A 144,179-nucleotide genomic window follows, 5' to 3' on the forward strand; every position below is an offset into this window, starting at 1 on the left:
ATAGATTCAGTGCTGAAGGCCCACATTTTGATTATGTTGGCTGCACAGCACCATGACTCAGTTATCTGTTTTTTTTTTTTTTTTTAGATGGAGTCTCACTCTGTTGCCAGGCTGGAGGGCAGTGGCACGAGCTCAGCTCACTGCAACCTCCGCATCCGGGTTCAAGCGATTCTCCTGCCTCAGCATCCTGAGTAGCTGGGACTACAGGCATGTGCCACCACGCCCAGCTAATTTTTGTGTTTTTAGTAGAGATGGGGGTTTCATCATGTTGGCCAGGATGGTCTCGATCTCTTGACCTCGTGATCCGCCTGCCTCGGCCTCCCCAAAGTGCTGGGATTACAGGTGTCAGCCACTGTGCCCAGCTGACTCAGTTATCTTTTTAAAGCACCTCTGCATGCTGGATCAACCTGTGAGATGCATCTGCAGAACATCTTGAACGTGCCTGACTCAGAGTCTCTTGGAAGATGTCCAATGCTGAAACCTTGCTTGATCCAAGGCAGCATGGTTCATATTCTTATATAGTATAATTATAATGATTATATTTTAAATTAAATTCATTTGGGATAAAAAAGGTAAACTAAAAGATATATGTTGGGAGGTAATAAATCTCCAAATACATTGTTGTCCCTAGATTCAGTATTGAATAACTTTGATTTTATATGCTTTTAAAATGTACTGAAACCTCTTAATAATTGCTGGTTTTTCCAACGAGAGGCTTGATGTCAAAAATAAGCCAGGAATACCTAGTGTTCCAGCTCCATATTCTACCCTGCACATAGAAATAGGCTTTTGAAGTCCAACAGAGCCAGGTAAAGGGAAAAGATGTTGCAAATAGATTCTCAAGTCATCTACTCTGACTCCACCAAAACCCACAAGTGAAGCAATGATTTATGATCTGACTCACAATTGAAGAGTCTGCACAGAAAGAAAAAAAAACAAAAACAAATTAATAACCATAAAGAGGAAGTGCATATTTCCTACACTTCATTCTTTTTTCTTTTTATCTACCATCCCATCAAGCCTGGCAGTGATCGAGCAGGGTGAAATCATTGTTTCTTTTTTATAAATCAACATGGGTAATGTTTGAGTGCAGAAAGATCTGGTATTTCACTATTTATGGGTGCATAGCTCTGTCTGTACTCACAGTTCCAACAGCACGTTCACTTACTTTTAACTTCTGACTCAAAGTAACCCTGTAGAATCTGTATTCTTATCCCACTTTGCAAATTAGGAAAATGAGCCTCACATTTTTTTACACACAAGTGACAATGACACAATTATTGCTTGGGTGAGAAGGGCAGTGAATGCTATAATACGATAGTTTCCAAAAATTTCCAAGTTGGAAGCTTCTGGGATAGGCAAACGAGACAAAGTAAATACATTTTCTTGTAGTTAGGATATAAGGTTCTGAAATCAGACAGTCTGGATTCAAAACCCAGTGCTGCTGCCTTACCCATTTTCTCTAAGTTCCAGTTTCTTCACCTGAAAAATAGGAATTGCATAGTACCTTTAAAAATGTAGATATAATAATATGGCAAAATAATGGAAAGAATTATGTGAGGATAAAGCACAGGTGATAAAAAATTATTAAAGGAAATTTTACCTAGTATTTGATGTTCTTTACACAGTTTAGTGATACAGAAATTATTTATTATTTCTCTTGTCAAGAGTGGGATTGTAGATCAACAACTGGGAACACCAACTGTCCAGTAGAAGATGAAAAGTCAGAGTCCCTTGGGAGCCCTGACGCTACCAGAACTAGCAGAGACAGGAGTGCTGATCAGATGTCAGAGACAGGAGTGCTGATCAGATGTCAGAGACAGGAGTGCTGATCAGATGTCAGAATCTGGCCAGTGTAGTGAAACCATAAAAGATGCAGACATTTCCAAACACAAGCTGACACTGGGACCGAGAACAACCTCTTTCCTACAGCACCCAACCACTCTCCCAAGTCTGGGCATCAGACATTGCCATGGCTGGCTTCCCACCCAATCTTTAAGGTGCATTTCCATCTCTTCAGTTCAAATTAGCAGGAAATTCAAGAAGATGCTTGCAAGTCAAGGCAATGGATCCTTGGGGCAATGGGGACAGAGGAAGGGACTTGCATACGAGAGGCTAAACTGGGCTAAAAAGAAGAGTTCAAGAAGTTGATAGAGAGAATTTGGAAGTGGAGAAAAGAAGAGGTGACACGAGCAAAGGTACGCAAGGCAGACTTTGACACCATGGTGCTGGCCTCACCGGGCCTCTATGGTGGTGTCCCCTCATAGGACTCAGGCAGGAAACATGACAGTGTAGGGAGAAAGACACAACAAATCCTTTTGTCTCCCCTCCTGCCTCTTGGGTTTCTCAGTGAAGATTCTGTTGGCAAGATAAAAAGGAATTACAACAATCAATCTTCTTTCGGTGTTTGTTTCTCTTCTCTCTCCTTTTGGGAGCATTGCTTTGTGTCTGGCTGTGAGTTCAGTCCACAGACACAGTAGGACTTTGAGTCATTCCCCTCAGGCTTTCATTCTGGCACTGGTAAATGCTACTCATGAGACAGTGGACCTTGCTTTTATCACCTTTAAAGGGAAATAACAATACATATTTCTTTCTGGGTTACTGGGAGAGATAAACTCTTGTGGAACACATTACTCATTGTGCTTCATAAAAGACACTTTCTAATCCTTGACATAGCTTGAGCCGTAATCAAACATAGCACGGAATGGCAAATAGAGGCTCAATAAACATTTATTGGAGAAGAAAAGAAACATGAATAAACCAAATGAATAAAGTACATCAATTTGGGCTTAAATAGAGACACATCCTAAAGATAAGACTGTAAGGCAAGGATATAGGCCATGGATAAGACAAATGCCAAGCCTCTGTTTTCACTGGTAAACCAAGGCCAGCTAAAAGGACAGGACTACACAAAACACACAAGGCAAAATCCCTATGTCCCCACCACCCTGTCCTCAGTAAAGAAAGTTTCTTGGAAACATCTGAAATCTATGCGGAGCCACGGAAGAAACATAGCAAAAAAGAAAGAAATTACACTTGAGAAGGCTTTATCTAGTTAAATAAAATTACACTAAAATTTAAAAATAAATAAATAAATAAAGGATTCAAAACTCAAATTTAGAAGAAGGCTAGATTGTTGTTGTTGTTGTTGTTGCTTTTTCTTCATCCAGAAGACAGAACCAGAGTCGCTGGATGGGATGACTTCATGCGCAAGACAGGAAGGAAGTGGGTCCCACAGACTCATGCCAAGAGTCTCGCAACCCCCTTAAGGGCAAACATTCCCAGCACACCAATCCTGTCACAGCCAGGCCAGCCAACCCTCATACTGAATCCCTCATCTTCAGAAAGTCTACTGTTTTGATGTAATCATCAAAGGCTAATGGAAAAGAATAATATTATTTCATAGTTTAAGAGTAAAGAAAGAGACATCTGGAATTAACTTTGAATGAGAAAGATACTGATCTCATAGGCTACATGGAGAAAAAAAGGGAGTAAAGCCCCCTGGGCAGTATTCAACATTGAGGACAGAACACTGAAAACATACATTATTTTAATCACTGAGGTGCAAAAAGAAAAAAAAAGAAAAAATGTGTTCTCTAAAAATCAGGCCTTTTTATCCACCAACGTTTCTGATTTGCATTGACCTATTTCCTTTTTAGAGGAAAATGGGCTGAAAAAAATTTAAAAATAAGCTTTAGAACCAGACAAACACAGGTCAGATTCTGAGTTTTCACTGGAAATAAGCTGGATGGTATCAGGCAAAGTGGCTCTAACTGTGGCCTTGAGTGTAAGATTGCCAGATAAAATACCGGGCACCCAGATCTCAGACAAGCAACAAATAATGTTTTAGTATAAGGATGTCCCCATTCTTATATAAGAATTATTTATTGTTTACCTAAAATTCAAATTTAACCAGGCAGTCTCTATTTTTATTTGTACATCTAGTGACACTCATCTTTGACAGTAGGAATAAAACTATTGACCTGCACTGTCATTTGGAGATTAATAGTGATAGAGATAAATCATGTAGCAGAGGGCCTGACATGTAGGAAATACTCCAAGCAGTAACCATTAATACTTTTACTTTAATTTCATCCTGAATAAGAATCATGTGTTATAAAGCTGGATATCCCCATTTCGGTGCATGCTTTATTTGGATTCATTTTTATTCAATGTGAGGTGAAAAAATTTCATAGTAGAGGAAACGGAGTGTTTATACACTGCTAGTGGGAATGTGAATTTGTCTAGCCACTGTGGAGAGCAGTTTGGAGATTCATCAAAGAACTAAGAGAAGAATGACCATTCAACCCAGTATTCCCATTACTGGGTATATACTCAAAGGAAAACACATCATTCTACCAAAAAGACACATGCACCCTTGTGTTCATCACGGCAGTATTCACAATAGCAAAGACATGAATCATCCTAGGGGTTCATCAAAGATGAATTGATAAAGAAAATGTGATACGTACACACCATGGCATACTACGCAGCCATAAAAAAATATGTCTCTTGCAACAACATGGTGGCAGCTGGAAGCCATATCCTAAGTGAATTAATGCAGAAACAGAAAACCAAATACCACATGTTCTCACTTACAAGTTGGGGCTAAACGTTGGGTCCATATGGACATAAAGACAGGAACAACAGACACTGGGACTACTAGAGAAGGGAGAGAAGGAGGAAGGTAAGGGCTAAAATAGTACTTATTGGGTACAATGCTCACTACCTGGGTAACGGATTCATCCATGCTCCAAACCTCACATGTACTCTTGATTTGAAAATAAAAGTTGAAAAGAAGAAAAAATTAAAACTATTTTTGAAAAAACAGAAGTATCAACCAAAAAATGAAGCAAAATCAGAGACAATTTCATAAGGAAACTTGCTGAAAAGTTCATAAGAAGTATAAGTAAATAAAATACATATATACAAACTAAATGCATATCATATAATTTGCCCGCCTTTACCAATGAACTAAGTTTGCTCTTTAGGGTCATCAAAGTGTGCTCCATCCTGGGCCTTCCCATGAAAATCTGCATGTGTGAATGCACGCCTCATACAATACAATGAAGAAGATGAAGAACAAAGAATGGGCACTTGATGTCCCAGGGTGTGCCTGCCTCCAGGGCACATTCAGAGGCTGAGCTCGAATGTGTTCCCTCACAATGCCCTTATTTCATGACGTGATTTTAATGGTAGTGAACTTGAATAGCTTAGCACAATGTCCTCCAGACTCATCCATGTTATCTCAAATGTCAGGATTTCTTTCTTTTAAGGCTGAATAATATTCAATTGCATGTATGTGCCACATTTTCTTTATTCATTCATCTGTCGTTGGATATTTGGGTTGTTTCCACATCTTGGCTATTGTGACTAATGCTGCAATAAACATAGAAGTACAGATGTCTCTTCAAGATCCTAATTTCAATTCTTTTGGATTTATATGCAGAAGTGGGATTGCTAGATCACATGGTCACTCAGGGGTAAAAAGTGAGGAAAAATGAATAAGTTCTAGATATCTAGTCTACAACATAATGCCTATAGTTAATAATACCGTATTGTGTACTTTAAAATATGTTAAGACGGTAGATCTCATGTTGTTTTCTTATTGAAAAAAGAAAAAAGTACAAGGAATGTAGTACCTTGATTGAGGTGACAGTATCATGGGTGTATGCAGATGTCTAAACTCATCAAAATGTATGCATGAAATATGTGCAATTTTTGTATATCAATTATACCTCAAAAAAAAAACCTCTAAAAACTTGAACAGTTTTAAAAGTAATTATTTTAGAATATTTAACCTTAATATCTCCTTACTCTGATTCCTGCAGTGACAGGAAAGGAGGAGCCCAGCCCTGTGGTTTGTTTCAGTTTGCCATCCTCAGATAAGCCTGACACCTGGAATCAGGTTGTTGGTATTTGTCCTATGAGTTGCCTTCTGGAAGCCCACATAGCCCAACATGTAAGCATTGTGGATGGGGTACGTATTCTGTATAAGATTTTTAAGTTTTCAAAACAGAGACAGAGACAAAGAGAGGAGAAAGAAAGAGAGGAAGGGAGGGAAAGAGAAGATATTAAGTTAAATCATGAATAAACACATCCAGTAAATACTCAGCCCACAGCTGTGTTAAGTTTTCATCCCCCCCATGGTAGGCACAACACTATTTGCTGAAAAGAAAAAAGGCAGATACAAGAGATCCAGATCTTATGATTTATATAATTTGAACTCTTGATCTTATGGATCTTATGGACTAACAACAAACTAAAAATATCCAGAGAGAGAAAGGTATTTACCCATGGGCACCTGGCCAGTTGGTAGCAGGGCTAAGCTTGAGAGATGAATCTCCTCCTGGTCCCCAAACCTGGGCTCTTTCTACTTCCCAAGTCCTCTCCAGGTATCCTGCAGACAGAGCCCTTGGGTCTGGGTGAAGAAGCTTCTTTGTATTACATTGGTCAAGTCTTCCTGTTCTGATGAGTCTGGCTTCAGCTCTCAACCAGGGAGTTCTTGAATTTCACTTCTTTTTACCGCTATGGAAACTTTCCTCTTTCTCAAATTACAATCAATGAAGTATTGAGCTAGGCTTCTTCTAGCATCTAACTATTATTTGAAATATTTTTCTACAAAATTGATATTTGAGACCTAAGCAAGTGATAAATGAACTTTTTGAGACAACTGTGTTCACAATTTGAGGACTATCAAGTCATGTGATAATAATTTGTATATGTGATGTGCTTTGACAGAAAGATTTTCAAGACATTCTGTCCAATGGAAGCTGTCAGCAGGTGATACTTCGAGAACCTTAGGAGGCTTCATAAGTGGTGGGGAGTACAGTCATGCACTGCTTAACATACACTTCAAGTTGGCACCCTCACTTATATGAATCTTATCACACACTGCCTTACACATTCACATACAGGCACCAATACGCAGGTTGATAAATTAATACCTTGCATTTTCCCTCATCTTCAGAAGCCTAAAATTTTGAATCTTCCTGGTTTGTGTTTTGAAAAAAATTGCATGTTAATATTTTCTTTCTTTTCCCTAATAAATGTACCTGCTTAAAACTTAAAATATAACTTGAAATATATTCATAACCAGTTGAATTTCCCTTTATATCCTTTCTTATCAATCCTTGAAATCATCAAACACCTTTCTCTGGAATTGAGTCTGAGGGGTACATGGATCTGGGGAAGGAGGAGAACTTGAGGGAGTACAGTTCTGTGATTGGTTTCTGAAAGCCCTGCTCTTTGCATTTTGCATATCTTGACATGTCACAGCCGTTGGCCTTCCCGTGGTTAGGCATTTACAAGGGATGGTGGGAAGGAAATAAGTGGAAGGAAATCGAGTCTTAGTAGTCTGTGCCCAAAAGGGTAAAACTGAAAGATCTGCCAAGGCCTTCTCCGTGGGACACATACGTGAAAGTTACCTTACCTGCAACTTTCTTCCAAACTGACAACAGGAGTAACAACTGTATACCCACATATACTAGTGACTTCCACATGTAATTTCTGTCTTGGACCCTTCTGCTAAAGTCCAGACCCACATATCCAAGAGCCTGTTGAAAGTCTCCTCCGAGATGAATGGGCCTGCCTAGAGCACCACTCCCAACACTGAGTCCATCGTCTCCACTCTTTCTCACCCATCACCCGCCCACCATCCACCTACCAAAACCCAGATGATCTGGTGGCGAGTGAAGTAGTCGGAGTCCCTGCCCTAAAGGTAGTGGCTTCCAGTCAGAGACAGCAGGCAGCCGATCCACCCCAGCCTCCCTGCTCTCTGTCCCCAGGAAGCTGCAATTTCCTATAAACTGCATGGCCCAGGTCACAGGGAGGCAAATGTCACATGATGGAAACTCGTGGATACTTCAAAGAGCCCCTTGTTTTCTTAATATTGGACATGCAACCATTCTCCATAGATGGGTATTTGGACGGTTCCCACATTTGCACTATTACAGACAATGTCATATTTAATCACAGTGTTGCTGTCAGCACAAGATGGAATAGAGGATGCGTTCACAAGCAGAAATGCTGGGCTTAGAGTGTGCCCCTTTTCAAATTTGCTGGATATTTCTAAATTGCTCTCTAAAGTCATGCCAATCTGTGGGCCCTCAAGCAAGCAAGCTATCTCTCCACATCTTCAGCAGCATTTGGCATTATGACATTGTTGTATTTTTGCCAATCTGGTTTGTGTGAAGAGGTTTCTCAGTGTTGGCTGCATGTCTGTGACTCTGATTACTAGGGAGACTGAGAATCTTTTAGATGTTTATGAGACACACATGCCTCTTGTGTGAACTTCTTGTTTATATTTTGGCAACTTATCTATCAGATTGTTTGTTTGCTTTCTCATTTTGATAAATTACTTTAATATTCTGGATACTGATCAGTTTATTATAGATGTTATAAATGTTTTTCCCAAATGCTCTCTTTTAGCTTCTGTTGTAGCATGTTTTTTTCAAAATGAGGTTTTCAGATTGATGTAGACTAATCTTTTTCTGTATGAGTTGCTCTTTTTATATTTTTTCTAATATATACTTTCCTTTTCAGATCATAAAGTATATTTTTATATGTTCTAACAATTTTCATTTGAGATATACACATATTTTCTTGATTCTCTCTTCTATTCTATTGATGTGTGTATTCATTCCTAAGTTAATCTTGTTATAGCTTATGTAGCAGGCCATGTCCACCTTCCTTGTTAAACTTTTTCACAAACTTTGCTCTCTTACTTGAGTTTTCTTACTCCAAATGCATTCTAGAATCATGTGTCAAATTCTTATTGTTATTTGGAAATAAGTTATATAGATTGATTTATGCATCAATAAAATCCTCATAACTTTGATTCTTACCACAATGAAATATGGACTATGTAATTTTAAATTAAGATATTCTTTAATACTTTAATATATTCAATATCATTTTATATATGTTCTCCATATTTTGGTAAACACTTTGTTACCTTGATTCCCGGGTGAACCCATAGTTTTATTTCCATTACAAGTGGTGTGTTCCTGCATCTGTATTTCTTGGTTGCTTCTCACTGGTTTACGCTAATGTCATCATTTTGTGCTTTGATCATATATCCAGCGATTTTGATTAACTTTCATTTTAATTTTAATGGTTACTGGATTAATACACCTCTCTGAGCCTTACTTTAGTTTCTTCTATGAGAAAGTTAGAAAATATAGTATCTATATCTTACATTTTTTTCTGATTATTAACTGAAATATATAGTATAAAGTCATAATTCTTGGTATACATTACACATGTAATGAGTATTCATTCATTTCTCTTGATTCCTCTATCTCACAGACAAATAAATGTAGTAACAAATACAAAGACGTTTTATTCACTAACTCTAATTTATGCATTCAGGAGGTCATAAAGTATATTTATGATCTAGGCAGTGGATACTACCCAGAATTCACACTCTTTGAGAGCAGGTATTCTATTAATCTACTGATGTGTCCCAAGGCCCAGAACTGGGTCTGGCACATAGTGGGCATTGAATAAAGGACAAATAAAGAAATTAGTAAATTCAAACATGTAGTAACTGAGGAAGTTCATTATTTTTTCCCCAAAACAGCATTCAAATGGGATTTGCTATTTTGAGCAACTTACTTTTAATCCAAAACTTTTAGAACCTATTTCGTTTAGTCAAGTTGTGTGGAGGCACATTTTCTTTCAGTCCCATAATCTACCCCACCCATTAACTCCATACTTAACCCTACATGGACCCTCCTTCCATTAAGATATTCTTCCTCTTACTTCACGTTACTTATCTCTCCTTGGATCTTGCATGGCTCTTAACCTGCATGGCCCTTTGACAGTTCACCTCTGTCTGCCTCTTATGCCCTAGGTCTCCCACACAAGACTCTATGCCCCTCAGAGTGTGTCTTCAGGAGTTCCCTGGGTGTCTCTGAGCCTTCCAGTCTCATAATGACTTTCAACTACAATACAAGTACTTACCACCTAATGTGTGTTGAATGTATGTGAAAACTAACGAGTGGATACTTTCTACATTTCTTCACACATTTGGCTCCTCACTACATGTCTATATCCTCTCCAGTGGAACTCTTCAGCAACTCCCCTCACTTAGGGGTCTGTCTCCAGGACTCCTCCCATGGCCTGTGTGCCCTCATTCATCAGGTCTCTGGCCAGCTTCCTGCATCCATACTACACATGGGTCACATCAAATATCTATGTATTCCATCAAGGAACTGCATTGTTTTCTGGGTCTCCAGTCTGTGGACATGCGTTTTTTCATATAGAATAGATTTCTTTACACCACACACTTGGGCTATTTCTTTTTGTCTTTCACACATGAGCCACGTGTTCCTTCTCTGTCTTCTGCTCATGTCCTGTGTTCCTATAATACTTACTGATGTGCACAACCATTGTTTCCTCACTGGTTTAAAGGTCCCAAGAGCATATGTGCTGTGTTTATTTTATCATTAAAACCCATCAGCTACTGCAGTGTCTGGCAAAATATAGATGATCTATAAATATTAAACTTAGTGCTCCGTTAGGATAACAGATTTTGAAAGAATTTTAGAGGCGTTTCCTGAAAATGGAGGGCAGAGATTTGGCTTATCAAGATGAATAAAAAGAGCTGGGGAGATGTCATGGAGGCTCCTTCAGCAGCGAGTGGCTGATGACAGCAAATTAATGTACTAGAAAGTTTGGAAAACCAACCAACACAAGTATATGCATCTGGGGACTAATCAACACATAGGACTAGCAACTCAGCATTTATTTTTCTTTTCCATCTGTTTTATGTATATCGTGAATGTATACATCCATGTAGAAGAAAAAAGACAAATATATTTTGGCTTTAAATTACATTAAGTTTGAAGATCATTTTGAAATCATTTTGATCAGTATATGCAGCCTAAACACTTTGACTTCATGGCATTCCTGCATCCTGTTTTCTCCGCATATGCCTAGTGTTCATAGTGGGAATCAGCTCTTCCCCAAAATGAAGCAAGAAAAAAAATTTTTATTTATCTCAAAGTTGTAACGGGTATGCAGATTCAAAGTTATTTTCCAACCCCTCTAAAGAATAACTGTTGATGTATTTTTTTATATTATTCAAGACAAAACAATATATTTTCATTGCTGATGTTGATCAGTAGCTAGTTTTTTAGACTAGTAAATATACAAATAAATGAGAAAATACTTGTTTTTATGATTAAAATATTTTTATAGAAAACATCTAAAAATTAACGATGAAATTAATTTATGGTGTCTTTTACAAGTTTTGGAGTACAAATAAGGAAATATTTAACAACTGAATTTTAAATTTACCAAAGCACTTTGCAAAGGATTTGGTTATTTAGGGAATTTTTTTTCTAACTTTGTAACAAAATAAATGTGGATGAAATTCAGAAACCTTAGGCAACATCCATTGTTTCACAATAACTATGGGCACCAGAGTCCCCCGGGTCACACCATGTGTAAATAATAACACCAGCTATACTGGGAAGTTGAAATGCTTCCATGTGTAACAGTGCTGGGGGCGCTTCTCTGAAAATGGAACACTCGACATGGAAACTTTTTATTCCCTAAATTGTTCCAGATAGTTGGTGACAGATTTAAAGTATAATTGTTTAACATGGACAAGTAAAAACATTTTTCAGAAAGACAAAATGTTGTGGCAGTATTTTTTTCTTCTTCTGATAGAATCTTTATTTTAATCAGATACCTACTCCCCCAGTCAACCTGTTTGCCTCCGGGAAAGCACAAACTCTTTCTTAGACCCCTGGGCACAATGAATTTAACTACAGTCACAATCTGTCCCCCATCAGTGGGTCTTAGCAATGGGCTTGTAGAACAATTAAGGCCAAATAAAAGCATCAAGATATTTCCCTGTGGCCTCTAGAAAAATTATCTTTTGGTTCTCATCCTCTCTCCCTCTTCCCTTCTTTCTCCTCTCTTTTCTCCCCCCACTTCTTTTTTCTCTTCCTCCTCCTCCTCCTCCTCTTCTTGTTCTTCTTGTTCTTTTTCTTCTCCTCTTTCTCCTCCTCCTCCTCCTTCTCCTTCTCCTCCTCTCTCTCTCTCCATGTTTTAATGCAAAGATGTGAAATACTGAGAATGGAGGACAGAGATATGAATGGGCAATGGCCAGACCAGACATAAAAATAAAACTCTGACCCACAATCTGTGGCAAACTGCCCAGAAAGCCAACTCATACACTACAGTACCAGCCCAGGAAACCAGCCTGAGATCTATGAGTCAGACTCATAGGAAGCCAGACCACTCTAACAACTGGTTCAGGAGGCTAAACAATAACCCCTGTAATAATTAGTCCCAAAGGGCTAAGACATGATTGATAACTGGCAGCTTCCCTGATATTGTCCCTGCTTTCAACTAAGGACCAACCAGAGAAAGCCAAATATGCTTCCCTAACCAATCACGTAGGCAGCCTCTCTTCTAGTGAGCCGCCTCAGCTTTCCAAGGCAGGCTGTCTGAACTGCAACAGGGCTCACCTGTTTCCCACTATGAAGCTTCCCCTCTCCTCTGCCTGCCTGTGATTCTTGGCCAAATGCAGTGATGGTGGCTGGCCCCCTTGCTAGAGAAGCTCTGGGTGAATGGCCTTTGCCTGTTCTCATTGGGAGATCTTCATTTAGATGATACTAAACAGATCATCTCTCTGCTAGTACAGGCTTAAATGGATGTGCATAAGAGGGCAGACCTTCGAGCATCCCAGAGAATCAGAAGTGGGCCCTGACTGAGCACATCCTGAGGCCTCCCTGTCTCAGATCCCCAAGTGGCAAACTCATAAGTGTCTTTCATTATTAGTGCCAATTTCCCTTTGTGTTTCTATCACTGATTTTAAGTCAACATAGAACTTAAAATTGGGAGTGCTAACATAATAGACTAAAATGTCAAGCTAACTGAGGGAAGGGCAGCAAGGACCCCCATCTGCTAGGTTGGGAAATGGATTAAAGCACTGTGTTATGGGCCAAACAGTACTGCTGCATTTGGGAATATGGCAGGAAACCAGACATTTAGGAGAGGACTGTATTCAGGCAATTGTGAAAGGGAGAATATTTATTAATAAAAAAGGAGGGTCCTGCCTGGCGTTTTAAGGCAGCCAAACAAGAGAGTTAAATGTAGCCTTATGAGAGCCATAAGGAAGGACAGAGATGGCTCTTATTTGGCAATATGTGGGAGCAGGCTAGGGGGATTTCCAGGAGCACAAGGGCTCAGCTGAAGTTCAGCGTTGTCATCAGCATGTATTGATTTGTAGTCTTCCTCAAACCCCGAGTCAAGAAACAGCAAGGCTTTAGGCTGAAGATGACCTGTCTGAAAGTAAAATGGCAAGAAAGGCCAAAACTCTCTTTGCCAGTGGAATACATTTCAAAAGTAAGACAGAAACTTAAGCCATTTCTTGGGGTTAAAAAGATACCATTTGATCCCAAGTAAAAATCTTTGTTAGGATACTAGGTAGGTAGGTGCAAAGTTTAGCAGGAGATAGATGAGACATGAAACAAATTTGAACCCTGCTGTATGAGTTCGTTCTCACGCTGCTAATAAAGACATACCTGAGACTGGGTGATTTATAAAGAAAAACAGGTTTAATGGACTTGCAGTTCTGCATGCCTGGGGAGACATCACAATCATAGTGGAAGCCAAAGGAAGACCAAAGGCACATCTTACATGGCAGCAGGCAAAAGAGCATGTGCAGGAGAACTCCTTTTTATAAAACCATCAGCTCTCATGAGACTTATTCACTATCACAAGGACAGCACGGGAAAAACTCACCACCATGATTCAATTACCTCCCACCAGGTCCTTCCCACAACACATGGGGATTACTACAATTCGAAATTTTGTTGGGGACACACAGCCAAAACATATCACCTGCTGAGCACCCCCTTAGGCACTGTTGACCTGCCAGAGGGCAAGGCAGTTTCTGAGAAGGTACAACTCAAATGTATCCTGATTCCAGGACCTTTTTTTCATCTAAATGCCCCAAAGCTGTGGCTGGAAGAAAGTTGAATCTGTTAAGCTTGATCCTAGGGGGACAGTGGCAGCAGCATGTTGCTAAGAGACAGAAATTTCCAGACTCAAAGGAAAGGGGCAGACAAGACCATTACTTGACTAGAAGAAGATAGTAACCATTTAAAGGATTCAAACTGCCAAGGAAATCCAAGTCTTGGCTTGTGTACTTCTAAGGTGAGCACCCTCACAGCATCTCCTCAGCTCAATTTGCAGCAATAAGATTTACATTATTAAAGTAGAATCGGGAAGGACGTCCGGTACCTTAGCTGCAATTCAGTGGGTGAGTTGAGGCTTCCCAGGGCAGATTCGAGCTGCATGGTCCTCAGGGCAGTGGAGATTCTTAGAATGAACAGTACCAGGAGGCTGGATTTGCTGAACAAGGTGTCCACTCTGTACCTAGGCAGGGGGACTGGCAACAACTGGTCGTCAGAGTGTGTTTTTCATATTGCTTCATGTAAGAGTGACTTTTTGATACTGCGATCTCCCCTTTCAATACCACTACATGTTGGGTGTTGCAGGGTGAGTTTTGTGGTGATAGGAGGAACATGACAGAGCAGAAGCTACATGAGCCAGATATTCTGGGCTTGGTTTTGAATGCAGTATTGGATGAGGCTTTGGGTTTCTCTGTTTGGCTGAGAACTCAGTATGTTTTTGTGGAGATGGGCATTTTACATGTGAAATGAAGAGAAGGAGCATGAATCTGTGAACGATGGGTCTCCCAATATGAGTTGTGGGCTGTTGTATGAATTAGGGTTGTCCTTACACTGAGCATGCCGTGAAGTCTAGGCCTTCATGCTAGGGAGTTCTGCCTCCTCGAACAGTCCCAGCCACGCAACTCTATGCAGACTGCCTCTATGAGGCTTGTGCATGGCAAGCTGGAGCCACTCTGCGTCGAGGTCCCCCTGAGGTGGGGGTTATGCAGGAAAGAACATATTGATAAGATCTGGCAATAAGGGACAGTTTCTGAACACTCTGGGAAATATTTTCTGACTCTGAACAGAAAAATAAAAAACAGCTTCTCTGAAAGTGGCATTACACAGATGTGGGCTCTAATGCTGCCATCGTTATTTTCTCCCAGCCTAAGAACAGAGTCAGCAAAGAGAATCCCAACCAGAGGCACTCCTGAAGCAGAAGGGCAGCTGTGAGACTCTGCTCCTGACCTTGGGGTGCTGGCTTGTGGGAAACCATAAAGCTCATCACCCTTAGACCACTTTGATTTGGATTTCCTGTTCCTTGCAGCTCAAATTTCCTAAAAGTTCAAACTCACAAGCCTCCAGTTATTTAATATGGTGTTTACCCAGCAAGGTTTTGGCTCTCTGAAGATCATTTTGTTCATGTATTTATATTCTTCACATTGTCAAACAATATAGTAAAGACAATAAATGGCAATTGTATTTGATTACTAGATCAAATGGGTAATGTTCATTAAACAGTATAAATACATTGATAAAACTTAATACAACTTAGTGAAACAATATTAATAAATATTAATATTATGATGAACTCATGTGTCTATCACAGCAGGGGTCATTCATTTGTTTTTCTGTCCATGATCATCCCTCTCCTAACACTAAGGTTTAACCCAGCAACTGCTCAATGATCACATGGGTTTGGATGGATGAGCCGCACTGGCATGAGAATGCTATGGATTTCACAATAGACGTGTACCCAGGTACTGCTATGATTTCAAATTATAGTGAGGCTCAGACAGGTTCCACAGATGCTTCCACATCAGACAAACCACAGAAGGTGGAATTAAAATACAAGTCATGTGATCTCAGAGCAGACCCTGCAGCTGAGTGGAAGCCATCCTGATGTCCTCATATCAACACAGACCAACTGAGGCTCTCAGAAGGGCTTGGAATAATGTCCCTTTCTTTTAAAGCTAGTTTCACTGCCCTCTTATGACTTGCTCTTGAATAAAACGTGACTACAACACTAGAGAAAAGCCTCTGAAACCTCTATAGGAAGAAAGTTTAGAAAGTACAAGTGAGGAGACTGATATGAGTAACAATAAAACTCTGGTCTTGTGCACAACCAGCTCTGTGTGAATTATTATTTCTCTATTGCAATTTTCCTGTTTCGATAAATTGGCTCTGTCTAAGCAGCAGACAAGGTGAACCCACTGGGTGGTTACAAATTTTGGGAGCTCATCCAAGATTGCCCTTGTGGCTGCCTGCCCATGGTTTGGTAGCTTCCCTCCAGTAGTGGATTCAGAGGCCAGCCCAAGAGGCTGCTTAGTTTTCTTGGACTGGGGGCTGACTCTGGTACTGTATCTACTGGTGGGGTGCTGCTCACCCTGTGCATGGATTTAATTCCAATATAGAAATTGTTCTGGGGAGATGTCCCATAATTGTAGCCCTATCCCAGGGTGTCTGTCTGTAGCCCAGTCATGAAATGTCTGTAGCTGTAGCCCTATTATGGGATGTCTGTTTCAGTGAGTATCGTAGGCATTGCCAATGCCTCCTTCCTTCTCCTGATTGATTCTGTAGCACCATGGTGGAGTGTCTGTCTGTAGCCTCATTGCAGAGTGTCTGTCTTGGTTCAGCTCCTTCAGGGGTCTCAGTTGGCCCTCCCTAATTAGTAGGAAGAGTCTTGGTTCAGAAGACTTCTCCTCAATCAGGAAGATTTTGGGGAGATTTCTTAGGAGGACAATAGGAGGAGAGTTTGGAAGGGATACTCTGGGAATTCTTGGTTAGGGATCTTAATATGGAAAGCCTTCTGTATCAGTCCGTTTTCACACTGCTGTAAAGAACTGCCCAAAACTGGATAATTTATAAAGGAAAGAGGTTTAATTGACTCACAATTCTGCGGGGCTGGGGAGGTCTCAGGAAACTTATAATCATGGCAGGAGGGGAAACAAACATGTCTTTCTTCACATGGCAGCTGGAAGAAGAAGTGCTGAGCAAAGCGGGGAAAGCCCCTTATAAAACCATCAGATTTCATGAGAACTCTCTCACTATCAAAAGAGCATGCTGTAACTACCCCCATGATTCAATTATCTCCCCCTGGGTCCCTCCCACAACATGTGGGGATTATGGGAACTATAATTCTAGGTGAGATTTGGGTGGGGACACCACTAAACAATATCACCTTCTGTCCATCTTGTCTTTGTGTGTGTGTTTCTATATGTGGAGGGGATCTCCGAAGGAATTTCTCAGGCCTCTGGGCCCAAGCTAAGCCATCATATCCCCTGTGACCTGCACGTATACATACAGATGGCCTGAAGCAACTGAAGAACCACAAAAGAAGTGAAAATAGGCAGTTCCTGCCTTAACTGATGACATTCCACCATTGTGATAATTTGTTCCTGCCCCACCCTAACTGATCAATTGACCTCATAACATTCCTTCTCCTGGACAATGAATCTCAGGAGCTCCCCACCGAGCACCTTGTGACCCCTGCCCCTGCCCACAAGAGAACAACCCACTTTAACTGTAATTTTCCACTACCTACCCAAATCCTATAAAACTGTCCCACCCCTATCTCCCTTTGCCGACTCCTTTTTTGGACTCAGCCTGCCTGCACCCAGGTGATTAAAAATCTTCATTGCTCACACAAAGCCTGTTTGGTGGTCTCTTCACATGGACTTGCATAACAGAATCGTTGATGGAAGTCCAGCAGGCCTAACTCAGAGAACCTTCCTTATTTATAAGGTCACATTCAGTGATCCCTGAAAGAAGTTTCCCAGGCTTGATTCAGGATGACCACTCTTTATCTTGCCCAGAGACCACCCATTGAATTCCTGGTTGAAGGTCACCCCCTCCCAATCTTGAGTGGATCAAAGACAACAGGAACCAGTGGGAAAAAGTTTGAGCCTTGCCAGGTCGATATTGGGTGTTAAATGAGGTGACTAGTGTCTTTTGTTATGTGTATTTTTGCTTCTGCTGGGATGGAAAATATTAATGTGGGTCCCTATTCAGCCCATTGGGCAGAATCTTGCAAAATTGAGAAGCTTTTGTCTATGGTTTCATAAAACAGAAGAAGATGATTTTCTTTTGAAATGTTGCTTGGCCTCCCACAATTATGGCACAGTGAACAGGGTCAACAAAAGCTGCTCCATTCTTCTAAAAGCTAGAGAGAAAGAGGATCTGGAAACCTGGTATGCTGGCAAAAAGAGTAAGAAATTCTTACCTGCCAAATTTCTGGTCTCTCTCTCTCGATGCGTGTGTTGTGTATGTGTGTGTGTGTTGTGTATGTGTGTGTGGGGTTGGGGGGGTAAATAATAAACATCACTGTCTCCTCTGCAAGTGTTTGGTTAATAGAAAAAAAAAAACAGGATTTGTGAGACAGTCTTAGGCTATAGAAAATTTGGTGCACTTTGTGCTAAGAATTTGTCTTTCCGTAATGGAGAGAGAGGTATCACAGAATAGAATGTGGGAGTAATTCACAGTAATTTACTTCATCTCTCCCCCTGCTAGATACAGAAGAGAATTTTTTATTAGCTTTTCACCATGAGAACATGGTAGCGTTCTTAGAGGCAGGAACAACGAATCCCAGGAGAGTATGAAGGACCTCTAAGACTGTGGCCACCAGGAATTTCTCACTCTCATACTAGTTCACATTCAGCTTCCAGCAGTTTGTCAAAATTACCATCTATATACCATTCTATGAGTCTAGTGGCTCACAGGTGAGCTTATCTCAGATTTGATTCTCTATTCACCTATCTCTCTGGATTTCAAGGAGGCAGCTCACCCTATGGCCTAGAGTCTCTAATGGGTCTAAATAAAGTCATTGATTTTTACTTTATTCCACTTTTTCTTGTGTAAAGATGAGAGGAATGACTTCCAAGCTCTGTGTATGTCAAGGTGAAACCTCGTTAATAACTTTTTGCTATTTGGTTTCTCCCTCATTATTATAGGACTTGATGTTTATAATAGTGAGTTTCTTTATAGCATTTCATTTTCAATAGTCACCACTCTGTTGGTTGCTCAATGATTGCTGTCTTCAATTGAGATGAACTAAAAGTTCTAGTAGATTAGAAGTCAAATAAATGTGCCATAAGGAGAAAACAACAAAAATTAAATCTTTCTAAATAGCTTTCCTTGCAATATAAATAGTTTTTTTATAATATCTAATTCTAACATGAAACTAAAATCTAGAGTTTGCTTGTAGTTAAGCTGAATTAAATTTCCCTTATATTAATAAATATTCTTAGCATTATAACCACACTTTAACTGCTCTTAATTAAGTCCTAAAACCACTTTTAAATATATATTATATATATATATACAATTTCTCCATAAGTGATATGCCCACATAACAAAACAAAGTACAGAAAAGAAACAAATCTGAAGAAAATGATTATAATTGGTTTTCCCACAGTTTGAGTTTTTCACATTGGAGAACAAACAATGGGTAAGTGAGATAAAAATGCCACTAGAAAGCCTAACAAAATTATTCATTAAGCAATTCAAACTGTGTTATACATATATAATGTGAAGTTAAGAACGTGTTAGGATGATATCTGAGGAATACACTGATAAATGCATATGTATGTTTTACTTAGCTTCTAACTAGACAAGCATTGTCAAATCACAATGAGTAAAGTTCTACAAAGAAAATGCCTTGCTTCCAAATTCACAAAATGTACTTAGAAATCTAAGAATAATAAAATCTAGCAGAGAAGATGAAAGCTGCTTACATTAAAAGGGATATTTAGAAATTTTATTTCCGTCCTCAAATTTTGGTTTCCTCACATACAGGATTAAAAGTTACAGCTACTTGGTTTGCAAACTCCTTTATAACTCTTAAAATATTTGATTCTATAATTAAAATAAATTATAAGTGGTAAATAAACATCAATTAGAGAAAAACTGGTTTTCAATAAGATGACAAAGAAACTTTGGGAAGAATTAATTACAGTATCTTTAGAAAAGAGTTGGGCATTAACTACTAAATTCGAATGCAAACATTTCCTAAGACTCAGTAATCTACTTCTAGAGAAATGCATGCACATTTGCATCAAGAAACATGCAAACAAATGTTAATTCAAATGTTATCTGTAACATCTCAATCTTGGAACCAACTCAAATATCTAAAGACATTTATAGAATAGGTAAGTACATTGTGGAATATTTATTATCCTGTGCAATAGGATAGTACTTGGTCACAAAAACAAACTGCCTTGATGTAAGATAATTTAGATGGGACTTAGAGAGATAATATTAAGTAAAATAATTCACACACGAAATAATGCATCCTGTATTATTCAAGTGAAATAAAGTTTAGAAACAAGCAAAACTGAACTACTGTGGTAAAACTCAGGATAAAAGAGGAGTGATCCAGAGGACACAACTAGGGGATGCAGACTGTAGGCTCTGGCAATGTGTTGATTATTTGGCCTTTGTTATGGTTATGTGAGTGTTCTCCTGTGATGATTTATTGATCAGTATATTTAGCATGTTTGGGGGATTTTTTTTTTACTTTATATTTTCTCTATGTGGGCTTCACTTCACAATAAACAAAAAGTGTTTTGTTCATTTTTGTTTTATTTTGTGTTTCATTTTCATGGAAATGAATAAATACGTAATACATAGTAAATGTAGCATATAACAGTCACAGAATTAAGGCTTCATGGATACAGAATTGCTGGGGAAGCCTGGATCCTAGGGCCAGGAATGCTAAAATATACTATACTTAAAACTGAGAAGCTCTGAAGCTCTAGGACCTTGTAATCCTGCTTACTCGCAGTGGGAGAGAAATGAGATTGGTGTCTGTAAAATGGGATGTGGTTGCTGAAGGACCATTTTCTGGGGATTTTGGACCAACCTAGTTCTCCCTTTGTTTTGCTTGTAGTTTTCAAGAATAACTATAGTATGTGCTGGGAATGCAACATTCTAAAATTAGCAAGGAGCAGGCCAGAACAATCTGCTCTGTTCCAGCCCCTCTTCTCCCAAGTAGGATGTCCTTCAATTCTTTAGCCCAGCTCACAAGGCCCCAGAGTATACAATCCAGGGTGAGCTGTCTTTCAGAATCCCTAAGCTGCAGTGCAAATGGGGCACATAAAGAGGAGACACCATCTGCCCTGGGCAATTTTCTCAAGCTTTGGGGGACCAGCTCACAATGGATCCTAGGCTTCTGTTGGCACATGTTGCCAATCTGTACTTAATGAATCCATTTCATGTAACTTTCTGGGCTTGAGGGTTCTGTCTCACCAAACTCAGACAAGTTGGTAACCAGTGCACAGCAAATCGGCTTCACAGTTGCTCAGGTGCTCATTTATAAGCTTGCATTTAAAACATGTCTGTAATAAAATGAATGTGAGATAAATAAACTAAGCCTACAAATGGACATTAAGTAATTGACTTAGAATTTCATTCTGAAGAGGTAGAGTGTTAACTTATGGGAGCCCCTACAGGGGGATACACCTTGACACAGCTGACTTCACACAACCATTGTTGAAAGAAAGACAGGTTGATTTTGCCTCAAATCAATCAATCAATAAAATATTTATAAATACCATAAAACCCCGATTTTTAAAAGAATTGTAATGCAATGTAAACAAGAGGGAGGCTCAATCCAAGCCAGCCCTTCCTCTCTCTCTCTCTCTCACTCCATAGTCAGCCTTCCAGCTGGCTGCATGGAGCTTGGTAGGTGGGATCAGGGTTTGGGTAAGGGTAAAAGGGGACATTTTTAAAGGATGCTGTTTGGCAGATGGCTCACTCCTCTAGGACTGGTGAAGCGAAGTGGCAGCAGGCATGCTCAGGGTCTACACATAGGTCTGGTCTGCAATGAGGAAGCCTCTAGGATAGACATAGAGGTTACTCTTTTTTCCCTTTTGGGCTAATGGTGAAACTTCCAGAATGCAGCACGAGGCTTTTGGTACTAACTCCTCCACCATTAAGTCCATCTGAGGATGATGACAGAGAGACAAATATATTGAGGGAGGATTATGCTCTAGGTGTAGACAAACTGGAAGACAGAAAGTTGTGTTAACGAATGTTCACATTACTTTTGAGGAGTGTGTGTGTGGGTGTGTGTTCTTGTGTGTCTGTGATGTATGTGTTTTAAGAGATTAAAAAAAGAATAATTGTATCAGAAAATCTAGGCTGCCCACTTGAAGCCTTCTCATAGCAAAGAGTAATGAAGGCCTTGCAAGTCTGCCTGCCTTCTTGGTTCATTGGTTCCTATAAATACATGGATTTGGAAGAAGTATCAAAGATACACATTAAATCTTTTTTACATATCATGTATTTTTCTCAATAGATTAATAAAGAACAAAACTCCTTTAGTCCTTCTGTATTTTATTTAGTTACACACAACATTAAAAACCCAATAAAAAAGAAAAGAAAAATATAACTCTTCCAAAAGTCGAATTTTTGATTTGTCCACACTTACCCTCTGTCCCAACATCCTTTTTTCCAGGATCTAACATAATAGGTCTAGTTTTACATTCTTTTTTAGTGCACTGTTTATATTAATATTGGCTTGTAAATGCTTGGCTGTGATAGACAGCATGTGAAGCTCCCTGTGATCTCTGAGTGGCTACGGTCTTGAATCCTGGGGATGAGCACTAATTTTCATTGTCATTACTCTATTGCACAATTACTTTTCCTTGTATTGCTAATAAGCAGCTTGTCTCTGGTTATACACTCTGACCTAGTTGGATTTTTTTTTTCCACTGGAGTAAGAAAAGCTACTTGAAGCAAGTAGAACAGAACAACTTGTTCCCTATGTGCTGGCCATTGGCCTGCGTGGGCATCCAGCCCTACCATGGAATATCTTTTCTGTAAGCAACAATAGAACCTCATTACAACTGGGATGCTTATGACAGGGCAAGAAGTCTCATAACTGTGATTTTTTTCCTTTGTGCTATTCTTTCTACTGATCACTAGCAAACCTCCCCCCAAAATTGGGTATTGTGTCTTTCCCTAAAGTTATCCACTTATCCATAATCTTCTTGAGCCAAAAGTGACTCCAGAAATCAATGTATTCAAGCAATATCATTTGATAATGTTGTTTATTCATCTAAAGTGAACCAATTATCTATCAAGATGTGAAAGTCTTATGGTATGCCCAATTCTTTTTTTCAAAGTACAATGAATTTCTTCAAAAGACTGTAACTGTAATGAGCCCTGAATTTCTACAAACAAGCTTATCCAAGAAATCTGTATACTGTCCAACACCCACCCTCCCAAAACAAAACTGGTCATCCCAGCTTCGACTCATCTATTATTTTATACAACAAATGGGAGAGATTTCCAGTTGTCCGGGCACTATGCTGTTTGTTGGGATTATAAAAATGCACCCAGTGAAAACATCCCTGTCTTCACAGTTATATTCTAGTGAGCAAGGAACATATATAAACAAATAGTTGCAATAGGGTATCAGAATGTTAATGATATAATTCAATACAGGGTAAAAATGAATACAGATTCAGCATCATCAATTATTCCCTGGAACATCAGAAAAGTCTTTAGAGAGTGTTAGTCACAAAACAGTCTAAATGTTCAATAAGAGTTTTTAGTTATGAAATGGGAAAGTGATCTCAGGAGAGATGTGACTAGATAATCTATGGTAGAAATTACACGATGACCTTGGGAAACTAAACTAATTGGGCATGGTCAAAATTTAAAATCTGATCTCTATTGCTATGAGAGTTGAGATAGGAGAGACAGGCAGGGGACTGGTAATGGGGACATGCTAGGAGCTTTCACTTCCTTCTCAAATCCTCCTCAACCTCACACAAATAGAGATTAGAGCCTTATGTCCCTAAGCTGCTTAAGTCTTCAGCTTTTAAGACTCCATATTATACTATTCAAATTTCATAATCATACATTACAATGTGTTTTCAAGGACTATTATTTTATTTGTCTGAAACATTCTCTCATGGCTCATTATTTCACAACTGATCTTCATGCATAAAACACTGTTTATGTGTAGCACATTCTATGAAACATAAAACCAATGTCTCCAAAGGCACTGTTTTATCATGGCTCATCTAGATTCCAAAGTCCACAATAACCCTGATGATCCATGTGGTCATATCATGCTCTTCACAAGTACATGCCTCTGCTTTATAACACTTGCAACAATATTGACTCAACTGTCCCAATTCCAATTCTTTCTGGGAGTGAGGGGTTATGCTTCTCCTTGCTCTCAAACTCCATTCTAAGTCCTGAGTTTGTTAATTCTAAGTCTAAAAAAAAATACATAAAAGAGAAACAACCCTCTTTATAACTTCAAAATACCTCAAGGTCACCAAAAATCTTACCTCTAGTATGAAGGACTTGACAATAATATATAATGACTACTTAAACCACAGGACTCCTAAATTCCATCAGATTAGAGGCTGTTACCTTAACATTTGGTGCTCAATGAGCATTTATTGAATAAGGTGAATGACTGATTAATCTCCTACCTTGTTCCATGAGGGCAGGGATCATACCTGATTTATTCCTGGCACTATGTCTGGCACAAAACAAATGGTTAATAAATGATTGTCAAATGAACTTCCCCTTTTCTTATGACACAAAACACAACCTTATGTTCTTGGTACATGATATACATTATGTTCTTCATACATGATTATCACCACAGGACTACGTTATTTTTGCTGTCTCCTAGTGCCTTTATTTTATGAATACATGTCTTCTTCCTCTAACAGAAGGCAAACTTGTCATTATTTTCTTCTGCTTATTCAATGCAGCAAACATTCACTGAGCCTACCAGTTCTGTTAAGCATTTAAAGGATACAACAATAAATAAGATGTAGTGACTCAAGGAACAAACTCATGAAACTAACATGTTAACACTTGATGAACACATTGTGTCCCAGAAAAGTTGATAGGAAAAGATGTTTAATTCTAATGAAGAGAAAATGGAAGACTCTGGAGAAAGGGTCTCTTGATTTGGCCATGTGGATGCAAGAACATCTATGAACAAAAGGGGGCAGCAAAGTTTGGGAACGTCTAAAAAAATGAGTGTAACTAAGATGTAGAATACATGAAAAAGAATAATGAGGGGAGAGGTGGAGCAAGGTGGCAGAATAGAATGCTCCACTTATCATCTCCCCAACAAGGACACCTATTTAACAACTATCTACACACAAAAAAACACCTTCATAAGAACCAACAATCAGGTGAGCACTCACAGTATCTGGTTTTAACTTCATATCACTGAAAGAGGCACCGAAGAGGTAGGAAAAACAGTCTTGAATCATCTATGCCTCCCCTCCCTCATCCTTTGGCAGTGGCTTTGCAGCATGGAGAGATAATATGTCCACTTGGGAGAGGGAGAGTGCAGCAAGTGTGAGACATTGCATTTAATTCAGTGCTGCTCTGTTATAGCAGAAAGCAAAATTGGACCAAACTCAGCTGATGCCCACCTACAGAGAAAGCCTTTCAACCAGTCCTAGCCAGAGGGGAATCACCCATCCTGTCAGTCAGAACTTGAGTTCCTGCAAGCATCGCCACCTTGGGCTGGAGTGCTCTGGGGCACTAAGTAAACTTGAAAGGCATCTAGGCCACAAGGACTGCAACTCCTAGGCAAGTTCTAGTGCTGAACTCAGTTCAGAGCTAGTGGACTGGGGCGGGGAGGGGTACATGATGTACTGAGACACCAGTCAGGGCAGCTAAGGGAGTGCTGGTTCCACCCCTCCTCTATCCTGAGGCTGCAGAGCTCGTTGCTCCAATATAGACCCCTTCCTTCTGCTTAAAGAGAGGAAATGGAAGAATAGGGAGGAATTTGTCTTGCATCTGGGATATCAGCTCAGCCACAGCAGGATAGGACACTGGTCAGAGTCATGAGGCCCCCTTTTCAGGCCTTAGCTCCAGACCAACATTTTTAGCCACATTCTGGGACAAAAGGGAACCCACTCCCTTGAAGAGAAGAACCCAGTCCTGGCAAGATTCATCAGTGGCTAACTGAAGAGCCCCTGCACCCTGAATAACCAGCTGATACCTATGTAGCACGTCATGAGCTTTGGATGAGATCCTGAAACTTGTTGGCTTCAGATGAGACTCAGAACCTTCCCAGCTATGGTGACTATGGGGAGAGGTTGTTTCTCCTTGAGAAAAATGGAGGAACAAGTAAAGGAGACTTTGTCTTGCACATTAGGTACCATCTCTGCCACAGTGGGGTAGAATGTCAAACAGGCTCTTTGGGTACCTGAGCCAAGGTATCGAGACCTTGGCTCTTAGATGGTATTTCTAGACCTGCTCTAGGCCAAAGAGGAGCCCACTGCCCTGAACGGTGAGTCCCACATCAGTCAGCATTCACCATAATCTGACTGCAAAGCCCTTGAGTCTTAAGGAAACATTAACAGTAGCCTGGCAGTACTCTCTATGGGCCTGTGGTGGCAACAGCCATGGGGTGAGGCTCCTCTGCCTTTGGAAATGGGAGGGAAGAGTTGGAAGGACTACATCTTGTGGTTTGAGTGCCAGCACATCTCCAGTACAATAGAACACAAGGTAAACTTTTAAGTTTTTTAACTCTCATCCCTGGCTCCTGGACAGCATATCTGGACCTGGCCAGGGAACTCACTACCCTGAAGGAAAGGACACAGGCCTGGCTGGCTTTGCCACTTGTTGGTGGTAGATCCTCAGGGCCTTGAGAGAACATAGATGGTAGCCAAAGAATGGTTCCAGCAAGCCTTGAGTGAGACCCAGTCCTGTGTTAGCTTCATGTATGACCCAACACAGTCCTAGTGCTGGTGGCCACAGGGGTGCTTATGTCACTACACCCCTAGCTCCAGGCACCTCAGAACAGAGAGAGACTCCATTTGTGTAGTAGAAAGTAACAGAAGAGAAGAAGAGACTCTGCCTGGTAATCTAGAGATTCCTTCTAGATCTTGTCCAAGACCTTCAAGGTGATACCTCTATGAGTCGGCAAGAACCACAACATTACTGGGCTTTGGGTGCCCCCTAATGCAGATACAGCATAGATCACAACACTTAAGTATTTTGGAACACCTGGAAAGACTTCCCAAGAAGGATGAGTACAAACAACCCTAGACTGTGAAGACTACAGTAAATACCTAACTCTTCAATGCCCAGACACCAACAAACATCCACAAGTATCAAGTCCATTCAACATAATATGACCTCACTAAATGAGTCAAATAAGACACCAGGGACCAATCCTAGAGAAACAAAGATATGTGACCTTTCAGACATAATTCAAAATAGCTATTTTGAGGAAACTCAAAGAAATTCAAGAAAACACAGAGAAGGAATTCAGAATTCTATCAGAGAAATTTAACAATGAAATTGAAATAATTTAAAAGAATTAAGCAGTTCTGGAACTGAAAAATGCAATTGGCATATTGAAGAATGCATCAGAGTCTTGAGAGCGGAATTGATTAAGCAGAAGAAACAATTTGTGAGCTTGAAGACTGGCTATTTGAAAATACATAGAGGAGACAAAAGAAGAAAGAGTAAAAAACAATGAAGCACACCTACAGGATCTAGTAAATAGCCTCAAAAGGGCAAATCTAAGAGTTAATTGGAATTAAAGAGAAAGATAGGAGCAGAAAGTTTATTCAAAGGGATAACAACAAAGAACTTTCCAAACATAGAGAAAGATCTCAATATTCAAGTAGAAGAAGGTTATAGAATACCCAGCAGATTTAACCCACAGAAGACTACCCTCAAGGCATGTAATAATCAAAATCCCAAAGGTCAAGGATAAAGAAAGGATCCCAAAACAGCAAGAAAAAAGAAACAAATTAATATACAATAGATCTCCAGTATGTCTGGTAGCAGACCCAGAAGATATTGGCATGACATATTTGAAGTGCTGAAGGAAAAAATATTTTACCCTAGAATAGTATACCCAGCAAAAATATCCTTCAAATATGAAGGGAAAATAAAGACTTTCCCAGACAAATAAAAGCTGAGGGATTTCATTAACATCAGACCTGTAGTACAAGAAATGCTAAATTGAGTACGTCAATCAGAGAGAAAAGGACTTTGATGAGCAATGAGAAATCATCTGAAGGTACAAAACTCATCATTAGTAGTAGGTGACCAAAAACCAGAATATTATAACACTGTAACTGTGGTGTGTAAACTACTCTTAGGTAGAAAGACTAAACAATTAACTAATCGAAAATAATAATTCCAACGTTTCAAGACATAGACAGTACACTAAGATATAAATAGAAGTAGCAAAAAGTTAAAACTTGGGGGGAAAAGGTAAAGTGTAGAGTCTTTATTAGGTTTTTTCTTACCTGTTTATTTATGCAAACCATGTTTTTATCAGCTTAAAATAATGGGTTATAAGATGGTATTTGCAAGCTTCATGGTAACCTCAAACCAGAAAACGTTTAACAAATACAACAAAAAATAAGAAGCAAGAAATTAAATCATATAACCAGAGGAAATAACCTTCACTAAAAAGAAGACAGGAAGGAAGGAAGGAAGGAAGGAAGGAAGGAAGGAAGGAAGGAAGGAAGGAAGGGAGGGAGGGAGGGAGGGAGAGAGGGAGGGAGGGAGGGAGGGAAGGAAGAAGGAAGAGACAGCCGCAAAACAACCAGAAAACAAATAACAAAATGGCAGGAGTAAGTCCTTACTTATCAGTAACAACACTGAATATAAATGGACTAAACTCTTTAATCAAGAGTTTAATCAGAATTTAATCAAAAGATCTTAATCTTAACATATCTCACTGTTTCAATTTAAGTGTTTAATAACCATCTCAAAATAAACTCTTTCAAAATTGAGTTGCTTGATTTTCCCCATAGGATTTCTATTCAACTAATTGTTTTGATGTCAGTGAGAAAGCATCACTGTTGTCCACTGTGTTAAAAACAAAAACTAGAAAATATCCTTTATTTCTCTCAATATCATATCCCATATCCAGTTGCCATCAAGTCCATTTGGCTCTATCTATCCATAAGTTGATCATTTTGCATAGTCTCCACGTAGACAAATTATCAAATTATCTACCATTACAAATCTCTTTGCTTTCCACTATTTTTCATATAGTCTATTCTTAGTCTTTGCAAAGCAGCCAGTATGATGTTTTTAAAACAAAACTCAAGGCAGAGCCAGGCGAGGTAGCTCACGCCTGAAATCCCAGCACTTTGGGAGGTCTAGACAGGCAGATCATCTGGAGTCAGGAGTTCAAAATCAGCCTGGCCAACATGGTGAAGCCCCGTCTCTACCAAAAATACAAAAATTAGCTGGGAATAGTGACATGTGCCTGTAATCCTAGCTACTTGGGAGGCTAAGGCAGGAGAATCACTTGAACACAGGAGGCAGAGGTTGCAGTGAGCCAAGACTGTGCCATTGCACTCCAGCCTGGGCAATAGAGTATTTGCAAGTTTCATGGTAACCTCAAACCAGAAAACATACAACACGCACACACACACACAAACTCAAGGCATATCACTTCTCTTTTTAAATCTCTTAGACTCTCCTGCACACAGGAAGGAATCTAAGGTTTCCCTATGGGCACCAGACTCCATGTAATCTAGTCTTTGGCCACCTCTGATCTCATCTGCTAAAATCATTTCAATCTCTCCTTACTCAGTCCATCCCAAGCCATCCCTGGAAGGTTTCATCCCAACTGGTTCTCACATCCAGTCTTTGCACTTCAGCTGTCTGTCCCTTGAATGCTTCCACAAAACATAGCAGGGGAACTATTATTTCGGCCTCTGTTCAAGTATCACCTCCTTCAAGTGGTCTTTCCTGACTGTCCACTCTAAGGAGCCTCCCTTCTGTCATCATTTAGCTGTATTTCCCTTTACTTACAGCAAAATTGTAACTAGATAATGCATTACATGTTTTTCTGTTGCATGTATATTCTGTTTCTTTCTCATAAATGTAAACCCTCCTATGGCCCAAATCTTCATTTGCCTTTTTAACTCCTTTATCTCCAGCATGTGGAGCACACTTGGTACACATTAGGAGCTGAAATGCTCCATAGCTGCTGAATCAGTAGCACCAACATGTGTACCCACCACCTTCTCAAGTGTGGCTTTATAAGATGTTCATCATGGTTGAGTGAGGATAAGGGAAAGAATAGTCTGTTTCTTTTATGATATGGTTTGGCTGTGTCCCCATGCAAATCTCATCTTGAATTCCTATGTGTTGTGGGAAGGACCCTGTGGGAGGTCATTGAATCATGGGGGCAGGCCTTTCCCATGCTGTTCTGGTGATAGTGAATAAATCTCACAAGATCTGAGAGTTTTAAAAGGAGGAGTTCCCCTGTACAAGCTCTCTCTCTTTGCCTGCTGCCATCCATGTAAGACGTTACTTGCTCCTCCTTGCCTTCCACCATGCTTGTGAGATCTTCCCAGCCAAGTGGAATTGTAAGTCCATTACACCTCTTTTTCTTCCCAGTCTTGAGTATGTCTTTATCAGCAGCCTGAAAATGGACTAACACATTTTATGACTGGTGCAAATTGGCTACTGATAAAAATCCTGATGATAGGAAAATTTTAAATTTCCTTATAGTAAAAATACTACTTAATTTAATTTTTAGAGACAAGGAAAAACATTTTGCAGAGTTTGGCTCCACTATTGAAAAAGGGATGCTTTAGGTTGAACCATTGTAGCCTCAGATTCTATCTTTTCCTAAATAAACACATTAAAGCCTCATGTGTGAAATTATTTTTTAAAAATATTTATCTGGATTTAAAGAATAACAGATCAACAGATACCTCTCAATGTGTTTGCTAATTAATAAAAATCAGTTTCTTACAAATAATGTTTGTAAGAAAATGTTCATTTTAAGTGCTAAATAGTGAAGAAAATTTATCACCTAAAATACACCCATCAATATAAGGCAAGAAAAAATCTTAACATGCAGCCATTCCGCTTTTGCCATGCCCTGTCCTGTTTACTTCTTAAGAGGTTTATTTTTGTACTTTTGCAGAATAAACTTTAGTAATCTAGAACTGGAAGGTACTATATATGTGTGTGTGTGTGTGTGTGTATATATATATATAAAAGAAAAACATATATATATTTCAATTACTTGAAATGTAAAAACTTACCGAATACAAATGGAAAAAGTGATGTGTATTATATCATATTGCTTTTTGTCCATCTTTGTGATTTAATTTATTTACTCACTTCATGTTTTTCATTTACAAAATTGTCAAGCTAGCCAAAATAATTCTTGTTTTCTTAATTGGGAGAGAAGAGACCTGACAGATTTTCTATACTCTTCATATGTTAAAGACCATTTCCTGTAAAACTGACCTAGTGCACAAACTGAATTTGAAATAGACTCTGAAGTAAACTATAACTTGTCCTTTTAATTTTGTTTAACATGGTTACCGACTTATATGATGTATTGAATATCAAGATAAAGAAAAATGTGTCTAAAAGCTAATTAGAATTCTCTGGGTCACCAAGTCAAAGTGCTATTGATCTGGGTTAATCTGAGTAACTTATTGTCTAGCCTATAAATAAGTTCCAAAATATCGAATTCAAAAAAAAAAAAACAAAAAAAAAGGAGATCTCCCAATCACCACTATTGGGTCCTGGAAGAAATCTTCTGTTATAAGGTTTTGAGAGGTCTTAAAAACAACTTATAAATAGTATGTGATTATAGATGTACAAATATAGACATGCGTGATAAATCTAGGTCCATGAAAACAAGTGAGGGCCGGGCGTGATGGCTCATGCCTGTAATCCCAGCACTTTGGGAGGCTGAGGGGGGCGGATCACCTGAGGTCAGTTCAAGACCAGCCTGGCCAACGTGCTGAAACCTCATCTCTACTAAAAATCCACAAAATTAGTGGGTGTGGTGGCGCATGCCTGTAGTCCCAGCTACTCAGGAAACTGAGAAAGGAGAATCACTTGAACCTGGAAGGTGGAGGTTGCAGTGAGCCAAGATCACGCCACTGTACTCCAGCCTGGGCGACAGAGTAAGACTCCATCTCTAGGGGGGAAAAAAGGCAAGATTCTGGGTCAGATTACCAGATACCAATTTTTAATCATTAGTTGTTTTACTTGAGAGGATTTTTAGAAAAACAACTTAGCCTTACATTCCTTGTGTGTCAAGGAAAAAAGCAAACAAAATACATAAAATAAAAATAAATTATGAATAAATGAATGTAGAAGGGAATGAGTTTTGAAAAAATTTGCGCTGTCGATTTGCAACATCCCCCCATTGCCTTTAACATTTTATCCACATTTTGTCTGAGACGCACACTGAAAAACATCAATATTGAAAGATTCTAGCGGAGATTCTATAAGCTTCATATTGCTATATCCGCTCCTGTTAAGCCCACCATTTTGAACTAAGCATGACCATAATATTAGCATGTAATATTATAGAATATATGCGTGACATTTCCATTCTGAAGCAGTTTCACTTGTTCTGCCAAATTACTTATAAGAATCCTAATGATAAGCAGAAATGATAGCAAAAGGAATTTAAAGCAGTAGGATTATCTATCCTAATGTTTTGTATAGACAGAGATTTTCAGTGCAATTGAGTAAATTAGTAGAAATGCAATTACCATGTCATATTTAACTCTGTGCTTTAGTTTTGTAAGAAACTACCAAACTCTCTACCAAAGTGGTTGCACCATTTCACATTTCATCTGCCAACGGATGAGAGTTTCTGTTGCTCCTTGTTAATTTAGTTTACACTGAAATTACCCAGCCTTTTAATTACTCACTATTTGTATAAGATTCGTTCTAAATAAACCTTAATTCTTTTCTGAAATATTAGAAAGGCTAATTTGTGTGACTTGCAGAGATATCCAGAAATACACATTTAGAGAATGCAAGTCCCTTTGCTCAGATGCCAAACTCAGCACCCTGACTTTCTATTGGCAGCTTGGTACTTCCATAGACAAACACACTGAGAAAGGTGCTTTCTACAAAGAAAGAGCATTGGTTCCCACAGCAAGAAGGTTGCTCCTTAACCATGAATTGGCATGTAGATGTGTGAATCAGATCCTGTAAACTTTGTTACTGTGAGTCACTCACCCAGAGCTGGTTAGTTGTAAATCAACTTCAACTTTGATTTCCTGAACTTCAACACCTGAAGTCCAGAGTCAAGACAGATGGTCATTTTCCAGCATGGGGAGTCAGCTGGACCAAATATTTCTGTTTTACCAATTGTCGCAGATAAAGCCTGTGTTATGATTCTCATATGTGATATAAGAGCAGGTATTTAGAATAATTTGGAATATGTATAATCAACTGACCTTGGAAAGGAAATACGGTATGTTTAAAACATAAACTTTGAAGTTGGAACTAAATTTAAATTTTGGGTCCTTCATTTATTGGCTGTATAACCTTGGCAAAGCTCATAACTTCTACAGTCCTTGGTTTTCTCGTACAAAGGATGTGTGTGTATATATATTCACACATATATACACACACGTATCTCATTAGGATGTTGCAGGAATAAAGTGAAAAATTACTTGGTAAATTATAAAGCACTGTGTATAAGGCACCGTGTGGATATTGGTCACTATTCAGTAGTAGTTAAACTGAGAATTACAAGATTGTGGAACAATTTCATTATACCTGGAATTCCATAGATATCCTAGGAGCCTCAAAACAGGCTGGCCTGATTTTGAAGAATTGTAAAAGAGAAGTCAGTTTCTCTTTAAGGCAATTTCACCCAATGCACATGCACATAACTGGAAAAAATAAAATGACAAATAAGTATACAGGATTCCACCATAAGCATTTGTCTCATTGGTATGAAGTTATGTTGACTAATCTTAAATTATTTTTATTGGCTATTTGGTTTTAATTATGTTATGTTATATTCACTGGATAATATATATGTTAATATATATCTTAATTAGGTTATGTTATATTCACTGGATAATAGGTTCTATTAAGTCAAGGTCCCAACCTAATAAATTCTCTTTCTGTCACATTTTAAGTTATTTCATTAGTGTACTCAAAGAGAAATTATCAAGTACATTTACTATTTTTGATAATAAATACAATAATAAAAACAAACAAATATTAGCTTACCCTCGTTTGATTATTTTCACAAGGTAGGCACTGTGCGGGGGCACTTCCTAAATATTTCTCCATTTTAGTTTCATATCCAACTGCAATGCAGTTTTTACTTCAAGATTGCAGATGAGGAAAAGGAGTATCTGAAAGCGTAGGGGAGTCTCTATGGCAATATACAAATGCCAGTTTAGTATGTTTTTACCTCTCTTCAGAGAAAAAAATGGTCGTTTAGTTAGTCATGTTTACCTTTGAAAACTATGTTCTCAATAACCCAGCATCAGAAGCTTTACAAGGAGGTAGTACCAGGAAAGAGCATGCTTGACTTAGCTCTGTGGTTAACAGTAGACGTTGAACAATCCAAGGCTGTGAAATAAGCAGTTACATGACACACAGTTCCTTGAATTGTAACTTAATACCCAGCTTTCTCATGTCCTTAGGCAAATATTAAAAATTCAATTGCTCCCAGCTCTCAGTAATGCATTTCTCCACAGGAGGAAAGGAGATGAAAGAAGAGGGAAAGCTGGCCTTTGTAGTGAAAGCAGGTTCAAATTTGTTCAAATTAGCCAGCCAGCCAATCATCAAAGAGAGTTTTAGTCCATGGAGTTGCAGTACCACTAGCAGCCTTCTGAAGGGAATGAAAACCCGTAATAGCGTTTCCGGTCTGCCCTTATCTTACATACTTGCATTAAGGTATTATTTGTGAAAATGAGAGATGGAATAAAATTCATAAACAAATAGAAAACTCACCGCAAGTAGGATACCTTTTAAAGTTATCCAGTATTCTTCCTGAGTCTGCCAGTCTCCAGGGCCTCAGCCTGTGGACTTTTGCATGGCTGTGGTTGCTAGGGCAATATGCATGATTCCCACCAGAGTGCAAATCAAGGGAGAGCCTTCCAGCCTTGGTTTTTTCAAAGAATACATTTCATATCAATATAAGGACTAAAGATACAATTACTGCAGGGAAATCATTGCCTTAAAGAGATGTCAGAGACCAACTAAAAAAATTTGTTGCAGAGACAGAAGGAAATTATTGGAGTCATCTACTTAGCAACCATTATTAAAAGGAAGATGAGGTATAACAGAGCTATCTAAGAAGAACAAAATATAAAATAGGCTGGTAAAGATAAGACAGGAATTTAAGAAAATTCAGATGGAGATATCAGACAGAGGGAAAACTCTCCATACTCTGGTAGAGCACACTAGTGCCATAGTGGTCTTGGTGAAGTAGTTTCATCAGCTAGTATGCAGATCCTAAAAGAAAGCTGCAGGTGCTTAAGTCACCTCTGTCCCTGACAGGGTGATTCAGCAAAGGATAGTCATGCATGCTTTTCTTCAGTTTCCTCACTTGCAAAATAAGACAAAATATGACTTGTCTCATAGGTAAATGATGAGGAGTATAAATACTTTTTTTAAAAAAATAGATGCTTCAAGTGCTTAGCCCCGTGTCTGGTCGATCATAAATTCACAACAACAAATCTTAGCTACCATTGTCAATACAGAAGAGACCTCTCCAACAATGCAAAAGTCAAAAGCATGAAATTGATGAGAATGATGTAGAAAATAAAAATGCAATCTAAAGATAATTGGAATCTCTGTGGGAGAAAAAATACAGATCCAAAGGAGCCCAAAAATGTATTTACATCATAGACAAAAGAGAAGAACGTCTTTCCAGAGCGAAATAAAAATGACTCTTTCAGTACAAACTATACCATATTCCAACTATATTAGGAAAGTAATTCCTAGCTAAGCATTCTGTGCATTTTTAAGAACATTTTTGAAGAATAGAAGAGTTGGGTTATTTGTTTTGGCATTATGGATTGCAAGAGTACATTTCTTATACAAACCTATTATCAGACTGGGTGCAGTGACTCATGCCTGTAATCCCAGGGCTTTGGGAGGCCGAAGTGAGAGGATCACTTGAGGCCAGGAGCTCAATACCAGCCTAGGCAACATAGTGAAACCTTGTCTCTACCAAAAAAAAAAAAAAAATTAAATTAAATTAGGTGGCATGGTGGTATGTGCCTGTAGTCCAGCTACTTGGGAGGCTGAAGCAGGAGGATTGCTTGAGCTCAGGAATTCAAGGTTGCAGTGAACTATGATTGCACCACTGCACTTCAGCCTGGATGATAGGGCAAGTCCCCTTCTCCAAAAAACAAACCAACAAACAAAAACCAGATCTGTTATCAGATATATGATTTAGAAATATTTTATTCCATTCTGTCTTTTTACTTTTTTGATGGTATCCTTTGAAACAAAAAGTTTTAAATTTTGCTGAAGTCCAGTTTTTCACGTTTAGTATTTTATCTAAGAAATCATTGCCTAAGTTTATGAGAACTTAATCCTTTCTCCTAAGAATTTTTATACTTTTAGCTCTTACATTTCCATCTGTGGTCATTTACAGTGTATTTCTGTGTATGCTATGAGGTAGGGATTCAGCTTCATTCTTTCACATGTGGATATCCAGTTGGCCACAGCACCATTTGTTGAAAAAAGTAGTTTTTTCCTATTGAATTATCTTGGCATTCTTGTTGAAAATTATTTGGCCTTTTTGCAAGGATTTATTTCTGAGGTCTGAATTCTGTTCATTTATCTATATGCTTATCCTCATGCCAGTATCACACTATTTTGATGACTGTAGCTTTGTAGTAAGTTTTGAAATCAGGAAGTGAATCCTCCAGTTTTGTTCTCTTGTAAAATTGCTTTGGCTAGACAGGATCCCTTGCAATTCTATATGAATTTTAGATGAGCTGGTTGATTTATTCAAAAAAGCAGCTGGGATTTTGATAAGGATTGTGTTGGTTCTGTAGGGCAACATAGGGAGTATTGTCATCTTCACATTATTGAATCATCTGATCCATGAATATCAGATTTTTTTACATTTATTTAGGTCTTCTTTATTTCAACAATGTCATGTAGTTTCCACGGTACAAGGCTTGTACTTCTTTCATTAAATATATATTTTAATAAATATGTTCCTATATTCTTTCATTAAACATCCCTAAATATTTTCTTATATTGATATTGGTATTATTATAAACAAAACTGTTTTTTAATTAAACATGGTTTTTAAATTTAAATTTTGAATTGGGCATTGATTATTATACAGAAATGCAATAAATGTGTGTATGTTGACTTGCATCTTGGAAGCTTGCTGAACTCATTTATTGGTTCCAATAGATTTTAAAATATGCTCCTAAGGATTTTTTATATATCAGATTATATACTATGCAAATGGAGATCATTTTACTTCTTCCTTTCTATTCTCTATGCTATTTATTAATTTATCTCTGCCTAACTGCTCTGTTAGAATTTCTAATACAATGTTGATGGTTATAAAAAATTAGAAAATAACAAGTGTTGACGAGAAAGTGAAATTGGAACCCTTGTGTATTGATGTGAACGTGTAAAATGTTCAGCTCTTGTGGAAAACAGTTTAGTGGTTTCTCAAAATGTTAAATGAAATTACAAAATAACCCCACAATTCCATTCTTATACACAAACCCCCCAAAACTGAAAACTGGTACTCAAAGAAAACCAGGTACACAAATGTATATAGAAACACTTTTAATGTGGTGAAAACAGCCCAAATGTCCATCCAAAGACGAATGCATAAACACATATAGTAGAATGTTATTATCCAACCATCAAAAGGAATTAAGTAGTGATAAAGGATGCAACATGGATGAATGTCAAAAGCATTTTTCTTAGCAATGGAAATAGCCAGACACAAAAGATCACATATTGTATGATTCCATTTTTATCATATATCCAGAATACATAGGTCTATAGAGTCAGAACTCAGATTAATGGTTGCCAGTGACTTGGAGGAAGAGAGAAAAAAAAACTGCTTACAGTGTGGTGGGTTTTAGTTCGGAGTGTTGGAAATGTTTTAAAGCTAGACAAATGTGATATTTGTATGACATTGAAGATATATTCAGTGTGATTAATTGTTCACTTTAAAATGGTTATTTTTATGTTATGTGAATTTCACTTCAAGAATTACTTTTAAATTTAGAAGCATCCAGATTCTAATAAGTATATTTTGAGCCACATCTAACACCTTATCATGAAAATTAATTCAAGATGGATTATAAAAATTTAATTAGAAATGTTGATCCTAGTCTGTGACATTGGGTTAAACAAGGAGTAGCAAGATATACTAGGTAATGTAACAGATATAATACATAAAGCATGAGCAGTAAAAGAAAAACAATGTTAAGTTATACTTCATCAAAGTATAAAACCTTTGCTCTGTGAAAGATACTGTTTAAAAGATGAAAAGACAAGCCACAGACTGGAAGAACACATTTTCAAATCATGTATCTAATAATGAATTTGTATACAGAATATATAAAAAACTATTAAAACTCAAAACTTTTTTAAAAAATGACCCAAATTTTATTAAAAATGGACAAGATTTGAACAGACACTTTGTCAAAGAAGGTATATGAATGACCAGTAGACACAAGGAAGATAGTTACTATCCTTAGCCATAAGGAACATGTAAATTAAAACCACAATGAGATACCACTTTATCTATAAGAATGGCTTAAAAAAACCTGACAACATCAAGTGCTGATGAGGATGAAGAACATGGGAAGCATTAATATATTGCTGGTGTACACAAAATGATCCAGTCACTTAGAAAAACTCTCAGGCAAAGAAATGCAGGGGCTGCAGTCAAAATCAAGCCACTTCCAAGAAGTAGTCAGAGCAAGAGAATACAGATGGGGCCTCATGGTGCCTGCTACAACACCCCTGTAGCTGTATATAAGTTCTGAATTCACTGAGGTCTCTGCTGGGTTCTGGTAAGTTGGTTGGTCCAACTATAGAATCACATAGTCTTACATTTCCCATAATGGTTTTCCTCAACCCTGACTAAGAAGCAAAAAAAGGCAGAGGAAGAATGGATATTTTCCACCTGTGCCAGATACAAGCGACCCCAAAGCCTGCACACCAAAGCCCTGTGTGTTTCAGGTGAGCCTGCTCCATCCCAGAGAAGAGCACCCAGGGATGCTGAGAGCAGATGTCACTGGCTCCATGGGGAATGTCACCCATCAGATACAAAAAAAAAAAAAGTGCTTCCAGTTTGAGGTCCCTGAGTGAGCATATAGTGAAGAAGAATGAGTACAAGGAGGGTGAAGGGAAGAGGTGAAGGATAAGGGGGAAGAAGGGAAGGGGGAGTGAGAGCTGAAAAAAGGGATGGGGTAAGCAAGTGGGGCAGGGAGAGGAAGGGAAAGCAAGAGAAGGAAGGGAGGGATGGGGAAGATGAAAGGAGGGAAGGAGAGGAGGGGGAAGGGAGACAAGGAAAACAGGAAGAGGAGAGGGAAGGGGAAGGGAGGGGGAGAAGGGAGCGTGGAGTGAAGGAAGGGAGAGGGAAGAGGATGGAGGGGCAGCAAGGGGAAGGGAAAAAACAAAAGCCCTGTTTTCTGCCAGTGTCTGATCTGGGTCACAAGGTCCTCACCAGGGCAGCCCTGCTGTTCACTCATAGAAATAGGCCTAGGAATGCAGCTTTTCATGTAGATTAAGATCCCCCGGGAACTGTCTCCATATTTGCCTCTCCTTAGGCTCCCTGTGCCCAGTGCTATTTATATTTCTAGGAGATTTAAATATGGGTCACATGATTATGAGTCCTGAAATTCTGAGGCTGGGCCCCACTTTTTTCATCTCTTTCTTCAAAGAACTGAGTCTAATAAATTTTTTTACATCAGTTTTATCAGCTGTAGTTTTCACAGAATAAAATGCACTTATTTAAAATGTTCAGCTTGATGAGTTTTGACAAATGTATGTACTCATATAAGCACTGCCTCAGTCAAGGTACAGAACGGTCCCATCATCCCTAAACATTTCTCAAGCCCTTTACGGTCCATGTCTGCCCCAACCCAAGCTCCAGAAACCAAACTCTGCTTTCTGTTAAAACTGATAAGGTTTGAGAGGAAACTGATCAAATTTCTGGAATTTCATATAAATGGAATTATACAGTAAAAGAAAGAAAGCAAAATAAAGAAACCCTTAATGGTTGTCATAGGGTTTACAATATAAAATACACATTAACTTACCAGAGTGTCCTCCCTATTTCTATAAACTTAATCCAGTGTGGTATAGAAACTTCACCCTACATAGCTCCAATCACCACACTCATTTTGTTATACAATTGTTGTTTGTTATAAAACCAACAATACATCATAATTTTTACTTTATGTAATTCTGTGCTGCTTAAAGGAGTTGAGAGATAAACAGAGTGGAAGTGTATATCTAGGGAGATTTATATGTTAACCTCTTCACCTATCATTGCAGGCTCTTTCATCTCTTCCTGTGAAATTGACTTAGCATTTGGTATCATTTCTTTTTTCTAATATAGCTTTGTTCTCACCACCTTCTGTGTGATAATATTTCAAATATATTATATTCATATAGATTTTGGGCCCAATAATATAATTATATACTAAGATCTTATGCAGTGACTTTTAAATCAGTTAAGGCAAAAAAGTAGAAAAATATCCAATTATACTGTCTTCTATGCTTACCTATATAATTACCTTTTCTGGTGATTGTTGTTTATTCATTTTTCTATAGTCACCCTGAAGTACATTAGATCTCCAGAATGTATTTATCCTGCATAACTGAACCCTTTGACCAATATCTCCTCATTTTCCCCATCCCCTGGCCCCAGGAAATGATCGTTTTACTCTCTGCTTTTATGAGTTTGACTATTTTAGATTTCACAAATAAGTGAGATCATGCGGTAATTGTCTTTCTGTGACTGGCTTATTTCATTCAACATAATGTCTTTCAAATTCATCCGTGTTGTCACAAATGGCAGCGTTTCGGTTTTCTGTTCATTTGTTTGTTTGTTTGTTTGTTTGTTTGAGACGGAGTTTCACTCTTGTTGCCCAGGCTGGAGTGCAATGGCATGATCTCGGCTCACTGCAACCTCTGCCTCCCGGGTTCAAGTGATTCTCCTGCCTCAGCCTCCCAAGTAGCTGGGATTATAGGTTCCCACCACCACGCCCAGCTAATTTTTTGTATTTTTAGTAGAGAAGGGGTTTCACCATGTTGGCCAGGCTGGTCGCAAACTCCTGACCTCAGGTGATCCACCCCCGTCAGCCGCCCAAAGTGCTGGGATTACAGGCGTGAGCCACAGCGCCCAGTCGAGTTTCCTTTTTTAAGGAAAAAATAATATTCTATTTTCTCTCTATATCACACTTTCTTTATCAGTCCACTCACATTAGTGTTGTTTTTGTATCATGGCTATAGGGAATAATGCTGCAGTGCATGTGGCAGTGCAGACATCTTTCCAACATACCGATTTCATTTCCTTTGGATATATACCCAGAAGGGAGATTGCTGGATCACATAGAAGTTTATTTATAATTTCTGGAGAAACTTTCATCATGATTTCCATTATAGTCACACCAATTTACATTCTCACCAACTGTGTACAAAAGAGGATAGCCTCTTCTCCACATCCTCACCAACACTTGTCAATGTTTTCGACAATAGCTATTCTAACAGGCATGAGGTGATACCTCATTATGGTTTTGATTTGTATTTCAATGATGAGGAGTGATGTTGAGCAGGTTTTTATATACCTGTTGATCATTTGTAAGTCTGCTTTGGAAGAATGTTTATTTAGGTGTTTTGCTCATCTTTTAATTTGGTTATTTGCTTTGGTGATTGCTGTAGTTCGTTTTCTGTTGCTTATAACAAAATACCTGAAGCTGGAAATTTATAAGGAAAAGAAATGTATTTCTGACTGTTACGGGTGCTGAAAAGTCCAAGGTCAAGGGGCTGCATCTGGAGAAGGCCTCTCTGAAATGCCATGGCAGTGTAGAGTATCACACGGCCCAGTGACTGAACGTGCTAATGCATTGGCTCAGTCTCTCTTTCTCTTCTTATGAAGCCACCAGTTCTGCTCCCACGATAACCTATTAATCCATTAAGGGATGAATCTATTCATGGGGGCAGAACCCTCATGCCCAAGTCACCTCTGACAGCCCCTACCTGTCAGTACTGCCATATTGGGGATTAAGTTTGAACATTAGTTTCAGAGGGAGCAAACATTCAAACCATAGCAGTGATCTTTGTTTGTTAATCTGGATTTGAATTATTGGTGTCACTTTTCTTCATTCTGACAAAATTTCTTTAGTACTTATATAAGATGAAAGGTTTGCTAGCAATACATTCTCTCAACTTTTGTTTATCTAGAAATGATTTTATTTTGCCATCTTTTTTCTCTATGTGTCATAACTCTTTAAATAAACACTTACCTTTTAAAGTAGTTTTTAGACCGCTTTATATCTAATACATTTATAGAAAAATAGTACAGAAACTTTCTATATACTCTGTACCTCACATTCACTATTATTAATACCCTATACTAGTATGTTACATTTGTTTAACGGATGAACCAATATGGATATTTTATTGTAAACTGAAGTCTATATGCAGATTTTCTTAGTTTTTAACCTAGTAATATTTCTGTTCCAGGATTCCACTTGGGATGCCATGTTACATTTGGCTGTTATATCTCCTGGGACTCCTTGTGGTTGTGATGGTTCCTCAGATTTTCCTTCTTTTTGTTGACCTTCGAAGTTCTGAGGAGGATGGGTCAGGAATTTTGTGCAATGTCTCTCAGCTGACATTTGTCTCAGATGTTCCTCATAATTCCTTGGGTTACAGGTTTATAGTGGAAAACAGAGGCTAACGGGCCTTTTCATCACATCATGGAATTGGTACACGCTATCAACATGACTTACACTATTGATGTTGATCTGAGTCACATGGCTGAGGTTGTGTTGGTCAGGTTTCTTCACTGTCAAGTAGCTTTTTTTCCCTTTACAAACTATACTCTTTGGAAGAAAATTACTATGCACAGCCCACACTTAAGAAGAAAGTGCACCTCTTTTTGACAATGGGGTATTTACATAATTTTTTTTTTAGTTTTTCTGCATAGGATATTGGCCTCTTTTCCCCCACTTATTTATTTGATCATATCTGTATGAATTCATGGATATTTATCCTATAATTTGAGTTATAATCCAATACTACTTTACTTTCTTGCTCAAATTGTTCCAGTTTTGGCCTATGGTAGTTCTTTCAATTGGCTCCCATGTCCATTTGACATACCCTAATCATGGTGGGGTTTTACATTTTGGGAGCACTTTCTCACTTTCTTGTGCCACATGGTGTTTCAGGCTCATCTTACAGATTTCCTCCTAAAGTCCTGGAATCACCCATTTCTCCAGGTAGTCCCAGTTCTTTGTATTGGAGTAAGGGTTTTGAAAGCAAGATCTGGGTGGTGTCCTCAGTGTTGGGCATCAGTGGTGGTGATAGGGGGAGAGTCTCAGCTTTTACACTCCCCAAGCTGAGAGTGAAAGAAAATAAATGTGAGTATATTCATCCCTATAAGTATGCATATCTATAAATATTTCTCTGTGTAAAAACCTGTATCTATATTAAATTAAACATGAATCCTTGCTGATGTCAACAACCCTAAACATTACCATATGGGTCCTCTTCACCCCGTTCCCTTACCAGTCTGTGAATTTCCACTCCAACTGCAAGAAGCCTCCTCCTGCCAGCCATTGACTTAATTTTTCTGTCCCAGCCAGGATACATGTTTAGTTGTCTCAGAACTGTTGACCCAGAGCCTCATGGAATACACTCTAGTTGTCTTTCATCTTACAATCTTTACTCATTTTTACAGTTACTTAGATCAGAACTTTTTCCCTTCACCCATTCAATCAGATTATTTTATACATTTAAAATAGAGTTAGATTGTTTTCTCACAGTTTGCATTCAATTTGGGGATCTATTGACCTCTAATTTTTTTAAAATTTCTATTTAATACATTTTATTCTTCGGGCTCTGAAGTTCTATGAGTTCTGACAATTGCAGTGTCATGTATCCACCATTAGAGTATTATACAGAATAGATTTACCATCCCAAAAAATGCCCTGTATTTCACCTATTCAACCCCGAAGCCCCAGGGACCACTGAATTTTTATTGTTGCTGTAGTTTAGCTTTTTCCAGTCTGTTATATAATTGGAAGAATATGCTATTTAGCCTTTTTGACTTGTTTTTTTTACATATAAATACACTTAAGTTTCATCCATGGTGTTTCATATATTGATAGTCCATTTCTTTTTATCATGCAATAATAGTCCACTATATGGATGCACCATAGTTTTTTTAAATTTATTCACTTATTAAAGGACATTTTGGTTATTACCACTTTTTGTTAATTATTAATAAACTTGCAATAAGTATTCACATGAAGTTTTTATGTGGACATAAGTTTTCAAATCAGTTCAGTAAATATCTAGGAAAACAATATATGAATGATATGATATAGTAATAATTAGCTTTGTAAGCAATTCCCAAACTGTTTTCCAATGTAGCTGTACCATTTTGCATTCCCACTAACCAGTATGAATAACAATTTTCATAGAACAACAGCCTCACCAGCAACTGATAATGTCAGTTTTTTAGCCCTTCTAATAGGTATGTACTCACATCTAACTGTTGTCTTAACTTGCAATTGTCCAAGGATAAATTGGGGCATCTTTTCATATGCATATTTGCCATCTCTGTGCAATATGCACAATGTGCAATAGTCTCTGCACTATTTTGCCCATTTAAATTGGATTGTATTTTGTATTATTATTTTAGTTTTAAGAGTGATTTGTATATTTTAGATATCAGTCCTTTACTAGGCTTATGTTTTGCAAAGATTATTTTCTAATATGTGCTATATCTTTTCATTATTTTAATAGTTTATTTTGCAGAGTAGATGTTCTTAATTTTAACAAAGTCTGACTAATCTTTTTTTCCTTTCCTTTCATAAATTATGCTTTTTGTGTTGTATCTAAAACCTCATCACCGAGTTCAAGGTTACATGAATTTTATCCTGTTTCCTTTTAGATTTTTACTTTGCATTTTTACATTAAGGTGATAATCCATTTTAAGATAGTTTGTGTGAAAGTTGCAAATCCTATGTTTAAGCTTATTTTATTTATTTTCTTTTTGGCATAGACGAGTCCAGTGTTTTCAGCAACATTTGTGGAAAAAACAGCCTACTTTCCATTGAATTGCATTTGCTGCTTTGTCAAGACCAGGTGAACATATTTTTGTTGACACATTTCAGGGTTCTCTATTATGTTGCAGTAACCTGTGTGTGTATTCTTTTCTAATACCATGGTATCTTGATTACTGTGTCTTTGCAACAAGTCTTGAAGTCGTGTAGTGTCAATCCTTCAATTTTTTTTCCTGCAATATTGTATTGGCTATTCTGAGTCTTTTCCTTTTTCAGATAAACTTTGAAACAACTTCTTCAATATCTACAACATAGCTTACTGAGATTTTGATAGAGATTGCTAATGATCTATAAATCAAGTTGGAAATAATTGACATCTTAACAATATTGATTCTTTCACTCTGTGAATATAGAATGTTTCCATTTATTTAGATCTTTCTTGTTTTCTTTCACCAGAATTATGTGGCATCCTCTCTACAGATGCTGTATATATTTTGTTAGATTTATAGCCAAATATTTTATATCCTTGCTGCTAATGTAAATGGTATTATGTTTTTACTCTTTAATTTGAATTATTTGTTGTTGGTATATAGAAAAGCAATTGACTTTCAGCATTAATATTTGATCTTATAACAGGTTTATTTGTTCTAGGAGTATTTTTCTTAAGTCTGCGATTTGCTGCATAAACAATCACGCTCTATCTGTCCACATTTTATATTTTCCTTTTCTTGTCTTATTTCACTAGCTATGGCTTCCGTGTTGAATAGGAATGGTAAAAAGGAACATCATTGCTGTATTAGTCCGTTCTCACACTACTGAAACAACATACCTGAGACTGGGTAATTTATGGATAAAAGAGGTTTAATTGACTCACAGTTCCACAGGCTGTACAGGAGGCACAGCTGGGGAGGCCTCAGAAAACTTAGAAGCATGGTGGAAAGTGAAGGGGAAGAAAGTAAGTCTTACCATGGTGGGGCAGGAGAGAGAGGGCAAGAGAGAATGACGGGGGAAGTGCTACACACTTTCAAACAACCAGATCTCATGAGGACTCACTCACTAATCACAACAACAGCCAGGGGGAAATCCGCCCCCATGATCTAATCACCTCCTACCAGGTCCCTCCCCTAACATTAGGGATTACAATTCAACATGAGATTTGGGTGGGAACACAAAGCCAAACCATATAAATTGCCTTTGTCCCGATCTTAAGAGAAAAGCATCCAGTTTATCACCATCAAGTATGATGTTAAGTGCAGTTTCCTTGGACATGTTCTTCCTACGTTGAGGAAGTTCTCTATTCTTAGCTTGCTGATTTTTTTTTAATGAATACATGTTGAATTTAGTCGAATACTTTTATCCATGTAAATTGATAAGATCATAATGTTTGTTTCTTCAGGTTGTTCATGTGGTGGATTAAATTAATTCATATCTGATGTTTAAAGAAGACTCGTATACCTGAAATAAATTCCAGATGATTGTGTTGAATAATTCTTTTAAACATTGCTGGATTCAATTTGCCAGTAATTTGTTGATGATTATTAAATTTGTGTTCAAAAAAGATATTGGTCTGCGGTTTTTCTTTCTCATAATGTCTTTATCTATTTTTTGTGTTAGGATGGAATAATGCTGGCTTCAAATAATTAGAAAGCAGTTTTTCTGCTTCAATTTTATGAAAGATATTGAGAGGATTTGTTTTGTTTAGTTTTTCTCCCTTAAATATTTGGTAGGCCTCACCAGTGAAACAATGTAGCTTTATTTTTTCAGAGGGCTAGTATTTATTAATTTAATTTGTTTAATAGATTTAGATTATTTGGATTATCTATTTATACTTGTGTTAGTGTTGTTAGCTTGTGTCTTCATTTTATATCAGTTGCCAAATTTTGGGAAACAGTGTTGTACCCATCAATCCTTTACTTTTTTTTAATATCTAGCTGATCTGCAGGAAGCATCCTTCTCTTATTTCTGACATTGGTAATTTTAGTCTTCTTTCTTTTGATCTTGGTTAGCCTGGATAGTAGTTTATCAATTTTATCAATCTTTTTTGAAAGACCAACTTTTGATTATGATGATTTTCTCTATTGTTTTCTTGTTTTCAATCTCATTGATTCCTGCTCTAAATTTTATTATTTCTTTTCCTCTGCTTGTTTTAGGCTTAAATTTCTTCTCTTTCTCTACTTTTTAAGGAGAATCTTAGATTATGGCTTTTACATTCTTTAAATATATACATTTAATGCTATACATTTCTAATCACTGTTTTTGTTGCACCAAAAAATTTTGATAGGTTATACTTTTCTTTTCATTAAATCAAAGATCATGTGTAATATCTCTTCAGACTTTTTCTTTGACACATATTATTTAGAAGTGTGCTGTTTAATCTTTGAATACTTGAAGAAATTCCAGCTGTCTTTATGTGATTTATATCTAATCTAAATCTATTGTGGTCTGAGAGTACACATTGCAGGATTTCTATTATTTTAAATTTGTTTACTTGTGTTTTATTGATCAGGATGTTGTCTACCTTGGTGAGTGTTCCACGTGAGTCTGAGAGGAATATGTATTCTGCTGTTGTTGGGTCGAGCATCCTATAAATACCAACTAGATCAAGTTGATCAATAGTGCTCTTCAGGTCAAATTTATCCGTTCTGACTTTCTAGTCTACATGATCTGTTACTTACTCTTTTTTTTTTTATTATTATACTTTAAGTTTTGGGGTACATGTGCACAATGTGCACGTTAGTTACGTATGTATACATGTGCCATGCTGGTGTGCTGCACCCATTAACTCATCATTTAGCATTAGGTATATCTCCTAAAGCTATCCCTCCCCCCTCTCCCCACCCCACAACAGTCCCCAGAGTGTGATGTTCCCCTTCCTGTGTCCATGTGTTCTTATTGTTCAATTCCCACCTATAAGTGAGAATATGCGGTGTTTGGTTTTTTGTTCTTGCAATAGTTTACTGAGAATGATGATTTCCAATTTCATCCATGTCCCTACAAAGGACATTAACTCATCATTTTTTATGGCTGCATAGTATTCCATGGTGTTATTTACTCTTAAGATGTCTTCAACTGTAAATGGTGACTTTGTCTATTTCTCTTTGCAGTTTTGTCAACTTTTCTCCTCATGTATTCTGATGCTTTGTCCTAGTTGCTTATACATTTAAAATTATTATGACTTCTTGGAGAATTGGCTCCTTATCATTATATAATGTCCGTCTTTATACCTGATAATTTTCCTCGTTTTGAGTCTGCTTTGCCTGAAATTAATATAGCTACTTGTTAGGACTGTATTTTCTTTTCCTCTCTTTTACTTTTAGTATATCAATGCCTTTATATTTCAAGTAAATATTTGGTGCACAACACATAGTTTTTTTTTTTTTTTTTGAGAGGGAGTCTAGCACTGTCGCCCAGGCTGGAGTGCAGTGGCGCGATCTCCGCTCACTGCAAGCTCCGCCTCCTGGGTTCACGCCACGCCATTCTCCTGGCTCAGCCTCCCGAGTAGCTGGGACTATAGGTGCTCGCCGCCACGCCCAGCTAATTTTTTTTTGTATTTTAAGTAGAGACGGGGTTTCACCGTGTTAGCCAGGATGGTCTCGATCGCCTGACCTCGTGATCCGCCCGCCCGCCTCGGCCTCCCAGAGTGCTGGGATTACAGGCGTGAGCCACCGCGCCCGGCCCACACATAGTTTTTAATCTACTCTGTCATTCTCTTTTAAATGGTGCTTTTAGAACATTTATATTTTAAAAAGTATTCAGGTAGTTGGAAATATATATGCCATATTTGAAACTGTTTTCTATTCATTGCTTTTATTCTTTGTTTTTTTTTCTCCTTAATTTGGTTTTAATTATTTTATGTAATTCCATCTTCCCTCTTATCAGATCAACTATACTTTCTTTTTTAGTGGTTTCTTTAGAGTTTGCAATATGCATTTACGAGTAATCCAAATACACTTTCAAATGAAACAATATGGGTAATTCAGGTTTGTTTTAACAGAATATTCTCAATCCTTCCCTCCTATTCCTAATAAAATAGTTGTCTTTGGTGTCACTTATCCAATAATAGATATCAGAATCTATTATATTAATTCTGATAAAGAAATATAGAAGATTTTATTATGTTATTTATACTATCTCTGGTGCTTTTCCTTTCTTTTTGTATACTTGAGCTTCTGACCTATATTATTTCCTTCTTTCTGTTGAACTTAATTTTTTTTTTGCATGGTAGTTGTGCTGATGATGAATTGTCTCCGTTTGTCAGAAAAATTATCATTTCTCTTTCGCTTTGAAGAAAAATTTTCTTCATAGAGGACTTTTTTTCTTTCAGTACTGTAAATGTTTTACTGTATTTTTTACCCGACTTCTTTCAAAATGTTCATATTGTCTTTGGTTTTTCTGATTTGGAATATAATAGGTATTGATATTTTAGGTGTTTATTTCAGTTGGTGTTTAGTGAACTTCTTAAATCTGTGGTTTAGTATCTGACATTAAATTTGGAAAGTTGTCAGCCATTATTGTGCCAAATATTTATTCTGCTTTATTCTCTTTTGCTTCTCTTTATTGTAATTACATATATTTTCACTGATTAAATTGTTCCATTGCTCTTAATTTTTCTGTTTTTTCTCTTTGTATTTTGGTTTGGGAAGTTTCTATTCACATCTCTTTAAGGTTGCTGATTCTTTCTTTACCTAATGCTCAGTCTATTGATGAGCCCATCAAAGGCTTTTTTTTTTATTATACTTTAAGTTTTAGGGTACATGTGCACAACGTGCAGGTCTGTTACATATGTATACATGTGCCATGTTGGTGTGCTGCACCCATTAACTCTTCATTTAACAATAGGTATATCTCCTAATGCTATCCCTCCCCCCTCCTCCCACCCCACAACAGGCCCCGGTGTATGATGTTCCCCTTCCTGTGTCCATGTGTTCTCATTGTTTAATTCCCACCTATGAGTGAGAACATGCGGTGTTTGGTTTTTTTGTCCTTGCGATAGTTTGCTGAGAATGATGAAGCTGGAAACCAAAGACATTTTTCATTTATGTAGAGTGGGTTTTTTTTTTTTTTACTTCTATCACTTCCTTTGAGCCTTTCTTTGAGCTTCCATCCCTCCGCTTTTATTAACTATTCATCCATTCTTGTCGTTATCTCATTTTTCCACTAGAACCCTTATTATACTTTTGTAGTTATTTTAAATTCTCCGTCTGATAATCCCTAAATCTGTGCCATATCTCAATATGGTACTAATGCTTGTTTTGTCTTTTTCACTGCATTTTTTCCTGCTTTTTACATGTCTTGTAATCATCTTGAACCCTGAAAATGATATGTTGTGTGATAGGTAATGAAGTAAATTGACCTTTAGTGTGAGGTTTTATGTTAATCTGGCTAGGAGTTCGGCTGTGTTTAATGTTTGCTGTGGCCCTGGGTGCCAGAGGCTTTAGTTTTCCCCAGTGTCTTTGTTTTTGTCTCTCTTGTTGTCTAAATGTTTTCCTGAGAACTCCTTTTTAAATAGGCTCTGGGTATTGGCAGCTTCTTCAGCTTTAATTCAATGCTATTGTACTGAAACCCTGATGATGTATGACAACATAGTATGGAGCAGAGGACACACTGTATAATCCTGTGAATAAATCTCAGGCTCTTAGTGGTCCTGTGTTCCTGGAGAGGGATTTTCATAAATGTTTCCTACATTCACTGCCCTTCTCCAGCCCCACTTCTTAAGTGGGACGGAAAGAATTGATGCTACTAGAATTGAGTAATTTTCCTTCCTCCTATGTCAGATAAGGTTATGGTAAAGTCTTTAGGCCTTTGTGATGGAGAAGGCGCTGGGCATATTCCAAATGAGTTACTTTTCCGTAGCCTCTGCCAAAGACACAAGGTGATTTTTCTTGGATCTTTCTGCATGAGAACCTGATGGCTCCTGGAGATAAAACCCACAAAAAAAAAAAAAAAAAAAAAAAGAGAAGGCTCCCTGTCTGTGGCCCTCAGCAGTTTCTCACACTCAAGTTTGTCCACACTCAGTCTCCAGCTGTTTTACAAAATTACCACTTATGTGTTTATGGCTCTGTGGGCTTCTGCTCCTGGTAAGCTGGTGTCAGTTATGTTTCTCTGTATTTGTGTGTCACTCCAGATTTCTGGGTGGTGACGTTTGCTGGGACCTCGATTCTCTCTTAAATCTAAGAATGTCATTGATTGATTTTCATTCTATTCTCCATTTTATTTGTCATAATAATAGACTGATAACTTTTAAAACTTCACCTGTTAAAGCCAAAACCAGAAATACCTTTACTTTCATTTTTGAAAGATAATTTTGCTAGATATAAGATTCTACATTGACAAATGTGGTTTTCTATCCTCCATCAGCATTTTAAACACGCCATCCATTGCCTTTAACTCTTCATTGTTTCTTATTAGAAATCTACTCTTAATCATATTGGCATTACCTTGTACATGACAGTACACACTGTCTTTTTTTTTTTTTTCCTTTTTGCTTTCAAGGTTCTCTCCTATTTTTACTTTTCAACATTTGGACTATGACATGTCTTCATGAATCTCTTTGTTTTTACCCTCTTTGAAGTTTACTAAGTTCTCGGATGTGCAGATTACTGTTTCTCCCCAAATATGGGTTATTTGTGGCCATGATTTTTCAAATTTTTTCCACTCCTTTCTCTGTCTCTTCTCCTCTGGCACTATCATTATGTGTATATTTGTGCATACATAGTGCCTGACATATCTCTCCAAATCTGTTCATTGTTCTTTATTATTTTTTCTCTCTGTTCTTCAGATCGCGTAATCTCTATTGAGTTGTCTTCAAGTTCACTGATCCTTTTTTCTGCCAGTCCAAGTATATTGCTGGAACCCTTTAATGCATTTTTTTTTTTGAGATGGAGTCTCGCTCTGTCACCAGACTGGAGTGCAGTGGCATAATTTCGGTTCACTGCAACCTCCAACTCCCTGTTTCAAGTGATTCTCCTGCCTCAGCCTCCTGAGTAACTGGGATTACAGGGACATGCCTCCACACCCAGCTAATTTTTGTATTTTTAGTAGAGATGGGATTTCACCATGTTGTCTGGGAGGGTCTCAGTCTCCTGAACTTTTGATCCGCCCACCTCAGCCTCCCAAAGTGTTGGGATTACAGGTGTGAGCCACTGCGCCTGGCTTGCATTTTTTTAAATTGGGATATTTTACTTTTCAACTCCAAAATTCCCATTGCCCATTTTTTACAATTTCTATATTTTTATTATTATATTCTACTTGAGGCATTGTTATCTTATCTTTAATTGTTCAAAAATAATTTTCTTTAATTTAAAACATATTTTTAATAGCTGCTTCAAAGTCTTCGCTAAGTACACTAACTGAGCCTTCTCAAAGCTTTTTTATATAGCTTGTATTTTTTTTCCTGAGTATGGGTAACACCTTCTTGTTTCTTTCCATATTTCATAATTTAGTTTTTAAAACTGAACACTTTAAATAATATGAAAATTTATTTAGTCATATTAAAATAATAACATTATAGCAATGCTATATACTAACTTTCTCTACACTCCGGGGCTTTCTCTCATTGGTTTTCTTCTTTATTGACTTGAATGGCTTGAGGGAAGCCTACCTCCCTTGCAGTATGCATCCTCTGATGCCCCCACTCAACATTTTTTTCCTCATTTTTAATCTTTAAACCTGGCTTCTTAGGGGCTGTACCTGGGTCAAAATCACTTAGTGATCAGCCACTGATTGGTCAGAAGTTTTGCGTAAGCCTCCTAAACCAGTCAGGTTTTCACTTTTGCCTGTTGGATTTATGTGTGGCTTAGAGGCTGCTTTCACTGTCTGGGGATATTATGAGTTTGACCCATGTTTATCCAGGGACTTATAACTCAGAAGGTCCCTCTCCACTTGCTCCTCAGAGGAAGGTGCACTTGGGCATAAACACACATCCTGAGCAAAAGGAATTAATTACTGTGATTCTAGACGGGCTCTTTTATTGTTTCTTCCCTTGATTTCTTTATTAAACTTATCGGTGGTCTGCCTTTATTGGTATTACACCTACTCATTCGTCTTCACCAATTACTAGCTGATTTATCCATGTTTTGATCTCCTTTGTGGGCCCCTTGGTGGGGCCAGAGTATTACCAGTCTTTGTGGCTTGCTCCTATGCTCCCCTGGGCAGAATGTGTGCATTCTAGAACAAGGGATTGGGGAAATGAGTAACTCATTCTTCACTGGCTGCCTTATTTTGATCTTTCCTATGGAGCAGGTGCTGTGTTGGGGGAAAGGGGATGACACCACCTGGTTGTCACCACCATCCAATGTCGATCTTCCACAGCCCAAAGATGGAGGAGATAAGATCTGTGTATTTTTACCAGCTACTGAATCCACTCAAAACAGTTCTCCAAAGCCCCAAAGCCAGGAATGTGGAGTATATAGGAGCTACCATTCCATTGCCAAGCCCATTGGAGCAGCTTTCATGCAGGACATGAGGATCTTACTCTTTATTCATTCCCCACTCAGTTACACCTTACAAATGGGAGTTAGAGATAGGGGAATAGTAACTGCCTGTTCCCATTCAATATAGGCATTGCCTATCAAGGAAAAATGGAACCCATCACTGTTAATGGGTGACTGAATTCAACTAGAACACTTTATTCTACACCAGGGAGCTGAGGAGACAGGAAGTGCTGAGCTTGCTGGAACAGCTCTTCCATAAGAAAGAGCTACAGGGAAGGAGGCACTCGCTAGACTGAATGTCATGGCCTCTCATATTCTTACCAAGTTTTTAGAGATTGTGTTCAACAAATGCTTCTCAGTTTCACGTAAGTTCTTTGAATAGTCTCCAAAGACCTTAAATATTTGTCCTTTTTAATTTTGGCCAGATTAGTAGATGTCTCTTTGGGAAAGAGATTTCTCCAAGCTCCTCACATCACCACTGCGGAAATCTCATCTACAAACCACACATTTTACTTTTGATAGTTATTCTCTGTCCTTCCTCTAGAATATAAGTTACATGAAGGCTGAATTTGATCTTTTCTTGTTCGTTTGTTTGTTTGGTTGGGTGTTTTTCACTATTAGAAGAGTAACTGGACATAGTAGACATTCAATAAATTTAAATAGGAAAATAAAAATTCCTCTCCTAATAGTGTACATAACTAGCTAATTCTACCAAATCCTTTCACTGAGAATAGTTGGAAAAGATGTTTTTTCAAAAATATTCTTAAAGGTATTGAAAAGCTAATAGGAATGAAGAACTATCAAATCAAGATACAGATAAAATCAAAGGGTTAATAAAGTTTTTGTTTGTTTGTTTTTGTTTTTATTTTTTTCTCCTAGGGACATATGCCAATTCCTGAGAAGCTGGGTGGGCTTCTGAGAGTATCACAGGGCAAGAAATTGGTTACTGTAATCCATGGTTGGCTATGTCAGGACTGGCAACCTTTTCTTCTTTTGGTTGGAACAGTTGCCTTCTATAGTAAGGTCAAAATAAGATTATGCAGAATGACAATAACCTTGCAAATCAATTGCTGGTTTTTGAGAGGTTTTTTTTTAATCTTTTATCTTTCATTTTAGCATGGCGTTTTTCAAATTGCCAAAATGTTAAGAGGATGCCCCACAAATCTATGACACGTCTATAACAGAAAATATAGCATAAAAATAGAAATTAGAAACCTCACTACTTTTCCAGTTTTGAGTATCTCCTGGGTGTGTATTTCTGGCAAGCTCTGATTTATTATTGTCATGCCTTCTGTCCTTTGTAGGTGACACCCCTCAGCACTATGGCAGACAGATTTTTTCAAGGAGCCTAGGTTAGCTCTAGTTTAATTTTTCTCGGATTGTGAATTTTTATACATTGCTTCCCTACTCCATATCCCTTAGCAGCTTGGTAAACAATAGCTCCTGTGTTATTTTGTTGTCCTTGTTTTTCCCCGGGAAAACTGGATGTGCATCATTTCTTTTTGAATGGGTATTGGAACTAATTTCAAGTTCTACTCATGTGGTTATTGTTGTTATTTCCCTTCCTCTTCCAGTTTTGATTTTTTTTCATTGCATAGTTTCCTGTGGTTCATTTCCATCCCACACCCTGCAAACCACTCCAACACAATCCAGAACATTTATTCTTGTTCTCCCTGGAGTGTTCCTCGCCATTCTGCAGAAAGTTCCTTGGGTTTGGCGTCTCCTTATTTCCAAATGCATAACAGTGCCTTCCAATTCACAGCTACCCATTATTCCCAATTTCATCATCACTTTTGCCAGATGCCAAACCCACCAGCGGGCAGGATATTTACCTCTGGGCACTTACCATTATAAATTGCAAAGTCTGTGGTGATTTAGTGTCCATACTCAGTTTGAAAACAATCAGCAAACCTCTTTATTCAATTAAGCAGTAACAAAACAGTAAGTGCATAATAGTTATGTTATTCACTCCATTATTTATATCAACAAAAAACCCAGTTATGTCAGTTAGATAAGTGCCAAATTATTGTAGAAATTTGTCCCAGGTGGAAGTGAGTTCTGGTGTTTTTTCTAAAAAGTCAGAATAGGTAATAATTCCATGATCATTAATATAAATCTGTTATGTGTTCAGACCAGTGCAAATTTTCTGGAACATTTTCATAATTTATAAGACACTCAAATTTTCTCAGAGAACCCTGTACCTACACAAGTGTTATTGTTGTAATTTGATTTTAAGGTGAAACCAGTGCATTAATAGCTTTTCAAAAAAAAATGATGATGAAAAAGGCATACATCAATTGTAAAGCATACCTTTATATCAGATATATTAAAATGTAAGCCAATGTGTACTTCAGGATCAAGAACACACAACAAAACCTTCAATCTCTTATACAACAGCACGTGTTGAATATTTCCTGACTACCAGGAACTATGCTAGGAATTGGACACACTCAGGTTAGTAAAACAGCCTAGCTACTGCTCTCAAATTGTGCTCAGTGAAGTGGAGGAGAAGAGAAAGTCAATAGATAATTGAAACACAAGGTGTCAGGTAACGGCTTAGTTCAATATCTAGTGAAGATTTTTGAGCATCGTGCCAGACTTTCACTGTTTAAAAGATTTAAAAACAAAAAGCATGTGTTTCAAGTCAAGGATAAATGAAGAAAAAAAAAAGAATAAGAAAAAAAAAAAAAAGCAATCTGTAACCCTAGGCTGGAAGTGAAGAAAACGGGACAAAGGAATCAATGGAGCTGAAAGGGTATGCTGGCCAGCAGGACGCTGGTAGAGGTGAAAAGCTGGGCAAAGCAGCGCACCAGGACCCCCTGTAAATGCCATGGTGGGCTTGGGGCATAGTGAACCTCTCCAAGTAGCCTGAGGATAAAACTTGAGAAGTAAAATTAATTCCAAACCTCCTAACCAACTGAACGGACCATCTTTTGGCCAGTGGGACCCCAGAGTAACCTTGAAAACTGAGTTCTCCTCCATGAACTGAGCTCAGACAGGCCTCTTCATGCCTCCTCCCTCGCTAACCACCATTAGCTTTTCTTCCTTAAGGGCTAAACAGACACCAGCCCTTTAAGAAGATTCCACCGCTGACATCATCCAGTCTCCTGATGCTTCCCCACCTCTTTTACCTGATTTGACACCACCAGCCATGGAGTGGTTCTGACCAGACTACAGAGAATGCACAGTGAGGGTTTTTGCATGTTCTGCTTCACCTTTTGATGTCAGAGGGCCAAAAATTCCACCCTCTGATTTAGCATTTTTTTGTACATGGAAGCTGTCTGTGAAAGGGTAAAAATGCAACTGCCTGTGCGTTCCTCCTCTCAAAAATATTCATGACTCTTTTTTATGGCTGCATAGTATTCCATTGTGTATGTGAGATCATGTCTTTTTCAGAAACACGGATGGAGCTGAAGGTCATTATCCTAAGCAAACTATCACATGAACAAAAAAGCTAAATACATGTTCTCACTTATAAGTGGGAGCTAAACTTTGAGTAAGTGTGAACACAAAGGGAATAGACACAGGGGCCTACTTGAGGGTGAAGAGTGGGAGGAGGAGGAGGATTCAAAAACTGTCTATTGAGTACTATGCTTATTACCTGGGTAACAAAATATTCTATACACCAAACCCCCATGACATGAAATTAACCTACGTAACAAACCTGCCCATGTAACTCTGAAACTAAAAGTTAAAAAAAAAATTATGACTTCTTCTATGACTTATTAAATATGTATATTTGGTCACCCTATTCAGCATTAATTTCTGTTCCCTTTGCCCCTTCTGGCCAGAGGCTATGCTCCCAGCCTGTCAGAATGACCACCTTGCAGGCTGCAACCCTTTAAGAGAAACAAAGCTCTCCTCTCCACATTTATGAGCCTGTCATCCTCATTCTTCAGTTGCTACACTAAGGAAAGAGCCCTGGAGATGAAGGAGGTAAGAAGCCATCCTTTGCCCCAGTAGAGAGAAGCCAGTATTTCCAGCCTTCCTAGAATTAGGTGAAATGAGAACCTTAAGTCTCCCTTTCTCCCTTCCCTTCACCACTTTCCCCTCTGCCTCTCTCATCCTCTCTCCCCTTTTCTTCTCACCTCCACTCTTCTGTCTCCCTGTGTCTCTCTTTTCTCCTTATCCATCTACGTTTGTGGAAAACATTTACATTTCAAGTGTTTGGCCTAGAAATCCTAAATAGTATATGCCCAAGCTTATGCAATGATATTAACTAACTTTGAAACCTCAGGGCTGCTTTTACCCACTCTCTTTTTGCACTTGCTCCTGGGTTCAGGGACACAGGCTAAAAGGCTTTGGTTTCCATGTTCAATTGCCAATATCTTCTGACCTGACCGAATTTATTCTTTTCCTGTTGCTGCTGGAACTCATGGCTTCTCTTGTGCATGATGAGGCTCCTAAAATGTATAAATTGTCATTTTGCTGTGTCAAGAAGTTAGTCTTATTTGACTTAAGGAAAGTAGCTTTGACTTAAGTAAAGTAGCTTAGTCTTATTTGACATAAGGAAAGCAGCTTTCTCGGTTCTCTTTGGAGGGAAAAATATGTTTTTCAATTAAAATGCATCCCCGTGAGCTACATACTTCCTAAAGTTGCACTACAAGTTTTCCTCAACTGAAGGGAGCCCGATTCACCCTGATTGCCCCAGGCCTCAGGAACTCCTGGCCTGCCTGTAAACAACAGCAGCCTGAGTATAAGGAGCAGCTCAGCATGGATCTATGTCACCAGAGAAAGGGTTTGAATTTCAAAAACCCACATCAGTGCCAGTGAAGTTCAAGAGAGAAGCACAACACACCTTTTCTCCAAGGATTACTGGATAATGGCTTTTAAATATAGACTTTTACAAACTCGATACCCAACAGAGGCCCTGGAGACTCTTCCTGCTGAAATGGGAGAGTTCTCTGACCCCCTCACGGGACATGTGACAGGGGTGTGGTTTGTCTGTTCATCCACTGCCATGGACTTAAACCCCTTACCGGAAGGGGAGCACACAGACCACCAGGTGCAGGAACCTGGTGAGCGCTTTTGGGTTCTGTCCCCACAGTAGCATCTAGGGGTGGGGCCTGTAACTCCCGAAGCCACAGTGGGCATGTTACAGTACCCTCTTAGCTCTGCTGTCCGCAGACAGCTTAAGCGTTAACCAGCTCTGTGTCCTCTTGGTACCCAGATCCTTGTCAGGCGTTCAGGAAGAATCAGGTAACATACAGGCTTGAAGGTTGGTGACTGCAGGGGTTTTATTGAGTGGTGGAGGTGGCGCTCAGTGGGATGGATGGGGAGCTGAAGAGAAGATGGAGTAGGAAGATGATCATGTCTTGAAGTTCGACTGTCCTGTGGTCAACCTCCTCTCCAATCATCTCCAGCCAAACTCCTGTCGACGTTCAGACGCTCCTTCTTTTCTCTCCTTCTCTGTTGTGCTGTTCTGTGGCTCTGCCACTCTTCTGCTCCTCTGCTTTTCTGCTTGTGGAGCCTGGGGTTTAGGATTTATATGGTTACAGGATGGGGGAGTGTGGTGGGCCAAAAGGCAAAAATTGGGCATGAAAACAGAAACGCCTCTTCCCATATAGGGCAGCGGGTTTCCAGGCTTAAGGGTGGGGCCTTTGCCAGGGAACTGCCCTCGTCTACCCAGTATCTCCCTGCCTCCTGTTCATATCACTGCCTTTTTGGAAGGTTCAGAACTGATCAGATAAGAGACAGCTCTTCATTCATCATATAAGTGTACAGCCACAGAAAACCAAGAACATATGCTAAATTTCCCAAGAACACCTAATCCTCCTTTCCTCTAGCAATTGGCTAGAGGAAGAGTAAGACACAGAGTGAGAGTTAGAGTGTGAGACTCCATGTGGCCCTGAAATCAAGGTTGCCAGGAAGGAAGCTGCCTAGTGCCTCCTCTCATCGTGCTGTCTGGCCACGGTGACCTCAGGTACAATGTCCCCTCTGTTCAGACAAGTCAGGTTTACTGGGCTGTGGGCTCAAAAGGGCTTCTCACCCTAGAGATGGCCAAACATCCCTATTAAGCGTGGCTAGTAAGAGGCTCTCCCTCCCAATGCCCACCTTGCTCTTTTATCTATGTCTGAGGAGAGAGGAGGTTGAGGGTACCCCTCCCACTGCTCTTCACCCTCACTTCTTGCTTCAAGACAGCTGGGAAGAATGCTAAGTTAATAAAAATGTCTATTCAAAAAACCCACTGAAAGGGTGTGAGCAATTAAGCCTATTCATGACAATGTGAGGCCAACAGACAAGCCAGTTGGCCTTGAGCTCAGGCTTGCTAATAATAGCACCATCCAGCACATCTCAGAGCTGTGGGGGACTGCAGGATGACATCACCCAGTTGGAAGCCGGAGGGATGGGCAAACCACAAGGTCCCAAGGGCTGATGATCACTGCAAGGAGCTGGAGAAAATCCATGTGTATAAGGGGCTGAGCAGCCCTGTGTACCATTCAGTTTTTTCCTCTATTATGGAGAGGTGGTGATATTGTGGGAAGGTCTGGAATTGGGGCTGCATTCAATTTCACCCTAATTAAAAGTCATGAGGCAACTGTTAACTGCAGCTTACTCACAGTAAAAGATCTACAGAACAATTACTGGTGTGGTACCTTGGAAACCCCCCTCCAATGAGATCCACATTCAGGCACCAAGAGGGGAGCAGCGGAGGCATTCTAGGAAAAGCAGATCTGTCTGGTCGGGTTGCACCTTCTGTGGAGGAGTGGGCATAATGGGTACTCTTAGAGAGTTTTCAGTGTTTTCAGGTTCCCAAAATTGGCTGCTGGTAACAAGCAGTGAGCATCTCTCTATAACCCGTCCTCACACAGGCACACAGCACATGCGCCTTTGTAAGGACGGGAGAGGGAGGTGTCACTTCTGAGAAACATCTGTTGGTCTGCTCACATAATACAAGCCTTTGTGAAGTTAATTAGGGAATCGTGAGAGTATTGACACTACATTAGGTTAGAAAAAAAAATCAGATACTAGGAAATCGCTTAAATCTCTTCTTAAGCTGAAAGTATCGTAAGAAATGTTTCCGCTTAGACCAAGTCAGAGATAACCCTCCCACACTCCTCACTCCCTGCCAGAAACTGACTTCACTTTTATAACATAGACAGGCTGATGATGAATGCCTCTCGTATTCAGCTTTGACCAAGCTTAGAGCAAAATAATTTATATTGTTAAAGTTTGAAAGCATTTATTTTGTTTTGGATTCAAAAGCAAAATTTGTTGTCTTATATGTGAAGAACTCAACTCTGAGTGTGGCACATCAGCCCACAACAAATGCTAATTACTTTTATAATTGTTACCACTACTACTAAGGCTACTACCCTGGGCACGGAAACTGACAATAATGTTACGTATATATTATATAATATAGATACATATATGACTGTTAAGAATATTTTTTTAAAGGATAAAGGAAGACTTTTAGTTAGGCCGGGTCTGTCTAGGACTCACACACACACACAGTTTCAAAAGAGGAAGCCTTTCCATTCTTTCCAGCAGCCTATTCTCATGATCCTGTAAAAGACAAGGGAATGGGAGGGTCAGGATCACTCAGATTCAATAACCAGCATATGTTCAAAGAGAAACATTTCTGATGAAAGCAGAAGCTTCAAGGAACATTCTGGAACTGAATGGGTCCTTAGCTTCCAGGGCTGTGATGCAGATGGTCTCGGTGATCCTGGAGGCCCTGGACTTATGGTCCCCTTGCAGAACATGCAGAGGAAGATAGCACATCCAAAGCTTCTGAACCAGCTTTTCCTTGTTGACACTGGTTCTGAGGCTTGATCTGGGCTCGACAGAAGCTCAGGCAAGACATCCAGAGAGATAGTTGTTGTTCAAGAAACCAGCAGAGCCCAGGAAGAGTAAACATAAAAGCAACTTGATAGAAACAAGAGGAAAACCATACAATAGCTAAACAAAACCTAGAACATAACTGCAGTTAGTTTTTAAGTTGGAAGTTGAGAACCCCAGGAAAAAGTCTTGCATAAAAGAAAGGAAAAGGTAAAACCAGCATTCTGATGGTGGTGGAGAAGCTTCCTCAGTTTTTCTTGGAAACTTGAGCAAAGCACTGATAGTAAGTGCATAAGCGTAAACCCTTAACTGTTGTGTGCCGTTTTCTTCTCTTAGCTTCCCACCAGCCTGGCTACCAAGACATCCTATTATAACTTGAAAATTGAGATATGTTTAAAATTAAATAATATTTGTTAGAACTCTGATGTTTCCCTTGGTGTCCTGATTTTTCCCCTGGTAAGACTAGCATGGGATTTAACAATCCTCAGGAAGAAATGTCAACAAAACCATTTTCCACCACGCCTCAACTAATGAACACACTTTCTGACTACCCACGAATGAACTGGAGTATTCCAAACATGGAATACTTTTAAAGCGATCATTTCTTAATCTAATTAAAAGTTTGATTTATTAGTTTTTGTTAGCTTTTTTTTTCCTGATTTTTACTCCTGAACACAGGATCTTAATTATGCTTAAATTAGGCTCCCATTAAATATGGTCTGTCTTTCCTGAGCATAAACTAAGGCATGTCAGATAAGGGAGTTCCCAAAGCCTGCAAGCATGATGTTTGATTAGTATAACGTTACTTGTATCAAATAGATCCCAAAATGTCTAACTTTTTGACTAAAATATCAGATGATTTATAAATGAGTTATTCTTGTTTCTTGGACACAGAGAGTCTGAGGTGTATGTTGTAGGTGTACAGGTGTTTTCCTGCATACCCGTGATTCATGGATTGAGTTGTTATTCATCTTGTGATTCCATGACTGGCTGAGGCAACTTTTTGATCTGCATACATCAAGTCATTGGGAAAAGAAGATGGAGAATGAACAGCTGCTTCTTGCAGGCCTTGAAGCAGCTATGACCATGTCACTTCCACTCACACTCAACATGAGGTGGTGTCTACCTGTGTGCCCAGGAGAAAAGTGAACTCTCCGGGAATGCACCCTGGGGCAGGTCCTATAAAAGGATAACATATGAGCTGCAGATTCTCCCTAAATGCAACATTACAGCAATGTTCATCCCCTTGGTTAGAACTTAGAGACTAACTAGTCCATTTTATATGTATACACATATACATACAAAAAATACATACACAAGTAAGGTAGAAAATGAAAAAACCCGCCTATAATAACTGCATACAACTTAGTAATAAGAAATCATATGGTTCCCTGAATATGGTAGTTCAAACCAAACATGCTAGCAGGAAGTCTTACACAAGACCAGAAGATGTGTAGGGGAAGCAGGAGGAAGAGAAACAGGCAAGTGCTAACTAACCTCAAAAGCTACAGACCCCAGGATATGACATCTCCTCTATAATTGGGTACACAGACAAGTGATTGTGTGAATAACATACTGAACTGGAAGAAGTTGCCAGAGGCTCTCACTGTGTGTAAGGGCATGAAAAATCTTAAAAGGGCTATGAAAAGATCAAACAGTACAAGGACTTAAGCTCTTGGGCATTCCAGAAATAATGCACAACACTCTCTGAAGATATACTGCCAGGAGCTGAAGTCAGAGATACTGTGGGTACAGAAGAGACACATTATTCAGACACTGGTTTCAGAAGAGGTAGATCTCTGGAAGTAATAACTTTGCAAAACAGAGAATTTACAGCCAATGCCACCAGCTTGGAAAGCAAGGTCCACGGGGATCTGGACAATGCAAAGTTACAGGGAAGTGAACTCCAAAATAGGCTTAGCCCTGAGAGATACAGATGTGGCAAAAAAAAAAGAAAAGAAAAGAAAAAGAGAAAAAAAAAAGTGCATGTACCTGAGCACCTCATAGTAATAATAGAGGAGGAAGCCCTGGATTTGTAAAGCTGGAAAAGAGCCCTGTCCTATCCCAACCTCCCCTCAGTGTTCTCCTGGTAGTTTAGGAAAATCCGTCTCATTTAAGCATGGGTAACAAAATAAGGTTACAGTCAAAACATATTTAAATTTATTATAAGAAGAAAAAAATAGGCCAGGCATGGTGGCTCACACCTGTAATCCCAGCATTTTGGAAGGCCAAGGCAGGCAGATCACCTGAGGTTAGGAGTTTGAGATCAGCCTGGCCAACATAGTGAAACCCCGTATCTACTAAAAATACAAAAAATTAGCTGGGTGTGGTGGCAGGTGCCTGTAATCCCAGCTACTCAGGAGACTGAGGCAGGAGAATCACTCAAACCCAGGAGGTGGAGGTTACGTGTGAGCCAAGATCATGCCACTGCACTCCGGCCTGGGTGACAAAAGCAACACTCCTTCTAAAAAAAAAAAAAAAAAAAAAAAAAAAACAGAAAAAGAAAAAAATTAAACAAAATACCTTCTAACAGATAATGGAAAGAAATGGCTTACATACACTGGACATTTTTAAATTAATAAAAATGAATTAAGAAATTGAAAAAAAATCGATGAATGAACAGCATACTTGAAAAAAAAAGTTCAGAAATAATATGCCTAGACCCTCACTCTGTAAACATTAATGTGCCTAGGGATCATAATGTGGTCTTGGCAAATGCAGGTTCTGGTTCTCTAAGTCTGGGATGAGGCCTGAGATATTGTATTTCTAGCAAGCTACCAGGTGATATGGATGTTATCTGTCTGCGGATTCCATTTTGAAACACAAAGGTTTATACAAAGAATTGGCATACTTTAAGAAGCAACTATGGCTGGCTGCCTGTCTATGTAAATAAAGTTTTAATGGGACACAACCACATCCATAAGTTTACATATTGTCTATGGCTGCCTTTGTGCTTCAATAGCAGAATTCATCTTTGTAATACTGGTCTTATGGCCCCTTACAGAAAACTTTTCCAATCCCTGATCAAAACAATAGTATATGAATAGAAAGAGAAAGAATCACAGCAAGGAACTAGAAAAATATTCAGAAATTAAGTTTCAATTTTTAAAAACTCAAGAGAAAATAAATACCAATTGTTATGGAATGGCAATTGTTACGGAATGTTTGCATTCCCATGCAAATTCGTATGTTGAAGCCTTAATTCCCAATGTGGTAGTATCCAGAATGGGCCTTTGGGAGGAAATTAGGGTTAGATGAGATGATGAGGAGACAGTGCCCATGATGAGATTACTGTCCTTATAAAAAGAGAAACCAGAATGCCTGTGCTTGTTCTCTCTCTCAATGAGCTCACAGAGAGGCAGTTATATAAACATACAGCAAGATGGCAGGCACCTACCAACCAAGAAAAGAAGCTGTAGAATGAAATCTACCTTTCTGACACCTTGATCTTGGACTTCTCCACCCTCACAACTGTGAGAAAGAAACATTTGTTGTTTAAACCGCACATCCAACTGCAATTTGTTATCACAGTCCAAGGTGGCTAAGACACCATGGAAAACATGGTACAAAAAGTAGATAATTTTTTTTAAAAAGCCAGAGACAAAAGTATCAGAAATAAAGAAAGAGAAATTTTTAAAATCTTTCAGAGAAATTTAGTAAGTATAGATGTCAGAAAACTACAGATCATGAGTCAATTCTAGTTGGTATCCTGTGTTTGTATAATTACTAATCAGAAAATAATTTTGTACATTTTTAAAGAGTTGTTTGAAAAAGGAAGAGGAAAAAGAAAAATTAAAAAAAGAAAAAATGAAGAAGAAGGGGAAGATAAGGAGAAACAGAAGAAAAAGAAGAAATAATATATGGCCTGCAAAATCTAAAATACTTTCAGAAAATATCTGTCTATCCCTGCTATAGAAGACTGGCAAGGGACATTTAACATACAGATAATTGGCTTCCCCAATGAAGAAAATGAAAGTGATAGAAAAAACAAGCATTTAAAACTATAGTCCAAGAAAATTTTCATGAAATGAAAGACTTGTAAATGCAAGCTGACACCTAGTGAAAGGGTCCATTGTGTACCTACAAAATTTGATGCGGTGTGGTCCACATGGAGAGAAAGTCTAGTAAACATTTTGAAATGAATATGTGTGTGTGTGTGTAAAGGGAGCTGTTGTCCTATTTTTATTAGTAACAGCTCCTTCTTTTACATTCTCAAGTGCCCTACTTTGAACAATAAATTATAAGATTATCCTACTAGAAAGAGAGTAGCATTAGCCTTTCAACACCAACATTGCATAGCAGAAGTCACATAGAATTATGTTAAATATGTCAAAGGAAAGAAAATATAACCATAGAATTTAACATATTGCAAAAAGTTTTTAATTCTTGAAGACTGCAAACAAATGGGTTCAAAAATTAAAGGATAATAGAGACTATTTTTCCCATGAGCCGTTCCTATAAAACTTATTAGAGAACAAGAATGAAAAAATAATTAAGGAAAATTTGCCATAATATCTAGGATGAGGATGGAGTATATTTAATTGTATAATTAAGACTAATATTTCAGGAAATGGGTTACAAAATATTGGGTAATATTAGATAGGCTGACAATGCAAAAAAAATACAATTAACAAAAAGGAAAGTGAAATACAGAGAGTAGACTGAAAGACAAATAGGCTCATAGATTAACTCAACAGTATTAGCTAAACTTAAAAGAAATTAGTAAGAGGGAAGAAGAAGGCCGAATAAAAATAAGTTTACTATCTAAGTCCATTATTGCTCACAGTAGTAAAAGAATAGAGAATGACAAAAGAAAAGCACTATGAATATTATAACTACATTGATTTAGAGGTATAAATTGTCTTAGCATAAATTGCCTCAAAAATAGACTACTGTAAGACAAGACTGGAGAGAGGATAGTTCTGGGGGAGGTGACCCCAGAAGATCTGGTATGGGAATGAGAAAGTAATATAAGAAAGAGAAAGACACCAATATAAGGTGCATTAATTAGCATACTAATCCTGCAGGCAATTTTGGCTTAATCCCAATTGGCATCTTTGGTAGATTATGTAGAACATACCTAAGAGTTAACCTACAAAAATGGTAAGGGAGCTGGAGTATTTATCCATCTATTTCTATTCCTTCTTTGCTGAGAGCTGCTCTTGAGGGCATCACTACAATAGTGCTTCTGGTATTTTCTGTGCATGTTCCTGTAGTTAGAGAAAGCCCCTATTAACAGAGTCACAGGAGCCTGCAGGAAGTAGCCATCTAATTGTATAGAAACTGACAAAACCTGCTACACAATCCTTCCTAAATATATATATATATTTTAAAAACCCAAAATGGGAAAAAGGGAGAAAAGCCCCACATATGAAAGATTTTATACATAGGGTAAATATAACTAGACACTTATATTAAAGAGGGTATATTTCTGCCTCTGGAAACATAGACTAAACATATTTTTCCCTATTTTACCTGCTAAGTACAGCTGGGCACTATATATATATATATGTAAACATCAATCATGGGAAGACCCTGGAGAGTGGAGAGCAGGCAGACAAACGAGCCAGGGACTTCCCAAGGAACAACACAGCAGAGAGTTTTATTACCTCACATATTTCAGATCAGGTGCCAGGAAAGCTGGCAAATGAAAATTTCGATAGGGGCAGACAAAAGAACCCCAAGAATAGCCACGCTACTTTCTTTACCAAAGGATGCAATAGGTCATCCTAACAAGACAGAAAACTTAGACAAGAACTTCTCCATTCCAGCAAACACCACAGAAGAAACTGCAGTCCCACTCACATCCTAACCAGATAAGTTAGGGTAGGGAGGCAAATGCAATGAAGTATCCTATCCCCTGCTAGGATGGTATCAGAGAAGGCAGAGTGGAAGCCAGAAATTTCGTAACTGCCCAGCAGTCACAATGTTCCTCCTCTCTGCACCAAGTCAGTGATGATTCCATTATGAGACTGAATTTTCATACCTACTGAGTTGTAAGAGGATGCCCCTATCCTTCCCTGCAGGGGTGGCATCAGAGGAGGCTTAGTGGCGATGAAGACTTTGTCACCATACACAGTGCCTCCAGAGGCTGGCTACATCAGGACTAGTAAGATCATTCCTGTCCCTTCAAGTCAAAGTAGTATTAGCACAGACCTAGTGGAAAGCCAGAGCTCCCAACCCCAGCTAAGTGTAGTGAAGTCCCTCACCCACTGGTGTCAACAGAGGTCAAGTCACAAACCTGGACTTTCACCTCAACCTGGAAATACTAAGATAATGTTTCTCTTTATTCACTAAAATGGTGTCAGAGGAGACCTTCTGTGATCAAAGGTTTAAGAAAAATTAAGAGTCTCAAAACATAATACACATTTCAATTGACAATCACTAATTTTACTAAGACTCAAGAAAATCACCACTTAAATAAAAGAACAGACATTGACAGATGCCAAAACTCAGAAGACACAGGTCTTATAATTATCTAGCAAGAAATTTAAATGCCCATAATAAAACATGCTTCCATAAGTGTAGGGACCAGCCCTACGGGGCTTTGCAGGTGTTCTCTTCGTGTGCAGAGATGAGAGACTGCAAGAAATAAAGACACAAGACAAAGAGATAAAGAGAAAACGCTGGGCCTGGGGGACGACTACCACCAAGATGCGGAGACCAGTAGTGGCCCCAAATGGGTGGGCACACTGATATTTATTGAATACAAGACAAGGGGGCAGGGTAAGGTGGGTGAGTTGTCCAAGTGATTGATAAGGTCAAGCAAATCACGTGATCATGGGACAAGGGGCCCTTCCCTTTTAGGTAGCCGAAGCAGAGAGGAAAGGCAGCATACGTCAGCATTTTCTTCTATGCACTTATAAGAAAGATCAAAGACTTTAAGATTTTCACTATTTCTTCTACCGCTATCTACTAAGAACTTCAAGGAGGAACCAGGAGTACAGGAGGAACATAAAAGTGGACAAGGAGCGTGACTACTGAAGCACAGCACCACAGGGAGGAGTTTAGGCCTCCGGATGACTGTGGGCAGGTGTGGATAATATCTAGCCTCCCACAATAAGCTGGTGGAGCAGAGAGATACATGACTACCTGCAAGGAAAGGGAGACTCCCTTTCGCGGTCCGCTAGGTAACAGGTGCCTTCCCAGGCACTGGCATTACTGCTTGACCAAGGAGCCCTCAAGCGGCCCTTATGCAGGCGTGACAGAGGGCTCACCTCTTGCCTTGTAGGTCACTTCTCACAAATGTCCCTTCAGCACCGGACCCTATACCTGCCAGTTATTCCTAGGTTATATTAGTAATGCAACAAAGAGTAATATTAAAAGCTAATGATTAATAATGTTTATACTAATGATTGATAATTGTCCATGATCATCTCCATATCTAGTTTGTTTTATAACTATTCTTTATTCTAACTATTTTCTTTATTATACTGCAACAGTTTGTGCCTTCAGTCTCTTGCCTCGGCACCTGGGTAATCCTTCGCCCGCAAACAAGCAATTACAAATACCCTTGAAATAAAAGGAAAAATGTTAAATCTATACATAGAAATAAAATACCTCAGCAAATAAATAGACTATTAAAGAAAAAACTAATGGAAATTTAAGAACAAAAAATATAGTAATTAAAATAAGCTACTCAATAGATGTGGTTAGAATGAAAGCACAGAGAAAAGAAATAGTGAACTTGAAAATACAATAATAGAAGTTACCCACTGTGAATATCAGAGAGAAAATAGACTGAAAAAAATGAACAAAGTCTCCACTAAATGTGGAATTATAACAAAATATGTAACATCAGATTTCTGTCATCAAAATCCCAAAAGAATAGAAGAGAATATGACTAAAAAACTTTTGAGAACTAATGGCTAAAATTTTTCTATATTTAGCAAAAGACCATTAAAATATACAAAACGATGAGTGGACCCCATATAAGATAAATTCAAGAAATCCACAGCAAGACACCTCATAATCTTCTGAAAACTAAGGGGAATTAAAAAATGTTGAGAGAAGGAGGAAATTAGACCTTAATATTTACATTTGAATGACAGCAAATTTCTCACTGGAAACCAGGAAGGCCAGAAGGAAGGGACACAACAGTTTTCGAGTACCAATAGAAAAAATCTGCCAACCCAGAATTCTATATCCACGAAAACATTTTGCAAAAATAAAGAGAGAATCAAGAAATTGCCAAAAATGGCAAATAAGAGTCAGGGCTAATTTGCAGCTCCCACTTGGATAGACAGAGCAGCATGTGGAGATCCATATCATGAACTATTGCTCCAAGAACTATCACAGGGATGTATCAGGAAAGCTGAGAGAATCCACAGACCCTTTGAAGGAGGTAGACTGCCACTGCAGGCTCCGCAGGACAGTGAGACTCATAGAACTGTGAGTCTGCTTGCTTTCTCAGCCAGGAGGCTTGTAGTCTGGGGCAAGTTCCCAGCCCAGCTCATTGGCTACCTGGAAATAAACTTGGTGCTGTTGAAGGGGCACAGTCGGGGTGAGACCAGCCTTTTGGGCTGCAGGCTCCGTGGGAGCTAGGTGAGGGCTGTGGCTGCTTGCTTTCCCCCCACTTCCCTACCTGTGTGATGCAGCAGAAATAGCCATAATCCCTCTGGGAACATAACTCCATTGGTCTGGAGCCACACTCTCATGCCTCACAGCAGCCACAGCAAGCCCCATCCAAGGAATTTGAGGTCAGACATGCCTAACCCTGCCCCTAACTGATGGCCTTTCTCTACCAGCCCTGATAGCCAAAGACAAAGGACATAAACTCTTGGAAGCTCTGTGGGCCCACCCACCACCAGATTCTCCCTATAAGACCACACCTGATGCACTCTTGAAAGCACCACATCCTGGCTGGAGGCCAACCAACACAAAACCAGCACACTTAACAAAAATACAACCAAGACCCTCACAGAGTTAGTCTACTCCACTCTCCTGCTACCTGCACTGGAATAGGTGCTGATATCCACTGCAGAGAGACCTGAAGATGGATCACATCACAGGACTCTTTGCAGACACTTCCCTGTACCAGCCCACAGCCTGGTAGCTCTGCTGGGTGGCCACATCCAGAAGGGAAATTATCACAGGAAGCCCCATCCCAAAGGGAAAGGGGAGAGCATCACATCAAGGGAGCAGCCCTGTGGAAAAAAGAATCTGAACAGCAGCCCATGAGTCCCAGATCTTCCTTCTGACATAGTCCACCCAATTGAGAAGGAACCAGAAAAACAATTGTGGTAATAGGACAAAACGATGTTTTTTACCACCTGTAAAAATCACACTACCTCACCAGCAATGGATCCAAACCAATACAAAATCTCTGAATTGCCAGAAAAAGAATTTGGAAGGTCAATTATTAAGCCATTCAAGGATGCACTAGAAAAAGTTGAAGCCCAGCTTAAAGAAATGAAAAACATGATGCAGGATATGAGCAGAAAAATCTCCAGTAAAATAGATAGAATAAATAAAAAGCAATCACAACGTCTGGAAATCAAGGACACACTTAGAGAAATGGAAAATGCACTGGAAAATCTCAGCAATAGAACTGAACAAGTAGAAGAAAGAACTTCAGAGCTCAAAGACAAGGCACTCAAATTAACCTCATCCAACAAAGACAAAGAAAAAATCATTTTAAACAATGAACAAAGCCTCCAAGAAGTTTGGGATTATGTTAAATGGCCAAACCTAAGAATAATTAGTGATCCTGAGTAAGAAGAGAAATCTAAAAGTTTGGAAAACATATTTAAGGGAATAATTGAAGAAAACTTCCCCAGTATTGTTAGAGATCTGGATATTCAAAAACAAGAAACTCAACCAATACCTGGGAGTCATCAGGTTATCTAAAGTCAAGATGAAGGAAAGAATCTTAAGATGCTTTTGCACATCTGGTAACCTATAAATGATAACCTATCAGATTAACAGCAGATTTCTCAGCAGAAACCATACAATCCAGAAGGAATTGGGGTCCTATCTTCAGGCTTCTGAAACAAAATAATTATCAGCAAAGAATTTTGTATCCAGCGAAATTAAGCAAAGTAAATGAAGAAAAAATATAGTTTTTTTCAGATGAACAAATGCTGAGAGAATTCATCACTACCAAGCCAGCACTACAAGAACTGCTAAAAGGAGCTCTAAATCTTGAAACAAATCTTTGAAATACACCAAAAAAGAATCTCCTTAAAATATAAATCTCACAGGATCTATAAAACAACAGCACAATAGAAAAGTATGCAGGCAACAAATAGCATGATAAATAGAATAGTACCTCATATCTCAATACTAACACTGACTGTAAATGGCCTAAATACTCCACTAAAAAGATACAGAATGGCAGGATGGATAAGAACTCACCAACCAAGTATCTGTTGTCTTTAGGAGACTCACTGGACACATAAGGACTTACACAAACTTAAGGTAAAGGGGTGGAAAAAGATATTTCATGCAAATGGACACCAAAAGCAAGCAGGAGTAGCTATTCTTATATCAGAAAAAATAAACTTTAAAGCAACAGCAGTTTAAAAAGACAAAGAGGAGCATCATATAATGATGAAAGGACGAGTCCAACAGGAAGCTATTGCAATCCTAAATATATATCCACCTAACATTGGAGCTGCTAAATTTATAAAACAATTACTATTAGACCTAAGAAATGAGATAGAGAGCAACACAATAATAGTGGGGAACTTCTACACTTCACTGACAGCACTAGACAGGTCATAAAGACAGAAAGACAAAAACAATGGACTTAAACTATACCCTTGAACAAATGTATGTAACAGGTATTTACAGAAGATTCTACCCAACAACTGTAGAATATACATTCTATTCATCAGCACATGGAATATTCTCCAAGACAGACCATATGATCGGCCACAAGTTATGTCTCAACAAATTTAAGAAAATCAAAATTATATCAAGCACTCTTTCAGACCACAGTAGAATAAAATTGGAAATTAACTTCAAAAGGAACCCTCAAAACCACGCAAATTCATGGAAATTAAATAACCTACTCCCGAATGATCATTGGGTCAACAATGAAATCAAGATGGAAATTTAAAAATTCTTTGAACTGAATGATCTTAGTGACACAATCTATCAAAACCTCTGAGATACAGCAAAGGCAGTGCTGAGAGGAAAGTTTATAGCACTAAATGGCCACATCAAAAAGTCTGAAACAGCACAAATAGACAATCTAAGGTCACACCTCAAGGAACTAGAGAAACAAGAACAAACCAAACCCAAACCTAGCAGAAGAAAAGAAATAACCAAGATCAGAGCAGAACTAAATGAAATTGAAACAAAAAGAATACAAAAGATAAATGAAACCAAAAGCTAGTTCTTCAAAAAGATAAGTACAATTGATAGACCATTAGTGAGATTAACCAAGAATAGAGAAGATCTAAATAAGCTCAATTATAAATGAAACAAGAAATCTTACAGCCAATACCACAGAAATACCAAAGATTATTCAAGACTACCATGAACACCTTTATGTCCATAAACTAGAAAACTTAGACAAGATGGATAAATTCCTGGAAATATACAACCCTCCTAAATTAAACCAGGAAGAAATTAAAAACTCTGAACAGACCAACAACAAACAGTGAGATTAAAATTGTAATTAAAAAGTTACCAACAACAACAAAAAATCTGGGACCAGCTGGATTGACAGCTGAATTCTATCATTCAAAAAAGAATTGGCACCAATCCTATTGATACTATTCCAAAAGATAAAGAAAGATGGAATCCTCCCTAAGTCACTCTATGAAGCCAGTATCACCTTAACAGCAAAACCGGGAAAGGACATAAAAACAAAAGAAAACTACACACCAATATCCCTGATGAACATAGATGCAAAAATCCTCAACAAAATCATGCTGCACATGCATGTTTACAGCAGCACAATTCACACTTGCAAAAATATGGAGCAAGCCCAAATGCCCATGAATCAACAACTAGATAAGGAAAATGTCATAGATGGGTAGATAGATAGATAGATAGACAGATAGATAGATAGATAGATGATAGACAGATAGACTCAACCATAAACAGAAACGAAATAATGGCATTTGCAGCGACCTGTATGGAATTGGAGACCATTATTCTAACCGAAGTAACTCAGGAACAGAAAACCAAACATTGTACATTCTCCCTCTCAAGTGGAATCTAGGCTATGAGGATGCAAGGGCAGAATACTGATACAATGGACTTTTAGGACTCAGAGGAAAGGGTGGGAGGGGGGTGAGAAATAAAAGACTACACATTGAGTACAGTGTACACTGTTTGGGTGATGGGTGCGCCAAAATCTCAGAAATCACCACTAAAGAACTTATCTATGTAAACAAACACCACCTGTTGCCCAAAAACCTATTGAAATAAAAAATAAAAATTAAAAATACATATATATATGTATATATATGAATTCAGATTAAAGGTAAGGGGATAGAAGGAGATAGACCTAATCAAAAAAGCTAAAGTTATATTAACACTAATTTTAGCACTAGCATTTTAACATTAATTTATACAATCTGAAGTTATGTTAATTTCAAACAAAGTAGAACAAGAAAAAATGTCAGAAGTTAAACGGGACATCATATTATAATAAAGGGGTCAATTCTGCAGGAAGATATAACAATTCTTACTGTGTATATACATTGTTAAATGTATCATAGTGTCAAAAAACATGAGGCAAAAACTGGTAAGACTGTAAAGATAGACAAACAACTATTATATTTGGAAATTTCAGTATCCCTCTGTCAGAAAATGATTGATCAACTGGACATCTACAGACTAAATAACAAATAAACCTATGCATAGTTCTTACACACTTTCATACACACACACACACACACACACCTTCCATAAGATAACATAGGAAAATGTTTAGGTGACTTTGTTGGTTTGGAGATAACTTTTGAGATAAACCATGGAAAGCATAATTCAGGAAAAAATAGGAAGCTGTACTCTATTAAAATTAAAAACTTCAGTTCTGCACAAGTCACTGTTAAGAAAATGAAGAGACAGGCCACATACTGAAAGAAAATACTTGCAAAATGTATCTGATAAAAGACTTTATCCAAAATATACAGTAGTTTTTCTTATCTGTGGTTTTTCCTTCCATGGTTTTCCTACCCACAGTCAATCACAGTCCAAAAACAATAAATAAAAAATTTTAGAAATAATTCAGAAGTTTTAAATTGCATACCATTCTGAATAGTATGATAAAATCTCATGTTTTTCCTGTTTTATCCCACCTAGGATGTGAATCATTCCCTTGTCCAGCATATCCACCAAGTATACACACCCACCTGTTAGTTACTGGCATCATCTGCTCTGTTGGATGTCAGACACTGACATCCAACCATTGACATTGTCATGGCTTGGTGATCTAAGATCACCCAAACAAATCATCCTCCTTCTGACATATTGTCAAAAGGCCAATAGTAGCCCAATGCTACATCACAATGTCTACTTAATTTACCTGACCTCATCTCATCACATAGGCATTTTATCATCTCACAACATCACAAGTAGAAGAAGGATGCATACAGTACAATAAGCTATATTGAGTGAAAGAGTGAGAGAAAGACCATATTCACATAACTTATTACAGGAAATTTTTATAATTGTTCTATTTTATTATTAGTTATTGTTGTTAATATTTTGCTGTGCCCAATCTATAAATCAAATTTTAGCATAGGTATCGATGTATAGGAAAAAAATAGTATGTTATATGCAGTTTCAGGCATCCCCTGGGGACCTTGGAATGTATCTCCTGCAGATAAGGGGGAACTACTCTACAAGGAATCCTTATAACTCACCAATGAGAAAACAAGTAACCTAATTAAAAAATGGGCAAATGTTTTAATAAAAATCTCACTATAAAAGATATACGGAGGACAAATAAGCCTATGAAAAGATGTGTCACATTATTTGACATTAGAGAATTGCAAATTAAATGGCAATGAGATCTCAGTACAAAACGTTTAGAACAACCAAAATCCAAAATTTCATGGTACCAAATGCTGTCAAGGATTCCAATCAACAAGAGCTCTTATGCTTTGCTGGTGGGAATCCAAATGGTACAATAATTTGGAAGACAGTTTGGCACTTTCTTACAAACCTAAACATTGCCTTCATATACAATCCAGATACTGGGCTTCTGGGTAGTCAGTCAGCTGATTTAAAAACTTATGTCCACACAAAAACCTGAATCTGAATGTTGATAGTAGTTTTGTTCAAATGACCGAAAACTGGAAGCAACTGAGATATCCTTCAGCAGATAAATGGATAAAGAAACTGAGATATATACATAAAATGCAACACTATTGTGCAATAAATAGAAATGAGCTATCAAGTCATAATGAGCTATCCAACTCTAGTTTATAAATGAACTTTATGTATTGCTATGTGATAAAAAGCCAGCCTGAAATGCTACATCTGGATGATTCCAATTATAAGACATTCTGAAAAAAGCATAACTATAGCAATGCTAAACAATCAGTGGCTTCCAAGAGTTAAGACGGAGGTATGGAAGGTTGAAGAGGTGAAACATAGTATGTATTAATATTTTTAGATAACACTGTTCTGTACAATATTATAATTCTGCATACACGACACAATTCATTTGCCAAAATGTATATAACTTTACAAGTCTGAGTAGAAGTTATTGAGGGGGAAAAAATGGCTTCCCTCCACTCTTCTAGTTTATTTGGCTTTGTCAGTTAAATTGACATAAAACAGATTAACAACAGAAATACTGTTTTAATTATGTACATTGATGTGGTTTGACCGTGTCCCCACCCAAATCTCCTCTTGAGTTCCCACATGTTGTGGGAGGGACCCAGTGGGTGATAACGGAATCATGGGGACAAGTCTTTCCCGTATTATTCTTGTGATAGTGAATAAGCCTCACAAGATCTGATGGTTTTATAAAAGGGAGTTTGCTTGCACAAGCTCTCATTTTTTTTTGCCTGCCATCATCCACCCTGGAGATGGAGACCCCATGATCCAAAAAGTTTATTCCCAGAGATAGACTAAGAAGTCAAAGACCTTTGTTGTCACTGTTGATAAGGAAAATGTTTGTGAGAATGATGGTTTTTGTCTTCCACAGGCATGTGGGGTGCCTCCAGTCACTGGCCCGCTAATCTGCGACACTAGGCAGGCAGTTCTGGGACTGGAGTTTCCCATCACTGACCAAGCAATCAAAAGTTGAGATGACTAAGGTTCTTATGGAATAGTTCCTCTTATTACGACAAATTCCCCTGAGAGTAAGCACATTCAGACAAAATAATGCTACCTGTCACTTTGTGTCTTAGGCTCCAGCCTATTTCAATGGCTGTATGTAAATTTACAAAACTATTTGGGAGGTGAGTGGATTTCAGGATAGAATGCAGATTGTGGCAATCTAACGTCACTATAAATGTATGAAACAATTTCACTGAAGCAGGAGGGAAAAGATGCTGACCTAAGTAACATTGGAAATAAGTGGAATCTCTAATATCAAAGGCAATAGAAACTGTACATAAGCACCAGTTAACAATTTTTATCCCATGATGGTACTGGTGAGCAGCTTGGATACTTCTATACACATATTGGAATTGAAGGATTAAGGGAATGGATGGTAGATGATGAGAGAACCAGGCTACTTACCATTGGAGTGGGAGTATGCAAATAAGCAGGGGGAGGTGGCAGAAATGGACTAATAGCATTGAGGACATCAGTGTAAACTTATAGTTAGTTTAATATACTACAGATAGTCACATATATAAATTTTAGCTATATATGTATACACACAGGTTGGTATACCATGTATTTTCCTTGCTCCATCAGCTGAGAGAACCAGAAGCAAGGATACTGCTGTACTAATGAGCATACCAAGTACCCAGATCTTATTTACTAATACCATTTTGCAACAGTAGACACCAAGGCCTCTCAGAGAAATGACAGATCTCTTTATTTATGGGAAATACACAAGATCAGCCTGAAACATCTCATATTTCTAGAAAGTAAAGTTCTTACCTCACCCACAGAACAAACCTACGGTGATGAGGGCACGTCCAAGGGACACAGATGCCAACTGAAAGAGCGTACAATGGTCAAAACCGAAGGAATTTGACCACGAAATAAATAAAGTAGCATTGGATTATAACCCAAAGTATAAAATAAATATCCATGAGTTCATACTAATATAAATAAAGGATTAAATAAATAAACAAATGTAGGGGAGAAGAAAAATCTCTCATGCAGAAGAAACAAACATTATTTACGTAGATGCCTACCAAACTGTTAAAACATTACTCCCCACTCCCTAAGTGTGGGGTGTGTAGAGTGACATTTCCAAAGAGTACAGTATGGAAAAGAGAGAGAGAAAAAAAAGAGTAACTTTAAATCCACTTTGTTTGTGAACTCCCTAGTGAGTAAACGGTCTTTTCTCTCCCTAAAAATTTTTTTAAAAAGTAACTTCAGAGCAACGAAATCTAACAAAACCTACCTCAGCCAGGTAATACGGGTCAATATCAAGAGTTACAGTTAATGCTAATCATGTTAATAGTATGTATCTGTTATTTAATAATGAACTTGTCTGATCTTTATCTGTGGTTCCTGAGAGACAATCTTCCAAACCTTTGAAATTTCCTGAGTTAAAGGAATATCTTTGCTATTCATTCTAGGCTCTGGGAGCCACATCTGAATATATACTAATCAAGTGACTCATGGTGGGCCCTAGATAGCTTTCATATGGAGGCCTGCTTGTTTCAGAAAGTCAAACAATGTGATAGGGCTTTAAGCCACAAGATATCAGCTCAACCTCTGGGGAGTGGGGGAAAATTGGAGACTGAATTCAATCACATTCCATCTATCATGCCAAGATAAGGAAACTCAATGAAAACTCTGCACGCCGAAGCTGTGGGGAGCTTCCCTCTTTGGTGATACACATTAGTGTGCATAGAGGATGCCTTGTCCTAAGGACATGGGAGTTTCACATTTGGAATCTTCACAAAGGCCTTTCTATATGTCTTTCCACTGGTCCTGATTTGATACCTTTATAATAAAACTGTAATAGTAAATATAGTATTTCTAGTGAATTATTGAATTTGAGGGGTTAATAAGAACCCCAAGTTTGTAGCCAGATGATCAAAAGTGAGGGTGGCTTGGAGATTCCCAAGTTTTAGGATGGTGTTTGAAGTGGGTGGTGTTTATCGGGGATTGTACCCTTAACCTATGAAGTTTAACTAATTAGTGTATACCCTTAATATGATGGAAGGAAAATGGCACTTCACTTCTTTGATTTTTCTTCCAAAACCAATATCCCTAATTTAACTGTGAGAAAAATGAAATAAATCCAAATAGGGAAATATTCCACCAAAGACCTGGCCAGTTCTTCTCAAAATTGTCAAGGTCATAAAAAACAAGAAAAGTCTGAGCCAAGAGAAGCTAAGGAGACATGCCAACTAAATGCAATGTGACATCCTGGATGAGATCCTGGGACAGGGAAAAAATATTGGTTAAAAACTGAGAAAATCTAGGCTGGCCTGGTGGCTCGCGCCTGTAATCCCAGCACTTTGGGAGGCCGAGGCAGGTGGATCACGAGGTCAGGAGATAGAGACCATCCTGGCTAACATGGTGAAACCCCGTCTCTACTAAAATTACAAAAAATTGGCCGGGCGTGGTGGCAGGTGCCCATAGTCCCAGCTACTCGGGAGGCTGAGGCAGAAGAATGGTGTGAACCCGGGAGGTGGAGCTGGCAGTGAGCCGAGATCGCGCCACTGCACTCCAGCCTGGACGACAGAGTGAGACTCCGTTTCAAAAAACAACAACAACAAAAAAAAAACAAACAAAAAAAAAACCCATATATTTCAAGAATAAAAAAGCAAACAGTCATCTTAGAAAATGTGTAAAATGTATGAACAAGCATTTCACAGAGGATAAATGTAAATAAGTATATTAAAATATATTTAAAGTGAGTAGCCATTACGGAAATGGAAATGCAAATGAAGACCACAGTGACATGTCACTATCCATCTATTATAATGGCTAAATTCAAAAATATCAACAATGCCAAATGGCAGCAAGGATGCATAGAAATTAGATCTCTGATTTTTTCATAGGAATGTGAAGCAGAGAAGCCACCCTAGAAAATAGTTTGGCATATTCTTACAAAACTAAACATGTGCTTGCTAAAACACCCAACAAATATTCTACCAGGTGTTTAACTTAGAGAAATAAAGATGGGTGTTCACATAAATAGCTCAATATGTTTATTAATTGCTGATTTATTTGTAATAGCCGAAACCGGAACAAGCAAAATGTTTTATAATAGGTGAATGATTAAACAAACTGGAGCACACACATACTATTCAGAAAGACTCAGATATTAAAAAAAGAACTATTTATACATGCAATAATTTTTATGGCTCTCAAGGGAATTATGCTGAATGAAAAAAAAGGGGGCAATCTCAAAAGTCCCCATGGCATGTGATTCCATTTATATAACATTCTGAAAATGCAAAAGTATAGGTATGGGAGATGGCTGGTTGCCATGGGTGAGGGATGGTTGTGGGGAGGGAGTGGTGGGATTCTGAAAGGGTAGCAGGAGGGGTCTTTGTGGTGTTGTAACAGTTCTATCTCAGTGGTGATGGTGGTTACATGCATCTGCACATGTGATAAAACGATATAGAACTACACACACATAATGTACCAAGGGCATGTGGGATCTCTTTGTACTATCTTTTCAACCTCCTGTGAATTTTTTAATTATTGCAAAATGAAAAGTTCAAAAACTGAGAGGCAATGAATGAAACTAACAATTCTAAAGACTACAATCCACAATGAAAATGTAAGTTATTGAGATCTATTCACCTAATAAAACAGCAACAGTAGAAATTGCAGGTTATGCAAGCAAATTTAACACAGTTCTCTCAGTCCTAAAAAAAAAAAAATGAATTAAGGAGACCTCATAAAATTAATATATAGAAGATCTAACCAATAAATATTTATTAAAATCCATTATCAGATAACAGATAATTTTTCTAGTTTATATGTAACATTTTCAAAATTTAGCACTCCTTAATAATAATAATTTTTTTTTTTTTTGAGATGGAGTCTCACTCTGTTGCTCAGGCTGGAGTGCAGTGGTGCGATCTCGGCTCACTGCAACCTCCGTCTCTGGGATCAAGCATTTCTCCTGCCTCAGCCTCCCAAGTGGCTGGGACTACAGGCGCACACCATCACATCCGGCTAATTTTTTGTATTTTTAGTAGAGATGGGGTTTCACCGTGTTGCCCAGGCTGGTCGTGAACTCCTGAGCTCAGGCAATCCTCCTGCCTAGGCCTCCCAAAGTGCTGGGATTACAGGCATGAGCCACCGCACCCAGCCAATAATATTTTTTAAAAGGAAAAGACAATGAAATAATACAGTTAGCATGTTCTGACCACATGAAATAAAACTTGTGCAGCAGATGCTGTGAGTACATTCACCCTTACCCCTGGTTTCCACAGAAAGTTACCAGCAGACACGTGTGCTCAGACTGATCTGACTCTGGGTTTTGACATTTCTCTCTGCGTGAAGCCTCCAGCGAATAAGGGAGCTCCCTCTGTCAGCTGTGAGAACAGTCTGTGGTGCCTCAGGAGGAAACTTCAACCAATGAGGAGTAAAAAGAAGTGAATGAATGTCGCAACTTCCTCAACTCCACGGTGGGTGGGAATGAAGGGGCCCTTCTGAGATGCATTTTCCAGAGTTTCTCGGAGGGTACCCAGTGGAACTGAGCCTCTGTTGCTTGGAGCAATAACACACTCATTATCCCTGCACCACATCCACAGTCTCTCACTGTATCTCCTTGGGATCGTCTTCCAAATATATGCATTGCACCCAAATCCCTTTGCTCAGGGTCTGCTTTAGAGGGAACACAAACTAAGACAACTAGAAATCAATAACATACATATATGTATATACACACAAGCATACACTGGCTGAAGCACAAAGGTCCCTTTACTTGGACAATAAGAACTTTTTATTTAAAAACTCTTGGGTTAAAGAGGAAATACAATGAATAGAATGAAACTGCAGCATTGCTAGAAAATAAGCATATTACCAACAAGGCAAATCATAACGTACATGACACAGACACAGCAGTATTCAGAGGAAAATACATTGCATTCATTGCCTGTATTAATAAAAACTAAAACTAAAACATGTGAGTTAAATGTTCAATCCAAAAATCTAAAAAATAATAACTTAAAGAAAAAAATCAGAAGTCAATGACCGTAGAACAATTTAAAAATACAAAATATGTGGGTTTGCAAAATTACTTAGCAAAATTAAATAACATCTAGCTGAATTTTTGTAAAAGAGAGAACACATATTTCTAAGTTTAGAAATGTTGGGGAGAAAGGGCCTTTGAGTACATTTTGTGCAATTCTATAAAAATAGAAGAGACTGATTCCTACAGGGAAGAAAAAACAAAGGAATAAGCTTGAAGGAACTCTTACGTGTGTAAAATGAAATAATTTGAGCAATAAAAAGAATAATAACTAAATTATTAAAATATATTGAATATATAAAAATCCATGAATCCATAATGATACAAAAGAAAGTGGGCATAACCTACTGGACACCATTGGTAGTCATCAGGGCTCACAATACCCATAAATAGTGGGAAAAGATTAAGCATCTTTCCACCTTTTCTGATGTAAACTATATTTCAGGATAAGGAAAGGCTTTTCTATGGAGAATTCCACCTAAACAATACACAAGGAAATAACAAATTAGGAAATCATGATTCGTCAGCCTGAAATGAAATAACTGAGTCAGTTAATGATCTTAGCATTGAAAAAATAAGTTCCAGGCAACCGGAAATGGGAGAAAATGAACAAGTAAATGACATCATGAGAAAGAGATTAACCACTTTAGAATGGGGGACCTTTTACTGAACAATTGATCTGGATTCTTTAAGAAGTTAATGCCAAGACAGGGAGGGAAGGAGGGAGGGACTATGAGTTGAGAACACCAACTGTAAAAAGCCATTTTGGAGAGTCTCAGGGAAACATGAGTATAGACTGGATATTCAGTGACGTTCAGAAATTATATTAGATTTATAAGGTATGGTAGTTGTTCCATGGTTAAAAAAAAAAATCCTTAGTGTTTTTGTAAACGCATGTTGAAGGTCATGCAGACAAAACTGCATGATCCTCCAGTTATGAAAGGTGGGAGTTTAATCTATAAAAAATATGGCAAGTTATTGATGGTTTTAAAGATGAGTGGTGGGCATATAGATTTATAATATCACTGCTTTGTGAAATTTGTTATCATAAAAAGCTTTTTAAAAATCCTCTCAAAAAATGCTTAGAATATCCTGTGATCTACCTCCCTCCACACTCCACCTCTCCACCTACTCTATGTGAGAAAACATAACCAAGAAAGAGAAAGCCACTTTGGAAGTTTGCTCCAAAAGTCACTGAAAGAGCTTAGATTATAACCTGGATCTTCTGGAGTGTCTTCCTCCACAGTGAGCCGATTCCATAATAGACATCAGGCCAATCATTAGGAGCTGATACTTTATTTTAAGAGCAAGAATGCAAATATAGGGGATGGGTTTTAGATCTTACCATCATTAAATACCCACCCAGAAACCCAGCTTCACATCATGGAAGAGTCAAAGTGCTAAGTGCCTGCCTACAAATTTTGAGACTATTCACACTCATCATTGACTTTCCTCACAGAAATATGATGTACTATTGTGCCATTTTCCACTTTATAAAGATGCAAGAACTGATACAAAAGAGTTCAATGATCTTTCCCAAAGCCCAAAGCTAATGAATTGGTGAGACAGAAGTCCCAGCCCAAGTCACCTGGCCCTGACACTGGCTCTCTATGCTCTGATGAGGCAGACAGTGAGAGAGTATGATTTCTAGGACTGATGTACATGCTCATGGCTACCATTTGTCAGTGATGGTGCATAGGTCTGCGCACCAGATCAATCATTCTAAGGACACACCTCATGGGTGTGGCTCCCCCAGACCAGGCTTTTACTTCAGCATGGACAATCACTGGGGCATGAGAGAACTAAGACTGATGCTAGCTTAATACAAACACAACCACTCTCATGCCTGGGATAGAAGAACACCTGTACAACAGACGTTGGTGTTTACAGATAGGTAATGAAACGCATTCCAGGAACAGAATGTAAGCGTTTTGTTAAGCCCCTGCCCCCGCGTAGTGATGGGAAACTAAGGCCTTAGTGAAGGGAATTTGGCCAAAGTGATGTATGAAATTAGTGCAGATGAGGTAGTGTGTATTGTTAGAGTCACAGTTCCCGGCATGCCAGCAATTCAATTGAGGATGACAGTAGGCATGTGAGAAACTGGGGGTCCTAGGAGAGTTTGGTGGAATATACTGCAGTGTTCCAAAAGCCCGCATCAGCAAACCAGGGCAAGGTCAGCTGGAATCTGAGTAATCACCATGGCTGAGCTCACAAACTGAAGAGGTGGGAGTCCCGCATATCACTCACTACAAACAGAGGAGAGCACACATTTCCTCCAGGAGGCTCCACCATGGAGGTCCCATGAAGCAAAAGTGTTACCAGTGAAGGATCCTGACTTGAGTCATTCAGGTTCTTGGCATTTTGAACAAATAATTGGACAAAATGCACAAAGCAAGCAAGAAACGAATGAAGCAACAAAAGCAGAGATTTATTGAAAGGAAAGTACACTCCGTAGAGACGGAGCTCGAGCAAGTGGCTCAAGAGTCCTTGTTACAGAATTTTCTGGTGTTTAAATACCTTCTAGAGGTTCCCCATTGGTTACTTGGTTTACACCCTATGTAAATGAAGTAGTGGCCCGCAACCAGTCTGATTCGTTGCAGAAAGCAACAAATCAGAGGCTGAAGTGAAGTTATGAAGTTACACCCTATGCAAACATCTGATAGGTTGTGGGAGGGGACCAATCAGAGGCTGAAGTTACGAAGTTATACTCCTATGCAAATAAAGACTAGGCCCAAGACCGGTCTGATTGATTGCGGGAGGGGACTAATTAGAGGTACTTTCAATTTTTCATCTGCCACACAGAAAAGTGAGGGATAGGAAGGTAGCAAAGGACATAGTCTCTGGTCCTTCTGTTACTTGGGCATGAAAAGTTGGGATTTTCCTTTTGATTTACTTCTAGGAGGTCAGTATAAATTGGCCTTAGGTTCCCTGCCTCCAGACCCTGTTCTCCTGCCTCAGTAGGGCCCATTGCTGCATTCTGGTCCCACTTTCTCATTCCTCTGGGAGAACGGAGGCTGTCCCTGTTCTCAAAAGAGGAGAAAGAAAAGAAGCCAATGTCAGGCGTTATGCAGGGACAGAGAACTTTATGTGTGGCATTTTATCTCATTCTTTTGGAAATGGTTTTCTAAAAGAAAATCATTTGGAAACTCAAACTGAGGCTGCAAAGCTTTTGTTGAGGTCGGTCAGGTGCCGACAGTGGTGGGATCTCACCCCCTTCATGTCCAGCATGCTTGCTTGTCCATTCCAGTGAATTACCATGGGCCAAGTTACAGTCAATGAAAGGAAGGGGGAGAACACAACTCTTTTCTACATGTTACATCTGAGGCTTTTATCAAAGTCAAGGACTGATAACGCATCAATTAGCATGTATGCCACTATTTTCTTCAGGGAACTGGACCTTCATCCAGCAACCCCAATAGAAATTGGCAGACAGGCTTAAAAAAATATTTCCAAAATTGGTAAATAAAACACATCAATTTCCTGCCTCCCCGTCGGTCATATTCTTTCCATAAATGAATTTCTGCATTTTTTCTCTGTCCCAAACCTCCACTCATTTTCAGGCCCAGAATTCTCCCAGATCACCAAATCATGTAGTTTCTGCCTAGCCTAAACCATGTCAATCTACCACCTGAAATAAGAGGAAACTGAGGAGATATCAAGTCTATTTTTTCACAGGTTATACAATTCACTCACAGTTTGTATTTTATTTACAACGAATAAATAAATAAATGACAGAGACTTCTAAGATTTAAAAGCAACCACAGTTACAACCAGAGCAACAAAAGTTCTCAAGTGTATTATCAACAGGAAAATTGGAGTCGAATAATTGCTATGATAGTTATACTCATCACTAATCACTACGTAAAATGATACGACATGAAAGGGACGAAAAACAGAGGTTTGCCAAATTGTCTAAGCCAACTGGGGATCAATAAATCACTGTTAACAGTACATAAGTATGACATTTCAGGTACTTTTGAACAAATCACATAGCACTATGGAGGCATTTCAATAAGAATGTGATGCAAAAGTCACACGAGAAAGGCCAGGCACAGTGGCTCATGCCTGTAATCCCAGCACTTCAGGAGGCTGAGCCAGGCAGATCACTTGAGCTCAGGAGTTTGAGACCAGTCTGGGCAACATGGACAAACCCCATCTCTACCAAAAAATACTCAGATTAGCCAGGTGTGGTGGCATGTTCCTGTGATCTGAGCTACTTGGGGAGCTGAGTTGGGAGAATCACTTGAGCCCGGGAGGCGGAGGTTGCAGTGAGCCGACATCACACCACTGCACTCCAGCCTGGGTGACCAAGCAAAACCCTATCTAAAAAAAAAAAAAAAAAAAAAAAAAAAAGGTCACGTGAGAGGCAGAGGGAGGTATAAATTCACTAATTTACTATGACCAATAGTTAAATTTGACTGTGGTATTTCTAACCAAAGCATTAGGGGAAAGCCATGGGTCACCTGACTGTCACCATCTGATGAAAGGCTATACGGTAATTCCTTAAGTGGAAATCTTTTTCTGGAATTTAATTCTAAAGAGAAGTTATCACATAGGACCTTTCACAAAGACATTAGTCTTAACACAAACGCAAAAATAATTTTCAAATGCATACAAGATGAATCTTGGAAATAGACCAGGCCCTCACGTCCAACTACAACTCAATGAGGTTGCTAAGTTTGCCAGGCCCTGCTCTGTCCCTTCCTGGAGCTCTAAACTATACACTATGCTGTGATTGGAAGAGCCCATGAGAAAGGCAGGTCCTTCATTGTCTTCTGTGAGCCTCAGCTGCCAGCTGGGCTTTCTGTAGACACCAGTGGGCAAAGCAGTGAGATTCATGCCCCCTGAGGCTTAAAATCCCAGGTTCCATTCTGCCCTGGATGCCAGATGGCCAGGCTGAGGTTAAGGTGCTGCTGGCAGACCTGTCTTCCCACCTGCAGGAATTTGCTTGAGTTGCAGCAATAAAACACCACAAACTGAGTGGCTTCAACTACAGGAATTTCTTGTTATTTATTATTATTATTTTGTTAAGACAGGGTCTCACTTTGTCACCCATGCTGGAGTGCAGTGGTGTGATTACAGCTCATGGCAGCCTTCAATTCCTGGGCTCAAACTATTGTCCCACCTCAACCTCCCAAGTAGCTGGGATTACAGGCACACAACACACCACCATTCCCAGCTATTTTTAAAATTTTTGTGGAGATGGGGGTCTCACTATGTTGCCCAGGCTGGTCTCAAACTCCTGGGCTCACGTGACCTCCCACCTCAGCCTCCCAAAGTGAATTTATTGTCAAAGTTCTGGAAGCTGGAAGTCCAAGATCAAGCTGTTGGCAGGGTCATGCTCCCTCTGCAGATGTTGGGGCAGGCTCTGTTCCTGGCCTCACTCCCAGCGTCCGGTGGTTTGCAGGCCCTGCCACAGTTCTGAATCATTTTGGTTTCAGGTGGGCCTGAGTATTTCTCCAGATGATTCTATTCTCATCCAGGCTTGAGAACCATTGGCTTAGATTACTCAGAATATACCTGGCACAGGATGCCAGAAACAGGAAGAGAGGAAAATATAATTTTCCCTCTGCCCCTCTAAATTCTAAGCTGGGACACCTTTAACAAAAGACAGATTAGCAATAGAGAAATGAACAGAAGTTTATTAACATGTGTATTTTGTATATACATGGGAGAAAACTAACGACAAAAAACTCTCTGTGAGGTTGCAGGGTAAATGCCGCTGACAGCAATAACTTAAGCACATCCTTAGAACGACGCTGATAGATGCACCTGAATGTGTGTTCCAAGCCAGGAAATCTGGGCATGGCCAACCCAGAGATTTGTTTCTTATCTATGAGAAACATCTGAGCCCCCCGACCCATCTTGCATAACACAGGCTATATAGGGGATTGAAGCAGTGAGTTTTAGGTTCAATGAGGGTTGCCAGGTGGAGGTTTTTATGGGGACGGTGTTAAGTGAAAATGCTCCATAAACTGCATGCTGTTTGCAAGCAGTTGTGGTTTTCCCGCCCAGCCCACTGCCACTGGGCCATGTGGTTATCTTGTCTAGCCCACTGCCACTGGACTGTATGTAAGGAGGATATGTTGTCCAGCCCACCACCACTGGACTTCATGTAAGGCAATATGTTGTCTGGCCCACTGTCACTGGACTGTGTGTAAGGCAGATATCTTGTTTAGCCCACTGCCCTTGGACCATTTCTGTGCATAAAGTAGTCCTCCTAGCCAGCCCTCTGCCACTGGACTCTCTCTCCTGTATGTAATCTCCTAATAAAACCCCACGTCTTGTTTGCTGTCTCTGGGTCTCCTCTTTAGCCTCTTGAACTGGGTGCCTTCCCTATTGAGGCTAATAGGGGTTCACACAACAGAGGTGGCTGTGAACTCCAACCTATACAGCATCTTCAACAAAGAACAATGCATTTTTGAGGCAAGTGACAGGGCAAAAGAAAAGCCCCTCGAGTCTTCATGGATGGCAAATTGTGGGAAGACGATACTGTATATGGAAACTCATGGTAGATAGACAAGTTAGTAAAGTCTGTGAGGTAGGCTCCTCTGGTGTCTCCAGGCTGATAAGGATCTAAGGTCATCTCGGGTGGTCGATCTTTTTCCTTTCTGGTGGAGGAGGGGAGGGACAGCTTTGTAAGTTTATGTCTTGCTTTTAGGCAAATATCTCCTTATATCTGCTTCTTTTCAATTACCTTCAGGTCTAAATGATCCTTATGCCCAAATGGCGTATTTTGCTATCTTTCACTAGTATTACCTTGCCCTGAGACAGGAAGAGGAGGAGGAAACACCTGAACACAATTGAGCTAACAAGTCTTGAAAAATGGACTCTTTGCTGCATGTAGTTTCTCATCTTTGAAATGGAAAGATCAAGACCCTAATTTTCCCACGAAAACACATGGTCTATTTCATGTCAAGTGTGTTTGTGAATTTTAAGGTACAGCAAAACATTTAGTGTTATCTTGGCATGATCTACAGGGGATGGTGTCCAGGGGCCATATTGGAAACCTCCCCCTCAGCTGTGGCTTTCTTCGCCGCCCCTGCAATTAGGAACTGTATGATACTTTCCCTCTTCCTCTGCCCCCTCTCTCTTCCCCAGGCATCAGAGGCCATGAGCACACATACTACAGTTGTAAACAAATTGTTTTAAATTGATGATTTGGATACTGGTTTGGTGGGATTGGTCTAAAAATAGCCAAATGTAATCAGTTTAATTGTTTTTAAGAGGTCTTTTTTTTGTAAGCCATTATAAACTCTGGTTTTGTGTTTTGTCTAGTTAATACAGTTTCTGTTGAAACTTCTTAGATGGGTCTGTCTTAAATATTTAAAACATGCTTTGCATTGGCTCTAAATTTGTGCATGTGAAATAGTTCAAGGTGATTGGTGCCTTCTGCCACTCATCTAGGAGGAACATCTGTTGTGGCTTATAAGGCATTGGTTAAAACCTAACCCTTTCTATAAAAGGGCTGCTTTATCTAAGCAGAACCTGGGAAGGTATGAGACACTAGTTAGCGGTTCCTGTCTCTGTTGATAAGTTTCTTGTGCAAAGCTGCCCCATCAGTATGCACTTGACCTCATTCTGGGGAGTGCAGTGGAGCATGGCTGCAATTCTGCCCTCTCTGATGCTCCCTGTCCCATCTTTGAAATGGGTTAACTTGGGTATCCAAGACAGGTAAAAGTAAACTGTATCCAGAAACTACCCTATTGAATATCGAATCACCCCTGGATCTGGGCTGTTCTATGGAGAGTAAAAGGACTTGATAGATGGAGAGAAGCACAAAAAAGCCCCATACAGGTCTACTTCAGTTAAGGCTTAAATACCTACAAGTTGTTGCACATCAACTGACAGGGTCTCTGCTCCAAGAAGCCAAACCAGAAATGTGGAGAATGCTGTGATTCCTGCCTTTTCTAGACCAACGTCTTCTGGGATGTCTTACAGGGCTGTCAGGGGACTAACTCCAAATCACTTCCCAAGACAGTTTTCAATTGAGTTATTCTTACTCTTAGAGTACTTATGTGGACTATGACAATGGCAGGCAAAAGATGAGTCAACCCCTGGTGCAGAATTTGTCTATGATGGGGAGTTTGTGTGGGTACAGATTAAGGACAGGGAAATCGCTTCCATCTTAGCATAAATCAAGCATATCCTGTTCCCAGACAAAAGTGTTTTCTACACCCATGTTTCTCACCCTTGATGGATATTTGAATTATCTGCAGAGCTTTTAAAACATGCTATGGCCTGGGTGCCATCTGAGACTACTTAATCAAAACTGTTAGTATGTTCTGGAACCATGCTTAGAACCAGTGGCCTGCAAAATCATAGAGAATGTGGAGAACTCAGCTCAGAGAGAAACCACACAGCAATGGCCTTGCCTAGCCTCTGCAGTCTGACCAAAGAGTAGCCAGGGTCCTGCTCAAGGGATAGGAGATATATATATACTCTTCCCATGTGTCAGCACTTGTTCTAAGAACAAAGTGTTAAATTACTTAATCTTCACAACAACCAATGGACAATGGAGAAGACAAGTTTGTTCAACTTGTACATGCAGAGCAGGAGCTGAGCTCAAATGGCAGGGTCCCAAGCCCATGCACCAGACACTGCACAGTTCTGAATGCACCAATTACATTTTAACTTTCACCAGGTACAAAAGCAAAGACTGTTCATGAGATTATTGATACAAAAGGCCTAGGGACTTGAACAACCTGGGGCTCAGATCAGCAAAATCTTGAGTCAAGCAGAGTCTATACCTAGAAAGAGAATATCCCCTGGCTGAACATCCATCAGCTTCTCTGGGGAGGGAGAAATGGAACTTTTCAACTTCCCATACATTGGCTATGTCTTGGAAACATGTAGGTTTATATGAACCGTTCAAAGCAAACAACATATATCCTTGTGATCCTCCCAGAGGGTGGATTCTATCATTCTCAGCAAATCCTTTGGTTGTTGTCACCAAGACCCAGTTCCTGAACTTCTCTGGTTTCTGTTGCATGGTTGTATGGAGATCCAGGCAGTGCCTGAACAAGGGGCACCCAGCAACAGGAAGCTGCATCCCAACAGAATAGCACCCACATGGTTCGTTTCCTGTCTGGGTCTGCTGCACTTCACACTACCTTACACATCCCAAACTGCCATAAGCAAGCAAACGCATAAGAGAGAGAGAGGAAAAAAAATAAGCTCTCAATTTGGGTACATGAGCTGTTCAGTTCATGGGTGGTGCTTGGTAGTCCTGCCAGTTACACAATCATCCTCCATTTTCTTCTGGATATTCATGCAGAACCTTTGTACCTGGCTTAAATTTCTGACCTGGGCTTGACCTAGTCTTTATTCCAGCTTATTCATAATGTAGGGTTGCTAGATAAAACACAGGACACTCAGTTAAATTTGAATTTCAGTTGAAGAATTAAAAAAATAATAATATGTATTCTAAATATTGCATGGGACATATTTATATTAAGAATTATTTGGTTTTGATCTGAAATTCAAATTTAACTGGGAATTCTGTTTTTGTTTGCCAAATCTGATAACTTTACCTAGAAGGGAAGGTGTTTCTATGGTCAGGCCCTAGTCTGTGGGTATCATTCGCCAGTATAGTTAGAAAACAAGATGGAGTTGTCCAAGGTGGTAAATGTTTGAAGTTCTGCTGGGACTATTTGGCGCCTTCTGAATTATGGGCCAAGTTAAAGATAATTAAGAACAGATGTATCCCCAAATGTGACACTACTTATTTGTTAGTACAATGATCTTTAAAAACTCTTTATTGAGCCTCAAATTGAAGTTTAGTGAACAATTGCCAAAAAATGTGGGGTTTCCCACGCTACATGTCACAAGGAGAACTGCTTTTCAGCAGAGTCTCTCAGGCCTGTTAGCATGCCTACAACATCCTGCAATTAGATGACACAGTTGGTTGCTGTATTTATCTTAAGGAAGTTTACAACCTCTTGGAAGGAAATTATAAACTTCCTATTTATTCAGTCTTTGGATAAGCAAAAACATAGATGCTTTGGTTTATACTGAAGGGAAAACCACTCTCCTAGAAGCTATAGTTATACCCCAACAGCATTCCTCATTTATGTAGAAGTAATTATTAAAAAAATTTAAACATTCCTGCTTACTTCACTCTCCCAGGTTGACAGCATTGGTGCTTGCTAAATTCATTACAGTCCATATTCCATCTGGATTGCTTTAATTCTAATGCCATAGCTTCACTTTTTTTTGTATTCCTCATTTTTTGGTCCTCTTTTTTGAGACAGGATCTTGCTCTGTCACCCAGGCTGGAGTGCAGTGGTGCAATTATGGCTTACTGCAGCCTCAGCCTCCTAGGTTCAAGTGATTCTCCCCGCTTTGGTCTCTCAAAGCATTGATCCTTTTTCTTTTCTATTCTCTATTATGTTTTCTATTCTATGGGATGACTGACTGATGGGACAATACTGATTTTAGTGACCCAGCCAATGCTATTGTTCTGATAAGTACTCATTAATAGCACTATTTTCACTGTAAAGAATTTTTTATATTCTATTAATAAATGGTAACATATTTAGTGACTGTTATGTACTAGGCATTGTGTCAGGTGCTTGGATACTGTTCCCATTCAATTCTCACAAAAGTTCTGTAAGTTAGAAACTATACTGAGCCCAATTTCACACCTGTGGAAACCAAGGCACAGTACTTATAATTCCTGATTACACTGCAAACCATCCTAATTAAATAGACATAAAAATATAAATATCAAAATGTAAGCAAAAAATTCGCCCGCAATAATTCTTAATTTTACCTATCCTGGGCTCCTAGATCAACAGCTTCAACTGAATTAGGTTGTTCCAAATACCCAAATCATTCAGCTGGTTTGAATCCTGTAGACAAACATACATGTAAAATTCTGATTCCTGCTCAACACTTTAAAAATCGCTTCTGTCACATAAGATGAAGTAACACTTTCTAAAATGAGTTTTACCAAATACTGCATGTGCTCATTAAAAGTGGAGCTAAAGATTTTATACATATGGACATAAAGATGGCAACAGTGGACGCTGGGGACTTCTTGGTGGGGAAAGGGAGTGAGGTAAGCAAAGGTTGAAAAATTAACTATTGAGTACCTGGGTGACGGGATCATTCATACTCCAAACCTCAGCATTACACAAGATACCCATGTAACAAACCTGTACACGCACACCCTGAATCTAAAATAAAAGCTGAAATTATTTTTAAAATGAGTTTTAGAGACTAATAGTTTTCCATAATGTTAATAAGGACTGCCTGAGAAAGGAGATGCTTTATAGTAGTCGAAGGATATGCTTTATAAAATAAAGTTTAACATGTTTCTTTGCTCTAAGACTTAGAAATTTTTCTCTGTGCATGTGTACATTCTGTTAACTATTGCTGCATAGCAAGCAATCCCAACCTTAGTCACATGCAACAGCAACCATTTGGTCATATGCATGGATGTGCGGGTTAGAAACGCAGACACAGCAGAGAAAGACGGTTTCTCTATGATTCATGATGAGTGAGGACTTGGGGGGAAGACTCAGAGGGGACTCGATGGCTGATGGCTGCATTCATCAGAGGACTCCAATATTCATCATGTGTGGTATCTGGGCTGGGAGGAGTCAGAGACTAGGAACGTCACTAGGAGCACCTATGCCTGGGCTCCCCAACAGCATTGTGTCCTCAGATATTGGTGGACTCTGGGTAGCTGGATGCCTTGCAGGGCCCTCAGGGCTCCAAGCAGGAGGGTCCAATGAGCAAGGCAGTAGCGGCTTTCTGCCCTGACTTCAGAACACATGAATATCACGTCATCCACACTCTATTGCTTACAGACATGTCACAGTCCCACCCAGATTCAAGGGAGGTGACATAAACCCTAGCACTCCATGCAAGAAGAATCACATTCCCACATCAGAAAAAATGTGGTAAAGAAGCTATCATTGTGGCCATCTCCAGAAAATAAAATATGATCCTTTACAGATAATTCAATAACTATGCTTTCCCCATTGTACTTGGTATCAGTCCATCTTCATCCTGAGGAACAGCATCCAGCCTGTTTGTGTCCAAGAGAGTCTATATTAGGAAATTCTGGCCTAGTATGTGTAGACTGTCAGGTTGGGAGGAAGCTTAGCTTACTGAGGCAGATCCTCCTTTCACAGGTGAGAACACACAGCCATAGAGTGCAAGCTTCTGGACCAGACCTCATGAAAGGTTGTCATAGTAAAATCAGACAATCTTTTCATTTTCTTTCCTTCCTGTAATGCTGGCAATGTTGGACAAGGGAAGATATGGTCTGGGGGTAAATGTGAGGGGCCTGTACTTCATCTCTCTACTCATTCACAGCAGACAGGATTAGAGGAGTTTATAGGTTCTCCAGTGGACTGTTATCCCCACTATAGAAATTCCCTCTACAGGATTTCTGATAATAATAACAACTCAGCTTTTTTTTTTTTCCTTGATCTGTCACCCAGGCTGGAGTGCAGTGGCACAATCTCAGCTCACTGCAACCTCTGCCTCCCAGATTCAAGAGATCCCCCGATCTCAGCCTCTTGAGTAGCTAGAACTACAGGTGTGCACCACCACACCTGACTAATTTTTTAAATATATATATATCTAGTAAAGATAGGGTTTCACCTATTGACCAGGCTGGTCTCAAACTCCTCACCTCAAGTAATCCACCGGCCTCAGCCTCCCAAATTGCTGGGATTACAGGCATGATCCACTATGCCCAGCTGATAACTCAGCTTTTGAGCAACTATCCTTGAGGCCAGTAAACTCTTTATATTCAAATATTATCATAAAATTACAAAACATAAAATATACCATTTTAGTCATTTTTAAGTGTCTCATTCAGTGGCACTAAATCCATTCACAACATTGTGCAATCATCAGCACCATCCATCTCTGGAACCTTTTCATCTTCACAAAATGAAACGCTGTCCCCATTAAACATTAACTCCCCATTCCCCTTCCCCCATCTCCTGGCAACACCTATTCAACTTTCTGTCTCTATGAACTTGACTACTCTAAGGACATCATAGACGCAAATCATACAGTAGTTATTCTTTCACGACTGGTGATTTCACTTGGCATAATGTTCTCAAGGTTTATCCATATCACAAATGTCAAAATCTCCTTCCTTTTAAGGGTGTGGAATGTTCTATTGTATAAATGCACCACAATTTATTTATCTGTTCATATATCCATGGACACTTGGGTTGCTTCCATCTTTTATATATTGTGAATAATGCTGCCAAGAACATGAACTGTACCAATATCTCTTTGAAACCCTGCTTTCAATTGTTTTGGGTATAACCAGAAGTGAAATTTCTACATGGTATGGTAATTCTATTTCTACTATTTTGAGGAATCGCAACACTATTTTCCACAGTCACTGCCTCATTTTACATTTCCACTAGCAATGCACAAAAATCCCAGTTTTTCCACATCCTCTCCAACATGTATTATTTTCTTTCTTTTTAACAATAGCTACCCTTATGGGTGTAAAGTAGCATCTCTTTGTGATTTTAATTTATAATTCCCTAATGATTATGGATATTGCACCCACAGTACCAGCTCAAATGGATGCAGCCCTGGCTCGTACAATGGGAAAAGGCTTTCACTTAATGGTTAACATCACCGTCCCAGCAGACTGGCTGCATTGCCATCACCTGGGATTAGTTAGAAATGCCATAAAAGCTCAACCCACCACTCAGATGGGGGCAGGGACAGATGTGAGTGTTGTCTCCTGTCTTTTTGTGGGATGACTCACAATAAAGCTTTTGCTTTTCTCAAAAAACAGTGCCATAGCATCAGCTTCGATACACATCAAGGAAAAGCCCCTTGTTTGGTCATAATAGCGAGCATCTTTTATGTGCTAATTGCCATTTGTGTATTTTCTTTAAATAAACATCTATTCAAGTCCATTTCCCATTTTTTAACCAAGCTGGTTTGTGTTGTTGAGTTGTAGAAATTATTTATATGTTCTGGATATCAATCCTGTATCTGGTATATGATTTGAAAATATTTTCTTTCATTTTATGCGTTGCCTTTTCATTCTACTGATAATGCCCACTGATATATGAAAAATTTTAATTTTGGTGAGGTATAATTTAATCTTTCTTTCTTTCTTTCATTGCCTGTGCTTTTTGTATCATCCAAAAAAATCCAAGAAATCATTAACAAATCTAATGTCATGAAGGTTTCTCCTATTTTTTTTTCCTAAGAGTTTTAGAGTTTTAGGTTTACCTTTAAGTCTTAGGTCTATTTTAAGTTAATTTTCACATACAGGGTGAGATAAAAGTCCAACTTTATTCTTTTGCATGTGGATATTCACTTTTCCCGGCATAATTTGGGAAAGAGCCAGTAAACTCTTAACCACACAGTCTTACTGTGGCCAGAAACTCTTTTACTCCAAGTATTTACTTTCTCTGAAAATAGATCACAATTTTCAGCTGAGATTGCTACCAGATCACCAGTCTTTCTTGCAGGTAGGCATTGATGTATGACTAAAATCACGCCAGTAAGACATAAGCAAATGTGCACATGTACCTCTAGAAAGGCTGATTACAAAGAGTATACTTGGTGCGACACAAACCTGTTTATCTTTCACTCTCCTTTTGCCATCAGCCTGGAACGTGCATGTCGTGAATAGTTATAGTAGTACCTTGAACAAAGAAATGACTGAGAGCCAAAATGTCGACAGAGCTCTGGTAGCGCAGGTCCCTGCAGACAATGTGGAGCTGCCATATCAGCTTTGGATCACCCTGTGACATTAAATTCCATCATGTTTGAGCCACTCTCAATTTATGTTTTCTTATTGCGCAGATGACCCTTATCTTTCCTAAGGTGCAATTTATGTGTTCTTTTTAATGCATGAATTTAAAGTACACACTTGTATGAGTTTTGGCAAGTGTATATTTCTGTGAAACTACTGCTACATTCAAACTCCCAAATCTTTTAATCATTCCCAGAATATTCTCTGTCATGATTTGCAGTTCATCTCTCCCTCTGCCCCAGGCCCAGGCAGTCACTGAACTTGTGAATTTTTGTCACTATAAATTAGTTTGCCTTTTATAGATTTTACATAAGTAGAATCATACAGTACATATTCTTTTGCATCAGGTTTCTCTCAACTCGCATAATGATTTTGACATTTATCTATGTTGTGTAGGGGGCTGAGGAGGGTGGATCATGAGATCAGGAGATCAAGACCATCCTGGCTAACAAAAAATTAGCCAGGCATGGTGGCACACGCACCTGTAGTCCCAGCTACTCAAGAGACTGAAGCAGGAGAATCACTTGAACCCGGGAGGTGGAGGTTGCAGTGAGCCGAGATTGCACCACTGCACTCCAGCCTGGGTGACAGAGGGAGACTCTGTCTCAAAAAAAAAAAAAAAGAAGAAGAAGAAAAATAGTTTGTTCCTTTTTAATGCTGAGAGTTGTCTATTCTATGGATATACTATAATTTATCCATTCACTTCTTGATGAATATTTAAGTTGTTTTCAGTTTCTAGCTATTATTAATAGAGCTTTTATTAATGTTTATGTAAAAACCTTTGCAGACATATAACATATTTTCCTTTCTCTTGGGATTTCTTTAGGAATGAAATAACTAAGTTTTATAATAGGTGTGGCCTTAAGCTTTTGAAAAATTATTAAAGTTTTCAAAGTGGTGGCACATTTTTCTTACCATCTGTTCACTCTCAGAAATGATGCCATCTGGAGGACTCAGTGCTTGTCTCTGCTGTTGGCAGATTAGACACTCACCAGTTACTATATCCAGGTCAGCCTTGGTGAGTGGAAGTCCATGTTGCTGAGTCCATGCATAACTTCCATCCCTGCCACCATGGCCACTTTGTTCATAAGCCCATTGGAAGATGAGAGTGTGGCTGGGGAAAGATTCACCTGACTGGTATCCACAAAATGAATCATCTTATCCACTGGATTATTAAATAAGTCCTTCTCTCTTAAATGCAGAAAAACGGTAGATCATGATACAAGTTCTATCCTATAATTTAGAAAAACACATTTTTATCATTCTTCAAATTTTTCACTAAAGAATAAGAGATATTGCCCAAGACTGAAGCTAAATCTTATGCATCTGCCTTACACAGAGGGAGATCTGAACTGGCATGTAGGGAACCTGCCTCCCAGCAAGTTCCATCACTGTCTTGCTAAGTCCTCTGGGACAAGGCATTCACCACTCTGAATCTCCAGTTTTCCTCTGTCAAAATCCCTAGTCCCATTTGGGCCAGGGACTACTAGAGCTTACTTTGCCTTGAAAAGCATATTTACTACTCCTACTAACTTTTTACACTTTTAAAAGATGGATTAGAACTCTCTATTAGGAATATAAGCAAAATAATCTGTTTTTCCCTGATGAAACCTTATAGATCTACAAATCACTTGCAGCCTTTGGAATGGAAACTTCCTTCAGATTCTGAAACGCTGAAACTCATTCTTTTTTTTCTAGAATATATATAAAAAAAAAATTCCTAAGTAAGAAAACTGTGGAGAGAAAATGCTTTTTTTTCCCCACCAAAGTTGCCATTCCATTTTCACTTGAAAAAAGTACTAAAAATATAAAAATTCCAAAAGAAAACTGGTTTTTCTGCTACTCTGAAAAGTGGTGGCAGAAAGCTTGGTCTTGCAAAATATTCACCCAGACCTGGACATCTGGTCGCCTTTGGCCCTTTGCAGTTCCCTCGAGGGCACTTGTTCTGGCCACTCCTTCCCTCATCAGATGCCTCAGGAAGCCACATACTCCCAGCTTTATTCTGGACTACAGAGAACACTGGTCAGGAGGTGGATGTAAAATCTTTCCAAAGAACCATGTCAACAAATAGTCTACCCTTCTTCAAGAAAAGCCAATTTCTATCTATAGGACAAACAGCCTTTCCAAAAATCGAGACTGCAGGGTGGCAGGGTTACAACACTCATTACTCTGATGACTTGTGGTCTTATCCTTCTGCTCTGATGTGGTTCCTCGTTGCATTCAACAAAAATGCACTGAACCACTTCTGAGCCCTTTTACCTCTGCAAGGTAATACAGATTCAGTCTACTAAATTTATAGTTCCTTCCCTTGGAGAGGCTCTTGGTTCATTGGATGAATCGGGCATTTAGAGAACAATGCAAACAAACAAAGCTGAGTACCATTTGTTCCCCCAGTTTGTTAACAGTTTTTTTCGTGGGGGAGAGTGGAATAAGGAGGGTGTGGGTACTGATCTCAGCCATGGCTCTAGTGTCTCTGGTGAACCAACCCCTGAGGCCCACCCTTTTAGCCAGTGATGATGGGTGTTTTCCTTGTAACTGGTTAACATGTCTCTACTGCACTGGACTGAGCTTGGGCATCATGGATGCGTATGTCCTTCTCTGACATAGCTACTCTTCTACTACTGCAGGGCCTTTTCTCCATCAGTGCCAGCATATTAATCTTGGACTGAATTTTTCTGTTTCTCTCCTCCAAAGGTGCACCCTGGCATTCTAAGCACTTCCACATCCACCTAACTTCAACCAGGATTTTCTGTGGACTAAGGTAGCTAAGATGTAGACGGAGACGCATGGTCCTTAAACCAGGCTGATCTAGTTCTTACTGAAACCACTTACCAGCCCTGTCATCTTGGATAAGTCACTAAACTTTTTTGAGATGAGTTTCCTCTTTGATAAAATGGGGGACATAATATCCACCTTAGAGGGATGTTGTAAGGATTGACTTACATGGTTACTACAGAGTGCCTGGCACAGATTTGCTGTCAATCAAAGTCATTTAGTAGACACTGCCTCTTTTGACAGGCAGAAATGACCCTGCAGGTCAGGGCGGATCCACTTCTCTAGATTTAGGTACACTCTGAGTTTCCATCCTTCATTTAATACACTCAATGGTATTACCTTTTCTACTGGACTACATAAAGTCTTCGGCAAGGATTGTGTCACTTCATCTCTTAAGCATCTAGCAAAATACTCAGCACGTAGTAGCTAATTTATACAATTCTGCAAAACCAAAATATACTAAACATTCTAGGCTAGCCTTGACCGACTTGTCAGGCTAGAATGAGTCAGGCCATTGTCCTTCCATTTCTACCTCCAGCTCTCTGGATATACACTTCCCCAGGCATCCTTCATGCATGGGTTTCATCATTTGCTTCAGTAGGTTGATGATTCTGTAGTCCATAGGTAATGTCCTAGAGGATATGTGCTCTCCCCCATATTTATGCAAATAACAGCAGACATAACAGACATTTATGCACATAGCAGCAGCTCTCTTTTCATAACAACTAAATACAAGTTTCCGTATTGCTCACTTGTAAAACAAGCTTAGACTCTGTTCTACATTAGTTAAGTTATTCCTATTTAGATACCACACCCCTAACTTAACACCATTAAGTTGTATGTGGTAAGAATATTTAACATGAGGCTTACTCTCAACAAAATGTTAAGTATACAATATAGTATTATTAACTATAGGTAAATGTTGTACAGCAGATCTCTAAAACTTATTCTTCTTACTCAATGGAAATTTTATAACCCATTGATTAGCAACTCCAAATTTCCTTATCTGTCCAGGCCCTGGCAACCACTCTCTGCTTCCTGGGTTTTACTATTTTAGATACTTCATATATGTTCTGTATTTGTCATTCTATGACTGGCTTATTTCATTTATCATCTTATCCTCCAGGTTTATCCAAATCCAGATGGCAGAATTTCCTTCTATTTTAAGGCTGAATAGTAATGCATTGTGTGTGTACCACATTTTCCTTATCCGTTCCTCCATCGGTGGACCCTTAGGTTGTGTCCACATCTTAGCTGTTGTGAATAATGCTGTCGTGAATATGGAAGTACACATATCTCTTCAAGATGTTTATTTCCATTATTGTGAATACATATCCAGAAGTGGGATTGATGGATCATATGGTAGTGCTATTTTTCGCTTTTTGAGGGATTTTCATGCTGTTTTTCATAGCAACTGCACCATTCTATATTACAACCAAAAGTATGCATGGGTCCCAATTCCACATTCTTGCTAACATTTATCATTATATTATATATATATTATATTATATGTATTATATTATATATAATGTAATGATAAATATATATTTATATAATATATGTATATTGTATAAAATGATAATATATATAACATATAAAAATAGTTATCCTAACAAGTATAAAGTTGTATCTCATTGCGATTTTGATTTGCATTTCCTTAATGCAGATTCAATGTAATCCTTGTCAAAATTCCAATGGGATTTTGTACAGAAATAGATGCAACAATCCTAAAATTCATATGGAATCACAAAAGATCCTGACTAGCCAAAACAATCTAGAGAAAGAAAAACAAAGCTGAAGGCATCACACTTCCTAATTTCAAAACATATATGGCACTGGTGTAAAGACATCTAGAGAAATGGAACCGAGTAGAAATCCCAGAAATAAATTCACGCATATACGGTCAACTGGTCTTTGACAACAGTGACAAAAATACATAGAAAGGATGGTCTCTTCAACATGGTGCTAGGAAAACTAGATATATACATGCAAAGGAAGGAAACTGGACCCCTCTCTTACCTGATAGACAAAAATCAACTCAAAATGCAAAACTTAAATGTAAGATCTGAAACTATAAAACTTCTAGAAGAAAACATAGGGGAAAAGCTTCACGACATTGGTCTTGGCCATGATTTCATGTGTCTGACACCAAAAGCACAAACAACAAATGCAAAAATAGATAAACGGGGCTACATCAAACTACAAACTTTCCACACAGCAAAGAATAATTAGTAGAGTGATAAGGCAATCTATAGAATGGTGGAAAATATTTGTAAGCCACATGTCTAATAAGGAATTAATATCAACAATATGTAAGGAAACTCCTGCAATTCAACAGGAAAGCAACAACAGCAACAAAAGACCAAACAGCCCATAAAAGAGTGAGACTTGAATAAATGGGACCCAATTAAGAAAGAACGTGACTAGATATCTCTCCAAAAATATATACAAATGGCTCTCAGGTATATGAAAAGACTGCTTTCCCAAGCACTGTCTCCTAAATTCTGGACTCTTGGGGAAATAGATTTAAGCTTTCTAGAACACTTTTCTATCACTGGCTGATCTTTGGCCCCTTTCAGTTCCTTCCGTTTTCTAGAAAATATCTGCATTGGGACTATTTCCTCCACTATAGCCCCAAATGTTAAAATACATTGCTATTTTTGTGGGCCCAGGAACAACTGTAGAGTAAGTAAATCTGACATTTCAAAACCAGCTGACATTAAAGCTTCTCCGAATTCCAACTCTGAAAATCTTCTGACGAATTTTAAATTTTTTTTTTTCAAATTTTATATTTTTTATTTCAATAGGTTTTTGGGGAACAGGTGGTGTTTGATCACATGAATAAGTTCTTTAGTGGTGATTTCTGAGATTTTGGTGCACCCATCACCTAAGCAGTGCACACTGTACCCAATGTGTAGTTTTTATCCATCACCACCCCCGACCCTTACTCCCAGATTTTGGGGAAATGCAAAAATTTGTTACTAGATGTTTTCCTTTCAGAAACAAAAAGTGAAGAAAACTCCTTGGTTTGAAATTTCCTTTCGAAAGGATATAACTGGGCAGCTTAAAATGAAGCAATCTTCATCTTTTGATGCATGGAAAGATGTGACCCAACTCATTACTCATGGATATGAAATCTAATTGAAAGAGGCATACTGTCTGCTGGAATCACTTGGCAGCTGTTAATGGCTTGATTCAGGCAGCTCATCCTCTGGGAAGCATGTCTCCTTGCCAGGAAACCTGAGCTCACTTCCTTTTCCCTGCCAGTCACCCACCCACAGCCATCCCTGTCACAGGCCCCTTCCCTCCCACTCTAGCTGCCCACCTGCTCCTTTCCCAGCTCCTCTCTCATCAAAGCTATCTTTGTTCCTCTGTCTCAGCACTGGGCATCCCCTTTAATGGCATCACTCTCTGTCCAAACCAGATAACATGTGTCCTTATTTCTCATGTCATTTCCGGGCCCTTGGCAGGCCAACTTTCCCTGACTCACACGTGCTGGCCCCTCCTTCCCATCTCCTGAGCTTTCCTTTCCCTCCCTCTCTCCTGATCCTACATTTCCCCCTCTTGTCCTGCACTGCCCTGCCCTCCCATCCGTCCCTTCACTCCCTTCCCTCATGAAAGGCTCCACTTCTTTTGTAATTCTGTTAATTATCCAATGTCTTGCCTCTCTCCCCATTCTCTTACCTTTCCGTAAACCCACCTCTGACCCATTTCCACTGGCCACAACTGCTCTTTGCTTCCTCTTCTTGATTCCATTTCAACTTTCCACTTTTCATTCTATCTGAAGTTGACAAATGGGTTCATAGTGCTCTGAATTTTAACACAGCCTTGTCCTTTGATCACCCTGGCTAAGCCTCAAACCCCCAGGTGGAGGTGCTACCACCATCTCCATTCTGCAGTGAAGGCTTCTGCACTTTCTAGAGTTTGTGAACTCCAGTGGTGGAGGCAGCGGGCCCAGCACCCTGCGAGGAGCTGAGATCCTATCTGCCCCCTGCCTGCTCTGAAGTCTTTCTTCACAGCCGGCTTCTTGATGGGAGGGTTAGGTGGCAGGGATCTCATTCTCCAGCCCCACCCCTATTAGATCTCCGCCAGCAAATACAATTTCTCATTCACCCCATTCCTCCCTCCTCCACCTCACCCTCCCTCTATGTCTTCCTTTTCTTCCCTTCATTTCTCGACAAGAGAAAAAATGCATAAAATATGCCTTTCTTCTTATTGTTTTCCTAAAGCTGCATGTTTGGGGTCTCAAAATCATGTTGTGTGGTGGGGAACTGTTCTATGCATTATAAGATGTTTAGCACTATCCCTGGTTTCTTCCATTAGAAGCCAGTAGCCGCCTCCTTGTGCACCTCCCCAACTGTGGCAGCCACAAATGTCTCCGCATTGCCACGTGCTCCCATGATGTGAGAACCACTGTCCTAAAGCAGCACGTGAGTTGTGAGTGGTTCCATTCTGCAGCAGGAATTAGATAACAGGTTCCTGAGGATTCTTTGTGGAGCAATTCCAGGAGGAAGTAAGTCAGTAAAGAAGCATGGGAAAAGCCTGGCTGAATACGAGCCATGGGTCTGGCCCAGCCTGCCATTACTGCCTAACGGGCACACCTGGATGTGATGTTTGCTGCCCAACCTCTGGCTCCTCCTCTGTAAGATGCTCATTGTTTTCATCCCACTAGTCCTCTTTTTGCTGAGAACAGTGCCCAGAGTGTGCTTTCACAGGGACCCAGGGAAGGGAGCATGTTGAGCGGGGAGGGAATTAAAGCCAATGAGGACTGCGGATGGGGACAGCCAACACCAATGAGAGAGCTACAGAGCTGGACGATGCAGGACTAGATGGAAGCCGAGGAGAGGCTAGAGGGAGGCCCTCTGAGAATGGCGGGGTGAGCATATTTATGCTTAAAGGGGAGGAGGCCGGTGAGAGTTAAGAGGAGGAGGGTGGTTCAGACAGATGGGCCAGGAAGGACTGGAAAAGCATAGCTCTCAGGACCGCCTGGGTGGGGAAAGGATGTCCTTCATTTCTGGGATTAAGGAGGGAAGGGAAGAAGAAAGGAGAAAGAAATGTGTGAGTATAAGAGGTGTAGGAATTTGAGGGAATTGGTCACTGACAAACCTCGGTTTTTTTATATGAGCCGAGAAGCCCAGCCCCCTTCCATGTGTTAAGGGGAGAAGGTGAGTTTTGGGGGCTTGAAGTGCACTTTGGATCCGCCCCTGAGAAAGATGAGAGAGACCAAAGAACAGGAAGGTTTTATACCAAGGGTCAGAAAGGGGCTCTGGCTGGTTCTGGTCCGGGTCTCCAAAGCTGTTAATCCTTTCCCCGCAGGGGCCCGACTCAGACGGCCCCATCCAGTTTATGTCTCAAATGTAGTTTCCTACTACAGAAAAGATGGTATGGAAACACCAAGTCACTCTGTGTTCTTTCAGCTCTGCAGAACTGAAAGAGAAAGACAATTCAGTACCAGAGGCACAGTCTGTGGGTTTTGTTTTTGTTTTAGTAATTTTGTTTTTTAAAACCATTGGAATTACTAAATGTTGGTTGATGTTGGGACTATTTGAACTGAAGGGTTTAGGATGGAAAGATGAGATTTTCCTGCACATACCTGGTTCTACTTTTTAAAAATATAATCAAATGTAGACAGTCATAGTGAAGACATGTAGAAGGAGCTAGACCCCTCTAAACAGAGACCCTGCCATTTTTGCTCCTAGCTCAACATATGTCTTTGCAAACTGAGTGGCACTTCCCTGACCCCCAGGTGCACCATAGGCACAATTATCACAGTGAAAATTAGTGGTATTGCATCTAAACCCTGTGAGTGACATGCAATATAGTATAATACATGTGTACATGCACACCCTGGGGGTGTAGTCGCCAGACACACAGAGCCACCCACACAGTCACATGTGCATGGCCAGTCCCCCTCCCACAACAGATCTGTCTCCCAACACCCACACACCACATGGTCCCCCAACGCCCACATAAGTGATGGCATCACACTCACGTGTAGTCACATCCACATCCAATATGTATACATGTGTTCACTCCCATACATGTGCATAGGTCCCACCCTCTGTAGGGCAAGGACATGCTCACCATCACCATCTCTCAGGCACAAACTCTAAATTCTGCACCCCACTCCATCTCACACTGTTTCTCTGTTTCTCTCTCCCATTGTCTATTCTTCTAGTATTTTCTTGTGTGTTCTCGGGCACTGCTTCTAGACACACATAGGGGCACTGCCCATCCTCCCATGTCCACATACATACTTCCACACAAGCCCTCATGTGGAGGTTCTCGCATACTTCATACACATGCCTCAGGCCTGCACACCATTCTCTCTCAGCCTAGTCCACAGCTATCCCTCACACACACGCACACACACACACACACACCACACACTTCCTGACACCACACACCTCTCAACATGCAGCCCATGCCTATTCCCTGGACACCCCTCATATGTAGACCCGCCACTTCACACACACAGAGCCCCCTTTTCCACAAGCCTCCCTAATGAGCCTTGAACATGTCACCTCTCACACTCACACTCATCATCTAAAGCACCCGCCCCCTCTTTCTCACATGGACACACCCATTTTCCCCACACACACACTCCCTCACCCACAAAGTAGCCCAGTTCTAGGCAGTATATTAAGCTAAGACAAAAATGTGCAATAAAAACATCACATTGGACTTTCAGTTCTGGAGAGATGGAGCAGACACACTTTTCCCTATTCCTATCACTAGAGTATAAAAAACAAATGTCTGGGTATTATGGGCTGAAACATGAGAAAACACTGAAAGGAGGAGAGAAGAGAGAACTACGCAGGATCTCCAGGCCTGGGAAATGACATGGTGATGGGGCCCCGGGGTTTTATTTTTTGTCTCCTATGTCTCAGACTTGGAGCTGGAGAAGTCAGGAACTTGGAAACTCCAATAGCCACAGGCAACAAGAGTCCCATCAAAAGCTTCCCCTTCTAACGAAAGGACCAGAAAAGGGGCAGCCTAGCAAGAGAGAAAGCTTTTAGACAATAACAGCTCTACTCTAGCCGAACACCACGGGAAAACTGGGGCCACCATCTCTACCATAGAAGCAAAGGCCAAGTGGGACTCCACACTTCCACCTGTGACAGAAAACCTGGACACCCTCAGCAGGGGTGCCAGAGAAGACCAGGGAGGGGGCTGAGACTTGCATCCCTTCCAGCTGGTGGGAGACCCTCCACCTTCACTGTGCCCTGGGAGGCCACCTGGGGAGCCAGGACTTCCATTCACATCTAGTAGTAAAAAGGGGGTGACCCTTGCCCTCTGGGGTGGCCTCAGAGGGGCATAGTTGAGAATCAAGACGTTTTCCCATGCCCTGTGGCTGCCAGGAGACCCCCTACTTCCTGTGTCAGTGGAGGTCTCATGGGAACAATAGTGAGGCACCCTGTCCTTCCCGCACAGGGTGGGAGCCACAGAGGCCCAGTGAGAAACCAGAAATTTCACCCCCACCCAGCAGTGAAAAGGTGCCCTCCCCCAGCTGAATGCCCTCAGAGGCTCAGTGGGGAGCCCAGATTTCTACTCCCACCTGGCAGTAACACAGTGCTGTCCCCAGTTCCCCACCAAAGCACTGTCAGAAGATTCATGAGAGAAGATTTAAATGAGATCCAGTGTCTCACAATATAATATCCAAATTGTCTGGGTTTCAATGGAAAATAATTCATCCAATTAAGAAACAAGAGAATCACAACTCAAATGAGAAGAGACAACCAACAGACAACACAGCTGAGATGAGCCATTGTTAGAAGAACCTGAACCTGAAGAGCATGGAAAGCAGCTATCAGAAAACACCTCAGTGAGCTATTACAAACATGCCAAAAACTAATAGAAAGCCTCTGCAAAGAACCAAAAATGTAAAGAAGAACCAAATATGAATTATCTAGAAGTGAGAAATGTAACGGCTGAAATAAAATACTCAGAGGTTGGGAATCTATCTTGGTTCATTTCGTGTTGTGATAACAGAATAGCTGAGGCTGAGTAACTCGTAAAAGAGGTTTATGTGGCTCACGGTTCTGGTGGCAGGCATGTTCAAGATTGAGCAGCTGCATCTGGTGATGGTCTCAGGTTGTTTCAACTCATTGTGGAAAGCAGAGGGGAGCTAACATATGCGAAGGGATCAAATAGAGAGAGAGGAAGCAAAGGAGAGAAGCCAAGGAAGCCAGACTCTTTTTAACAACCTGTTCTTGGGGGAACTAATTCATTGCCAAGGGAGCAAGAACATACTCACTCCTGCCCAACGGCAGTAATCTATTCACAAGGAATCCTCCCACATGACCCAAATATCTCCCACCATGCCCCGCCCTCCAGCATACCTACATTGGCAATTAAACTTCAAAATGATTTTGGGCACAAAGAACCACATTTAAACTATTGCAAGATCAACAGAAAAAGTGGAGAGGACAGAGGAAAGTATTAGTGAACTTGCAGATAGAACAACAGAAATTACTCAGCCTGGACAACAGAGAGAATATAGGCCAAAGAAAAATAAAAATAAACAGAGCCTCAGAGTCACATAAGACTCTCTGTAAAAAGTTTAACATTTGCATCACTGAAGTCTCAAAAAAAGAGGAGAAGAAGAGTAAGATTAACAAGACATTTGGCAAACTAATGGCTATGTCCCAAATTTGGAGTGGAGGGATAAAAAAATTCCTAAATTTGGCAAAAGGCATAATCCTATAGATCAAAGAAGATGATTTTTGAAAGAATGAACCCCAAACAGGATAAACCCAAGATATTGCAGCCAAGACATATTTTAATCAAACACATAAAAACTAAGACAATGAAAAGTCTTTAAAGTAGTGAAAGGTAGGAGAAAAGCTTTCTTTTAGGGAGAAAACTGTTCAATCAGTGGTTTTCTCATCAGAAATTAGGGAGGCCAGAAGGAAGTCACAAAACTTTTTTAAGTGCTGAAAGCAAAAAATCATCAACCCAAAATCCTATTTTCACAAAAATATCCTTCAGAAATGAAAAGGTAGTTAGATCATTCTTAGATGAAGAACACTTTTGAACAGACTTATTCTAATAGAATTCTAATAGAATAGCTAAAGAAAGTTCTCTAAACTGAAAATAATTTTTTTAAAGAAGCACCAGGATAAAAGAACACAAAAAGAGCAAAAAATGAGTAAATATAATACATTTTTGTTTTCTCCTTTACATTTCTAATTCATGTTTAATGTTTGAAACAACAGAAATTCTAATTCTACCTCATATCTTTAATGTTTTTAAAGGACATACCTAACATAATTTTATTATTAAGGAGAGAGGATAAAATGAGGTAAAGTTTCTGTACTTTACTATTAATAGAACTGTTCAAATGATGACCCAGTAGACTATGATGTTACATATATATAATATTTTTAGCAACCACTAAAAACGCTAAAGTGATACGTTAAAAACTTTATAGATACATCAAAACAGAATTCTAAGTAATAGTCAAGTAACACACATGAAGGCAGGTAAAAGAAAACAAAGAAATGAAACACAGAGAGAACAAAAAATTTACAAGCATTGGAAAAGAGGAAAAAAGCCAGTGTTTCTTATAGTAAAGTATAATTAAAAAGAGGATATCCAGGATACTGGATATAAAAACAATGTGAAGAAAAATCTATTTCTAACTACCATCAAAACATTTAAGATGAGATTTAAATAAAGACATCATTTACAGCAGCATTAAAATATCAAACATCTATGAATAAATCTAATGAGAGATGTAAAATATCAGGGAAACACTAAAGATAGTTTATTGAGAAAAATTAAAAGACCAACATAAATAAAAGCCTATAGCAGAGTCATGGTTTAAAAGACTCAATATTGAGAAGATGTCAATGGACCTCAAATTGATCTGTAAATTTAATACATTCACAATTCAAATCCCAATAGGCTGTATTTGTTACAGCATTTATAACACCATTATAGTACCACACAGAATGGTTTCACCGCCCAAAAAATCCTCAATGTTCTGCCTATCCGTCTCTCTTTCCCCCTCTAATCCCATGGCAACCACTGATCTGTTTACTGTCTCTATAGTTTTGCCTTTTCCAGAATGTCGGTAGTTAGAATCATATAGCATGTAACCTTCTCAGATTGGCTTCCTTTACTTAGTGATATGCATTTAACGTCCCTCCTTGTCGTCTTGTTGTTTAATGACTCATTTAGTTTTAGCACTGAATAATATTCCATTGTCTGGATATACCACAGTTTATCCATTCACCTACTGAATGACAACTTATTTGCTTCCAAATTTTGACAATTATGAATAAAGCTGCCATAAACACCTGTGCGAGGGACAACTATGTGTGGTCATAGTTGTCAAGTCTTTGGGGCAAATATCAAGGAGCACAATTGCCAGATCATATGTTAAGAATATGCTTAGTTTTATAAGAAACTGCCTAATTGTCTTCCAAAGTGTCTGTGCCATTCTGTACTCCCACAAGCAATGATTACTGAGAGACCTTGTTCTTCCACGACTTCATCAGCATTTAATATTTTTAATTATTTGTATTTTTGCCATTCTAATATATGTGTAGTGGTTTCTCATAATAGTTTTGATTTTCAATTGCCTAACATGTGATGTTGAGTATCTTTTGATATGCTTCATTGCCATTTGTATATTCTCTCTCCTGAAGTGTTGGTTCATATATTTTCCCCACTTTTTGTTGGGACGTTTGTTTTCTTACTGTTAAGTTTTAGGAACCCTTCATATATTTGGGATACGAGCTCTTTTTATCAGATATGTGTTTGGCAAATATTTTCTCCAGTCTGTGGCTTATCTTCATTGTTTTCCAGTCTTCTGTGATACATATCTTTTGCAAATACCTTCTCACAGTCTGTGGCTGATCTTTTTGTTCATTTGGCGATGTCTTTCTCAGAGTGCGAATTGTGCATCCTAATGAAGTACAGCGTATTGAATTCCTTCTTCCATGGATCATGCCTATGGTGTTGTATCTAGGGAGTCATTGTTATGCCCAAGGTCATCTACATTTTTTCTATATTATCTACTAGAAGTGTTGTAATTTTGATTTTTGCACTTAGGTCTATTAAGTATTTGGAATAAATTTTGGAAAGGGTGTAATGTCTGTGTCTAGATTTATTATTTTGCACATGGATGTCCAGCTGTTCCAACATCATTTATTGAAAAGACTATCTTTGCACCCTTGAATTGCCTCACTTCTTTATCAAAGATCAATTGAATATTTGTTTGGGTCCATTTTGGGGCTCTCTTTTCTGATTTGTTGATCTATTTGTCTATTCTTTCATCAATATCACACTGTCTAGGCTACTGTAACTTCTTAAAGTCTTAAATCAGGCAGTATTAGTCCTCTGGACATCCTTCTCCTTCAGTATCATGTTGGCTGTTCATGGTTTAGATTCACAATTTAACTTTAGGACATTTGTTTTACAGATAGAAGAAGAAACTGGGACTCGGAGAAATTATATACTTTGCTCAGAGTCATCCATCTGGTAAGGGACAGACCTGTACTTCTTTCCTCCTCAGACTTAAGTTGGACTTATTTTGAATCAAAGCAAGTCCTGTGAGAATGGAAGTATTCAACTCATCCCATCTAGTAAATGCCTATTCTCTTTCTACTTTTTCAACTCATCCATTTTGCCTTCTCATTAATTGCACAGTCGTAGAGAAAAATGCCTTCTAGACCTTAATTGAAGAAATACAGAATGCTCTAAAACTTCAACAAGTTTGAAATTTCTACATTTCAAAACTCTCAACTAAAATATGCTGTTATTTCTACATATTTCTGGCCTCTACTAGCCAAGAGGAATGTCTAGAAATGAGAGAACAGACCACCCTAAATATTAAAATTCTATTTTTAAGAAGTCCTAAAAACTGAGAAACAGCATGTACCAAAATAAAGGAAACATAAATTAGAGAAGTAAACAATGAATTTTATTGTGTTTGCAAGTAACTCTTAATTCTGCACATTTTTATCATAAAATCCTAGCCACTTCAGACAAACCAACCAATAAGCTAAGTCCATCTCAAGGCACAGACAGAGACATACAAACATTTCCCAAATTTATAAATCAATAGAACACTCAATTAATAACAACAATCCATACTTCTTTGCTGCCAACAAGAAACCAGAACAATTTGTGAATTGAAAAATGTTCTCATCATGTTCGCCAATGTTTATGAAGTTTATGTCATTTGTCCTTGTGGATGACCATGAGAAAGCAAGATGAATTAGGCATGACCATTGCCCTCAAGATATTTACCTCCAGGAGCAACACAGGCACACACAAATCACAGTAAATATGTCACAAGCCACCATGGAAGGATGAGCCAAGAGCTGATGGAACACAGTGTGAGAATACCTGTCAGAGAAGGCTTTATTGAAAGGTTGATGTCACCAAGCATTGCTTTCTGCAATACTGCTCAGCTGTAAATATCGAGGACTTCAATCCACCAGCATAGTTTGGTTGACAGTGCAGGCAAAAGAAAGGTACTTATTAAGAATCTCATTGCTGCAAGACGCTGGGATTTTGAACTAGTCTGTGGCTTTAATTCCATAGAGGATGTGGAATAATCTGGTCATAGCCCTGAACCCAACCCCAACCCCATTCCTGCACAAGCCCCTCTCTGTCCCTGTTCCCCTTGGCCTGAAGCACTAAACCCAAGCCTCATCCTGGTGGACCAGGACAGACCAGTTAGCCTCTGCCTTTCAATAACCCATCCACCTGCACCCAAATCCCTCAGCCATCAGCTCTGATCGTACTCCAAACTATTGCCCACAACATTGAGCCTGACTCACTTTGGGAGCCTGGACTCCTAGACTGTTTGGCTGGCTGTTAGACCACTGACATCAAGGTGAAGCCTTCATCAAGGTGAAGGTCACAGGTTATAGATTATTATTCAGCCTTGCTAATTTGGCCCTTGGTAGAGCTTAGGGTAATTTGTCTTCCCATCTATAAGGAAGTCAGGGTGAACAGAATTTCCTCTTTGCCTCTCCCAAACACTAATTTTATTCCCGCTTTCATTCATTCACAAGTAATTGTGGATGAGACTTCCTTGCCCTGCTCTGGGCTGAGTACTGAGTATACAGTGGTGAACATTGTTGCCCTCTTTGGAGCTGCCTCCAGACTTCCACGACCCTGCCCCACACATGGACCACATTCCTAGGCTTTTGCAGATTTGGGCTGAAAGAGGAAGAGCCAGAACTCAGAGGCTCTGTGGATGCTGGACTTGGACTGAGGATTGTCCGTTTGGGGAATTCAGCTTAACCACTTGTTAGGTCTTTTCAGCTGTCCCTCAGGAAACCTGTAAGCACAGTGACCACATCTGCCTGTGTTGGTTATGCCTAGTGGTGTTTGCTCTGCATTTTGAAGGATTAGTGAAATATCACAGAAATAAGAGGAAAACTTATTCCAGGAAGAGGAAACATCAAAGTCAAAAGCAAGATGGTACTCCATAAATACAAATGGTGGATTTGTTTGTCAATCCTAATGTTGAGAATGAGAGATAATACAGTATCTTCAGCACTATAGTTAAAACAAGTCACTGTGCTGATTGCATTGTAGGAGAAAGGATAAGGCCTAATGTCTTTCTCCAATGTGGGTATATTTGTTTTCTATTGCTGACTTAATAAGCTCCACAAAGTTAGTGGCTTAAAACAACACAAATTGATTGACAGTGCTGTAGGTTAGCAATCTAACATGGGTCTCACTGGCCTAAATTAAGCTGTCAGTAGGACGGTGCTTTCTTCTGAAAGCACTAGAGGAGAATTTATATCCTTGCATTTCGAGCTTCTGAAGACCACCCACATTTCTTTGTTCATGGCCTCTTCCTCCTCATTTGGGAAAAGACTCCTTCCTTCATATCCTATCTCCCTGACCACAGCTGGGAAATTTTCTCTGCTCTTCAGGATTAACGTGATTATATTAGGTCCAGTTGTATAATCAAGAATCATCTCCGCATTTCAAGATCCTTAATCTTTGTTACATCTGCAAAGTCTCTTTTTACATTTAAGTTAACTCTTACTGGCTCCAAGGTCCAGGGCATGGATATTTTGGAGATGAAGGAGATTGTTCTGCTGACCACAGTGGTGTTAAGAGCCAGGTCCAGGCCCAAATTTGTTTATTTTTCTATAATAATTTTTGTTATAATATTAAAGTAAAGCATACCCTGGAGTTAACTGATTAGATCTAAATAGTTTCATAAAATAGTTTTTCTTAGTTGCAAATTACTAGTTAGTACTTTTACTAGTGAGGATGAAGTCTTTGCTCATCTCTAACTGCACTAACTGCCTCACCATTCACCTTCATGTGAATAAAGCTGATAGGAGGTTTAAAAGTTTTAACCTTCCATGAAAATCTGTTGGAATCACTGTACTGTCTGCTCTTGTGCTTCCAAGAAACATCCAGCCATGGTTTGAATGATCACTTTCTAGTCATAATTCATGGCAACGAAAGTGGGGTCTAATACAAATAAGCCTGAATTATGCAAATGAATAAAGGAGATGCTCCACAGAGCAGAGAAATAGAAACTTCAGAAAAACTAAAGGAGCTACTATTTGACATGGTGGCAGCTGCCCTAGTCCTTCCATTTGCAGATCTGTGTGACCTTGAGGACAGACAGCAACATTCCTCAGTTACAGATCATGCTGCTGTGCCTTGGGCACAGGAAAAAATGATGTGTCTAAGTCCTTGGTCTAAATCATATTGATCAACCTCCATTTTGCCCTGTATTGGAACAGCTACAGCTGTTTCATCAGGAGTGGGCCAGGCGTCATGTGGGTTTGTCTGTGCATATCTCACGTCAATGTCTCACTATGGAGAAGCTGTGCAAATGGCACTTATGCTGGCCCAGTAGGTATGTGGCTTAAACACAGGTTTGGCTACAAAGCCAATTCTGTGCTCCTAACCAATTAGTTTCACTTCTCGGAGCATTATTTTCTCCTTTGCAATATGTAATCATGATATCTACATCATCGTTTAGTAGCTAGAATTAAGCCGGTTAATGCGAATACACACCTGCCATTCAATAGTGGATACTTAATAAATAATGAATCAGATCATCTATTTTTTAAAATGTCTACATGTCAGATACAATCTTAAGCCTTTCAAATAAAATGCAGTAGAAAAACACTAAGATAGTAATTATGTAATGTCACATAATATAATTATGCATAATTGTTAATGTTTATTTTATGTCAGAACTGGCTGGCATCTCATACTAGTATCTCCTTTTTTTACAAGACAGCTTTGAAATATTGCTGCTCAAATAAATTAACATTTTCATTTCAGTGGGCAAATCAGTTAGGGCCTGCAAGTTATTCCAATGCACAGGTTGTTCCACATAACCTGATAATAGAAAGAAATAAAATGAACTTTTATGTCTCTGCCAGAAATTTTGAAGAGCTAGTCATTTTTTTATTTTACTTGTTTTAAAAGATATATTATTTGACTCAAACCAGGCACTGTATTTTATGACTGAATTAGCGGATTAAAGAGGAGAATGTACAGAACATGAAAAGTTTGAGGATTCAGAAAAGGGTTGGAGTATATGAAGATAATAATATGGCACAAGATTTTTTACATTTGTAGATGTTTTATTCAAGAATAAAATATATATAAAAAGTACAGAATTGATTTGTGTGGAGCTCAATAATTTTTATATAAAGTAAATGCTCCCATTGATCTGCACTTTTCAGACCAACCATATGTGCCATCCCAGCCACTAATTCCTCCCACAGGCAAAAACTAATGCAACTACATCCCTGGAGATGAGATTTCCCTCACTGGGACTTTATACAAATGGGGTTACATACAGTGTGTGGTCTTTTGTGTCCGACTTGTCTTACTCTATTTTGCATTTGTGTGATTCATTCTTGTTAAATGGTACATATAATAGTAATTCTTTCTTTTTCATTTATGTATAGTCTTTATAGAATAAATATTCTACAGTTCATATATCCAATCTAAAGAGGCATTTGGTTTGTCTCCAATCTGCAGCTATTGCAAGTAATGATGCTATGAATATTCTTGTATGTGTCTCTTGTTCATATTTGTGTGAAGAATTTTTGATAGTTTTATCTACAGGATTCCTGGGTAAAGGGAAAGCGGATGTTCTGCATTAATAAATACCACTAAAGTGTTTTCCAAATTGGCTGCTCCACTTTTCACTCTCATGCTAGTTTTTGGAAGTTTCTGTTGTTTCATAAATTTGTCAACATTCGATATGTCCTGCACATGGATTTTTATAGCAGCTTTATTCATAATTGCCAAAACTTGGAAATGTTAAACAAGATGTCCTTCAGTAGGTGAGTGGATAAATAAACTGTGGTAAATCCAGATGATTAAATGTTACACACCACTACAAAGAAATGAGCCATGAAGCCATTGAAAGACATGGAGGACTCGAAAACATAAAGTAGGGAAAGGACTCCCTTTTCAACAAATGGTGCTGGGATAATTGGCTAGCCACATGTAGGAGAAAGAAACTGGATCCTCATCTCTCACCTTATACAAAAATCGACTCAAGATGGATTAAGGACTTAAACCTAAGACCTGAAACTATAAAAATTCTAGAAGATAACATTGGAAAACCCCTTCTAGATATTGGCTCAGGCAAGGATTTCATGATCAAAAACCCAAAAGCAAATGCAATAAAACACAAAGATAAATAGCTGGGACCTAATTAAACTAAAGAGCTTTTGCACAGCAAAAGGAATAGTCAGCAGAGTAAACAGACAACCCACAGAGTGGGAGAAAATCTTCACAGTCTATATATCTGACAAAGGACTGATATCCAGAATCTACAACAAACTTAAACAAATCCTTAAGAAAAAAACAAACAATCCCGTCAAAAAGTGGGCTAAAGACATGAACAGATAATTCTCATAAGAAGATATACAAATGGCCAACAGACATATGAAAAAATGGTTGACATCACTAATGATCAGGGAAATGCAAATCAAAACCACAATGCGATACCCCGTACTCCTGCAAGAATGGCCATAATCAAAAAATCAAAAAACAGTAGATGCTGGCATGGATCTAGTAATCAGGGAACACTTCTACACTGCTGGTAGGAATGTAAACTAGTACAGCCACGGTGGAAAACAGTGTGGAGATTCCTTAAAGAACTAAAAGTAGAACTACCATTTGATCCAGCAATCCCACTATTGGGTATCTACCCAGAGGAAAAGAAGTCATTATTCGAAAAAGATACTTGAACACAAATGTTTACAGCAGCACAATTCACAATTGCAAAATCATGGAGCCAACCCAAATGCCCACCAATCAACGAGTGGATAAAGAAACTGATGTTTCTTTATACTACTCAGCCATAAAAAGGAATGAATTAACAGCATTTGCAATCACCTGGATGAGATCGGAGACTATTATTCTAAGAGAAGTAACTCAGGAATGGAAAACCAAACATCATACATTCTTACCGATATGTGGGAGCTAATCTATGAGGATGCAAAGGCATAAGAATGATACAATGGACTTTGGGGACTTGGGGGGAAGAATGGGAGGGGGACGAGGGATAAAAGACAACACAGATGGTGCAGTGTATACTGCTCGAGTGATGAGCATAACAGGATCTCACAAATCACCACTAAAGAACTTATGTAACCAAATACCACTTGTACCCCAATAACTTCTGGAAAAATAAAATAATAATAAAAAATAAAAGACATGGAGGAAACTTAAATGCATATTACTGAGTGAAAGAAGTCAACTGAAGAGGCTACATACTGTGTGATTCTAACTATATGACATTTTGGAAAAGGCAAAACTAAGGAGACAGTAAAAAGGTCAGTGGTTGCCAAGGGTTTTATATATATTAATCATAGCCATCTGGTGGTTGTGTAGTGGTGTCTCATTGTGGTTTTAACTTAACTGGATGGATATGGGTCTATTTATGAGATCCCTTTTCAATTCTGTTTACCCATATTGTTTTGCTTATGCCAGTACCAAAATGTCTTATTTATTGTAGCTTTACAGTATGTCTTGAAATCTGGTTAAATTCTCCAAATTGGTTCAAGGTTTACTTGGACATTATTGGCATTTCCATATATATGAGGTAGAGTTACCTTGTCAAATTCTAAATGTATATAAATGCACATATATTCACAAACTTTGCTGAGTAATTAAATCTATAAATCAATTTGGGAATAATTACAATGTTGTCTTTTAACTTATAAACATGAGATATCAATCTATTTATTTAGGCCTTCTTTGCTCATCCTCGTTTTCATTTGTCCCTGGAAATCTGATTAATTTCAGATAAGATTTTTAAAAATTGTATAATTTACAAATTGTAAAATTGTATAATTTTTATAATTTCATGTTTTTATTTTTGTCACAATATGTAGAATTATAATTTATTATGTTTTACTATTTCTCTGTATCTAGTGACATTGCTCAACTAACTTAAATCTAAAAGTTTATTTATTGACTGTATTATATTTTTATACATACCATCTTAGACTATGATCACTTAATTTTTTCCTTTTAAATTATTATATATTATATTTCCTTTTCATCATATATTGCACTAGTTGAGACATTTAGTGTAATGATAAAAAGAAGTTGGGATCACAAGACACCTTTGTCTTGTTCCCATTTTCAAGGTTAATATTTCAATATTTCATCATGTATGTATGGTATTTGTTGTGGTGTTTTTGTAGCCACTTTGAATTAAAGATATTGCTTTTTATCTCTAAGTTGAAAATATTTTTATATAAAGAAACATTTAATTGCATTAAAGTATATCTCTATATCTATCGAGACAATCATATGTTTTCTACCTATTTGTTGTTATGTGATAAATTAAATTAATTATATTGGTTTTTTTTGCATCATTGCTGTTTTATAGAACAGCTTTATTATGATTAACTATACATACCCTAAAATTTACTCTTTCAGAATATACAATTCAATAGTTGTGCAACCATCACCACATTAATTTTAGGATAATTTGTATCACCCCAATAAGAAATCCCACACCCCATTAGCAGTCACTCTCCATTTCCCACCAACCCACACAAGCATAGGCAATCACTAAGCTACTCTATCTCTATAGAGTTGCCCGTTCTGGGTATTGCATATAAATGGAATCACACAACATGAGGCCTTTTTCGACTCTCTTATTTCACTTAGCATAATGTTTGTAAGACTCATGCATGTTGTAGCATGTATTGGTACTTCATTCTTTATAACCAAATAATATTCTTTTTATGGAAATGCTGCCTTTTATTTTTCCATTCGTCTGTTGAAAAGTTGTTTTCACTTTCTGACTATTGCGAATAATGCTACTATGAACATTAGTATAGAGGTATCCAAATTTCTGTTTTCAATTCTCGTGGATATATATCTGGGGGTAGAAATTCTGAATCACATAACTCTATACATCTTTTTGAAGATCTGCCAAACCATTTTCCAATGGAGGATACTATTTTCCTTTCCCACAAGAGTGAGGAATAAGCATTCCATTATCTCTATATTCTCACCAGTACATGTTAGCTATAGTCTTTTTTATTATAATCATCACAGTGCCCGAGAAGTAACTCACTGTGCTTTGATTTGCATGTCCCTAGTGACTAATGATGCTGAGCATCTTTTTTATATTGACTGGCCATTTGTATATCTTCCTTGCAGAAATAATTATTCAAATACTTTTTGCATTTTTAAAAAATTGGATTTTTACTGTTGAGCTGTCAGCATTCTCTATATATTCTAGATATGTCCTTTTTCAGATATATCATTTCAAATATTTTCTCCCATTGTGGATTGTAGCTTCCCTTTACTGATAGTGTCCTTTGAAGCACAAAAGTTATTCATTTTGACTGAGGCCAGTGTATCTAGTTTTTCTTTTGTCACCACCTTTGGTGGTGGGATTATACGTAAGAAGACTTTGCCTAATCCACAGTCATCAGGATTTGCTTCTATATTTTCTCCTGAGAATTTTATAGTTTTAATTTTAAATTTGGGCCTATGATTTCATTTTCAGTTAATTTTTGTGTATAGTATTAGGAAAGGGTTCAAATTTGATATGGTTTGGCTGTGTCCCCACCCAAATCTCATTTTGAATTGTAACTCCCACAATTCCTATGTGTCGTGGGAGGAACCTGGTGGGAAGTGAATGAATTATGGGGGCAGGTCTTTCCTGCACTGTTCTCATGATAGTGAATGAGCCTCACAAGATCTGATGGTTTCAAAAATCGGAGTTTCCTTGCACAAGCTCTCTTTTTGCCTGCTGCCATACATGTAAGATGTGACTTGCTCCTACCTGCCTTCCCCCATGATTGTGAGCCCTCCCCAGCCATTTATTGAGGAGTCCAATAAATCTCTTTCTTTTGTGTATTGCTCAGTCTCAGGTATGTTTTTATCAGCAGCATGAAAATGGACTAATACAAAGTTACTTCAAAAATGCATTGTCTGTAAATATATGGGTTTGTTTCTAGACTGAATTGTATTCTGTTGATCTATATGTCTAGACAATGCAAACATCAATTGGTTTTTTAATGTCAAAATAACCCCACATCTATTGGATAAACCTGGATGGCTGGTGGTGTGTGACGGTTTTTATATCTAACTATTTGATTCACTAATATTTGTACGGGAATTTTTTTTTACCTATAATCACAAGAGAGATACGCATGTAGTTTCTTTTCTTAAAATGTTCTTATATTGTCTGTGTAAATGTTTGCAAGTCTTTTAAAATAAATGCTGGGATGGGTTTTCTTTTTCTTGATACTCTGGAAGAATTTCTGTATGATTTGTGATGTATCTTTCTTAGGTATTTGGAAGAATTCAAATTTGGATGAATTTCTAAAACTGGTAATTTGGGTCTTGCATTAGTCAGAATTCTGTAGAGAAACAGAATAAACAGGATTGTGTGTGTTTATATACATATATGTATAACAATTATATGTAAAATTGCCAATTTTAGAAATAAAAAGGAGACATTTTCTGTATATATACACATGTATGTGTGTGTATATATATGTATAGAGAGAGAGAGGAAGAGACAGAATAAGAAATTAATTTATTTTGAAGAGCTGTCTTACACAAATGTGGGGACTGGGCAAGTCTAAAATCTGCAGGACAGGCCAGCAGGCTGGAAAGCAAGGCAGAGCCAACCTTGCAGTTGGAGTCTAAAGACATTCTGGAGGCAGAAGTCCCTCTTCCTTAGAGGACTTTTGTGTTTTTATCTTAAGGCCTCCGCTGAATAAATGAGGCCCAGCCATGTTATGAACAGTAATGTGCTTTACTCAAAGAACACTTATTTAAATGTCAATCTCATCTTTAACTTATCTTCACAGCAATATTTAGACAAGTGTTAGACCAAATATCTGGGTCTCAGGGCCCTACTAAGTTGATACAAAAAATTAGCCACCAGAGGTGTTATCCTTTTTTCACTTTTTCAATACTAACAGAAATTTAGTAATGTTTTGGTCTTTTCAAAGTAATTCTTCAGTTTGTCAATTTTATTTTTATAATCATTTCTTACTTTGCTAATATCTGTTCTCTTTTGACTACTTTTCGTTCTTCTACATTTTTTAACTTAATTTGAGACTATTTTTTGGCTTCTTAGTATAGATACTTGAAACATAAATTTTTAGTCTTTCTTTTTTCTAATATATTTATTTAATGCTACAAGTAGCTCTCTATGCACATATACATACCCTACACTTTTTGGGTGCACCCCACATGGTTAATATATATCATTTTAAATTGTATTTTCTTCAAAATATTTTCTAATTGCCATTGAGATGTTTGCTTTGACCCAAGCATTATTTAGGATCACAATGGTTAACCTCCAAACATTATCGGTAATTTCTTCCTAGGTTTCTATTTATATATTTCGCATGTTACTGGTATTTAAAGTTTGTCTGACAAAGGCCTGCAGGCTGCAGCCCATCCCGGGGGGCCCTGGGTGGAGACAATGGCCTCTGTGTGAGAACCAAAGAGCACAGGACTGAGCAGGCTGTTGTTCATAAGTGGCATAGAAAAGCCAATAGTGCCTCGAATAGAGCCATGGGAAACTCCCGTTTTGAAATAAAAAACCACAGGAAAGTACATTAGATTTTGTTGTAGGTCAAGCAGCTCACAAGCCAACTGAACTAGATCTTATGCTACTCCTAGAAACCATGGTCGTATTTGTCTTTGAAAAATCATGTTTGAATGGTAGCTCACTTACATATAGCCAGATATCAGAATGTATAATTTACCTACAAGGGAAACAAAATCTTTTGTAGGATTTCCCTGATCTGTCAAGGAATACAATTAACATGCTCAGTACTGAAAACTTAAAGAAACAACAAAAAAAAATGAGGCATAGGCCAACATACTATAATCCAGCAGTATGCCTCTTATTTAAATAAAGTCAATGCATAACATTTTTTTAGAAAGGTAGTTAGACAAATGACTTGGCCAGGTCACAGACAAGTATTAGTGATACCCATCTATTTCTCTTCTTTTTAAAAAAAGATGAGAGAGTTGCCTGGATCTTCCATTGCACTAGAAACCTTTTAGCATCTCTGGTGATAGAAAGGCCCCCAGCCTAAGAAAGAGATAAACTTCTGATACACAGCTCTGGACATATCCCTAAAATTCTCTAATCATATATCTCAGACGGAATGACTCTTAAAGTCCTTTTTAGCTCTAAACCTCTGTGATATGAATGCTATCTCAACATAGCTTATCACATTTTTATATACACGTCAAGTTGAAACAGCAAGAAACCATACATTTACCGTGCCTAGGCATCAATTTCAAAGGGTTCGAATTCTGGCCAAAAGCAGTTTTTGAGATCCTGGAATATGCAGATATAATAGACACATATAAGTAAATATGACACAGTTAAAACAACAAAATTCCTACGTGTAACTTCCATAGGAAATGCTGATAAGAAAAACCAGCTGGCAACCATAGAGTTATGAGGACTTTTGATGAACCAGAAAAACATTGTGAAATTGTCTTAGCACAGGATAAACATGGAGAAAGTAAGTTCTTAGTGCCACACACATGCAAATGCAAGGGGCAATTTCAAGGGCAGGAAGACACCTCTGTCTTGCGACTTCTGTGACTGTTAGTAGGAATTAGTGGCCAATGCCCTAGATGTTAAAGCAATAAGATATTTACTTAAAATTATGAACTCCACAAATTGCTGTGCTGACAGAAAGAAGAATTATCAGCTGTTAATAAAATTTTTTTAAAGAAAACGAACCATTCAACATTAATCATATAGATTACTGTGGGATTGTAAAAAGAACTCAATGACACCAAACCAGACGGCAGAGAAAGGGCTAGAAATCAGGCGATGGCAGAATCTTGCCCCATGAATAAGGTTTACAAGGAATCCCATTTCTAGCGAAGAGAGTTTGCAGTCATTTCAAGAGCTATCCATGGTTTTATTTGCATGATAATAGTAATCTTTTGTAGATAGCTGTGCTCCTATATTCACATTTAAGCATGTATCTATATCCATCTTGGCCATCCACAAGCATCAGTTACTTCAAAATAATTTTTAAGTTGACAGTTAAAGGGCCACTTTGGATATTTTTATCTGATGAAACCAAAGCCAACATTTGCATTAAAACTTGTACCCAGAATAGGCAGAGCAGGTAAACACTATCTTACAAGAAAGGCCTGCAACGAGGCAGTTCCGGTCTTGAAAGCCACACACGTTGTTACACAGGGTTCTTCTAAGCAATGAGAAAGGGACCAAGATGCAAAAGTTATATTCCTCTCTACTAGTAGGGAGAGAGGATAAGTCATAGATAAAATTTAAGGTGACATTAAGATTAAATGACAAATATATTATCAGAAAGGTCAAAAAACTAAACCCAATTTATCAGTGCAGTATATTGATCAGTTTCTATCTGAAACCAGACACCTCTATTCTTTGGAGAGGGAGAATTCAACATAAAGAATCAACCTAAGAGTTGTTAAATAGGTAAGTGAAAATGCAAGAGAAGAGCGCTAACAAACTGTGGAGGTCACAACTGCAGAAAAACAGCTGCCACTCCTGGAGCTGGGAAAGAAAGGGAAGAGGCTGGCACGATTAAAACTTAGAAGCTTAGAAGAGGGGCTTCTTGGATGCGACTCAGAGCTCTGGGGAAGGAGCTGCTGGTGCTGAAAAAACTGGAAGACTGCCCAAACTACAGCCAATGCAGGACAGGCAAGTCCCAAATTGGGATTTAGCTTACCGATGGTTCTGGGCTTTTCCCAGGAAAGAATTCAATGGCCAGCCAGTAGTAGGGCAGAAAAAAATCAGCTTTCTTGAAGAGTCCGTTTACAGCACCAGCGGTGTTACAGCCCCATGGTGGCTCCTGCAGAGCAAGGCTACCCCAGAGGTAGTGTGCTGAGAGATGCAGCTCAGGGCAGAGTTGCGGTCATATTTATACTTATTTTTAATTACACGTAGGTTAAGGGGCAGTTTACGCAGAAATTTATAAGAAAAGGGTGGTAGCTTTTGGGTCATTGGGTCATTCCCAAGCAAAGAAGTAGTAACTCCTGGGTGTTGCCATGGCAATGGGAAACTCACATGGCGCACTGGTGGGCGTGTCTTTTGGAAAGCTGCTTCCACCCCACCCTTGTTTTAGCTAGTCCTCAATTTGATCTGGTGTCCAAGCTCTGCCTCTGGAGTGGAGTCCCGCCTCCTACCTCACTGCTACAAGAAGGAACTTCTGCTGCTTCAGGGAGGCTGTCCTGCTGAGTGAATTTCACAGGAGCGGTAAGCCCACAGGAAGCAGAGGACAGACAAGAAGTAGCAAGTCCCTGCTCCCTCCTCAGCCTTTCAATCCCCCTATAGATCTGGTCTTGGTGGAGCCTCACAGGGAGCAGATGGGAAAGCAGGGATGTGGTTTGCACAGTCTCAGCCTCGAAGTAACAGAGCAAAGGATAGGAAGGTAAAGATAAGAGACAAGGACCTTATGACTAACACTCAGAGGAATGAGGAAAAGGAACTGGGTCATGATATGATTTAAGGTCTGAAAAATATAGAAGTCAAGAGCAGATTGATTTGAAATAACAAAAAGCATTTTTTTTTTCAGATGGAGTCTTACTCTATCACCCAGGCTGGGGTGCAGTGGCATGACCTCAGCTCACTGCAACCTCTGCCTCCTGGGTTCAAGCGATTCTTCTGCCTCAGCCTCCCGAGTAGCTGGGACTACAGGCGCCTGCCACCACACCTGGCTGATTTTTGTATTTTTTTAGTAGAGACGAGGTTTCACCATGTTGGCCAGGCTGGTCTCGAACTTCTGACCTCAAGTGATCCGCCCACCTTGGCCTTCCAAAGTGTTGGGTTTACAGGCATGAGCCACCACGCCAGGCCAAAGCAAACTTTTGGATGACTTTTCAGACTGGCAGAATGGCAACTGGAATATGATCATTCAATATTCTCCTAAAATATCATTTTAACAACAGATTATCATTTCATATACAGATATACCAAAATCAGTGTGACCATCGTTTGCATTGCTCACCTCACCAGCATTGCTGCCTTGAAGACCTCTGGACCTAGGTCATCGTGTGCACCCCTGTTACTTTATTAAGACTAGAGTAGAACTGCTAAATTAAATGATGTCAATGTTTCTTTGAAAATTTGTATACAAATGTCAAATTATCTCTAATAGGTTTTGAAAATTGTCTCCAAAAAGTTTTGAAATATTTTTTCCTATTGGAAGTATGTAAGATGCTTATTTTAAAATTGTCCATTTAGAAAGTTTCTTTTCTGATGAATAATAAAATGTGAAATGTATATACAATGGAATATTATTCAGCCTTTAAAAAGAAGGAAATACTGACATATACTACAACATGGATGAGCCTGGAAGACATTATGTTAAGTGAAATAAGACAGGCACAGAAAGACATATACTGCATGATTTCACTTATATGTGGAAGCTAAAAAGTTGAATTCCTAAAAGTGGAGAACAGAAGAGTGGATACCAGAGGCTGGGTATGGAGTGGGTAACCAGGGAGAGGTTGTTCAAAGGACATAAAATGTCAATTAGAGGAGGAATAAGTTCAACCGATCTATTGTATGCCACGGTGACTATAGTTAATAACAATATATTGTATCCTTGAAATCATTAAGAGCATAGATTTGAAGTATTCTTAACACAAAAAAGTATGCGAGATAATGCACTTGCTAATTAGCACTGTTTAGTCATTCCACAATGTATACATATTTCAAAACATCATGTTGTACACAATAAATATATACAACTTTTGTCAACTAAAAACTATTTTAAAAAAAGAAAAGAAAAAATCCTTTTCTGTATCAAAATACTTTATTTTTGTAACAGTTTGATACTTTTTCTCCAGCAATTATTCTTTGTAACAGTTTACCCACTGACAGACTTTTTAAATTCCTGGTTATTCCTGAGTAATTTATGCAGTGAAAATATTTCTTTTAATCAAAACAAAGATATTTGTCCTCCGAATTGTATTTTCAAAGAAGCAACCATTTTTTGAACTAAATATATTTTATTTAAAGTTCTAGTCGAGCAGCTTTACAGTACCTAACAAAATTCCACCACAGAATGAACGCATAACACATATTGAACAATTAATATATTTGAATATTCTCCAAAAAACCAAAACAAACAAACAAAAAAGGTTTTCTTGACTAGGAAAAGGCCATCTCCGACACCACTTCTGGGCTTCAAAATTGAGATTGCAGAGCTCTGTTAATCCCTCAACATTTGGGCAGAATTGGTAAAGATTTGCTTTGGATTTTTTTTTTTCTTTTCTTTTCTTTTCTTTTCTTTTTTTTCTTTTTTGAGACAGGGTCTCACTGTGTTGCCCAGGCTTGAGTTCAGTGGAGCAGTAGAGTGATCATGGCTCACTGCAGCCTTGAACACCTGGGCTCAGGCAATCTGCCTGCTCCAGCCTCCCAAGTATCTGGGACTACAGGTGTGCTCCACCATGCCCAGCTGTTATTTATTTATTTGTCTCACTATGTTGTCCAGGCTAATCTGGTACTCCTGGGTTCAGTGATCCTCCTACCTTGGCCTCCCAAAGTGCTGGGATTACAGGTGTGAGCCACCACACTTGGCCTGATTTGTGTTTTTTAAGGTTCTTACCTTTAAAAATTTATGCCATAAAACATAAAAATATGACCTTTATAATTCAGTTTTGAATATTTACCGCTTAAAGTTCCAGTTCCAGTATAAATTACACTAAAATGCGTAAAAATATAACTAAGTAGAAATATTTACATCAAATATAGCAGATAAAATATTACTTACTACAACATTTAGATAACCACATTGAAATGAAGAAAAATGTATACCCTGTTAGACAAGATGACAGAAGATATCAAATCAGCAAACAACGTTAAACTATTTGGAACTCTCTATTCTCACTAATAATATATTTCAAATTAGTAAATTTTATTTTTTAATTATGTGAACTTTGTAAGGATTAATTACAAAAAAATGATCGTTTATAATAGTACTTAAATGCTGGCAACATGTGATGATAGGAATATATACTTATGCTTCTAGTGACAGTTTAATTTGGTCATATTTTCAAAGGCATAATAATAAAAGTAAAAATTCTCCATTGTAACATTTTCTAGGTATCCCAATCTTCTACCTCCATAATCATATGCTTAGAAATTTTTCTTAATATCAAGAAGCAAAACCTTATTTCAGCGTCATCTAAATGGAACCGAAAAAAGGGAAAATCTTATATATCCTGTAATTAAGTTTAATGATCTGATGAAGCAGGAGGCATTTCTAAAGATAGACTTCCATGCATTACATACTCATTATATTCACTGTGATAAGTGAATCAAATTATGTCTACTCTAATGTTGTACAGCTTCGAATTTTTTTACATCTATACAAGAACAGAAAGAGAATATAAAAATATGTTTAAGATAGCAGTAGGGTGTGTTTTCTTTTGTACAGAAATGTCTTTAATAATCATATTATATAGTGCTTTTCAATGAAACCCCAGTGTGGAAAATCAGCCAGCACGTTTACCCAGTTGAGTTCTGTCCTATACAGGTACTACCTGCTTCCTTCACCAAAGATGAAATGCTGTTAGGCTGAGAGGTTACAACCTGGCTGGTGGCTTTTCAGAGCGAGGAAAACTGTTTCCCTTTGAACCTGCACAAATTTTGGGGTCAAGCGACTTAATTAGTGCTTGCTTTTCCTAAATTGCTTGTGCAGAAATCCACAAAGTTTATAATGCAAGCCAGGAAATTGATTCAAACACAGATTGTTCTGGTAGGCGCCAATAAAAGTTCCTGTCCGAGTCACGAGATTTAAACTGTACAGAAGTGGTGCCACAGAGTCTGAGAAAAGACAGCCTCATTTTATTAGTAGGATCAAGGATACCACCCTACCTTTATTTAAAGTGCTACCGTATGTTGTAGATAATATGATAAACTAAAACTAACAATCTAGCTTTATTGTCAGGCCACTAATAGGAATTAGGAAGTCCAAAGAATCCTTTTCCCAGAACAAACTTGTAAATTAGTTTTCTAACATAAAAGTCTGCATGCGCCTTTATTTTTTGCTTTTCCAGTGCATCAGAATGACTCCTCTGTGCTCTCTCTACTCCTAAATCTCTGAATTTTATTTTCAAGAATAGTTTTGGATGGATTTTCTTGCTGTGGGTCTCATGTTTATTGGTTGCTATGGGTTCTTCAAAGACTATGTTTCAATTAGGTTAATTATCAGGCACTACTCCCTCTGCACGAAGGCTCTTAGTTTACGATACTGAAATGGGTCTTAGTTTACAATGCTGAAGTAGACATAGATAGCAGCACTAGTGGGTAGATCAGGTGAATTATCTGCGGTCATTCACTTATTAAACATGACTTCTCTGGAGTTGGATCATAGCTAGGCAGAATATAAACATCTAGAATGTTAAGGACCACTCATTTGCTGTTCAAGGAACATGTGGCTCAAGGAAAAAAAGAACATAATGTCCAAAATTACATGATCTGAACTGCCTCAACAGAAAACTCTCTGTTCCACCCCAAGTCGTAATCTCTCTGAGCCTACTTACTCACCTATAAGTGATAGTGACAAAGTACAATTTCAAAACATGCTTTTCAAGAAGAAATTCCCAGTAGTGTGGCGAGGCCAAGGCAGGAGGATCACTTGAGTCTGGGAGTTCAAGCCTGGGCAACATGGCAAAACAGCATTTCTACAAAAAATTTTAATAATTAGTCCAGTGTGGTGGTGTGTGCCTGTAGTCCCAGCTACTTGGGAGGCTGAGAGGGGAGGATCCCTTGAGTCTGGGATGTCAAGGTTGAAACGGCCCAAGGTCTCACCACTGTACTCCAGCCTAGGTAACAGAGTAAAACCTTGTCTCAAAAATAAATCAATAAATAAGGTGTTTTTTGTGTGTACAACAGGCAATCATCCTGTGCTTTTTTGTCACACGACTGAAACTATTTGAAGTCCAAAACTTTATGCCACTAGTCAGATTTTGTTTTTATCTTGTTCTTTTGCTAACACAACAGTGCAGTGTGCTTGGGGTTCTGATTCCTGCCTGTTCTTTACAATCACTCACTCCAGCCACACACAAAGGAGAGGAGGACATCTTCAGCCTGTGCATACCTTTCAGGGGATGACTAGCCAGAAGAAATAGCAGCATGGGGTGACAAATACTTATTGTGCTTGTTTGCTTTTTGGCTGCCTGAGATCTGTTTGCATGATGTTCCTCATGCTTCTTGATGAAAGGAAGAGTTGGCCTGCCACTGAAATGATAAAATCAGAGAACACGCTCCTTCTCAGATGCTATCGCTGGTCAGTGACCCAGACTGGCGAGACAGCTATTTGGGAAGCCAGTGAGTGGAAGGCCAGAGGAAAGGATCTGAGAGAGCAGCGGTGGTTCTGTGGGATAGCAGTTGCCATCATGATCATACTGCTCCAACCAGACAAGGCCTGTGCTCAATGTATCTGCCACCTTCCACGCTATTTTGAGAGGTCCCTGGCATACTAATACATGAAGTGCTTTTTTACCTGTTCCATTTTTATAAAATTATATTCCCTTTAAAAGAAATAATGTTTATTGAGATATAATTCACATGGCATAAAATTTACTTTTAAAAACATACAATTGAGTCTTTTTTTGCATATTCACAAAATTGCATAACCATCACTACTATCTAATTTCAGAATATTTTGGTCACTCTCCCAAACATCTCATATTCATCAGCAGTTACTCTCCATCCTTTTCATATTGTTTTATCCTTTTTTCTTTCTTTTGCTCAGACTGGAGCATCTCAATTGATCTATCTTCAAGTTCACTGATTTTTCTTTTCTGGCTCACATCTGCCTTTGAGCTTAAGTGAATTTTTCCTTTCATTTATTGTACTTTTCAGATCTAGAATTTCTATTTGTTTCTTTTTTTATAATCTCTACTTCTTTATTGATAATTTTAAGGCACTATACTCACACTTTTCATTAGTTGTTTAGGCATGTTTTCCTTTTGTTCTTTACACATCTACAGGCTGGGCACAGGGACTCACTTGTAACCCCACCACTTTGGGAGGCCACAGTGGGAGGCTCACTGGAGCTCAGGAGTTCGAGACCAGCCTGGGTAGCATAGTGAGACCCATCTCTACAAAAAAAATTTAAAAAATTATCTGGGTGTTATGGTGTACCCATATGGTCCTAGCTACTCAGAAGGCTGAGGTAAGAGGATCACCTGAGCCCAGGAAGTCAAGGCTGCATTGAGCCATGATAGTACCATTGTGCTTCAACCTGGGTAACAGAACAAGAGGCTGTCTCAAAAATAAAATAAAATATAATACAAGAAACATATCTACAATAGATTATTTAAAGTCTTTGTTTAGGCTGGGTGCAGTGGCTCACACCTGTAATCTCAGCACTTTGGAAGGCCAAGGTGGGCAGATCACTTGAGGTCAGGAGTTTGAGACCAGCCTGGCCAATATGGTGAAACCCCATCTCTACTAAAAATACAAAAGTTAGCCTGACATGGTGGCACACACCTGTAGTCCCAGCTACTTGGGAGGCTGATGCAAGAGAATTGCTTGAATCCAGGAAGCAGACATTGCAGTGAGCCAAGGTCACACCATTGCACTCTAGCCTGGGTGTCACAGCAAGTCTCTGTCTCAAATAAATAAATAAATAAATAAGTAAATAATAAAGTTTTTGTTTAGTAAATTCAATATCTTAACTTCCTTGAGGACAGTTTTTATTGACTGCATTTTTTTTTCCTGTGTATATGCCATACTTTCTCATTTCTTTGCATTTACTATAATTTTGTAAAAACCGGACATTTCAAATAATATAATGTGGTAACTCTTGAAAGGAGACCCCTCCCCATGTCCAGGATTGTTTTTGTTGTGTTGTTTTGTTTAGTGATTTGCCTGAACTAGTTCTATAAAGTTTGTTGTAGTTGTTTGTTCTCACACTGCTATAAAGAACTACCTGAGAGTGGATGATTTATGAAGAAAAGAGTTGTTTACTTATAACTTGTGTATTTATTATATACAAGTTGTATATTTATTATAAAGAAAAGAGAAAATTGACCACAGTTCCACAGGCTATACAGGAAGCATGGCTGGGAAGCCTCAGGAAACTTACAATCATGACAGAAGATGAAGGGGAAGCAAGCACACTTTACTATTGGGGAGCAGGAGAGATAAAGAGAAGGGGGAGTGCCACACACTTTTAAACAACCAGATCTTGGGAGAACTCCATCATGAGAACAGCAAGGGGTAAGTCCACTCCCAAGATTCAATCACCTCCCACCAGGTCACTCCTTTAACACATGGGTATTACAATTTAACATGAGATCTGGGTGGTGACAGAGAGCCAAACTGTACCATTTGTATTCTTTGTCATGTGTGGTCACTGAAGTTTCTGCTCAATTAGTTTAGATGCAATCTCATGATTGAACAAAGATTTTCTTAAATAGCTTGAACCAATGTCTCCTGAATAGCCTTTGTTGAGAGGCTCTGCATGCATGCTATAGCATGTCTTCAATCCTGACAGGCATTGCATGGCTATGTCTTAGCCTAAGCTTCTCGCTTGTCCAGAGCCTCAAGGTAAGCCAGAGTTGAGAGATTAGGGGCATCTCAATTTTTTCCTCAGCATGCACAAGTCTTCTACATGCACATGGCTTTTTCAATTCCCAGGAACATGTTTAGGCTTTGTAAAGCCCCTTGAATACTTCTCTTTCTACAGGTTTTTGACCTGCATATCAACACCGCCTTAGGCTTATGCAATGTTAAATAATGCCACTGATTGTTTTTGACAGTCAGATAAGTCAAATATTGACAATCATCTTGAGATGAAGCTTTGGGATGCTCCAATCCTGTTTTGTTCCCCCCAATAGATGCTCAGGGCTCATTTTCATGGCTACTGTGATTATGATGCTATCAGGTTTAAATGCTCTCCTGTAGTTTAGAGAAGGTCACAGGAATAGGGCAAGTTAAACAATGCCACATAGCTCTCTGTTCTTACTGATATTCATACAGTTTTCTTGAATAGGCACTCCTTGGGTTGTTGCAAGTTTTGGTCAAGTTTCAGAGTTCTGAAAATATTGATTTTGACAATTTTTTTGCCAGTATTCTTGTTGCTTTTATAGATAAGTGGGTTTCTGGAAGTCCTTGCTCTACTGTTCTGGAAGTGACCAGAACAATCATTTTCTAATGTTTGCAAATAAGAATCCTGCCTGAGACATCATAGATGGATATGAACATTTAAATGATTGATTTAGCCCAATCTGGAAACAGCTATTTTCAGAGAGCTATAACCTCCCCATCTCCTCAACATAAAGCAAGAACTTTATATAAATTTAAACCTATATAGAGAGAGTTAGGTATCTTTTCAAAAAATTCTGTTTTTGTTTTTATGAGTAAGAACTCTATACGATTTACTACATATTCTTGCAATTAGCAAGACATAGAAAATAGATATTGTTGTCTGGTATTAAATCAACTCCTTACTAAGAAACTGCTAATAACCTTTAAACACTGTTTTGACTTTCACAGAACTTGTCACAACATATAATAATATTAGATGAAACACATGACTTTGCTGTATTTGAAATTCAAAAGTGATTTAATATCAGCAATTTTATGCAAATCAACATAATATAAATACTTCAACATATAAACTGCATGTTCATCCACTAGATTTTACACAATTATTTACTGTTTTCCTCACTATGTTCAAGGAGCTTAACTTTCTGACAAAGAGTTATCAGTAAATAAAAATTGAGTAAGCTACAATGTGTGAGAGCTGGAAGAGGGAAAATGGGATGAAAATTGGAAAAATTCTATATGCCAATTAAAAAAGTATAGTTTATTTTTACACAAAAGTGAATTTGTCTTTTACTTTATTTTGGGGGCATTATATGTTTGTAAATATGATAATGACAGAGTTCTTTTTATGTTTTAGGAAATAAAAGGAGGCAGGGGGAAAAAGACCAGTTACGTGAAAACTCTTTTAAGAAAAAATGGAAGTAAGTGAACAAAGAACCTAGACCCAGAGACAGAAAATAAGGAAAACTAGAACATGGGCTTTAAAACGGTATTGGCAACACTGTCAGAAGACACAGGACAAGTAGGACTTCATTGAAAGGAGTTTATTAGATTGAGCAATGAAGTTTTTGGTACCTTGGTTGAAAGTAGATTCAGTGCATTGATAGGGGAATAATCCTGAGAGTGGGCCTTAATCAGGTGATTCATGGGTATGTGTGGAAGCCAGGAGTCTTCTGGGTCTGGTCCTAGTAAAAAGCAAAACAGATAATAGTGGATTGAATGAACTCATGGATTCTTCTTTTTCTAGACTATTACGATTATAAAGTTCTATGATAAAATGCTTTGTTAAATTTTTTATGCTTATTTGTGGAATTATATCAATTCTTCTCGTCCTTCATTTGAATATAGATCACCCTAAGAATTTTGTAAAAACTATGGAACCTGCTATAGACTGAGTATCTGTGTGCCCCAACCTCATAATTCACGTATTGAAACCTAATCTGTAATGTGAAAATATTTGGAAGCAGGTCTTTTAGGAAGTGATTAGGTCATGAGGATGAAGCCCTTATGAATGGTATTAGTGCCTTTATGAAAGAGGCCCTAAAGAGCTGCCTGATTTCTTCTGCCTTGTGAGGATACAGTGAGAAGGCACCATCTATGTGCAAGGAAGCAAACCCTCACCAGAGACCAAATCTGCCAGCATCTTGATCATGGACTGCCAGACTCCAGAAATGTGAGAAATAAATCCATATTGTTTTTTAGCCACCCAGCCTGTGGGATTCTGTTACAGCCATGTGAAGACTAAGACAGAACCTCACTGCCCCCAAATGCAGGTTATTAGACATTCATAGACCTCAGGTTAAAAACTGATGGATTAAAATAATTGAAAAATGTGGTGATTAGTTGATAGCCATTGTTGTTATGTGAGATCTCTTCTTAAATCTTCTTTTCTTCGCAGTGGGATAGAGTGCTACAAGAAAATAGCATTCTAATTTCACTCAGTGGAAAGTCATATCTTGGAACTGTTCTAATCTTTCCATATTATCTTCATAGCTTTTCAATATATTTTTGTTGTCTATTTTGTTTATATGTGTCACTTTAATCTTTGAATTGTTAATTGCAATGCTCATTTATTTAATGATTAATACAATTAATTATAATTTATAATACAAAAAAATTGTACAATAAAGAAGGAAAATATAATTTATTTACTTCTTCTCCTTGCCATATTTCCCATTAAAATCTCCACAACTTTCACATAAATCTCTGCTTTCATTAAAATTTCCACAACTTTCACATAAATCTCTGCTTTCTTTAAAATCTCCACAACTTTCACATAAATCCCAGCTTATGGCATTTTTTATTTCAAAGTTTTTATTACCAACTCAGATGAAAGTTTATTATGTAGCTTATTTTAAAAGTATCTCTGTTGTCACTCTTGTTCCTTCAAAGGTCTCCACACTAGCTAACATTTCATTCACTATCATTTATATATACGTGTGTGTGCATAAATATATAATTATCTAATGGTTTAATCCAACATAAATGACCTTTTTCTTTATTATAGACATATCCCAGATTAGAAGGTGTTCATACATAGTCCATCAGATTTAGAATTAACCTTTGTGGACATCTAATGTACTGTCAACAATTCCTATACAAAGACAACTCTATAACAAGCAACATTCAATAAAATTAATGCTTAAGAGTTATGAAGGTAATGCAAATTGAAGCAAGATTAAGGCAACTTTTGTAGCCACTAAATGAACGAACATGACGTTTTTGAAATTGTAGTAAAATTGGTACACTTAGGAACTGCTGGAAGCATTATAACAGCACAAACTTTCTGAAAAGTATTAAGAGCTTACATTTGTGGTTAACTCCTTATATTTGTGGTAAATCCACATACCATGTAACATAGGTTACATGTTGATTAATACTTTTCAACAAAGTAATCTTCTCTGTAATTAACTTATCCTAGGCAAACTGTCGCATGTCTAAAGATTATTCACTGTAGTGTCATTTATATTAGCAGAAAACACAGTTTAGTTATATCAGGATTTGGAAGTTTTGTAAATTAAATAGAGAAATAGAATATTATACAAACATTACAATAATTATAGCAACCCATTAAATATTTACCACATTAAATTAGTTGAAAATAAATGTTACTGAAAAGCTAAATTTTAAACACTTAAAACTTTAATGGAAAAAATACACTATAATCTTTTACTTTAAATTGGTACTGAATACTATATCTCACAGATTTACAACAGCAAAACCAACACAACAATTTCTTCTTTAACTACTACCTCTACAGAGTTTTCATGGATTTATGTATCTCCCTATAACCAGAAGGAATGAATTTTCTATTCTGAAGACTGAGTCATAGCATGCTGATGGAGAATCGGGCTGTCAATCATTCTGCCTAAGGACAAGTACTCAGAACAAGGCCTGGCTGAGATGCCACAGGACCTCTGTGTAAATTTCTCTAAAAATGTAGGGCATAAATATGAGTCCTCCCTGGTGTTTTCCTGTTTTGGACCATTGTACAGGCCGATGTGGCTCTCCACTCCTGCTAGCATGGCCTCACTCATGCCCCCTCGGTGTGGAGGCTGCTGCACCACATGTTCCATTCACTATAACCACTGCACCTGCTGTGGCCCTGGCTGCATCCAGGAGCTCTGGGTCAGGAATGGTTATGACCCCAGGCACCTTCATGGATCAGAGAAACCATTTCCCAGAATCCCTCCACAGGGTCCACTCTGACACTTTATCTCCTGGACCAAAGCATGTGTGTTTGGTTGTGGAGGAGAGTGTTGGGATTAAGGGCCAGGCTGCTCAGGGTCAGTTCTCTGTGGGGCACTAGGAGCTCTATGAAATGGGAAAGGTTTCCTTGTCTCTCTGTACCTTAGTTTCTCCCTTTGCAATATGGAAGTGATAACAGCACCTACCTCCATGACATAGTTTTGATTAGGATTAAATGAGTTAACACCTATAAAGCACTTAGAACTCTGCACAGTGTCATGCAAGTGTTTATGGAAGAAAAGAAGGAAGGGAGATAGGGAGAAAGAGAGAGAAGCAGAGAAGGAGGGAAGATTATTTTCGGCTACTGAATTATAAGAGTCAAACATTCAATCTAGCATTAAAAAGATCTTATATATTTTTTAAAAAATCTAGTAAGACAAACTTAATGGTTTAAAAAAATATGTAATTAGTTGAAAAAATCTAAATATTTATAAAAGACTGACCTAAGAAAAGTGATACACAACGGCTAAAGGTAAACAGATTGACCAATATAAGGAGACAGAGGGAGAAATGATCATAGATACACCAGGCCAATTTAACCAAAAGCAAAAGAGACAGGCCTTTTCATTTTTAAAGGCAGTGGAATGTAAGATAAAACATATTACCTATGATCGAGTTGCTAAATTTTTAATGAAGTTCCACAATAAAATTATAATGATTTAATTCTTTTCCTGCTAAATAGCATGGCATCACAATTTAGAAAGCAAAGATGGTGAAACAGAAATAATAAGCAAAAGAAGACTTAAAAGTTCTTTAAGTGAAATATAAAATACAGGAAAATAAATGCAGATGTAAAAATAGCATAATTGGCCATGCTGAGGTAATGACAAACATATCCATAGGTACACACTCTCATTTTTTTCTTATTTATTTATTGTATGAGAGAGGGCCTTGCTGTGTTGCCCACACTGGTCTCGAACTCCTGGGCTCAATTGAACCTGCTCTCTTGACCTCCCAAAGTGCTGGGATTACAGGCGTGAGCCACCACACTTGGCCTAGGTATTCATTCTCAGTGATAGGCCTTGATATGGTTTAGCTGTGTCCCCACCCAAATCTCACCTTGAATTGTAGCTCCCATAATTCCCATGTGTCATGGGTAGGATTCAGTGGGAGATAATTGAATCAAGGGGGTGGTTTCCCCCATACTGTTCTCAGGGTAGTAAATAAGTCTCAGGAGACCTGATGACTTAATAAGGGGTTTCCCTTTTCACTTGGCTCTTATTCTCTCTTTTCTGCCACTACGTAAGATGTGCCTTTTGCCTTCCATCATGGTTGTGAGGCCTCCCCAGCCCATGTAGAACTGTGAATTCATTAAATCTCTTTTTCTTTATACATTGCCTAGTCTCCGGTATGTCTTCATCAGCAGCATGAAAACGGACTAATACAGGCCTTAATATATATTTTTTAAATTTCAACTTTTAGATAAAGGGAACACATGTACAAGTTTGTTGCATGGATATATTGTACTCAGGTAATGAGCAAAGTACCCAACAGGTAGTTTTTCAGCCCAGGCCCCCTCCCTCCTTTCCCCCTTCTGTCCATGTGTGCTCAATGTTTAGCTCCCACTTGTAAGCGAGAACATGCAGTATTTGGTTTGCTGTTCCTGCATTAACTCACTTCGGATTATGGTCTCCACCTCCATACACATTGCTGCAAAGGATATGATTTTGTTGTTTTCACGGTTATATAGCAGCCCATGGTGTATCTGTACTACATTTTCTTCATCCAGTCCAGCCTTGATGGGCATCTAGGTTGATTCCATGTCTTTGCTATTGTGAATAACATAATGATGAGCATATAAGTGCATGTGTCTTTTTGGTATAATCTATTTTCCTCCGGGTATGTACACAGTAATGGGATTGCTGGGTGGAATGGTAGCTCTGTTTTAAGTTTGTTGAGAAATTTCCTCACTGCTTTCCACAGTGGCTGAACTAATTTACATGCCCATCAGCAATGTATAAGCATTCCCTTTTTTCTACAGCCTCTCCAGCATCTGCTGTTTTTTGACTTTTTAATAAAAACATTCTGACAGGTATGAGATGGTCGCTTGTGTTGGTTTTGATTTGCATTTCTCTGATAATGAGTGGTGATGACCATTTTTTAACATTTATTTGTTGCTTGTGTGTCATCTTTTGAAAAGTGTCTATTCTTATCCTTTGACCATTTTTTAATTTGGTTATTTGTTTTTTGCTCATTGATTTGTTTAAACTCCTCGTAGATTCTGTATATTAGACCTTTGTTGGATGTATAGTTTGTGAGTATTTTCTCCATTCCTTAGGTTGTCTATTTACTCTATCAATAGTGTCTTTTGCTGTGCAGAAGCTCTTTAGTTTCATTAGGTCCCACTTGTCAATTTTTGTTTTTATTATAATTGCCTTGGAGAACTTAGTCAAAAATTATTTGCCAAGGCCAGTGTTGAGAGGGTATTTCCTAGGTTTTCTTCGAGGATCTGTATAGTTGGAGGTCTTATATTTAAACCTTTAATTCATCTTGAGCTAATTTTTGTATATACTGAAAGGTGAGAATCCAGTTTCATTCTTCTGCATGTGGATAGGCATTAGTAATAATGATGGTTAACAATCTATAGATGAGAAAACTGAGGCTTAAATAACTTGCTTAAAAAATCATACAGATGATAATGGGCAGAGGTGGAATTTAAATCCATTGATAAATGACTCAATGCTAACCACAATCCTAGGATAAATGGGAACGAAAAACTGAGCCAACACTGGAAGGAAATAGCAGAGATATGATATCCAATACCTTTCTCTTTCCTTTTTCTTCCTCCTTCCTTTCTTCTCCTCCTTCTTTCCTCCTTTATTTCTTGCTTTCTCTTATATTTTCATTTTTTAAAATCCAGACTGCTTATTAACCTGGCTTTCTTATTTTAAATGGTGGAGAGTAGAATCTCCATCTCAAACATGTTTGTATCACCCCAGGGGCTGTTAGATGTCAACAGATATTTGTTTAATTGAATTGAAACAGAAAAAAAGAAGCTTGAAAAAGAAAACATAGATGCAAATCACTAGGTAAACACTAAAATCTGGGTATGGTGTACCTTAATGTGAATACTTTTGAAATTTTAACGACAAAGTTGCAATAATTTGCAGAATATTATTTTTCTCTTTTTGTCAAAGAGGACTGTCAAGGCCGGGAGCGGCAGCTCATGCCTGTAATCCCAGCACTTTGGGAGGCCGAGGCCGGCAGATCACGTGGTCAGCAGATCGAGACCATTCTGGCTAACACGGTGAAACCCTGTCTCTACTAAAAGTACAAAAAATAAAAAAAAATTAGCCGGGCGTGGTGGTGGGCACCTGTAGTCCCAGCTACTTGGGAGGCTGAGGCAGGAGAATGGCTTGAACCCAGGAGGCGGAGCTTGCAGTGAGCCGAGGTCGCGCCACTGCACCCCAGCCTGGGCGACAAAGTGAGACTCCATTTCAAAAAAAAAAGAGTACTGTCAAATTGAATTGACCTTTCAAGGTAATTTTTTCAAACTTTCAAACTTAGGAGAGAAAGAGAACACAAAACAAAAATGAAAACGTTTCCTAACTCCTTCTCTTGAGATGTTTATCACCACCTTCTGTTCATCTACAAAGCTGGTGCAGATGGAACACTCTCCCTCCCTGGGGTTTCAGATCACAGGAAGAAGACATTATTATCATCCTCCTTATCACAAAAGAAAACTCTCGTTAGGATGATCTATGATAGAAACGTCCAGGGAAGATGCTGCTCTCGGTGCCCTGGTGCTTCCTGTTCCTTGACCCGATTCTTCCCACTTCAATGGGAAAATGAACAAGAGAATCTAGAGAGAGGCAAGAATAATACTCCATTCTCTTAACCTGTATTCATGTCTATCTTAATATTTTTTCTATCTTGCTTAGCTAAAAAGAGAGAGAGACAGAGAGAGCACTCACCCCTAGCCCAGAGTCATATGTGGGGCACTTTGTCTGAGAGTTTGAGGAAAGGCCAATGCCACCAGCTCCCTGTCTTTTGGAATGGGATCTCTGGGGTGCATTAGCACTTCAGGCGAGACCCAGGCTTCCTGAGCTGCTCTCTTTACCATGGGCCCAGCTCTGGCTGAAAGCCTTCTGAGAGCTTGTTATACTGCAGGAAGGCGAGAATCCTTCAGCAAGCCAATGAGATCACTGCTGCACCCACCTGGGTCTAGGCTGGAGGTCTCTACATGAGGGCTGTCATGGAAAGGCTCGATCCCAAGACACTGAGGTCGCCCTGGTAAGCAGGTGTGGAGAAGGGAGCCAGGCCCGGGAGGAGGAAGACTGACTTAATGGAAATGTTTAAGTTTTTCTTTGTAAGAAAAATAAAAAGCCAATCCACAAATTTACATTTGTCAATACTCACGTTATTTAAATAATGTGATCTAGGATTAAGTTTTTGATAAACCTGCCAACCAGTGAATCTGGGAATGAAGATTTTAAGAGGAACAATTGCCACTCCTGCTTTACATGATTTTATTACCTACATGTGCTGTAAAGTCTGGCACTTAACAGCAATTTAAAATTATTGAATAAATTAATGGGGAATCAAAAACAATTTATTGTCAGGAGATTTGAAAATAATTCTCTTTTTATCCTTATTAGTAGTCATTCAGTATGTGGATTCCGTTTTCCAAGTACAATGTATGTCATTAAAATATTCTCTATGTTATAATGGCCTATAAACTGGCAGAATATATAATTATAAGGAGGAATTTCAGAAAACAGTGCTGCTTCTGAATATTTTAATAATATAAAATAATAATTTGGGGTTATGTTTTTGTTTTTGTTTTGTTTTGTTTTCTGGCCAGACACAGTATCTCACACCTGTATTTTCAGTATTTTGGGAGGCTGAGGCAAGAGGAACCCTTGAGGACAGAAATTTGATACTAGTCTGGGCAACACAGGGAGACCCTATCTCTATAAAATAAAATAAATACTTAAAAAATATATTTTTTTAAATTAGCAAAAAACTAAGGAACTCAGTGGGCTTTCATGTCAGGGATCAGCTAAATGATTTTTATAATTTACAGAATTATGAGATGCACTTTTAAGTAATGCAAAATGATTATAAATTATATTTCTTCTGATGTGTTTACCCCTACTTTTACATTTTAGGTTAATAATCTACCTTAGCTATTTTGGAAATAGATGGGGAGTAAATATTAACCAAGTAAAGCAAGATAAATTACGTATTTAATTAACTTTCCAGATTCTATTAATAACCTTTAAAAGTTTATATATCACATGCACTGGATTTGAATGCTAAATAATAATTGTTTAGACTATTTAAGTCTAAAATTCAAAATCTTGGGGTGATAGGGGGCTTAAAATTTGTAAAGTGAAAAACTGATATTTGAGGATTGAATTACCATGTGGTAGTCCAGGTTATTCTTGAACATCTCCACCGACAGGAAATGGTGTCTCTGATAATAGCTTATTGCATCTTTAGACTGTTTAACTGTGCTGAAATCCTTCCTTACATTGGCTGTTTCCAAGCAAGTTCCCACTAATTAATTGATAGGTCTTTGTTTTGTTGATGTATATACTGACTCAGTTTATGTTTCCCATGACAGGCTGCAGGATGCCTGGAAAAGTTTTCATCTATCATGTTGAGTCTTATGAAATTATCAATTTTTAGGTCAAAATGGTTGAATATCATCAATTTCATATGCTTCAACCCATGACTCCCTGGGCCTTCTCTTCTGCAGGTAAGACTCCCCAAGTCCTTCAACTCTTCCTCCATGGCAGGCCTTCACCATCCTTTTCAGGCTGGAGGCCACTCTCTGTGGAATCTTGGTCAATTATTTACTGTGAAAAGATCCATTACATGGATATGGATACTAAACTAACTTCTGTGGCCTACACATTTGGACAAAATCCAGAGGAAAAATTGGAAAAATATGAGAAGTGTAAGATGCTTAACAACAAGTTATACTGCTGTTTATTGAGGACTTATAATAATCTTTTAGATGTTATACCCCCTTTTTACAGCTAAGAAAACATATTCCCCAGTAGGCTAAGTAGCTTGCTCCAGATAACATAACTATAAACTCTAGCATCCAGATTTGACTCAGATATTCTGGCCCCACATTCTATGCATGCCCTTTCCCCTCATAATGACTCCACGAGGCCAGATGTGGGTTGAACATTGGAAAATGTCAAGCTGCAAGAAGATTACCCTGACTAACTCCCCCAGTTCTCCTAGGTATGTGTGCATTGGCTTCAACTTCCCTCAGTTAACATTTCCATACAAGCCCTTCCAATTTGTCGCAGGAAGACAAAACTTAGGAAAACTTTAGAAAGATCCATCTTTTATTGTCTCAGTGCCAACACTTATTGGAGTCACCTACCCTTTGATATCTAAAAGTAATTAATATTTTATTCAAGTCACAATGTAAGTGCGAGGGTCCGAAAGACTGAAAAGGTGGGACCTTGTGGGCCTATTGTCTTCAAGTCAAATGTAATAAAACAGATATTTTTGTTTAAATTATGTTGCTAAATCTTTATGTCACTTTCACTACCTGCAACAGCGTTCTCATTTCTAACTCCTCCGAATTCCCTGTTTTTATTCTCCAGGACTGTATGTGCTTTCATCTCCCTCTCTTTCCTCCTCCCCCCAAAGATGCCCACATCCCACTCTGCAGAATGTATGAATTACCACAGTGCATGGCAAGATGGGCTTTCCAGATGTGAGTTAAGTTATGGCCCTTAAAATTGAGAGACTACCCTGGATTTTCTGGGTATGCCTAACCTAATCCATGAGCCCTCACAAAGAACTGTCTCCAGCTATCTGGGAAAAGAAGAGATGGCAGAAGAATTACAGCAGAAGGGAAAAATAATTGAAATGTGAGGACTTCACCATCATTGCTGGCTTTGAACCTGGAGGAGGAAGGCCACAAACCAAAGAACACAGGTGGCACCTGGATGCTGAAGATCACCTCCAGCTGACAGCTAGCAAGGAAACAGGGACGCAATCCTACAACCACAAGGAACTGACTTCTGCTAACCTGCAGGAACTTGGAGGCAGAATCATCCCGAGACCCCAGAAAGAAACAGTGTCCTTCTGACACCTGGATTTTAGCCTGGAAGCCCAGATGAGCCATGCTCCTCCCAGACTTCTGATTTACAGGACAGTGAATTGGATGTTGTTTTAAGCAGCTCCATTTGCAAATATTTGTTATGGCAGCAAAAGGAAACAAATAAAGTCTTTGATATATTTGCTAAGCCTCTATTTCTAAATGTCCTCAGTTTTTGTTTTCTGTTTGTGTCTGTGGATCTCTGTACAGAATTGTGATTTTGTCAGCTTCATAGCATTCATTGCTCCAGCCAGCCATTGGCAAAGGCAATGGGATGAGACACAGTGATCAAGAGCACGGGCTTCAGAGACAGTGTCACCCCAGTGCCCATCTCCAGAGTTCCATTTATGAGAAGACCAGGTGACTAGAACTAGAATCACATGATGGGACTATGGATCTGAGTGAGCAGAACATGCAGATAGGAACAAGAGCTGGCCTAGGGCCATAGTATGAAACAGGAAGTGTCTGCAAGTGCAGAATCCAACTTCTATATCCCATTTGGTGTTTTATGTACATTTTGGACCAGAACTTCGTGTGCTGGGGGCAGAGTGCAACTTAGTGGCAACAGTGTAGTGAAAGTCTGTGGATTCCAAACCTTTCTGCAGAACTCAGACATATGATGCTGAAGCCTCTGGCTGCTCTCTTATCCTTTATCCCATGACTCACAATGGATGCCTGTAGCAGGGGTTTGACAAGGTGCTGCTGGCACAATTTTATCTCCACCACTTTCTCTATGACAGATGAGAGATGCAAGAACCTTGGCAAGCATGGCACAGAGATTCTGCAAGCTCTTCAACCTGTCAAGTAGCAAAGCAAAATCAATCACAGAAGCAACCCCTCGCTGTGGTTGGAGATTAACATCTTTACAAGATAATAAAGGCAACAAATTACATCTGCCAGCACTCAAGGCAGGAGGCTCATAAAGAGATTCTTCAATAAGCAATGAGACTCTTTGCCCTGGCCCAGTAGATTTAGAGAGACAGCTGGAACCTGGGCTGCAGGCAGTTATAGATCAACTGCAAGACCTGCATGCTTATAGAGATGGACTGCCCGTGAATGCCCCGATGGCTGGCTCCAGCACCTGGCAGGATTCTGTCATGAGGAGTCACAGAAGTGGGCAGCAGACATTTGAATCACCACAGCTACTCCCTGTCCTACCTCCTGCCCATCTGTGGTAGCCATAGTTTTACACCGTCAGATCTTCAAGAAAACCTGCCATGGGGAGCACAGCTTACTGGCAGCCTGCAAGGCAATGTCTTTGGATCTGCCATTGTGTTCCTGCTGGGGCCCTGATTCCCCAGGGCTGCTCCAGCCAAAGACTGGACACAGGGCTACCAACACCAGGCCATTTCTGTCTGATGCGAGTCTCCTGCAACAGGCACTATTTGCTTCAGTTCTTCCTATCAACCTGGGCAAGACTCTTTCAAAGCTGCATTTCAATCAGAAGCTTTCTACCTAATCCTTCCTGTCCTCTCTGCTGTCACAAGTGTCAGGTGGCATCATGGTAGGAAGCGTCTCCTCTTCTCCTGCTATTTCTTTACCTTTCACAGATACTTTTCCCAAAATCTCCTTTATATCTATCTTGAGATGGTGTCTGCTTCTTGAAGCACCCAGAGTGTCATGCACTATCACTCCAAAATGTCCCTCAGATACTAGCCAATGTCTGATAACTATAATTTCACAAATTTCTTTCCATTCATTTATTCATCCTTTCAAAAAACATTTACTAAAACCAACTCTGTTCATAAGTGGAAGAAATGTTAGAGATGAATAAGACACAATTCTGTGCCTGCAAGGAGCTGAGAGTTCACTGAAGATGATGAACACATCATTAAGCAGAGTGAAAATTACTATACACCACAGT

This window comes from Pan troglodytes, chromosome 6 (assembly GCF_028858775.2).
Source record: "Pan troglodytes isolate AG18354 chromosome 6, NHGRI_mPanTro3-v2.0_pri, whole genome shotgun sequence".
Lineage (NCBI taxonomy): Eukaryota > Metazoa > Chordata > Mammalia > Primates > Hominidae > Pan > Pan troglodytes.